General features: G+C 26.3%; 13 protein-coding genes across 15 annotated transcripts; 3 read left to right on the top strand and 10 right to left on the bottom strand.

Moving 5' to 3' along the window:
- Positions 1–371: 371 nt before the first annotated feature.
- LOC128957227 (transmembrane protease serine 9-like) lies at positions 372–4415 on the bottom strand. Its single transcript, XM_054302961.1, has 2 exons — positions 4298–4415; positions 372–4215 (listed from the first exon to the last, which is right to left on the bottom strand). The coding sequence occupies exon 2, from the start codon at positions 4091–4093 to the stop codon at positions 458–460; it is 3636 nt and encodes a 1211-aa protein (XP_054158936.1). The 5' UTR covers positions 4094–4215; positions 4298–4415; the 3' UTR covers positions 372–457.
- A 22096-nt stretch (positions 4416–26511) lies between these two features.
- Positions 26512–29312, top strand: LOC128957259 (cholinesterase 1-like; the record flags this gene model as incomplete). The annotated part of the gene is made up of 5 exons (XM_054302993.1): positions 26512–26673; positions 26754–27104; positions 27179–27581; positions 28374–28911; positions 29165–29312. Coding segments are annotated over 5 exons (1602 nt in total), but the record flags the coding sequence as incomplete, so codon positions are not given.
- Positions 29313–29902: 590 nt separating this feature from the next.
- LOC128957257 (cholinesterase 1-like) lies at positions 29903–32718 on the bottom strand (the record flags this gene model as incomplete). The annotated part of the gene is made up of 5 exons (XM_054302992.1): positions 29903–30053; positions 30541–31084; positions 31645–32047; positions 32122–32472; positions 32557–32718. Coding segments are annotated over 5 exons (1611 nt in total), but the record flags the coding sequence as incomplete, so codon positions are not given.
- Positions 32719–34025: 1307 nt separating this feature from the next.
- LOC128957256 (cholinesterase 1-like) lies at positions 34026–38998 on the bottom strand. Its single transcript, XM_054302991.1, has 5 exons — positions 38985–38998; positions 38506–38695; positions 37109–37492; positions 36633–37035; positions 34026–34564 (listed from the first exon to the last, which is right to left on the bottom strand). Exons 1-5 carry the CDS (start codon positions 38996–38998, stop codon positions 34026–34028), a joined length of 1530 nt encoding a protein of 509 aa, XP_054158966.1.
- A 1389-nt stretch (positions 38999–40387) lies between these two features.
- Positions 40388–43543, bottom strand: LOC128957255 (cholinesterase 1-like; the record flags this gene model as incomplete). Its single annotated transcript, XM_054302990.1, has 5 exons — positions 40388–40556; positions 40723–41257; positions 42169–42571; positions 42646–42996; positions 43334–43543. Coding segments are annotated over 5 exons (1650 nt in total), but the record flags the coding sequence as incomplete, so codon positions are not given.
- An 8500-nt stretch (positions 43544–52043) lies between these two features.
- Positions 52044–53707, top strand: LOC128957254 (uncharacterized UDP-glucosyltransferase YojK-like). The gene is made up of 2 exons (XM_054302989.1): positions 52044–52527; positions 52911–53707. The coding sequence occupies exons 1-2, from the start codon at positions 52044–52046 to the stop codon at positions 53705–53707; spliced, it is 1281 nt and encodes a 426-aa protein (XP_054158964.1).
- Positions 53708–67187: 13480 nt separating this feature from the next.
- LOC128957253 (zinc finger protein 271-like) lies at positions 67188–69077 on the bottom strand. The gene has a single exon (XM_054302988.1). The coding sequence runs from the start codon at positions 69075–69077 to the stop codon at positions 67206–67208; it is 1872 nt and encodes a 623-aa protein (XP_054158963.1). The 3' UTR covers positions 67188–67205.
- A 285-nt stretch (positions 69078–69362) lies between these two features.
- On the bottom strand, positions 69363–75874 carry LOC128957252 (acetylcholinesterase-like). The gene is made up of 5 exons (XM_054302987.1): positions 75834–75874; positions 74424–74607; positions 73696–74046; positions 73218–73623; positions 69363–69985 (listed from the first exon to the last, which is right to left on the bottom strand). Exons 1-5 carry the CDS (start codon positions 75872–75874, stop codon positions 69363–69365), a joined length of 1605 nt encoding a protein of 534 aa, XP_054158962.1.
- A 2885-nt stretch (positions 75875–78759) lies between these two features.
- Positions 78760–80797, bottom strand: LOC128957251 (facilitated trehalose transporter Tret1-2 homolog). The gene is made up of 6 exons (XM_054302985.1): positions 80707–80797; positions 80476–80619; positions 80293–80374; positions 80110–80180; positions 79915–79985; positions 78760–79847 (listed from the first exon to the last, which is right to left on the bottom strand). The coding sequence occupies exons 1-6, from the start codon at positions 80795–80797 to the stop codon at positions 78768–78770; spliced, it is 1539 nt and encodes a 512-aa protein (XP_054158960.1). The 3' UTR covers positions 78760–78767.
- Positions 80798–91458: 10661 nt separating this feature from the next.
- LOC128957250 (hexokinase-2-like) lies at positions 91459–94635 on the bottom strand. The gene is made up of 4 exons (XM_054302984.1): positions 94558–94635; positions 93712–94068; positions 92515–93215; positions 91459–91819 (listed from the first exon to the last, which is right to left on the bottom strand). Exons 1-4 carry the CDS (start codon positions 94633–94635, stop codon positions 91459–91461), a joined length of 1497 nt encoding a protein of 498 aa, XP_054158959.1.
- Positions 94636–108356: 13721 nt separating this feature from the next.
- On the top strand, positions 108357–108946 carry LOC128957273 (uncharacterized). The gene is made up of 2 exons (XM_054303009.1): positions 108357–108714; positions 108782–108946. The coding sequence occupies exons 1-2, from the start codon at positions 108412–108414 to the stop codon at positions 108911–108913; spliced, it is 435 nt and encodes a 144-aa protein (XP_054158984.1). The 5' UTR covers positions 108357–108411; the 3' UTR covers positions 108914–108946.
- Positions 108947–115175: 6229 nt separating this feature from the next.
- LOC128957279 (caseinolytic peptidase B protein homolog) lies at positions 115176–118858 on the bottom strand. The gene is made up of 2 exons (XM_054303014.1): positions 117091–118858; positions 115176–116087 (listed from the first exon to the last, which is right to left on the bottom strand). Exons 1-2 carry the CDS (start codon positions 118441–118443, stop codon positions 115248–115250), a joined length of 2193 nt encoding a protein of 730 aa, XP_054158989.1. The 5' UTR covers positions 118444–118858; the 3' UTR covers positions 115176–115247.
- A 3720-nt stretch (positions 118859–122578) lies between these two features.
- On the bottom strand, positions 122579–130600 carry LOC128957225 (insulin-like peptide receptor). 3 transcript variants are annotated; one of them, XM_054302957.1, is made up of 11 exons: positions 130162–130600; positions 129149–129614; positions 128812–129053; positions 126500–126636; positions 126241–126418; positions 125048–125248; positions 124756–124951; positions 124517–124652; positions 124239–124441; positions 123939–124160; positions 122579–123842 (listed from the first exon to the last, which is right to left on the bottom strand). In XM_054302957.1, the coding sequence occupies exons 1-11, from the start codon at positions 130292–130294 to the stop codon at positions 122858–122860; spliced, it is 3099 nt and encodes a 1032-aa protein (XP_054158932.1). In that variant the 5' UTR covers positions 130295–130600; the 3' UTR covers positions 122579–122857. The 3 variants fall into 3 exon arrangements, with proteins under 3 accessions (XP_054158932.1, XP_054158933.1, XP_054158934.1); XM_054302958.1 differs by having other exon boundaries at positions 125048–125245; XM_054302959.1 differs by having other exon boundaries at positions 125048–125206.
- Between the last annotated feature and the right edge of the window lie 13579 nt (positions 130601–144179).

Here is a 144179-nt window from a genome sequence, read left to right as displayed (position 1 = left end):
TATATCATAACAATAAAAAAATATTCAAAATATTAAACAAATATATAATTAATTGTTAGACTGCTATTATAAATAGTTAATATGAAATTTAAATTATAAATATATATTATTTAAAAAAATGCGAGATATTTATTAATTATTGTTTATTTTTTAAGTATAATAATAATAATAATAATATTTTCATAATATAAATTTTATTAAACATTAGTACAAACAGTACTTATTAAATAAAATTAACAAATATTAATAATTATAAAATTATAAGTCATAACCAAAAAATAATAAAATATTTAACATTTGAAAATTTTGAAAAAAAATTAGCAATTGATTACAATTTATTATTTATTTTGAATTAATTAATTAATTGTCACTCAAAAAAAAAATCATATATCACTCACTGTCTAGACATACATGTAAAACAATTTATATACTGTATTATGAAAATGATTAGACATTTTTAAAGGGTAGTCGTATTTTGATTAACTACCGGTTCCTCAATACTATGCTGCTTAATCCAGGTAACATAGTGTGTAACCCGAGTGTTAACGCCGGGACTATTTTCGCGGCCACAGCCGGCACCGAACGATACAACACCAATCAGTTCCCATTTGGTGTCCGCCGGGCGCCTGTAGACAAGCGGACCGCCAGAGTCGCCCTGACACGAGTCCTTACCGCCGGCCCGATCGCCGGCGCACAACATATTCGGTATTATATTGAACTGACTTAACGATTCATTGCATGCGGTATTGTTCCAGACCTGTACCTGGACCTCCATAAGCGTTTGGCTACCCGAGCCGCCCCATTCCTCAGCAGTACGACCCCAACCAGTTAGTACAGCATCCTTGTCATCGTAGGTATCGTTGTCACTATCCATCTGATCTAAAGCTTGAGGCAAACAAACCGGACGTATCTCTGGACTCAACCGAACCCTGTCCTTCAATTTGATTACAGCTATATCGTAGCCCTGGTTGCTGTCCGTATAGTTACCGTGCAATAGGATAGACTCGACAGCGTAACTCTTGGCCACTTCGGATTCATTCGGATTGTTCGACTCGTGTGCACCCAATCGCACCAGTAGTTTATCGGGATGTCCAGTATCACCCGATTCTAAACAATGAGCAGCCGTTACAATATAGTATCGATTGATTAGTGTACCGCCACAAAATAGTCGGCCACTTTCTTTTCGGATTATAGCGGCCATCCACGGCCACGAGTTTGGTACGGCTGGTCGACCGCCGACAATACGTGTACCGATACCGGAACCACCGCATAGCTCCTCTATGGGCTGTGTGTCCCACCATTGATCGCTCATTGATGATGATGTGCTATTAGTAGGCAATACTATCGTATCGTTTGGTATTATACTAGTAGTAGTAGTAGTAGTCGGCGACGGCGTCGGCGATACTGTCGTAACGTTAGTATTATCTGTATCTGTAGTGTTGTTGGTGGTGGTGTTATTAGTATCCATGTCCTCTATCAGTCCGTTATCACCGATCCAATCAATATAATGTGTAACCCTTGTATTAGCACCGGGACTATTTTCGCGGCCACAGCCGGCACCGAACGATACAATACCAATCAGTTCCCATTTGGTGTCCGTCGGTCGCCTATACATGAGTGGACCGCCAGAGTCGCCCTGACACGAGTCCTTACCGCCGGCCCGATCGCCGGCACACAACATACTGTCAACTATGTTAAACTGAGACAACGATTCATTACAGGCCGTATTATTCCAGACCTGAACCTCAACCTCCATAAGCACATTACTACCTGAGCTGCTGCTCTCTATCTTAAGGCCCCAACCGGCCAACATTGCCAACTTATCTTCATAGGTATTGTGTTGGCTATGGTTAAGACTGGCCGGCAAACAAATAGGCCGAACCTCTGGACTCAGTTTAACCCTATCCTTCAATTTGATTAGCGCTATATCGTAACCATTTTCAACGTCTATGTATTTTTTGTGTATAGTTATCGACTCAACCGCATAGTCTCTGGCCATGGGTTCGGTAGTGTTTTCAACATCGTGTACACCCAAACGTATCATTATATTGTCGGGTTGTTTCCGACCGAAATAACTTTTCATACAGTGAGCGGCCGTCACCACCAATTGTCGGCTGATTAGAGTTGCGCCACAAAACGGATCGTTGTCACCCTTGGAAACAATACCGGCCATCCACGGCCACGAGTTCGGTATGGCTGGTCGACCACCGACTATACGGGTGCCGATACCGGTGCCACCGCATAGCTCATCGACAGGCTGTGTGTCCCACCATTGGTCGCTCATTGATGATGATGTGCTATTAGTAGGCAATACTGTCGTATCGTTTGGTGTTATACTAGTAGTAGTAGTAGTCGGCGACGGCGTCGGCGATACTGTCGTAACGTTAGTATTATCTGTATCTATAGTGTTGTTGTTATTATTATCCATGTCCTCAACCGGCGACCAGTTATCACTAATCCAATCAATATAATGTGTAACCCTTGTGTTAGCACCGGGACTATTCTCGCGGCCACAGCCGGCACCGAACGATACAATACCAATCAGTTCCCATTTGGTGTCCGCCGGGCGCCTATACATGAGTGGACCGCCAGAATCGCCCTGACACGAGTCCTTACCGCCGGCCCGATCGCCAGCGCACACCATACTGTCAATTATATTAAACTTAGCCAACGATTCATTACAGGCCGTATTATTCCAGACCTGAACCTCAACCTCCATAAGCTCAGTACTACCCGAACCAAACTCTACTTTACGGCCCCAACCGGCCAACATTGCCAACTTATCTTCATAGGTATTGTGATCGCTATGATTAAGACTGGCCGGCAAACAAATAGGCCGAACCTCTGGACTAAGTTTAACCCTATCCTTCAACTTGATTAGCGCTATATCGTAACCATTTTCAACGTCTGTATAATTTTTGTGAACAATTATCGATTCAACCGTATAGTCTCTGGCCATGGGTTCGGTAGTGTTTTCAACATCGTGTACACCCAAACGTATCATTATATTGTCGGGCTGTTTGCTACCGTAAATACTTTTCATACAGTGAGCCGCCGTTACCACCAATTGTCGGCTGATTAGTGTACCGCCACAAAAGGGTTTGTTGGATCCCTTGGAAACAATGCCGGCCATCCACGGCCACGAGTTCGGTATGGCTGGTCGACCACCGACTATACGGGTGCCGATACCGGTTCCACCGCATAGCTCTACGACAGGCTGTGTGTCCCACCATTGGTCGCTCATTGACGAACCATTAGCAGCCGGTGTAGGAACTGTAGTATCTATAGTAGTAGTCGTAGTAATAATAGTAGATATAGTAGTAGTAGTAGTAGTAGTAGTTAGTGTGCTATTGGTATCGGTGGGAACAGTAGTTTCATTTCCTTCATTGGTATGCTTACTGATCCAATCGATATAGCGTGTAATACGTGTGTTAACACCGGGACTGTTAGCCTGGCCACAGCCGCGACCCCACGACACGACACCAATCAGTTGCCATTTGCCGTCCGATTGGCGTTTGTGCATCAGTGGACCGCCCGAGTCTCCCTGACACGTATCTTTGCCGCCATCCTTGATACCGGCGCACACCATAGTATCGGTTATGCGGCTGACATCGCCCAACGATTCATTACAGTCGGTATTATTCCAGACCCGAACATCCACTTCCAACAGTACCCGACTATCGGGTCCAGTCTCACTGGTTTTACCCCAACCGGCCAGTACAGCCGTTTCGTTGGCGTACGACACGTCACCAGTAGTGGTGGGATCGGGCAAACAAATCGGACGGACAGCCATACCGAACACTACCGGCGACTTTAGCCTCAGTATAGCTATATCGTTGACTTTGGTCGACACTGAAAACTCGTTGTGCGAAACAATAGCATCGACCTCATAGTCTCGGGCTTCGGGTTCATCATTAGTATCGTTGGCGTCCATATTGTGTGCACCCAATCTGACCACAAGTTTATCGGGTTGATGTTGGCCACCGAATAACAGGGCCATACAGTGTGCAGCCGTTACGACGTGGCGCCGGTCGATTAGGCTGGCACCGCAAAATACGTCCCGTTTCTCGGTTTTACGCGCCAGACCGGCCATCCACGGCCAGCTCTGGGGTTTGGCTTCGCGACCGCCGACAATACGTATGGCCGTACCTGTCGACCCGCATATACTGGCCACTGGTTGCTCGTCCCACCACTGTTGGTCCGGCGGTCGGTTATCTATTTATTTTTTGGGTATAAAATTATACATTTTTTTAAGCATATTAACCAGTTTGGTTAGGTTTGCTATTATATGACCTACCTGTGCCATTGATGATTACACTACTACTATTGGTGCTGGTTGAATTATTATTATCATCGTTATCATTAATATAAAAACAATTGTATAAGTTTAACAAAATTACTAATTGATAAACTAATGTAATTAAAAATTTTGTTTCTATGAATTTCATATTATTTATAGTTATTAAAAAAAAATGTTTTTTAAAAAAATAATTGTAATATATATAACAGTTTTTACTTTAATTTAATAACTATTATATATTTATTACACTACGGTATCAATCAAATAAACTTATTAATGTTATATATGTAATATAGTATATCTTAAAAATTATTTATTTCAAAAAAATTATTAATAATAAATTATTTTAAATGCAAACAAGTTATCATGCATCATCAAGGCTAAATTATTATTATTAATAATTTAAATAGTATTTATATTTAAATTATCTTATTTATTATTAATATAATTATTAAATATTAAATAATAAATATGCTAATTTGATTTTTTTTAATATAAATAATAATGTTATCATTATCATTGACTGGTAATTACTGATTATTATGTCATCTATATAAATATATATATATAAATATAGATATATTTTGTAATATTTATAAATAATTGTTTGCTAAATCAAATTCAATTATCTAATAATTTAAAAAATACGGTAATTTTTATGTCTATTTTTTAGTTAACCTTCAATTATTTTTTTTTAAATTAATTATTGTCATTATATGGCGCCTGTGTTTGATTAGGTTTCGGAGCCGTATAACAATTGCCGTAAAAACTATTGATATTAGGATATGTTAGATTATAGGACAGTGGTCATTAAAAAAAATAATTAAAGATATATACAGTCTATAATTTAAATTATATATTAAATTTACTGTATTTTAGTTATTTATTTTTTGAAAACATTTCCTAATTTGATAATTTTTTTTTTATAAATGTAAACTTATATATATATATCTATTAATTTCTAACTGATTTTTATTTATTTAAATATATAATAAAATCACAGAATTTTTTATTTAATATATACTTTTTTTCTTATTATAATTAACATAAAATTAATATACATCATATATGATTAGACTGACCACCCAATTTATTAGTAAACCTGTATAATAGTATAAAATTATTAATTTCACCTGTATTTTCCTGTATATTAAATATTATATTCCTGTATGTTAACCTGTACTTAAATAACTATATATTCGTATATATTTATAATACTATAAAATAAATTTAATTTAGATTTGAAAAGTTGAAATTATTTTATATTGAATATGAACAATTTTACAAATATTTATAAATTTTTTATATTTAAAAAAAATATTTGAAATATTTAAACTGTATATTAAAAATACAAGCAATTTTTTACTAACAAAACTTAATTCATAGTTATTTTATACTTTTATTAATCAATTAGTTTTACATATTTTAAAACTGTATATTTTATTATACAGGTTAGCCCTTTCCTGTCACCTGTATTAGACCCTTGATTCCTGTATAATACAGGCGGCACCTGTATGGGTGGTCAGTCTATATATGATATAATTGCTAATATGATATTAAATATAAACAAATTATGTATTAAAAAAAATAAAAACTTATCTATAGTTGTTGTTGATGTCTGAAAAAAATTGTAAAAAATTTAATAATAATATATTAATAATAATAAATTAAATTATCATAATTTAATATCACAATAAATAAAAATTATTAGTATTTATTGTAATAATTATCTTACATAATAAATTTTAATAATTTCAATGTTGTTTTTGTAGTTAGATATAGAAACTATAAATAAATACAATTATAAACATTTTTATCATTAATATAATAATATTGAATAAATTTATAGTATAATTAATAATATTATAAATCTATTCAATAACATTAAATTTATTTATAATATTATTAATAATATTGAATAGATTTATAATATTATTAATAATATTGAATAGATTTATAATATTATTAATAGTATTGAATAGATTTATAATATTATTAATAATATTTAATAGATTTATAAAATTATTAATATTTATAAAAAAAACATATTATTTAATTAATTTACCAAATTATATGTAAATTGATTGATGAGAAACAATTTCCAACAATAAAAACCAATCCTATGTTTAGCAAACATTTCAATTAGTTTTATTAACTATTATTAAAAATAATAGTAATTAATTAAAAAACTAATAATTAATAGTTAAAAAAAATTTTCAAAAAAAAACTTGTATCATACTTTAAATTTATTTGTAAATAATAATAATTTTCTAGATAGTCTATTATTATTATTAGGAAATTTTTTATTTATTAAAAAATTTAATAGTTTTTTCACATATAAATTGTTTAATAATTTTTCAGTTTGTTTAGCACTGGTATTGATACGACTGGCAAACAAAATGATTGTTGTAATTGTCATAAATATTATTGATAGACTTGTTAGTAAAACTATTGATATAATCAGATTGACCCGGGTAAATATTAGACAACATGTTATTGTCGATATAATTATTGTACATAGTATACAATAATAACCTAATGACCTAGACCATTTTTGATTCACTAATTCAATGTGTCTGGTTAATTTTAGTAATTTAATTGATAATTTTGTTGTTGAAAATTTATAATTATAATTATTATTATTAGTAGTAGTTTTAATTATTGTTAACAATTGTAAATTTATTTTGTGTAATTTTAATGTTTCATCCAGGCATATCAAACAAAATAATGTAACATGATAGATTAGAAATTTTATCATCCATGTATATATAAAACTAAAATATATTGAATAAATTATCAATCCGATACTAAATAAATATTTTAGATAATCAATATAAAATGACATTGATACTAATGTTGTACACTGGTATTGTATAAATAAAATTAATGATAATATGTTGAAAAATTTATTAATAAAATTATTTGAATAATAATTATAATTAGTATTATTTTTATTCCTATAAATAATTTGCTTAGTATTGAATATTTTACGACTAAATAATAGTAAATTTTTTCTATAATAATAATAATAATAATTTGCATCAAATGTTAGTAAAAATATTAGACATATGGATAATAATAGACTAATTTTCATAAATATTTTGGTTTTAGTCCATACATAAAACCAATCGCCAATCAATATAGCAATATATTTATTGTCATTGAATATAAATGATATCAATACACGTATTAATTCAATATATTTAAGTTTATTTAATATACTTGATTTGTGATCCCTGTCCTCATAAGTGGGATATGTTTTTGGTAAACCCATTTGATAGCATTTTTTTGAAAAATTATATATCAAGCTATCAATGATAACTAGTTTATTATTAATATTTTTAGACATTTTTTTTTATTATTAGAGATAGAATAACAACTATAATAAAAACTATTTTTATTTGTTGTACTTATTATTGAAATATTTTACTAAATTATATTGATATTGAAATTACATGAACTCTCATAAAATATATAAAATTATAAATAAATAAAAAATTAATTAATTTAATATTAAATATTGATTTGTTTAATATGTTATTTTAGTACAATTAATACACTATTAAATAGTACAGTATATTTAGAAACTAAATAATTTATAACATTTTGTTTCTATAAATATAACAATATTAATAAATATATATATATATATATATTATTTAATTATATAAAATAAGTTCATTAATGTTTATTTAATTTTTATTTGAATCATAATTAAAAAAATTTTATAGATAAAACTAAATGTTATTAAACTATGTAATAATTGTAATAATTTAGTATTTATTATAATATCCTAATATAACTTTTATTAAATTTAAACTTATCTTTGAATATGTAATTAATAGAAATATTTTTTTTTATAAATATTCAAATTTTTCAAATTATAAACAAGTTTCTATCGTAATGGTAATAAAACATTATTATTATTAGTAAAATATAAAAACAATTAAAGTAATTAATGTTTTTTAAAAACATAATATTAACCAGTTGAGAATGCTAGAAAGCATTTCCACACGAATTCCTTGAATTGGATTTTATTAATTTATTATTACTAATAGTAAGAATTGACAATATGAATATTAAAAATTTTTATTTTAAATTATTAATCAATAAAAATTTACAAATATAAATAATTTATTATATACTATATTTACTTAATTCAAAAAATACAACATTTAATAAAATATATATAATCAATTGGATATGTCAATGAAATCAAAATCAATATTTTGACAATTATTACAAATAAAATTTTCAGGTATTACTGAAAGAGTTATATCTAAACATTTTTGATGATACTTTTCACCGCAATTTATGCATTGAATCATATTATTATCTTCTGTTTGACCGCATTGACAATGTAATGATTTTACTACTTGTGATAATAATAGCGTTTCATTAATTATTTCTGACTTTGGCAATGATGGATTTCCTGTTTCATACCATTCACGCAATCGATTTCTTAAAGCATCACTGGAATCTAAGACATTTCGTGTACTTGGGTTAATATTAGAGCAATTATACGCCATATTTATTAATGCGTATATTCCACAATCTTTAGCATTAGGCTGTTTAGTTACTTTCCAAATGCGATAATATATAAGTGGAGTAATTTCTATTTTTCTAATAAGAGCACTCACAACGCGAATTATAAAATTATTTGTAGATTTAGAATTCAATGAATCGTAGACATTACATGTAATTATATCTGATTCATATTTCACGTGTATATATATCCAATGACCACCTGGATTAATTATGTAATGCATATTTTGTCCAGAATAGCTGAAGTAATTTCGAGGTTTAAGATAATTGTATGAAGGATGAAATAAATATGACGGCTCAAAGTTCAATGCATTAGAATTTGATAATAGAGATCTTGTTATATACATTCCATTAGTAATATGTGTATCATTTAGCCATCCATTGTCTTCTAATCCTTCAAGTATTCTCTGCTCTCTTAATTCTAAATTTTCAAATAAATGCGTGTGCGTTACTTTTGACAGCCAAATGTTTTGATTTATTAATACTTGGGATTGTGTATGCTCTTCAATTTTTGATTGAGACAACTTTTTTAAAGATACATTTGAATCTTTAATTGATAAATGAATATCAATTTGCTCTTGGCTTAGTTTAGGAATAACTAATTTAGCCTCTTTAATATTATCTAATTTTATGTATTTCAAAGTATCAGCTATTATACTTCGTTGTGATGATGAATTTAAGTCAGATTTTAGATCATTTTCTTTGTCTATGCTATTCCATGATGATAAAGTTGACAATGAATCCAAATCTGCAATACAACTATCATTTGATACGTCTATCCAAAACGGAATATGATCTGAACCGTAAAAATCATATATGTGAATATTGTCATTTTGATTTGTAGTAAAAATATAATCAATATGACTTCCGTATTTAGTGGTAGGAACATTTTTCGGTATTAATGATAGCCATTTAAATGTTTTCATAACATACTCAGTCAATCTTCTTCCATTTTCTGAATTACATTCAATGTTGAAATCTCCACAAATAATTAAATGTTCATAATCACAGGTGTTCTTTGCAATATTAACTAAAAGTTCTTTTAATGTTTTAATTGGAACATTAGATGAAATATATATTGCAACAAAAGCTATGTTGTCAATTTTCACACAAGTAATTTCATAATGCCAATTAGGATTTATATGTTTGTCAATACTTTCGTATATTATAGAAGTCTTAATATTATTTTTAACGTAAATAGCAACTCCACCTTCAGCAGTTGTAGAGTTTTCAGAATAAATATGCGACACAACTTTCAAGTCTCCAATATTTGGTAATTCTTTTCGTTTAACTCTTGTTTCAACTAGAGCTAACACATCTGATGATATTATATTTTGATCACAATGTAAATCTAACTGATTTTTTCTAAGAGATTGCACATTTAAATATGTTATTGAACAACACTTTTTTTGAAAATTAGTTTGAGGTTGAATAATTAATCCAAGTTTTGCTTCTGATTGTAATCTTTGTATTTCTTCGAAAATTTCATTATCACTAACTTTAGGTTTGAGATTTTTCAGAATATTAAAATCTCCTTCGATATATAATCCATTTATAGATGTAACACGAGAAAAAGCTGTGTAAATAAGTTCACGCGGCAATCCACGAGTTAAATTTACCAAAACTTTGTGAAATGTTGATCCTTGACTTTTATGTATTGTCATTGCTTCACAACAAACAATAGGAAATTGAGTACGAGAAACTGATATATTAAGAAAGCCACCAATTTGGAAAGTCTTTTTTACCTCATCAATAGGAGTCCATAATTTAGAAATATTTTGTTTAATAATTAATTGTTGATGTTTTCTTCTCATTTCACTGCCAGAATTTCCAGAAAATTGAATCCAAATTCTATTAATTTTTTTGGTTATTCGATCCTGTTCTATTTTCCTTAAAACACCAACTGCTCCATTAAATAAGCCATCTGTGACATCAACATTGCATGTAATCATATATTTTAAATTTAATTTAAAGTCTATTTCTTTTGGCAAACCATAAGTTTCTTGATATGTCATTGTTGATATTTTGTCTAGTATTTTCTTTTCATCGTCTTTATTTGATTTAACAATAATATCTGTGGCCATATGTTTTAGCAAATTTCCAGGTTTATCTTCTATTGCTTTTTGATTATGCGCAAATACGTCACGATTTGTGAAATACAAACAAACCGCTTCATCTTTTGTTCCATCAATTACATTAACTCGAGTTTCAAGAATGTCAAGATCACAGGTATCCAATTGTGCTTTGGCTAAACGATTTAAGCAATTAACGAATTTTAAATCATCTTTTTGACGCATAACTTGTGTTAATTCATATGCTTTAAATTTATTCCAAAGATATGGACCACATAGATAACTGTAAGCTTTGTTTTTATCGGGAATAAAAGGCCAATTACCTGCAACTGGTTTTGCTTGATGTAAATCTCCAATTAATAAGACTGAGATTCCGCCAAATGGTAAGTTATTTTGAAATATTTCTTTAAGTCGTTCATCAATCCAATTAAATATTTTACTGCTGCAAAGGCTTATTTCGTCAATAATTAATAATTTTAAATCTTTTAGTTGTACTCGCATTGTATTAGCGATATCAGCAGATAATTTGTTTAGAGAACCACCTCTTGATTGTATATGTGGAAATCCAAGTGCACCATGTAATGTGACACCGTCTACATTCCATGCCGCTTTTCCTGTGTAAGCAGTAACTAAAACTTTAATTGTTTCCTGTCTAGTTCCGGGTTGTGAATTTATTAGCCGAAGTACTGATTGATAAATGCATTTAAGGACATGACTTTTTCCAACGCCTGCAGATCCCATTAGAATATTATAAAGAGGTAGATTTAATGTTTTAAATTGATAAATTATATTCATTGTATAATTTCTCTGTTGAATATTTAACGATCTCATCATTTTACGATAATCTTCTTCTCCAATTACTTTTGGGACAGATATTCTTTCCATATATGACTTTGATTTATCCAATTTGATGTCATCATCTTCGTCAAATATGTTGTAAATTGGAGATCGCTGTGCAAGAATTTCGTGTTGACTTTCAATAGTTTCGTTCACATAATTAATTGTTTCATCTTTAAGTTCGTTCTCGTTTTCAAGTTGTGCGTCTAATAATTGATTTTCTAAAGACTGAGGATCAAATAGTTCCCTATTACTATCAATTATCTCTTTGTTTCGTTCATAGATCTTTTGACACAAATCCACTTGTATATCTTTTTCTTCATTATTCCAAGGGAAATATAGAAATATTAGCGATCGATAATAATTTTTTGGATCTGTTGTCTGGTTATATTTGATAAATCTAATTATTTTCATATTCTTTCGTTTTTTCATAAAACCCATTTTATCTTTGAGCGCAAATGTTTGTGGAAAAACATTTCTAACATCGTTAATAAGACTTTCTTCATTTTCATCTTCATCATTGTTTATATTCATTAATTGTCTATCACTTAAAGATTTGTGATATGTGTATGATGCGGCAAATTCAGCTAAACACAATTTATTCAAAGTTGGAGTATTTGGACGAGCTGAATATTGTTCTAAGATGCCTTTAAATGTTATGTCTGTTGAATCATTAGGTAAATTTTCCAAATCTTTTTTTGACTTTAACATTTGATATCTTTCATTTGGCGGTCCATTATTAATAAAAGTGCATACACGAGACATACGCGAAATAGTCATACTTAAACAATGATAAACAGCTTCTTGTGCTGAAATTTCAGTACCATTTACTAAAGTGTTTGCCAAATGTCTTACTTGTTGTTGAAGTGTTTTGTTTCCTTTTTTTGCCTCATCATTAGCTTGTTTTAATAATAAAGATATTCCTCGCATAGATTTGCTAATATATGCGCATAGGTATGTAACACAAGCGTAAGGATGTAAACAATATTGAATATCATGATTTGCACGCCATAATTTTATCCATAAACTGTTGTATGCATTTACAAAAATTGCATTTGGTTGACGTTTTAAAAAAATTTCTTCACGTTTTAAAGATGATCTCAAGGCATTGATATAATCTTTGTAAGAAATATTTAATGATTTTAAAAAATCATAAAAAGTCATGTGATTAAGTTCTTCTTTTGCAATAGGAACAGAAAGCTCTTCAATTTTTGATGAAATTAATTTGTAATTAATCTTGTGTAATGTTTTTTCAGTCAGTAATACATTATCATCTAACGGTTTTAGAATTCTTGTTTCTGGCATTGGAGGCATTGGAAAACGATAACGACAAGTATTTTTGGTTTTCATACAATTTTCCATATGTCTATGAACTTGTAATGTATTTATCAGATGTGTCGTGTCTTCATCTATAATTTGCGTCTCCTCCTCAGATTCACATTCAATATAATCAACAGTTTTAGTTGAAGATATTTCATCTATAAATTTTTCAACTTCACAAAAAAAAGTCGAATTGTTTTTTTCAAGTTTTGGCGCGTCAGATATCCATAAAAGTCCGTGAATATGAGGTGATCCTCGATGTTGAAATTCGACGCGATAATAATAGTCAGTTACACGACGTCCTTTAAATGCGACTCCAGGTAGAATAATATCTTTAAAAAACTCTCGAAATCTATTTTCAAAGTATCTACTAGTTGTTACCGGATCTCTGCGAATTAAATCTAATTTTTCATTTCTTTGTAAATCTTTTGCTTCATCATTGCTTATAATAACATTGTTTAAGACTTTGCTTAAAATAACTATTAATTCATCCCATGAAACTTCAGCAGCAGACAACGTGAAAAATAGTGTAGGTAACCCAAGTTGTCTTATCATTGCTATAGATTCGTCTCTCTTTTGTTCCCAATAAGAAGGACTCGTTCTTAATTTTACTAGACTTTTGAAAGCTTTATCTGACGCTATAGCTTGATTGAGTTTTTCGTTATCTAAAGCATCTCTTACAGTCCAATTTTTGTCTCCTACTCCTTTAACTTTTCTTTTATAAATATTAACAGCGCTGTTTGCTTCATGACATTGTTTAATTTTAAAAGTAAAAAAAAGATATGGTATGCATTCAGCACATCTTCTATCATATCTTCGTAGTTCTGATTTTGCTAAATCAGTCACACTCAGTTTCTGTTTTAATGCTTTTAGTTTACGTTCTTGACCGGCAAATAATTTTGGATATGCTAAGGCTGCTGCATTAATATCCATTAATATGTTTAAAGGTCTCTTACCTTCACCGGGAGCATATGCCACAGCTGCTTGTGGATCTTCGTAATCAAGTAGTGTATCTAAACATCCTACAATTTCTTCTTCTGGTTCTTCATTAATATTTTGAGAATTTTCATCTGCAGATTGCGTGTCGCTCATTTGAGAGAAATCGTTTGGAAATCGCTCATACCATTCATCTCGTAATTTTACTCCGGCATTTATATAAGCGTTTTGTTTAATTAAATAAGCGAGTGCTTTTCGAATAAATTCCGGTCTTACTGATTTGAAATTTCGATTTTCTTTTTTTCGTCTATCCGGATCTGTTATTCGTTTTTTTAGTTCTACACGGATTATATGAAGTTCATTTTCGAGTCGCGGAAGTAAAGGTAATGTTACATTTGGATCAACTGGAACGTTTACAACATTTCCTTTCATTTGATACTGGCCTCCTTTAGGTAATGATAATATTGTTTCAAATATTATTCTTGCAGATACCATGCGTTCTTCGAGATCGTTTAAACTTTGAAGTGATTCTGGTATTTCTGGGAAATGCAAACCATTTGAAAGAGCAAGACGTGGTGTTTTTGCATTAATTATGTCCATATGACAAGTGTTACAGAACTGATTATTATTATTATCAATATTTACTACATTTTTCACAAATATTTCATAAGCAGATTTCGATGTATTTTTAAACTTATCTTTTAGGTGTAGTTGTTCCATATTTATTCTTTTTATTTGCATTTTAAACCAAAGACATCCACAACATGAACATATTTCTGTGGGACCACACAACTTCGAAATATTAAATTTTTCTATATTTACATTTAGTAATTTTTTGTTTTTTTCTCGGATAGTAGCTTTTCTTATTTTATCAGCTTCTTTTTCACGATCACGTATTTCTTCGTTTAGTCGTTTATCTGCTTTTCGTTCTTTATCAGCTTCTCTTTCACGTTCACGTATTTCTTCGTTTAGTCGTTTATCTGCTTTTCGTTCTTTATCAGCTTCTCTTTCACGTTCACGTATTTCTTCGTTTAGTCGTTTATCTGCTTTTCGTTCTTTATCAGCTTCTCTTTCACGTTCACGTATTTCTTCGTTTAGTCGTTTATCTGCTTTTCGTTCCTTATCAGTTTCTCTTTCACGATCACGTATTTCTTCATATTGTCGTTTATCTGCTTTTCGTTTCTTATCATCTTCTCTTTCACGTTCACGTATTTCTTCATATTGTCGTTTATCTGCTTTTCGTTCCTTATCAGCTTCTCTTACACGATTACGTATTTCTTCGTTTAGTCGTTTATCTGCTTTTCGTTCCTTATCAGCTTCTCTTTCACGATCACGTATTTCTTTGTTTAGTCGTTTATCTGCTCTTCGTTCCTTATCAGTTTCTCTTTCACGATCACGTATTTCTTCGTTTAGTCGTTTATCTGTTTTTCGTTCCTTATCAGCTTTTCTTTCACGATCACGGAATTGAGAATTTTTGCGTTGATTTGCTTTTCGAATACGATTTTTTTCTCTTACACTTTCGGCATCTACATCTGATTCCATTATTTCACTTAAATTAAATTTTTATAATAAATATTAAAATAAATCACATAAATTATTAGTATATTTATTAACACAATAGCATGATGAAATTTCACATATTATTAAATATTTTGTTTACCAATTTAGAACAAAAAAACAGACTTAAAATAAAATAAAAACAAAAAAATATAACTTAATAGAAAACAAAATATATTATAGCAATTCACAATGTACTTAATATATTTTGATGTTTTCTAGTTGAAAGCAGAAAACAAACTGAAATTTTGAAGAAAATGCAAGCCCTTTTATATACAAGCTAAGACTAATATAAACCTTTTAGGTGAAGTTAAATCTTAGGAAAAGTTTATGTGTTTTGAGAAATCTGATAAAGTTTCTAAAATTTTAAACTATTATTAGACTTCAAATAATAAATTATATACAAGCTAAGACTAATATAAACCTTTTAGGTGAAGTTAAATCTTAGGAAAAGTTTATGTGTTTTGAGAAATCTGATAAAGTTTCTAAAATTTTAAACTATTATTAGACTTCAAATAATAAATAAACTTTAGCTAAGATTTAACTTAACCTATAAGTTTTATATTAGTCTTAGCTTGTATATAAAAGGGCTTGCATTTTCTTCAAAATTTCAGTTCGTTTTCTGCTTTCAACTAGAAAACATCAAAATATATTAAATACTATGTGAATTGCTATAATATATTTTGTTTTCTATTGATTTATAGTTTTTTTTGTTTTAATATAATTAAATAAAATTAGAATAAAATAAAGTTATAATAAATCGTTATTTATATTTGTTTTATTATGGCATCAACTAATATAAACTCAAGTGTTATCAATGAAGAAGAAAACTCTCAAGAAATTGACTCAAATTTAGATGAAGTTATTGAAAACGCCTTAGAAACTTCAGAATTTCAGATATTTGACGAATTGAATGCAAATATACAAGACTTGGACTTTGATATGCATGGAAATATCGCAACAGAAACCATTACTTTGGAATCGCAAAATTTGGTTAATCCAGACGTTGATGGTAATGACAACTCTCAAGAAATCGACTCAAGTTTAGATGAAGTAATTGAAAACTCCTTAGAAACTTCAGAATTTCAGATATTTGACGAGTTGAATGCAAATATACAAGACTTCGACTTTGATATGCATGGAAATATCGCAACAGAAACCATTACTTTGGAATCGCAAAATTTGGTTAATCCAGACGTTGATGGTAATGACAACTCTCAAGAAATCGACTCAAGTTTAGATGAAGTAATTGAAAACGCCTTAGAAACTTCAGAATTTCAGATATTTGACGAATTGAATGCAAATATACAAGACTTCGACTTAGATATTCATGAAAATAGCACTTTGCAAATCAATCCTAATAATTCGTTAAATATTAATCAAGAAGAAGAACAAGTGTTGGAATTAAGTATCGATGAAATGATAAATCTTATTAATGATTGAGAAAATTATACATTCTTATATCAATTAATTATAATATATTATTAAAGAAATTAAATTACTTGAATTTGACTTGAAGTAACAAAGAAGTTAACATCGATGACTCAGACAATAATTTCATATATTTAAATTAAATAACATATATTATTATTTATCTATTTGTAACAAAAATTTGAATTTAATAAATGAAAAATGAATAAAATTGAAAATTTGTAGAACAATTACTTTATTAATTTTTTTTATATAAAATTTATTAAAAACATTTACTAACAATAACAGGAATTTACAACATATTAACTCTTAGTAAATTACTGTAAGTGTCAATAAATAATTTTAATAAATTTTATATAAAGAAGATTAATAAAGTAATTGTTTTATAAATTTTCAATTTTATTCATTTTTTATTAATTAATTAAATTCAAAATTTTATTACAAATAAATTAACATAAATATATGTTATTTAATCTAAGTTAATGATTTCATAATCTGAGTCATCGATTGTTATGACTTCAATATTGTCTTCAATGGTTACCACCAGGATGTCATTAACCCATGCGAAGTCAATATCATCTTCAAATATAAATGGATTGTTTTGAAGAGGAATATTATTGACCTCGTCGATGACAATCTCTTGACCTTCGATTCTGATGTTGTCCTCATTTGGTGCAAAGAGTGGATCGTCGTCGTTTTCTGCAAACATTGGTTCTTCATGTTCGGAACCATATGTTGGTGACGGGTAGTACGGGTTGTGGTCAATTGGTGCGTAAGGATTCATCCAGTCATTCTCAACGATGTATTGCTGATGGACTGGATGTTCATCGTCCAATACCTCTTGTTGTTGTGGCTCTTCATTGTTGTTGTCAAAGATGAAGTCCAAAGTTTGCAGCTCCACCCAAAGATTTCTACAATACGGGCAGGTATAATCGAGTCCGTTTTGATGCGCCGTCCTGAGGCATTGAATAAAGCATCTGTGGCAAAGGTGATGGTCGCATGGCTGACACAGAGGCTCGAATACCACCAGCTCCGCTACGTCATAGCATACTTTGCATTCGTCAACAATTAATGCCATCTGTTGATAAATTCAAAAATTAATAAATAATTTATAAATTAGTCATAACAACTTACTCTTACTGTTGTAGATGATGCCAGACTGTTGAATGATGGTCACTGCAGAAATAGCAGTCTTTATATACTCATTTGGAAGCCTACTGAGCAGTCGCACAACACGTCAAACAAAACTACATGTAAAGTTCGACACATTATGCATCAGAGGTCAAACAAAATTACAAGTAATGTTCGAAACGTATTATTCATCAGAGGTCAAACAAAACTACAAGTAATGTTCAAAACGTATTATGCATCTGAGGTCAAACCTAACTACAAGTAAAGTTCGACACATTTTGCGTCTGAGGTCAAACAAAACTACAAGTAAAGTTCGACACTTATTTTGCATCTGAGGTCAAACAAAACTACAAGTAAAGTTCGACACATATTATGCATCAAAGTTCATGGAAAACTACAAAAAATGTATGACACTTACTGTGAATTCAGAGTTCATGGAAAAATACAAGAAAATTACGACAATTACTATGACATCAAAGTTCATGGAAAATTACTATAAACGTACTACACTTACTATTACGTCAGAGTTTATGGAAAAGTACGATCAAATTATTTTTTGTCTATAAATATATTTTTTTTTATTAATTTTTTGAAACTATTAAATATGATAAATTAAGTGAATTTAAAAGTTTAAAAAAAAAAATTTTTTTTTTATAATTGAATAAGTCGGGACTTTGCAGTTTAAAAAAAAAATGGGAGTCCCGACTTAAAAAATTTAATTAACCATTTTTGAGGTTAAGGAATCCGATAAGCATAAAATAAATTGGTTTAAACAAAAAAAGAATATCGTCAAATTTTATTTTTTTATATTTGTTATATATAAGTTAAACACAATATTTAAATGACAAAAATAAAAAAATAATTATAAATAAGTCATTTAATTTGAAGTAATGACATCATTTTCAGCGTCATCGATTGTTATGACTTCAATGTCGTCTTCAATGGTTACCATCAGGATGTCATTAACCCATGCGAAGTCAATATCGTCTTCAAATATAAATGGATTGTTTTGAAGTGAAATATTATTGATCTCGTCAGTGGCAATCTCTTGAGATTCGACTCTGATGTTATCTTCATTTGGTGCAAACAGAAGATCGTCGTCGTTTTATGCAAACATTGGTTCCTCTTATTCAGAACAATATGTATGATGCGGATAGTACATGTTGTGAACAATTGGTGCATAAAGATTATACAATCATTCTCAAAGACGTATTTTTGGTGGACTGGATGTTCGTCATCCAATATCTCTATCTGTTGTCACTCTTCATTTTAGTCAAAGATGACATCCAAAATTTCTAGTTCCACCCAAAGTTTACACAAAACAAACAAGTTTAATGAAGCCTTTATGACGCTCCATTCTTAAACATTGTACAAACTTCTCTGTCAAATGTGATGCTCACATGTTTCACACAAAAGTTCGGACATCAGCAGCTCCGCTACGCCATAGCATACTTTGCATTCGTCAACAATTAATGCCATCTGTTGATAAATTCAAAAATTAATAAATAATTTATAAATTAGTCATAACAACTTACTCTTACTGTTGTAGATGATGCCAGACTGTTGAATGATGGTCACTGCAGAAATAGCAGTCTTTATATACTAATTTGTCAGCCTACTGAGCAGTCGCACAACACGACAAACCAAACTACAAATAAAGTTCGACACTTATTATGCATCAGAGGTCAAACCAAATTACAAGTAATGTTCGAAACGTATTATACATCAGAGGTCAAACCAAACTACAAGTAATGTTCAAAACGTATTATGCATCTGAGGTCAAACCAAAATACAATTAAAGTTCGACACGTATTTTGCATCAGAGGTCAAACCAAACTACAAGTAAAGTTCGACACATATTATGCATCAGAGGTCAAACCAAACTACAAGTAAAGTTCGACACATATTATGCATCAAAGTTCATGGAAAACTACAAAAAATGTATGACACTTACTGTGAATTCAGAGTTCATGGAAAAATACAAGAAAATTACGACAATTACTATGACATCAAAGTTCATGGAAAATTACTATAAACGTACTACACTTACTATTACGTCAGAGTTTATGGAAAAGTACTAGCAAGATATTATTTTTTAATTTTTCACATAATTCTATACTAATTAATTTAATAAAATTGTTCATTTTAAACAAGTACTTTTTTAATTTATTTAACATTATTATTTAAAATAAACATTTAAAATATATTAAATTTACTTCCTTTTTTTAATTTTAATTAGTAATTTACACAAATCTAAACTTAAAAATTTTGACACAATTTTCCTTTCAGGAATTCGTGAATATATTTTTTTTAATTTGTAAACGCTATGTAATTTGTAAATGTTCCTTATGAAATATCAAAATTTCAATACTTAACCCATAGCTCATTTTTTATGATTTATCAAAAAAAAAATCAAAAAAAAAAAAAAATTAATTTTTAGACGCCATTTTCTCTATGTTCCTGATGAAATATCAAAATTTCAATACTTATCCCATAGCTCATTTTTTATGATTTATCAAAAAATAAAATCAAAAAAAAAATTTAATTTTTAGACGCCATTTTCTCTATGTTCCTGATGAAATATCAAAATTTTAATACTTAACCCATAGCTCATTTTTTATGATTTATCAAAAAATAAAATAAAAAAAAAATCAAAAAAAATTTTTGTAGCAGAGTCTGGATTCGAACCACTAACCTATGTGGGACAGACAGACAGACGGACAGACAGACAGACAGACAGACAGACTTTTAGAATGCATATACGTATTCCTTTCAGGAATTCGTGAAAAATCAGTTATGAAACTAAATTTAATAACAATAATTATAGCAATTATTTTTTTTGAAAAAGTAAATGTTTATTAAATATAATTTTTTTAATGTGATTTTAATATAAATTATTTAATATTACTAAACATTTTTACCAAATTCAATATAAATTGTATATATTATGCTATTATATATTTAAATAATTATAGATAACTATTAATGAAAAAATAATATTCAATTTAAAATATGACTATTAATTATACAGTAAAATCAAAATATATGAAATACATGTAAATTACATTAAATATAGTAATTATTATTTTTAAAAAAAATATTAGAAATATTATAATTGTTGTATTTGTCTTTCCCTGAAAAAAAATTAAAAAAGCAAATTTATATTAAAATAATTTTTAACATTTAATAAATAATTTTTTGTTTTTATTAAAATATAATTACATAATTATTTTTAGTAATTTTAAAGTTGTTTTTGTTGTAGTATAAAGAAACTATATGAAAATAATAATTTAATTAATAATTAAATATTTATTTATTTATTTTTTAATAAACTATAATATAAACTATTTATTTACAAAATTATATGTAAATTGATTTATTAGAAATAGTTTCCAACAATAGATACCAATCCTATGTTTGGCCAACATTTCAATCATTGATTGCAACTAATTATATAAAATTTATTAAAATAATTATATGAATCCAAAAAAAATTAAAACTTTTAATTTAGTTAATAAATAAAATAAACCTTTAATTTGTCTAACAGTAGTGACAATATTATTGATGATTTAGATTTTAAACCAATATTATTATTATTATTATTATTATTATTATTATAATTTACAAACAATGTATAAAATAATTTATGTGTTTGTTTAGCACTGGTATTGATACGACTGGCAAACAAAATAATTGTCGTAATTGTCCCAAACATTATCGATATACTTATAGACAATAACAATGATATAATAAAATTATTAAACCGGGTCATTATTAGACAACTAGTCATTGTGGATATGGTTATTGTTGAAAATAGCCAATAGTAAAATATTACCATGGACCATTGTCTATTAGTTACTATTATACGTTTTGAAAATTTTATCAATTTTAAATGCAATTGTTGAACATAGTTTGTTTTATTTAAATTATTATTATTTGGTGCTAATAATAATAATAATAATTGTCTAATTTGATAGTTGATCATGCTAAGTTTGTAATATCTATTCAAACAAACTAGACAAAATAATGTAACCTGATAAATTATAAACTGTACTAGCCATCTATAGGCGTAACTAAAATATATTGAATAAATTATACCCAATGTTAATAGATAATCAATTGGATAATAAAACGACATGGATACTAATGTACAAATAATATATTGTATAAATATTATATATGATAGATATTTATCAAATTTTCTAAAATATACTAGATAGTTTTCAATATGTTTATTATTATTATTATTATTAACATTATAATCATAATATTTATTAGAAATATTATTATTGTTAAAATAATGATAATTTTTATCATAATTAACAGTAAATGTTATAGTAATTAGTATAACTAATGTACTGATTAGACATAATTTAATATAAAAATTTTCGGTCCACATATAAAACCAATCGCCAATCAATATAGCAATGTATTTATTATTATTATTATTATTGAATATAAATGATATCAATACACGTATTAATTCAATATATTTAAGTTTGTTTAATATACTTGATTTGAGATCCCTGTCCCCGAAACTGGGATAGGTTTTTGGTAAACCCATTTGATAGCACTTTTCATTCAATATATAAAACATATTGTTTACTAATATTAGTTGTTTCCCATAGATAGACATTATTGTTGTTAATTGAATATATTTTCATAAATTTTTTATTTGTTAGATAAAAATTAATATATATTTTTTTTACTATTAGTACACTATTTATATAATAAAAATTATTTTATTATTATTAACTTTTGATATGAAAACAAATAAAAAAACAAAATTTGATTATTTATTATAAAATAATTATTTATTGTTTAATAACATGAATAAAATTATTTATGAATTAACTAAAATTTTTGTACTAATATATACATATATATATATATATTAATCATATAAATTATTACTATATTTTATTTGCGAAAAAAATTATTTTATTATTTTTAGTCTATTTTGTAATAATTATTTTTTTAAAAAAAGTCTAATTTATATGATTTTTGCGTTTTTGAAATACATATATAAAAAAATTATATATAAATAGTTTATTTTGTATATAATTTATTATTTATATATTTTTTTCATTAATATATTTATAGATTATTTGAAAATAAAATAAAAATAAAACATTTTATAACTATAGTACTACAGTAGTTATAATTAATTATTTATACTAAAGTTTTAGTATTTTTATATAATATAATATAAGTAAATATTTACAATATATAAATTTATTTTTTAAAAATTAAATTAATATACAGTTATATATATATATATATATATTAATTTTGAGTTTGCTGTACACTAAAAGTAATAAAAAATATTTTTATAAAAATTAATCATGTATTCAAAAATTTTTGTTAAAAAACAAGACATACATTATTAGATGTAATAATTTTAGTGTTGATTTTGTTGTCATATATAGAAACTAGAAAATATTATTTAAAAATAAAAAAAACAAAATAAAAATATTATTAGAATCATAAGTTAGATTTTTAAAAAAATATATTTATTATTAATAATAATACAAAATTTAATTACAAAATTATAGGAAAATTGATTGATTAGAAATAATTTCCAACAATATATACCAATCCTATGTTTGGCAAACATTTCAATCAGCGATGATAACTATTAATTGAATAATAATAATAATTATTATTATGAATAAAATAAAAATCAATTTAGACTTACTTTAGTACTAATTAATAAATTATCAGTAAATTTGAAATTATTATTATTAATATTAGATTTTATGTTTATATTACTATTATTATTATACAATATATATAAATGATATAATAATTTATGTGTTTGTTTAGCACTAGTATTGATACTACTGGCAAATAAAATGATTGTTGTCATTAATATAATACCAATTAAAATGCAACTAGCTGAAAATATGGTTATTATTAGATTCAAACGTGTAAATAGCATCAAGCACCATTGAACTGATATAATTATTGTACACAATAGCCAATAGTATAATACATTAATTGACCATGCACGATTTAAATTTGAAATAGTCAAATAAAATGCAATCAATTGATTATTTAACATGTTCAATTTTCTAGAATTTAAATTAATTTTTTTATTTAAATTATTATTATTATTATTATTTAACAATTGTTTATTGGATAGTTTAGAAATTTTTAAATTAATCCTGGTTAAACTAAATTTTTCACGTAAACATAGTAAACAAAACATCGAAATATGTATGATTAAAAATCTAACCATCCACATATAACATGGTGATATTAATAGACTATATATTAGGCCAATAGATAATAAATAATTTTGGGGATAATATAATGACATGGATACAAATATTGCCGAAAAATATAATATAAATAAAAATGATGAAAATATTTTATCAAAATTATTCAAATATTTAACATATCTATTAATAATAATGATAATTAATTTTTTATTAACTAGATTATTGTTATTAGTATTTAAATTGAAACATAGTTTGTAAAATTTATCATGATAATTTTTGGTTGCTGTACTATTAATAATTATCAATGTTGTACCAATTACACATACCTGGCTAATAAACATATAGGGTTTTTGTGGCCAAACATAAAACCAATTACCCGCTAGCATAGCAGCTAATCTATCGGTAGTATTGATGGCTATCAGTGCCCGTATTAGCTCCAGATATAACATTTTGTTTAATATCATTGATTTGATATCCCGGTGCCAGCAGTCGGAACCTGTTGTATGTAGTTTTGGTAAACCTATTTGATAGCATTTATTACACAAAACATACAACAATTGATCGACAATTAGTTGTTTTTGTTTTATAAACATTTTTCTAAAATAAATTAAAAATAAATATTTTTTAAAAATTTTTAAATAATTTTTTTTGCAGTAAATTTTTTTAAACTAAATATATACACTAAATAATTAATATATTTCAACAAATAATAATAATACTATACTAAATGTAATCATTAAAATTTAAGATAATTTATTAGACAAAATATTTTTTATTGTTTATTTTAATTTCATTATTACTGTACTTAAAACTAATACATTGTATTATTGGTTCATATAATACATTAATCAATACTAATAGTCATAATTATTATATTTTTTATTAAGTAAATTGTGTCTAAAAAAATTAATCATTAATTTTCTAGTACTCTATATTATAGATATTATATAAAAACGTAAATACAATTTATCATTAATACAATAATAATTTCATTAATATAATAATAGGTTCATAACTTTTATTTTTTTTATCTAATTATGTTTATAATGATATATTATTTTAATAATATAAACTAGAAAAATATTTTAACTGTAATAATTAAATTAATTAAATTCAAAAAAAATATTTAATTATTCTATTGTATTATAATATTTAATTAATTTTACTAGATAATTAATTATCATATAGCATAATAAATAACAAAATTTTTTATTTTTATTTAATAAATAGTATTTAATTTGTTAGTTTATAGTTTACTATTCAATAAATTATTAGTATTACTAATAATAAAACAATAAATAACTAATAATATTTTTAATTAATTATAAATTATAAAATACTAGTATAACAATTTTATACTATAAATTTAATAGTTATTTTTTTTTAAAAAAAATAAACTTAAAATATTTGATATATAAATATTAAACTAATTATTTAATTTACAATTTTATAAGTTTTTTTAATATATATATATATATATATATAGATATTTTACGATACAATACTACATATCATTGTATTTATCAATATAAATGAATTATATAGTAATACTAATAATTGTAAAAATTAAATATTTAATTAAAACATCCTTGTTATATATATTTTTTAAATTAAAAAAATTTGTTGTCAATTAATACATAACTACAACAATAAGATGAATAAAAATAACTAAATAAATAAAATAAATACTAGATTTTTAATTTTTTAAATTTAATAATAAGTTCTAGTAATACTAAAATTAAAAATTTATATTATTTGTTTAAAAAAACTATTAATAATTTACATTTGAAATAAATAATTATTAAACTAAAAATTCAAAAAATATATATTTTATAAACACATTTTTTGAAAAATTAATATTAACCTTGAAACTTTTAAATATAGATATTCAAGTATAGCAGTAATCATACATTTGACTATCAATTATTGATAATAATGTTTATATTTTTTTTAGTATATTATTTAAGTTAAGTGAAATTTATATATATAGCTAATTGTGTATTTATAAATTAATTTAATAAAAATAATAATAATAACAAAATTATTTTTTTAAATATAAAAAATGAAACAAAAATTTTGTAATTTATTTAAAAACTTATTCACATGTTTATTAATATTATCTATTATATTCATTGCTAATGTTATTTGTATTGATAAAAATGTAATAACTGTTAAAACATTGTCGGGAACAACAGTTAAGGGACAGACACTACATGTGCTTAATAGAGATGTCCATCAGTTTCTGAACATACCGTTTGCCGAACCACCAGTCGGTGACCTCAGGTTTGCCAAACCGGTGCCAATAAAAGAACCCAAAAAGGTATGACATATTATTTGATAAAAATATACACAATTAAACTAAATTAAGATATATTTATTTATTAACTGTTTTTCAATTAGGATGTTATCGATGGCACCAAATCGGGTAACTCTTGTATACAAAACTTGAGTCCAGAAATGAAACAATTTGTGGGAAATTTGCAACAAAGTGAAGACTGTCTGGTACTCAACGTATGGACACCGAGTCTGGAGACTACTGGCCTCAAACCGGTCATGTTTTGGATATATGGCGGCGCTTTCAGTATGGGTTCAATATTTCAATTGATGTACAACGGATCGGTGTTGGCCACCAATGATGTTGTGTTTGTTGCGGCCAACTATAGAGTGGGTGAACTGGGCTTTCTATATGGTGGCCACGAGTCGGCACCGGGAAATGCCGGTCTATACGATCAGTTATTGGCACTCAAATGGGTTGATATATTAAAATCATAAACATATATATTTCAATTATACTGATTTATCATTTGCATCAATATTTTTCTCAGATAAAAGATAATATTGAAAGTTTTGGCGGTGACCCCAATCAGGTAACTATTTTCGGTGAAAGTGCCGGCAGTTGGTCTGTATCGGCACATCTACTATCGCCACTGTCCACAGGCCTATTCAAACGGGCTATTATGCAGAGCGGGTCATTGATGTTCAATAAGGACATACCGATCTCGGATACTGTTCGAGCACTGACTAAAGCTAAACAATGGGCTCAGAAACTCGGTTGCGATCCCTATGACTACAAATGGTTAGCCTGTTTGAGATCAGTTGCCGATCCCAACCTATTTAATGAATTGCCAGCAAATGGCGGTCTATTTCAAGTAAATTTCCCGGTATTTGGTACCGAATTTTTACCCCATATTCCACAAAAAACATTCAACAAAAAACTCTACAATTATGGTAATGTAATAATTTATTTGCATATTATATTATATATAGTATATACATAATATATATATATAGTTATTCAATATTTAATAAGTTTACTATTATTATTGTTATTATCAAAAAAATAAATAAATCAAAATTTAATCATCAAGGTTATCTAAGTGTTTGTTGTAACAAAAAATATCTACTATGGTATTATTAAAGTACATTGATAAATTTTTTGTTACATTACAGTATATCATATAACAGTATCCAATATATACTTAATTTGTTTAATTAATGTCAAAAAAATAATAATTTTTTGATAATACCTAATGATAAGTGTATATATAACTGTATTATTATTAGTAGTAGTATAATTATACTAAATTATGTATTTAAAAAAAAATACAAAAAAATGTATATTAAATAATTAGTCATAAATAACTAAAATAATTTTATTTTAAAAATTAATTTTCTAAATTAAAATTATTATTAACTCAATTAACTAAGATTTAATATAATTTATATTTTTATACAAATAGATTATTATTATTATTATTATTATTTAATTAAACATTATTATTAATTATTTAATATAATATTTATTACTTAAAAAACAAAAAAAAATTGTTTAAATAGAAAATTAATAACTAAAAAAATAAAACTATTTAAATACTTTAAATATACAGTACATATACCGGTATATATATATGATATATAAATAAAATTTCAATTATTTCAATTAAAACATATTTTTGTATAACTTAAATTTACAACAATAATAATAATAATTATTATTATATTATTATTCATTCAAATTAGATGTTGAACTAATAGCCGGTTCAACCAAAGATGAAGGTCCACTGTTGGCCATAATGTTGTATCCAATACTTATGAATCCCGAGTTCAATGTGACCGGACTGACCAATTTGGTCGCCGAAATCAATGGACAAATGTTCAACAATATAGACGTCCGGAAAGTTGTAGACTATTATTTGCTGGGAGTCGACGACCGTACAGATCCAGTCCAACTGCGGCTGGCATTCAGCCAACTATACGGCGATCTATTGATTACGTGTCCGACCTATCGTTTCGCCCGAGAGTTTGCGGCCAACAGCAACCCGTCGGACAACAACACGGTTTGGTACTATCGATGGAATCATCCGATGTATACAGCAGTCAATGGCCAGGAGCTGGATATGAAAATGTTTGGTCTACCGGACGACTCGGTACTACACGGAGCCGATATGGGCTTTACATTTGGGTATCCATTAGTGGCACCGGAAAACAGGTTTACCGAAATAGACTATGACTTTGCCATCGATGTCCTGAAAATGTGGACCGATTTTGTAAAGTTTGGGTAATTATTATTATTATTATTATTAATATTTTTTTATTTTAATATATATTCATTGCAATTGAATTGTATACTCTATTATACAGTAATATCTATAAATATAATATAATATTAAATAATTGCTATTATTTATATAAGTAATTATAAATATTATTTTTTTAAAAAATTATTTAATGAATTTTATGTTTATATACTTAATTACTAATAACTTAATAACTTAAACTGTTTGTATATCTATTTAATTATTATTATATAGTAATCCACATAAAGATTGGCCTAATTTTTTGGACAAAACTACTGGTGCTATCAAAATCATAGATCTGACACCCGATGATACAACAACACGTGTTTTGGTGAACCCGTTTCAGAGTACGTGCGATGGTGTCTGGGATTACTATTTCTAGTCAATTAATTACTAACTAAACAAACATAAAAAAAATTATTTTTAATTAGTTATAAATTATAAGTTATAATATTAAACTAATAGTAATCATTAAAATTAGGTAATTATTTGTGTTTATTAATTGACTAAACAAAAAATATTAATACAATTGTATTTAAATATTAGTCAATTAATTATTTAATTAATTTTAATTAATTTAATAATTTAAATTTATTATTTACATTATTATTATTATTAAAACGCACTACAAAAAAAACTTTAATTACAAAATAAAGTCTATTTTATCGTAAAAAAGTGTCACAAAAAAATTATTATTATATACTGTATTAGTTATAATACAATCATAAACTTGTTTTTGTTTAAATTAAGACAATTGTTATTTAAAATTATTATTATAGAAAAAAAATTATAATTGTTTTGCTAATTACTGTAATTATTTATTTTTTTTTCATATGAAATGTTAGATTATACTTTATATAATACTAACAAAAATAAATTATTATATTATCAAAAATACAGTAAATAAATTATTTAGTTAGCTAATAAAATTTATTATCATTGTAGATATATATATATATATATATATATATATTAAAAATAATAATCCCAAACACTGTCGCACGTGCTCTGAAACGGGTCCACCAAAACACCACGTGTCGAGTCATCATCGGCTGTAAGATCTTTGACTTTTACGATACCATTAGATTTATCCAAAAATTTTGGCCAATCTTTATGTGGATTACTATTAAAACGAGAAAAAAACGGATACAATATATATTAAAAAATAATAAAAATAATTCATTAAATTCAATAATAATTGAATCCAAACTTGTATTACTAAATATATAGTTTCATTTATATCAATAGTAAAAAAATATATATTAAATAAAATTAAACAAAATAATCATTTTAAAAAAATCATAAATTTGTTTATAAATTAATCAAAAAAAAAAATTCAACAAAAACAACAAAAAATAAATAATTATTACTCAAAACTTTGTTTGGATTACTATTATATAAAGTAAAAATATATTCAAACAACAAAAATAAAAATAAAACAATTAAAAACAAAAATAGTAATAATAATAATAATTTACCTAAACTTAATATAAAATTAAAACAAAATAATATATATATATATATATATATATTTTTAATTTTCATAAATTTATTTATCAATTAAACCAATATTTTTTCAACAATAAAAAATAATAATAATAATAATTTACCCAAACTTTGCAAAATCGGTCCACATTTTCATGATATCGATGGCAAAGTCATAGTCTTTTTCGGTAAATAGTGTCGGTTCCAGTAATGGCTGACCAAATGTTAGTTCAATGTCAATACCGTGTACTATAGTATTGTCGGGAAAGCCGAAAATTTTCGGATCCATACGCGGATGACGGCCACCGGTTGGCGCATAATTCCAACGATAGTACCAAACATTGTTGTTGTTGTTGTTGTTGTCCGACGGGCTGTTGTTGGCCGCAAACTCGCGGGCGTATCGATAGGTCGTACACGTCATAAATAGATGGCTGTATAGTTGGCTGAATGCCAGTCGCAGTTGGACTGGATCTGTACGGTTGTCGACCGATTGTAAATAATGGTCAACTGTTTTCCGGACGTCTATATTCCGGAGAATTTGTCCACTAATTTCGGCCACCAAATCGGTAAATATCGATACATTCAATTGGGGACTCATTAGTATCGGGTAGAGTGCTATGGCTATTAGTGAACCGTCATCTTTGGTGGCACCGGCTATTAGTTCAACATCTAATTTATTTATTTTAGTTTTTTTTTAAAAATATAATCATATAATTAATTAATTATTTAATTAATAATAATAAAGTAATGTTTTGTTAGAAATAATTAATATTATAATTTAATATTTTTAATTAGAAATCTTAAATTTAAAAAAAAAAAATTTAAAAGTTTCAAATATTAGACTAATATTAGAGTATAAATACAATATATATTAAAGATATTGATTTTAGTGCATAATTAATAAATAATTAATTATATTTTTATATATATTATATTTACTGTATTAATAAACTTTTAAAAAAAAATTAATTTAACTAATAATTTGATCTAATTGCATGAAAATTTTATATATATTATATAAATTTTAGTTTAAATTCAATTTAAAGTTAATCAAAAATTATTTATAAATATATAATATACTTATACACACAAAAAATGTTTAGATAAATGATAATAATTTCTATTGATAAATGTTACAAAAAATTATATAAATTATAAATAAAATAGTATAAATATTTTATAATTTTAAAAAAACTAATAAAATGCATAAAAAAATAAATCAATTATACCATAATTGTAGAGCTTTTTGTTGAATGCTTTTTGTGGAATATGGGGTAAAAATTCGGTACCAAATACGGGAAAATTGATTTGAAAGGCACCGCCATTTGCTGGCAACTCATTAAATAGGTTGGGATCTGACACTGACCTCAAACAGTCTAACCATTCGTAGTCATAGGGATCGCAACCGAGTTTCTGAGCCCATTGTTTAGCTTTACTAAGCGCTCGGACAGTATCGGTGATCGGTATGTCCTTATTGAACATCAATGACCCGCTCTGCATAATAGCCCGTTTGAATAGGCCTTTGGACAGTGGCGATAGTAGATGTGCCGATACTGACCAACTGCCGGCACTTTCACCGAAAATAGTTACCTGATTGGGGTCACCGCCAAAACTTTCAATATTATCTTTTATCTGTAAAATATTGATAGATATTATAGTTTAGTATTATTTAGTATCTATTTCTATAATGATTTAAATATACCAACCCATTTGAGTGCCAATAACTGGTCGTATAGACCGGCATTTCCCGGTGCCGACTCGTGGCCACCATACAGAAAACCTAGTTCTCCCACCCGATAGTTGGCCGCAACAAACACAACATCATTGGTGGCCAACACCGAACCGTTGTAATCGGTTTGAAATATTGAACCCATACTGAAAGCTCCGCCATATATCCAAAACATGACCGGTTTGAGGCCAGTAGTCTCCAGACTCGGTGTCCATACGTTGAGTACCAGACAGTCTTCACTTTGTTGCAAATCTCCCACAAAATGTTTCATTTCTGGACTCAAGTTTTGTATACAAGAGTTTCCCGGTTTGGTTCCATCGATAACATACTTATTAAAAGAAAAAATATATGTATTTTTTTCTCTTAATTTATTTTAATTTTGTATATTTTTTTATTAAATAACATATTATACCTTTTTGGGCTGTTTTATTGGCACCGGTTTGGCAAACCTCAGGTCACCGACTGGTGGTTCGGCAAACGGTATGTTCAGAAACTGATGAACATCTCTATTAAGCACATGTAGTGTCTGTCCTCTAACTGTTGTTCCCGACAATGTCTTAACAGTTATAGCATTATTATTATCAATACAAATAACATTATTATTATTATTATTAACAGCAAACACTATGTATAATAAAACTAAGTTTTTAAATAAATTATTAAAATTATGTTTCATTATTATAGTTATATAAAAACCAGGTTTAAATTTATAGGTTATACTTTATTGATGTTTGAATTTTTTTTATTATTGCTAAAATATTTTAGGATAAAAATTGAACTATTTATGTACATATACTAAAAAGTATTAATTTTAAAAAAATTATTATTATTATTATAAACTTTTACATAAATTAAATTTTTATATTATCATAGTTGTGATAAATAACATTTTTTATGTGCTCAAGGACAAATAGTTTTACCTAAATATTTTATATTTATTAGTAGTAGAAAATTGAATTATTATTATTATTTTCATATATTAAATACAATTTCATTACAATTTGTGATTTTCTCAAATAAAAAATTATAAATGAATAAAAATTATATTATTAATAATATATTTAAATATATATATGTGATTTTCTAATATTTTTTAACTTTTATTTAACTTTTTAATCATTTAAATTATTTAAAATTAGCCAATAAATTAAACATTAATTTTAGTAGTGGTAACTTTTTTAAAATTTAGATTTATATAAAAACTTTATTTCTTATATATTTAATTACTTATAATAATATTTATTTTTAATATAACAGTCAATAAATTATTTAGTTATCTAATAAAATTTATTATCATTGTAGATATATATATATATATTAAAAAAAATAATCCCAAACACTGTCGCACGTGCTCTCAAACGGGTTCACCAAAACACGTGTTTTTGTTGTTGTTGTTGTATTATATGGTATCAAATCTTTGATTTTTACGATACCTGTATTTTTATCGACAAATTTAGGCCAATCTTTGCTTGGATTACTAAACAAATTTTTAAAAAAAAAATAAAAATAAAAATTAGTTAAATATATTCAAACAAAATAATTTATAATAATAAAAATAATAATTTATTAATCAAAACAAATTCAACTAAAACAACAACAACAACAACAAAATAATTTACCTAAACTTGGATTACTAAATATATAGTTTCATTTATAGCAATAAAAAAATATATTAATTAAAATTTTAAAAAATAATCATTTTAAAATAAAAATTCATAAATATGTTTATAAATTAATCCAAAAAAAAAAAATTCAACAAAAAACAAAAAATAAATAACTATTACTCAAACTTTGTTTGGATTACTATATAAAAAGTAAAAATATATTCAAACAACAAAAATAAAAAAAAACAATTAAAAATAATAATAATAATAATAATAATTACCCAAACTTTGCAAAATCGGTCCACATTTTAACGATTTCAATGGTAAAGTCATAGTCTTCAGGGGAAAACATTTTCGGCGCCACTAATGGCAAACCAAATGTAAAAACTGTGTCAATACCGTGTACTATAGTATTGTCGGGAAAGCCTAATGTTTTTAGATACATAAGCTGTGGGCCACTACCGGTTGGCGCATAATTCCATCGATAGTACCAAACATTGTTGTTGTTGTCCGCCGGGCTGTTGTTGGCCGCAAACTCGCTGGCGTATCGATAGGACGAACATGTGATCAATAGATCGCCGTATAGTTGGCTGAATGCCAGCCGCAGTTGGACTGGATCTGTACGGTTGTCGACCGATCGTAAATAATGGTCAACAGTTTTCCGGACGTCTATATTGCTGAACATTTGTCCACTAATTTCGGCGACCAAATTGGTCAGTCCGGTCACATTGAACTCGGGGCTCATGATTATCGGATACAACATTATGGCCAACATTGGACCTTCATCTTTGGTGGCACCGGCTATTAGTTCAACATCTAATTTATGGAAATTATAATATAATATATATATATATATATATATATATATATATATATAAATTAAAACTATATATATATATATATAAATTAAAACTATATATATATATATAAATTAAAACTATATATATATATATATATAAATTAAAACTATATATATATAAATTAAAACTATATATATATATATAAATTAAAACTATATATATATATAAATTAAAACTATATATATATATAAATTAAAACTATATATATATATAAATTAAAACTATATATATATATAAATTAAAACTATATATATATATATAAATTAAAACTATATATTTATATAAATTAAAACTATATATATATATATAAATTAAAACTATATATATATAAATTAAAACTATATATATATGTAGAAACATATTTCTACATAAAATTAATTATTTAAATGTTTATCAAAATTCAATATTTTTAATTTGAATTTAAAAATATATTTTGTTTATTGATATCTAATATTAATTGTTAATGATTTCCTGTAAATGATTTCATATAATATGTATTTTTAGATTAATTACATTTCTAGAAATATCTAATAGTTTTTATTAACATATATAAACTGTAACTTTAATTTAATTATTATCATTGTGTTTTCTGTAATAATGTGATCACTAGTGTATTGATTAATAATTTTTTATACTCTATTAAATAGTTGTTATAATAGTTGCTAAAAAAAGTCAAATAGTTGTTAAAATAGTTATTTAAACTGTATTAAATAGTTGTATATAGTTGCCAAAAAAGCCAAATAGTTATTGAAATAGTTATTTATTTTCTTATAAATATTTCAACTGATATATAATTCACTTGTTTTTAGCATATTTACAAAAATGATTTATATAAATAAACTAAATATTTCTATTGTTAAAAAAGTAATATGAGTTGATAACAGTTTACACATTTTATATAATTTATATAACTATTACATTTTGTTTTTACATATATTTGTGCAATATTTTACAATTTGATGCTTATATTTTTCAAAATCAATGAAATAATTATTTATAAGTTTTTATAGTTGCTAACCCAACAAATAGTTATTTATAGTTATAATAAAATTTCAAAAATAGCGTCCACTGGTCAACTTCGGTGGACATACTAAGTCCCAGTTATAAGCGTTGAACCGACAAAATAATTTTTTTAGTTGGAAATCAAGACACTAGTGATCACTTGTCCCATAGTTATTAAATAAATGTTTTTTAACTTTAAATTTTATATTAATTTTTTATCCCTTCATATATATAAATTAAAACTATATATATATATAAATTAAAACTATATATATATATATATAAATTAAAACTATTATATATATATATAAATTAAAACTATATATATATATATATAAATTAAAACTATTATATATATATATAAATTAAAACTATATATATATATATAAATTAAAACTATATATATATATAAATTAAAACTATATATATATATATAAATTAAAACTATATATATATATATAAATTAAAACTATATATATATATAAATTAAAACTATATATAAATATTAGTTAGTTGTATATAATTTTAATTTAGTTAGTTAACCATTGCTTATTGATTACTATTATAAATTATTATGTAATAATAAAAAATATATATATCAAAAAAATATCGATAAAACTTTCATTTACATTTTAAATTATGTATTTTTAAAAAATATGTAAATCAAATCATATTTTTTATTAATATATTAATTACTCTAATTATAAATATAATAGTATTTTATATTAGATATATTATATTTTTATAATTGTACGTTAATATTAATATTTTATAATATTTTTAAAATGTTATTTATAAAGTATTATTAATAATACAACAACAAAAAAATCACATATCATAGTATAAAAAATACTGTATATAAGTTTAGTGCATTTAGTTTTTTTTTTAAATAAAAACATTATAATTATCAACAAATAATAAAAAATTTTATCAAAAATTAATTCAATTAAATAGTCTTAATTATAATAATAAAGCAATAATAATAATAATAATAATAATAATAATAATAATAATAATAATACCATTATTGTAGAGTTTTTTGTTGAAAGCTATTTGTGGAATATGGGGTAAAAATTCGGTACCAAATACCGGAAAATTGATTTGAAATGCACCGCCATTTGCTGGCAACTCATTAAATAGGTTGGGATCGGCTACTGATCTCAAACAAGCCAACCATTTGTAGTCATTGGGATCGCAACCGACTTTCTGAGCCCAGTGTTTAGCTTTAGTCAGTGCACGGACAGTATCGGTGATCGGTATGTCCTTATTGAACATCAATGACCCGCTCTGCATAATAGCCCGTTTGAATAGGCCTTTGGACAGTGGAGACAATAGATGTGCCGATACAGACATACTGCCGGCGCTTTCACCGAAAATAGTTACCTGATTGGGGTCACCGCCAAAACTTTCAATATTGTCTTTTATCTGAGAAAAACAGTGATGCAAATAATTAAATCAGTATAATTGATATATATGTTTATGATTTTAATATACCAACCCATTTGAGTGCCAATAACTGGTCGTACAGACCGGCATTTCCCGGTGCCGACTCTTGACCACCATATAGAAAGCCTAGTTCTCCTAATCTATAGTTGGCCGCAACAAACACAACATCATTGGCGGCCAAAACCGATCCGTTGTATTGAATTTGAAATATTGAGCCCAAACTGAAAGCTCCGCCATATATCCAAAACATGACCGGTTTGAGGCCAGTAGTAGTAGTAGTAGTAGTAGTAGTAGTAGTGCTCGACATTACACTCGGTGTCCATACATTTAATACCAAACAGTCTTCACTTTGTTGCAAATCTTCAAATGCATGTCTAGTTTGTGGACTCATGTTTTGTATACAAGAGTTACCCGGTTTGGTGCCATCGATGACATACTAATTAAAATAAATCACTTATAAAAATGTCTTTAATTAGTTACAATACACACTGACGCACACATATACAGACACACATACACACACACACATATTCACACACATACAGACACACATATAGACACACACACACACACACATATTCACACACATATAGACACACACACACACACATATTCACACACATATAGACACACACACACACACATATTCACACACATATAGACACACACACACACACACATATTCACACACATACAGACACACATATAGACACACACACACACACACATATTCACACACATATAGACACACACACACACACATATTCACACACATATAGACACACACACACACACATATTCACACACATATAGACACACACACACACACACATATTCACACACATACAGACACACATACAGACACACATATAGACACACACACACACACACACACACACACATATTCACACACATACAGACACACATATAGACACACACACACACACACATATTCACACACATATAGACACACACACACACACATATTCACACACATATAGACACACACACACACACATATTCACACACATATAGACACACACACACACACACATATTCACACACATACAGACACACATACAGACACACATATAGACACACACACACACACACACACACACACACACACATATTCACACACATACAGACACACATATAGACACACACACACACATATTCACACATAACACATACATAATACACATATACACACACATAATTTACACACACATAATTTACACACACATAATACACACATAATACACATATACACACACACATTTAGACACACACACATATACATACATACACAGTGTGTATTACACACACATATATATATAGACACACAAAGATAGATAGATAGATAGAAAGAAAGAGAGAGAGAGAGAGAGAGAGAGAGAGAGAGAGAGAGAGAGAGAGAGAGAGAGAGAGAGAGACTGTATTTCCAACCTTTTTTGGCTCCTTTATTGGCACCGGTTTAGCAAACCTCAGGTCACCAACTGGTGGTTCGGCAAACGGTATGTTCAGAAACTGATGGATATCTCTATTAAGCACATGTAGTGTCTGTCCTCTAACTGTTGTTCCCGACAATGTTTTAACAGTTATAGCATTATTATCATCAATACAATTAACATTATTACTATTATCAGTAGTAAATACTACATATAGTTCAACTAAAATACTTAAAGTATTATATATATTCAATAAAAATTGTTGCATTATTATTATTATTATAAATAATAATACAGATTTAATATAGTTATTAATTGATTTAAATTTTATTTTTTTTGCTATTATTATTATTATTTTATAACTTATACTATTATTAAAAAAAGCATCTGTACAAATTTATACATTTTTAAAAAATACATTGTATATTATTATTATACAGTGTTAACTCTATTATTAATATATAATATAAATTATACATTTGTATAAACATTAAACATAATCGTCTAATCAATTTAGGATAAATAATATCATTATATTATTATTATTATTTTTTAATCTCAAGGATATCATTATTGATAAATATATAAATATATATTAATAATTTATATATATATATTTTATTAGATTAGTGATATAGGTTTGGATAATTAAAAAAAAAATAATAAGTAAAATAATTTCATAATATTCTAGATATTTGCTCCAAAATTTTTGTTTATATTTATTGATAATTTTATGGTTTTTTTTATTTTTGTTTGTTTATTTTATGTTTTTTAATTTATTTATATTATATATATATCTTTTTAATAATTAAAGTTTTTTGAAATTAATTTTTTGATTCTATGTTTATTTTTTTAGAAAATATATACTGTATTATGTTTACTACGATTATTTACTAAATTAAAATTTAAAAACAAAACTATGATAAAACAGTGATAATAATTTTGTAATACATTGTAAAGTATTAAATATTACGCTAAGAGAGAGAGAGAGAGAGAGAGAGAGAGAGAGAGAGAGAGAGAGAGAGAGAGAGAGAGAGAGAGTTTTATTTTTATTAAGTACTAAATAATTAAATAAAATTTTTGTAATATAAAATTATTTATTTTTTTCTGTACATTAATACAATTAAACCAAAAATTTAAATCAATATATATATATATATAACTAACCAATAAAATTATTTTTTTAAAAAAAATGATAAAAAGTAGCAGGCGCGGTTAAGCAAATTTTGGAAATTGATATTTTAATTAATATATTTTAATAAATAATATAATTTTACACATATATATTAAATTTTAGATCAATCGGGCCAATAATATTATAGTTATTAAATAAAATAAATTTTGATTATAATGGGAGGTATACAAAAAATATCAAACTTTGAACCCCCAAAAAACACCAGTCCCTGGGATCAAATGTTATGAAATTTTTTTGGTGACATTATAATTATCAATAGATGTTTTTAGGAAAGTGTGGAACTGTTCCGCAAACATAATCCATAAAAAATTTCATAACATTTGATCCCAGGGACTGGTGTTTTTTGGGGGTTCAAAGTTTGATATTTTTTGTATACCTCCCATTATAATCAAAATTTATTTTATTTAATAACTATAATATTATTGGCCCGATTGATCTAAAATTTAATATATATGTGTAAAATTATATTATTTATTAAAATATATTAATTAAAATATCAATTTCCAAAATTTGCTTAAGCTACTTTATGTTTATGTTATAACTTTATATTTTATTGATTGCTTTTTTTTGTTTATATCAATTGTTTGAAATATTTTCTATGATTTTTAAAAACAATTTTTTATTAAAAAAAATTATTAATGAATTATTAATTAGTTGCTAATAAAAAAAATATTAATTACTATATCATATAATAATATTTATTTTAATAATAATAATCCCAAACACCGTCGCACGTGCTCTCAAACGGGTTGTCCAAAACACGTGTTGTTTTTGTGTCATCGGGTGTCAGATCTTTGACTTTGATAGCACCGGTAGTTTTATCCAATAATTTAGGCCAATCTTTGCTTGGATTACTATATATATATATATATATATATATATATATATATAGTTTTATTATATTTAAAGTAAAATTAAATAAAATAATATATTTTTTAATAAATCATAAATTTGTTTATCAATTAAACAAATATTTTTTCAAAAACAAAAAAAAATAAATTAATTAATAATAATAATTACCCAAACTTTGCAAAATCGGTCCACATTTTAATGATATCAATGGTAAAGTCATAATCTTTTTCGGTAAACAGTGTCGGTTCCAGTAATGGCTGGCCAAATGTAAAACCCATATCAATACCGTGTACTATAGTATTGTCGGGAAAGCCTAACGATTTCGGATCCATAAACTGCGGGCCACCGGTTGGCGCATAATTCCATCGATAGTACCAAACATTGTTGTTGTTGTTGTCCGACGGGCTGTTGTTGGCCGCAAACAGGCGGGCGAAACGATAGGCCGGACATGTTATCAATAGATCGCCGTATAGTTGGCTGAAAGCCAGTCTCAGTTGGACTGGATCTGTACGGTCGTCGACTCCTTGTAAATAATAGTCCACTGCTTTACGGACGTCTACATTGCGGAACAATTGGTCGTTAATTTCGGCGACCAAATTGGTTAGTCCGGTAACATTGAACTCCGGGTTCATAAGTATTGGATACAACAGTATGGCTAACATTGGACCTTCATCTTTGGTGGCACCGGCTATTAGTTCAACATCTAATTTATATAGAAATTATATAATTAATAATAATAATAATAATAATAAAGTAATGTATTGTTAGAAATAATAGTTATTATTATAACTTAATATTTAATTTACAATTTGGGTTAAAATATTGAGTGCAACATTAATAACATTATTATCAATATTTATATTTATTATATATTATATATTTACTGTAATAATAAATTTACATCTATTTGGAAATTAAAAATTAATTTATTAATATAATAAATACTATACTATACTATATATATATGATGTTAGATAATTTAAATTTAATATAATTAAGTTTAAAATTTATTAAACTATATTTTTTATTTTACACTTAATATTAAATGGCTTTGTAATTATTTTATTAATAATTGCAATTATTAAATAATTAATTTGTACTAAATTATAAAAACAATTTATTAATATAAATGTATTTAACCTAGTCTATTTTGTGTTATTAATTCTATCTATTATATTATTATTTATTACAATTTTTAATTTATTATATAAAATCATTACCACATAAAAAATAAATAATTTTAGGTGCAATTTGAAACAACTATGACTTAACAGTATAATTATTATATAATTTTTTTTTGATTGATAAGTACTTTACGGACTATACCTTAATATAGAAAAAATTAAATAACTAATAATTTATAACCTTGATAGTTTAGCTAATAAAAATAATATCTTATATAATAATCAAAATATAATCGTATTTAGTTAAAACTAATTGAATTAAAATTATTTATTTTTTAAAATAAATAAACAATTTATACTATTATAGTGTAAATATTAATAGTGTAAATATAAATATAATAACTAAATATTAATATAAACTAATATTTTTATTTAAAAACTAATTCAAAATAAATTAAAATCATTATAAATACAAAAACAATTTATATACCATAATTGTAGAGTTTTTTGTTGAATGCTTTTTGTGGAATATGGGGTAAAAATTCGGTACCAAATACCGGGAAATTTACTTGAAATAGACCACCATTTTCTGGCAACTGATTAAATAGGTTGGGATCGGCTATTGATCTCAAACAGGCCAACCATTCATAGTCATAGGGATCGCATCCGAGTTTCTGAGCCCATTGTTTAGCTTTACCGAGTGCTCGGACAGTATCTGAGGCCGGTATGTCCTTATTGAACATCAATGACCCGCTTTGCATAATAGCCCGTTTGAATAGGCCTTTGGATAGTGGCGATAGTAGATGTGCCGATACAGACATACTGCCGGCGCTTTCACCGAAAATAGTTACCTGATTGGGGTCACCGCCAAAACTTTCAATATTATCTTTTATCTGAGAAAAACATCGATAAAAATTATAACTTATTATATCTCTGGACGTAATTTTTTATGATTTAGTATACCAACCCATTTGAGTGCTAATAACTGATCGTATAGACCGGCATTTCCCGGTGCCGACTCGTGAGCCCCGTATAGAAAGCCTAGTTCTCCCACTCTATAGTTGGCCGCAACAAACACAACATCATTGGTGGCCAAAACCGATCCGTTATAATCGGTTTGAAATATTGAACCCAAACTGAAAGCGCCGCCATATATCCAAAACATGACCGGTTTGAGGCCAGTAGTCTCCAGACTCGGTGTCCATACGTTGAGTACCAGACAGTCTTCACTTTGTTGCAAATCTCCTATAAATTGTTTCATTTCTGGACTCAAGTTTTGTATACAAGAGTTTCCCGGTTTGGTGCCATCGATGACATCCTAATTAAATAATAAAATTTATAAAATGTATTTTATTAGTTACAAAAACACACTGATACACACAAACTCACACACACACATATATATATACACAAATATACACACATATATACACACACAAATACACACACATATACACACATATATACACACATATATACACACATATAAACACACATATAAACACACACATATAAACACACACATACACACACACATACACACACACATACACACACACATACACACACACATACACACACACATATACACACATATACATATATATATATATATATATATATACATACATTACGAAACAAACTTAAAGTAATACCTTTGTGGGCTCTTTAATTGGCACCGGTTTGGCAAACCTGAGGTCACCAACTGGTGGTTCGGCAAACGGTATGTTCAGAAACTGATGGACATCTCTATTAAGCACATGTAGTGTCTGTCCTCTAACTGTTGTTCCCGACAATGTTTTGACAGTTACAAAATTATTATCATCAATACAACTAACACTATTAGCAATAAACACTACATATAATAATACATTTAATTTATTAAATAAATTCAAAAAATTTTGTTTTTTCATTATTATGATTAATTATAATAATAAAAAAATACGAAAATTTTAAATTAGTTAACAAAATAATATATTTTATTGTTTTAACATTTACTAATGCTAAATTGTTAATAATTTTTATTTTAAATTTAAATTTTTTTTTAACTATTTATAAATACTTTAGTTTATAAACTTATTATTAAATTTTAGTATAAAAATTTGATATAACTTGTATTATAACTACTGTATATTATTATAAATATATATTTTTAAGTGCATTTTGTGTACATATTTTTTTAAAAACTTATACCGTATATAAACATAGACTTATCTAACTGTAATTAATTTTTTGATAAAAATTATACCCAAATATTTTATTATTTGCTCAAGGATAACTTGTAAATTACTTATATATATATATATATTAGAGTAGTGATATCGGTTTGAATATTTGTTTTTTAAATTAAAAAAAAACAATAATTAATTTTATTAGATACTAATTTGAGAAATAAAATTTTCATTAATTTTTTTTTAAATTCAAAATTTTTTTATTATTATATTTATATATTTGTTTTTAGAAATTTTTTTTGAAAATAGATTTTTCAGTCTAGGTTTGGTTTTATTTTTAAATATAAAAATATTATTTTTTTTTACTAATCTATTGACTAATTTACAATCAACTATCAATTTATACTATAATAAAAAAAAACATTACAATCAATGTTGCTATGCATAGTGCAAAACATTTGTACTTAAAATAAACTTATTTTTTGACAGTTAATAATAATAATAATAATAATAATAATAATAAAGTAAGATAAAACATCAAGGAAAGTTTTATTTTATTTTTAATTAAACATTAAATAAGTGAATAAAATTTATTAGTTAAAAATTTAATACAATTAAATAATATATATATATATATATAATTTATTTATTGCTAAATAATAGTAATAATTGAAAAAAATTTGTTTTACAGTAAAATGTTTTTTAGTTAGTGTTAGTTATAAAATATAAATATTTAGCTAAATAATTGTTAACTTCAATCTATTGATCTAAAAATAAAAAAATTTAAAAACTATTGCATTTGTATTAGACTAAAGTATTAAACTAGAAAATCAATTATATATATATATAAATAATATATACAGTATAAAAATCCTTATAAATCTTTATATATATATATATATATATATATATATAAATCCTTATATTATATAAGGTTTTTATTTTATTTTTTTAGAATTATTAGACTTTTTAAAAAAAATATTTATTTATTTATTTTGAATCTAAATTTCTAAACTAAATACTAATCTAAACTAATTATATATATATATATATATCGATATAAAATATAAATTAGTCAATAGATTAGTAAAAAACATATTTTTATATTTTAAAATAAAAACCAACCCTAGACTCGTAAATCTATTTTCAAAAAAAAAACAAATTGCTAAAAACATATATAAATATAATAATCATTTTATTTTATTTTTTAAAAAAAAACAAACCAAAACTGTATGTCTGAAATTAGTTGGGAAATTAATATCAAATAATATTAAATATTGTTTTTTTTAATTAAAAACCAAATATCCAAACCGATATTTAATATATATATATATATAGATAACTAAAAAATTATTTAGCAATCAATTGTTCAATAATTTGATGAACCAGTTTATGATGGGTATGAAACAGGTAATGACCGGCGCCTGAAATTTTCACTACACGTAGCCATCGATCACCATCGGTTTGGCCATCAATTTCTAGGCCACCAATAGTAGTGTCGACATCACTATCATTGGCGACAACAATATTATCGCCAGTAGTGTCGGCGCCCAATATATCCAATAGATTGTCATAGATTTCCTGTCTGTTATACCGATCGGCTAAACCAATGACAGCCGCTGTCGGTATTTGCTTATCGCTTAACTGTTTGATTCGCTGGACAATCTGGCCATCAGTATCGGCTAARTAATAGACAGCCAACAACATAGCCAATTGGTCAATGTTGGCCAATTGGCCGCTAAGTCCAATCGTGGGTAATAATCGGCGTACAGGAGTCGGTAGWGATGCCGACCACCGCTGGCGTAACAGTCGGCGTACAAACTGTACGCGCATTAGATGGGTAACAGTGCCGGCAAACGCCGAGCCTAGCGGTGTGAATATCTTGGGTCCCGGTGTCGACAGTAGGCATACGCTATTGATTTTCAATGATTTTTGACTAATTGATGACCAGATATGCGATGCGGTGAACACTGAACCCGAATGACAGACCAGACAATCGATTTTACGGATATTCAGTTGACGAAGAAAATCGATGAGAAATTGTGATCGTTCTTCGCTTGAATGCCAGAAACTATTCAAACGATCCGTGTCTTGAAAAGTGGGAAAATTAGGTACAACTAGTCGTACAACGTTTTGTTGGTTACGACGGCCGCTGGCGTTGTCACCGACACCACCGACACCACCGACACCACCGACACCACCGACACCACCGACACCACCGACACCACCGACACCACCGACACCACCGACACCGCCGACACCGCCGACACCACCGACACCACCGATACCACCGACACAACCGACACCACCGACACCACCGACACCGCCGACACCGCCGACACCGCCGACACCACCGACACCGCCGACACCACCGACACCACCGACACCACCGACACCACCGACACCACCGACACCACCGACACCACCGACACCACCGACACCACCGACACCACCGACACCACCGACACCACCGTCACCGCTGTCGCCACCGACACAACCGACACAACCGACACCACCGTCACCGCCGTCGCCGCCGAAATGTTTGATTAAGCGGCCAAAGTCCCGATGACTGCCCGGTATTCCATGCATTGCCACAATTGTCTGGCAATTGTTTTCATCGCCCAAAGAAGGATTGGTATCGACGTAATCGACATTTACTGTATAACCCGTTTCCGGTGCCAATCGTAGGTGCCATTTGTTGTTAGCATTCTCTATATCCTTATAGTCATAATCATCGACTAATTGTCTATTGTCTTGAAATCTTTGACAGGTAGTCAACGACATACTGTATACATGTTGTTGTCGTTGTTGTTGATGGGTTGACGATAGGGATAACCATTGCGGACGACCTGTCGATACCGTACGAACTGTTGACGCACCGGCAGATAAATTCAATTTATTGACAGTAGTTATGGCCAACCATTTCCACGATTGTCTTGTTTTTGTTGATAATATTCTGTTCAAAAACATTATAATTATATATTCAAGTATTATTATTATTATTATTATTATTATTATTATTATTATTATTATTATTATTATTATTATTATTAGATATTAACTCTAAACTATAAATATATATATTTAAAATAAAGATAGATATCATTAAATAGTTTTTTTAAAATAGTTTTTGTGTGTTTTTATTTGCAAATTTAAAAAAATCAAAAATAATAAAATAACAAAAATAACAAAAATTTCTAATTGTATAAAAATAATTTTTTTTTTAAATGTCATCGAAACTATGATTATAAGGCAAATATATATATATATTGATATATATATATAAGTATAAAAATATATAAAAGTAAAATATATATATATATTAATATTAGCACCTAAACAACAAAAACAATAAAAAAAACAATAAAAATTTTATCAATTAATTTATTCAAAATAAATTTAAAAAAAGTAAAATTCAATACAGTTATAATAATAATAATAATAGTAATAATAATAATAATAATAATAATAATAATAATAATAATAATAATAATAATAATAATAATAATAATAATAATAATAATAATAAAAAGAGGAGGCACAGTGGTGTAGTGGTTAGTGTGTAGGGCTATGTAGTGTAATGGAGAGTAAGATCTATAGTTCGAGCCCCGATGTGGTAAAGCAATTTTTCTGAGAAAAAAAAATTGTTTTAACTGTGCTTCCCGTCCCTGCCCAACCAACGCTGTTTAGGACGGCCAACTTAAGTAGTATGGGGAAAGCGGGGTGCTAAGTGAGGACGAGTTTCTGCCCGACCCCGGGTATCGGTACTTCGGTATCGGTACCCACCTGGGGGTACCCGCAAGGGTGCCCCCACCCGGGGGTGCCAGTAAAAAGGTGCCCCCACCCCGAAGAGACGTCCGCAAGGATGTCTCTTCACCCTTCGAGTAGTTACTCGTCCTCACACGCAATGGCCACTTTTGTTTCAAAAAATAAAAAATCCTATTTCAACAAACACATGTTAGTGGTGAGAAATGGGTGGCAATAGACACATGTTAGTGTTGAGCTTATTCTAGGGACTGGGACCCCGTAAAAAGGCCAAAAACAAATATATATATAATTATGATTACACGTAGTCGAAGGAATAACGGGGGGTGTTCGGGAGGTACCCTCTCAAATAAATCCCGCGTTCAGCAGGTAGGCATTGACTGCAGTTCGTTAAGTATGCATCATATCCCACGCAGTGATGTGCTATGCGGGCAAAGCTGTGATGTAATGCGACCGCAGACTAGTCAACAAAATCAGACTAACCTCCAAAATGTTTCAGTTCAAGCTGGTTCTCAGCGACAACTGACCAATTTGGTTGAAAAATCGCAAAAGCGCATGAAATGGACACATGAGATGAATACCTTGATAATGCGCGAATACTACAGATCAACTCGACTCGAAACAAATATGACTGATTACAGAAACCAAATTTACTTAGCATTCAAACAGAAATATCCAGAACTAAATGTAACGGAACAAAGGATTGCAGACCAGCGGCGATTCTTAGCAAAGAATAATAAAATATCCCCAATAGAATTACAAGAAATCAAACAGCAAGTGGCACATGAACTATCATTAAATGAAACAACTGAATTAAATACCACAGTAGAAGTAGTGCCAGAAATGGAAGAGACACCTACAACAACAGATAACAGAATCAATACAAATGATGAAATAAATAGAATAACAGCAGAAAATGAACTAAAAACTTCTTTAGAACAATATAAAGACTTTGAAATAGAACTCAGACCTAAGTTACCAAAAATAAAAAGTGGCGTAAAAACAAGATCTACAATAATAACAATTAATGATATACTTAAAGATTACATCGAAGATAACATGTCGTTGAGCACAATTAATACAATAACATACTGTGCAGCAGTAGCAGTATCGAGACTCTTAGGCTACAAAATACAACACATGTCAACTACAAAACTAAATCAAGAAAATATAATACCTAAATGGCAAAAGCGAATAGAGACACGTATAGAAGGGAAAAGACAAGTAATAGGAAGAATAACGCAAGTGTTAAATGGAAACAAATCAAAAAGACTTAACCAATCATTAAAAGATATATACCGATTATTACAGACAAAACCTGGAAAACCTGAATTTGAAGCTATTATCCGGAATTACAACGACACATTAAAACAAACAGTTCAAGCACTATCACAAAGAATCAGAAGATATAAACAACAAAGCGAAAGACGAAAGCAAAATACAATGTTCTATAATAACGAAAAAATGTTCTATAGAAATCAAAACAAAATAAATTCAAGCAATATTAACCATACACCACAAATAGATGAAATAGAAAACTACTGGAAAGAAATCTGGAGCAACCCAAAGGAATATAAAGAATCTAATTGGATAAATGATATTGAAGATGAAAATAAAGAAATACCACCTATGACTTCAGTAAATATAATTAAAGATGACTTAACCGAAGCCCTCAAGAAATCCCACAATTGGAAAAGCCCAGGACAAGACAAAATACAAAACTTCTGGTACAAACACTTTACAACAGTACATCAACCAATGGCAATAGCAATGGATAAAATAATAAAAACAGGACAAACCGATGACTTCCTCACTTCCGGAATAACATATCTACTCCCAAAAACAGAAAATACATCAGATCCCAGCAAATATAGACCCATCACTTGCCTAACAACAATGTATAAAATCCTAACATCCATAATATCAACAAAAATATATAATCATTTAAGTAACAACAACATAATAGCTGAAGAACAAAAAGGCTGTATAAAACACTCAATGGGCTGTAAAGAGCAATTAACAATAGACAATATTATAACAATAAGAGCTCGTCAAAAACATAGAAATCTTGAAATGGCATACATAGACTATAAGAAAGCATTCGATTCAGTCCCACATAAATGGTTATTAAGAGTGTTAAAACTATATAAAATTGACAACACACTGATAAACACATTAGAAAATATGATGAAAAAATGGAAAACTAAATTGTGTGTCAATACTAATAATGAAACAAAAATAAGTACAGAAATCAAAATAAATAGAGGAATATTTCAAGGAGATTCACTCAGTCCTCTGTGGTTCTGCTTAGCCATAAACCCACTGTCATCACTACTTAAAAAGCTAAAAGGCGTAAATCTAAAATCAAGTGATACAAAATATAATCTAACACATCTACTATATATGGACGACTTAAAACTATACGCCGAAAAAGAATCTGATTTAAATGCAATGTTAAAAACAACAGAAACTTTCTCCAATGATATAAATATGGAATTTGGATTAGATAAATGTGCTATAATGAAACTGAAAAGAGGAGTCTATTCTGAAAGAAATCAATACGAAACTGAAAATGGATATATAAAGGCACTAGAAAATGGAGATATATATAAGTACTTAGGAATTAAGCAAATGCATAAATCTAAAATGACAGAAGTTAAAGAAGAAATAAAGAAAACATTAAACCAAAGAATAATAAAAATACTAAAATCTCAACTAAACTCAAACAACAAATTCAAAGCAATAAACACTTGGGCTATACCTGTACTGACATACTCGTTCGGAATAATAAAATGGAGTAAAACAGAACTTGAGACAATTGAAAGACATATAAGGCGACAACTTACAATGTTTGGACTACACCACCCTAGAAGTTCTGTAGCACGACTATGTGTTAGTAGAAAACATGGGGGTAGAGGGTTACTAAACATTGTAAGCCTTGAAGCCAAACAGCGAGAATTGCTGAGAAAATACCATCAACAAAAATGCAATGTCTCAGAGCTCCACAAAATAACATCAACACTCGATTACAACTACACACCTCTAAATCTCAGCAATAATGAACATCAAATAGAAATACAAAATGAAAAAGAGAGGATTAACACATGGGCCTCAAAAGAACTTCACGGAAGATACCGGGCAGAACTCAACCAAACACACGTAGACGAAGAAATGTCTACAAAATGGTTGAAGTACGCCGGTCTTCATGGAGAGACAGAGGGGTTCATGATGGCAATACAAGATCGAGTGATTCCGACACGAAACCATCAGAAATACATCCAAAAGCTAAATATACCAACAGACAAGTGCAGGATGTGTCATATGGAGTCCGAAACAATAGAACATATACTAAATGGGTGTAAAGTACTCACAAACACCGAGTACCTAAGCCGTCACAACCAAGTAGCCAAAATCATACATCAGGAATTGGCAATAAGATTCGGACTAATCAAAGAACCATTACCATACTATAGATACGAGCCACAAAGTGTAATGGAAAGCAACAGAGCCAAGCTCTACTGGGATAAAGAAATAAGAACAGATAAAACTGTGGCCCACAACCGCCCAGATATAGTACTAGTAGACAAACATCAAGATAAGGCGTACATAATAGACATAGCGGTCCCACTAACACACAAACTACAGGACACGCATAGTGAGAAACGCCGAAAATATACAGACTTGGCCTATGAGATCAATAAGATGTGGCGCATTAAGAAAGTTGAAATCATACCTATAATCCTGTCATCAATGGCCGTAATACCGAAAAATCTGGCCCTAAGTTTGGAATCACTGGAAATCAGAAAAACTAAGATCTATGAAATGCAAAAAGCAGTGATACTTCAGAGTTGTAGAACAGTAAGAAAAGTACTAGACTTGAGTTGAGTCTAACCAGTCGTGTCTCTGCCACCAAAAGTGGCCGACACAACTGTGATCACACCGGAACAACCGTGATATACAAAAATAATAATAATAATAATAATAATAATAATAATAATAATAATAATAATAATAATAATAATAATAATAATAATAATAATAATAATAATAATAATAATAATAATAATAATAATAATAATAATAATAATACAGTTATATTTTCATCATATAATGATGACTTTTAAAATATTTTTATTTTGAATAATGATTTATTACTAATGCTATCAATACTTATTTATTTAATATAACAACAATAATAATATAAATCAATCAATTTTATTAAGTAAATAAATAATATATTTTTGTAAAAAAAATCTGTAGTATATAATAGTCAACTTTGTTAATAAATTATTATTATTTTTTCCAAATTTTTTTTTTTGGTGGCAAATATTAAAAATCTTAAATTTTTATTAATTTTTTATTTTTTTTTTAAAAAACAAAATTTGTAATGTGCGAAAAATTAACAATATTATTTTTGCCAATCAATCTAATGGGCCATGTACTATCGGCCATTGGCCAGGCACAGGTATTGATGGATGCCGGACACGATTGTTGGCTGGGTGTCAGTGATCAATGGTCGGACATACTTGGCCAGTACGGTATCAAACAGTGTCCATTGTGGTCATTGCCACCCGTGCTAAATGATAGCAACCATGATAACAATTATTCAATGAAAACAATCTACCAAGATGCTATTCAAAAATTACAATTGGGTATAATTGGTAGCCAATTAAAACCGTTTGATAAGTTAGTTAATTATTTTAAAAATCTAAATAAAAAATGGCCAATTGCCGAACCTATATTGGAGGCCAATGTTGATCTAGCAATACGTTTAGTACGTCCCGATGTTATAATGTGCGACCAATTAAAGCCTATACAATCGGTAATCAGCTCAGGTATCCCGTGGGTTACGGTATGCAGTTGTAATCCATTGGTTGTCCTAAGTGACCAGGATCATCGTCTACCACCATTATGTTTAGGTTAAATTCATTTACTATTACTATTACTATTACTAATTATTATTACTAATTATTATTACTAATTATTATTACTAATTATTATTACTAATTATTATTACTAATTATTATTACTAATTATTATTACTAATTATTATTACTAATTATTATTACTAATTATTATTACTAATTATTATTACTATTACTATTACTATTACTATTACTAATTATTATTACTAATTATTATTACTAATTATTATTACTAATTATTATTACTAATTATTATTACTATTTATTATTACTAATTATTATTACTATTACTATTACTATTACTATTACTATTACTAATTATTATTACTAATTATTATTACTAATTATTATTACTAATTATTATTATAAAGGTTTGCCAATAGACGGTCAACAACAACAAGAAAAATGGTTAGAATTAAAGATAGATTTAATGAAAAAAATAACCGAAAATATAGAACCGGGCAATGAATTAGTAGAATATTCCGAATTTATTGCAAAATCAGATTATCTAACCATTTATGACTACCCACTGGAATTGGATTATCAAGATTTAAGACCATTGGCCAACAATTTCTATCGTTTCGATAATTTTATGAGAAAACAGTACATCAATAGCGAACCAGCGTTTGAATTACCCGTCCAATTGATGGACAAACCGGGAAAATTTATATACATATCTATGGGATCTATTGGCGGTATAGACATCGAGAATATGAAACGATTGATTGGTATACTAGAAAAATCCCGAAACAAATTCATTGTATCCAAAGGACTGTTAGCCGATGATTATGATTTACCAGATAATATGTGGGGTCAGCCAACCGTACCCCAGACACTAGTGCTTGGTCGGGTCGATCTGGTTATAACACATGGCGGTAACAATACSGTTACTGAATGTTTTTATTTTGGTAAACCAATGWTRGTTATGCCAATGTTTTGCGATCARTWYGATAATGCACAGCGTMTKGAKGATAAAGGTTATGGTAGACGATTGGATGCCTACCAGTGCTCGGAATCGGAATTATTGGAAACAATTGATAGTCTATTATCCGATAATAATATGATTGAAAAATTGGCAAAAATATCTGAAAGAATTCAATCGGATAATAGTTTACGAAAATTACCGAAACTTTTGGAAAATTTGGTCGAAAAAAATCGATTAAAATAATTATAATTTTATTTAAAATAGAAATTTTTGACTTAAAGTCTATCAAATAATTTCATATGATTTATAGTTTAAAAAATTGTTATATTTTAGTATTTACATTATCATTGCCAACAATTTTAATTGTTAATTTAGTAGTCATATCAGTAGAAACTAAAAAATTATTATAAATTAAATTATTATATTTAATTTTTAAAAAAAAAAACAAAATTACCAAAACTTTTTTTGATAATTTGGTCGAAAAAAATTGATTAAAATACTAATTATTTTATTTTTTTAAAAAATAGAAATTTTTGACCTAAAATAAAGTTTATCAAATAATTTCATATGATTTTCTTATAATATTTGTTTTTTTTTAAAAAGATAATTATAATTATAACAAACTATATATAGTATAAGTTTATTTCTAATATATATATATTATACAAGATTTTTGTTTTTCAATTTGTTTTTTTTAATTTTTTGTAATTATTTCAGTATTTCATATGATTTAGTAGTTTTGCAACAAAAATATTGCAGTTTTGTTGTTGTAAAATGAAAAGATAATATTATATTAATATTATAGTTATTATAAAGTTTTTTTTGTTTATTGATTTTAATATTAATAGTTTAATATATTGTACAATAACTTTGTAGTTTTGAAACAATAGTAGTATTAGTAGTAATGTTAATATAAATACAAATTAACTTTAACTTCAATTAACTACTGTTTTTTAAAACCATTTTAATACTATAATTACAATACTTATACAAATTATTGTATTATTAAACTATTAAAATCAATGATAGAGAAAAAACTTATCTATTAAACAATGTTTTATTTATTTTTTTAATTATTCAAATGTTTATTATTTTCAAATCATATAAATATTTAAAAAAAATTATTTAATCAGAAAATATTTTGTTATATTTTATTTGCAAATAAAACATACATATACTGTAATATATTGTAACGGTCTAGAGAGACGATTGAAAGAGATAGCGTACCACTACTGTGTGTAATTGGTAATTGGCTATTGAAAGAGATAGCGTACCACTACATCTGGTATAATCGGTAATTGGCTATTGAAAGAGATAGCGTACCACTACATTTGGTATAATCGGTAATTGGCTATTGAAAGAGATAGCGTACCACTACATTTGGTATAATCGGTAATTGGCTATCGAAAGGGATAGCGTACCACTACATTTGGTATAATCGGTAATTGGCTATCGAAAGGGATAGCGTACCACTACATTTGGTATAATCGGTAATTGGCTATTGAAAGAGATAGCGTACCACTACATTTGGTATAATCGGTAATTGGCTATCGAAAGGGATAGCGTACCACTACTTTGGGTATAATTGGTAATTGGCTACCGAAAGGGATAGCGTACCACTACTTTGGGTATAATTGGTAATTGGATACCGAAAGGGATAGCGTACCACTACTTTGGGATATAATCGGTAATTGGCTATCGAAAGGGATAGCGTACCACTACTTTGGGATATAATCGGTAATTGGCTATCGAAAGGGATAGCGTACCACTACTTTGGGATATAATCGGTAATTGGCTATCGAAAGGGATAGCGTACCACTACTTTGGGATATAATCGGTAATTGGCTACCGAAGTGGATAGCGTACCACTACTTCAAGGGTATTGAACTATTTCAGTTAAAATGTTAATTTAGGCTTACGGTTAAATTTGTGGTAAACGGTTAGGTGATAGTGACCGCCTCCTTGTTGTTGTTATCTCTTGAGAACAGTTCGGTAGTAGTGATCGCCTCTTTGTTGTTGTTATCTCTTGAGAACAGTTCGGTAGTAGTGATCGACTCTTGTTGTTGTTATCTCTTGAGAACAGTTCGGTAGTAGTGATCGACTCTGTTGTTGTTATCTCTTGAGAACAGTTCGGTAGTAGTGATCGACTCTCTGTTGTTGTTATCTCTTGAGAACAGTTCGGTAGTAGTGATCGACTCTCTGTTGTTGTTATCTCTTGAGAACAGTTCGGTAGTAGTGATCGACTCTCTGTTGTTGTTATCTCTTGAGAACAGTTCGGTAGTAGTGATCGACTCTTTGTTGTTGTTATCTCTTGAGAACAGTTCGGTAGTAGTGATCGACTCTCTGTTGTTGTTATCTCTTGAGAACAGTTCGGTAGTAGTGATCGACTCTCTGTTGTTGTTATCTCTTGAGAACAGTTCGGTAGTAGTGATCGACTCTCTGTTGTTGTTATCTCTTGAGAACAGTTCGGTAGTAGTGATCGACTCTCTGTTGTTGTTATCTCTTGAGAACAGTTCGGTAGTAGTGATCGACTCTCTGTTGTTGTTATCTCTTGAGAACAGTTCGGTAGTAGTGATCGACTCTTTGTTGTTGTTATCTCTTGAGAACAGTTCGGTAGTAGTGATCGACTCTCTGTTGTTGTTATCTCTTGAGAACAGTTCGGTAGTAGTGATCGACTCTCTGTTGTTGTTATCTCTTGAGAACAGTTCGGTAGTAACAATCAAATTTGTATTTAATTTTAAACTAAATTAATAATAAAAACACATTTTTTGTCTTTTAAAATTCATTTATTCTGATATAAAAACACTTTTCTGATGTTCACTCATACACTGTTAACAACCGACTCGATCGGGAACTTGTGAGTCAAACAGTTTTGTTGGACGACCAGTACGGGTGGGGTTTCATACATTCATACCATTCAAGGAATGGTATGCTGTTTGCGTAATGTTATGTCTATTGCGTGTATACTGAAGTTATTTTTGTAAAAAATAGTTTATTTCAAAATAGAAGCTATTTTTGAAACTACTTTACTGGCATCCTGACCTCGAGATCGGTCCCCGATCGATTACATAATCTTTTATTTTTATTTCTTTTGTATTTTTTTTTGGTATTTTAGAATGCTTAAAACAACACAAATTAAAACAACAATAAGATAATAATAAACATCAAATGTTTTAAATGCTACAATAATTAAAGCAGATAAATAAGTTCAAGCTATACTTAAGATAAACATTTAAAGTCGTATCGATCACTAAAAGAGTAATTGATGTGAGTCCAAATATTTTACGCGTAGAACTTCAAAAACCACCAGTGTAGAACACCTCTTCTTTACTGGTTAAACGACGTCGATACAACAGCTGGCGAAATGATGTCTTCATTTCCCACTGCCAAAGAATTAACGGACTGTGGAAGTTCGCAGACGACCACTCCTTTGTCAGGGATCTCATAAGCTTCCCCTGTATTATTATTACTATCAGTTCGCAGACTGATTTGCGAACATGAAACACCATTGGTTTCATGCGGGATATCGTTGATATTTGGGCTATTATTTTCTTCAAAATATTCTGTTTCGATAGGTTCTCTTAAATACCATGATTTAAGTTGTTCTATGGGGACTTTAGATCTTTCTCTTGGGTCTGAAAGACTTTCAATAGTATAGTTGTTTGGTGGGTCACCGTGTATTTTGACCACTTTATACGGTCCAAAATATTTTAACTGCATTTTAGTGTTGACCCCCTTTTGTCGTAAAAGTTTGTATCGTCCAACCGTGTCTCCGATAGCGAAAAATTGTGGACTTCGTTTTTGATCGTAATAGAATTTTTGTTTGTCCTGAGCTGACTTTAGAAACTCTCTAGCAACTTCTCGGGCGTCGGCTAAATAGTCGCCAGTTGTTTGTTTGGGGTGGTCAAATGGTAGACCAAAGGCAACATCTATAGGTTTACGAACATGAAAACCGTGCATTAAATAAAATGGTGATTTTCCTGTAGAAGATTGGGTGGAGGCGTTGATGGCAAACTCTATGTACGGAATGACTGATGACCAGTTATCTTGATTGCTATGACAATATAATGAGAGAGAGTTTATTATTGTCCTGTTTGTTCTCTCTACTAGTCCTTGTGTTGATGGCTTGTAAGGTGCGCATAGACTGTGTTGTGTTTGAAAGCTTAGAAATACTACTTCCATTGCTTGTGATATTAATTCCCTTGCTTGGTCAGTCAATATTCGTCTTGGACAACCAAATCTTAAACAAATTTGCTTTATAAAGAACTCAGCTATTCCTTGTGGTTGCCTATCTTTGATTTTTCCCAGAATTACAAATCGTGTAGCATAGTCGACGGCAACAATGAGATAACGATAGTCATTGCTACGGGGTAACGGTCCGACCAGATCCATGCCTATGAGGTCCATTGGGTGTTCAATAGAGATTGAATGTAGTAATCCTCTCGGATATGTTGTCTCATGTTTACGTCGTTGGCAACAATTACAGCTCCTTACGAATTTATCCACATCTTTCTTTCTTTCTGGCCAATAGAATCGACGGTAAACTTCACTCATAGTACGATCTCTTCCCATATGTCCAGATGTAAGTGATCCGTGTAAATCGGAAAGAACTAATTCTCTCAAGTGTTTCGGTAGGCAAAACAAATAAACAGGGTGTCCCTCAAAATAGAATATTCGGTAAACGCATCCATCAATGAGTACATGTCTTTTTTGTGTTTCTAATTCGTTTCTTTCCAATGATTCGATGAGAGACCGAGTCCAAGAATCTTTTAGCTGTTCTTCGCGGGTGTTTATTAATTCTTGAGCGTTAGACTCTGTTATTTGATTATTGTGTATTTTAACAGTTTTGACATTTGTTAAACTGTTTAGAGTGAATTCCCACCCAAAATACTCAAACGATTTGATATCTGAAAAATGCATCAGTTCCTCTCTTGCACGCTCCATATCGTTTAATATACATTCCTTAGACTTGCACAGTGCAATTGAAATACATTTAACTTTTGATGGCTTAATGGCTTTACTATCGATTAACTCTTGTTCTATTATCGGAAGTCTTGACATACAGTCGCTGTTCTTGTGAAGTGACCCAGTTTTATATTCTATGCGTAAGTTGGGGATTAAGTGTTGTATTTCCAAAGCGTATCTTCCGAGTCTTCCGTTAAGATTCTTCATTGTTGTGAGAAAACATAGGCTATGATGATCTACACGAACGGTAAATGGGGCGTTGTTAATGTATTGTTGTACGGCTCTGATGCCTTTTACTAGCGCTAGGGCCTCTTGATCCGTGACACAATAGTTCTGTTCTCTCGGGCTAAATTTGTAACTTCCGTATAATAATACTCTTTCAATACCGTTCTGTAATTGATGTAGAACCCATCCGGCAGAATATTTACTAGCGTCGGTGTAGAGGATTATTGGCTCATCAGGCTTATAATGACCAACAACTGGGTAGGTAGATAATTTTTCTTTTAATTTATTAAATGCAATATCACATTCATGTGTCCAATTAATTTTGATAACCTTTGCAGCGATTGTCTTTTTTAATAAATCCGTTATTGGTTTAGCTATCTTTGCGAAGTCTTTAATCAAACATCGATAATAATTACATAATCCCAGGAAGCGTCGCACGTGTTTTAGTGTCTTTGGTTCAGGCATATTTGTTATCTTCTCGACGTTAGTAGGGTTAGGGCTGATACCGTCCATGCTTACTATATATCCTAAGTACTGTAATTTCTTTGCTAAGAATTGACATTTCTTTGAATTAACTCGTAAATTTGCTTGTTTGAGGCGGTCAAAGGCAAGATCTAAGTGCTTGAGATGTTCTTCAAACGTCTTAGAGTAAACGACTATGTCGTCTAAATAGACTAGGACAAATTTGAATAAGTATCCAGCGAAAGCCTTCTGCATCATTCTTTCGAAAGTGGCCGGTGCGTTGGTCAGACCAAAACTTAAGACGTTATACTCGTAAAATCCTTCGCTGCATATGAATGCAGTTTTGTGTTTGTCCTTTTCTGCTATTTTGATTTGATGAAATCCCGAAAATAGGTCGAGACTGGAGTAATAATTACTGGAACCCAATGCATGCAACAAATCGTCTATAAGTGGCAACGGAAAGCGGTCTTTAATGGTTGCAGTGTTGAGTTCTCGGTAGTCAATGCAAAACCTCATGTCTCCATTTTTCTTGTAAGCTACTACTACAGGGGCGGCATAACAGCTTCTTGACTCGCGAATTAATCCTTCTTTTAATAGTTGTTGCACATGATTTTTGATAAATTCAGCCTTGATTGGATTTGTGTGATACGGTTTCCTATAGAAAGGTACATCTGTGGTTAATTCAATAGTATGCTCCAAAATGTCGGTCGTGCCTATGTCTTTTAAAGAGGTGACAAAGAAATGCCTTTTTGTTATTAAGAAGTCTTTCATTTGATTGAATTCATCGACGTTTGTTTTGTCTATCATGCTGTCAATGTCAACTTCCTCAGGTAAATCGATAAGATCTCTTTCTTCAACTTCATAATCTGTAGTGTCATCCATATGTATATTCATAATTTTTAACTTTGTTTTTTCTTCGGTTATTGTGAGCATCATTGAGCTAATGATGTCTTGCGTGAAGTTGTCACTAGGTTTGTAGTAAGGCGACATAGTGAGTAGCTCATTGACATCCATGGTATCAGTAGGGTCGGGTAATTTAAAAGTAATTTTTGGTGCGTCTTCTGTAAGGTTTATTATGTCTATATGTTTATTTATAAAGTCCATTCCTAACAGAATCTCTTCGTTTTGACCGAAATGTAATAACATGTCTTGATTAAATTGATAAAAATTCTTGCCTTCTTCTATTGTGAATACCAATGGACTCCAATACGAAATGATTTGTTTATGACCGGCTATCATTTCAGCTACATAGTTAATTTTTGTTTTGTGAATTTGTAATTTAGAGTTGCGTGCAGTATCTATAGGCATAAGTGATCGCTCACTGCCTGTGTCCAAAAGCGTTAGATATTTAACTGAGTTAATTGTTATATAAATTTGTAAAGTATTTGAAGGCGAACTTCGATAAATTCGATGGGGTACAACGCCTACAGATTGTACCTTCGCGACTAGTTTCCCTGTTTACTTCGTGGACATTGTGGGGATTTATGACCCACCTCTTTGCATCTGTAACATACCGGTTCCTTTTTGTCTTTTGTACAGGTATTTGACATGTGACCATATTCGTGGCAATTCCAACATTGAATATTTCCTCGAGTGTCACGCACGACGTTCGATGGTCGTACTACATCTTGTCTCTGATTGCTACCGGCTGCCTTGGGGATAGTATTCTGCAAACTTCCCCCAAAAGTTCTAGCGTTTCGCAAGTCGTTACGTAACCGTCGTAAGTCCATTCGTATTGTCTGTAATTCTTGAGAGTGGTCTATACCTATATTTGATATAGCATTGGGGCCAATAAGCTTTTCTTCTAGACATTGTCTTTCTATCGGGACTACGACTTGTATTAATTCTTCAATTGAGTTTATTTGCGTTGGTAGTTTGCTTCGGATAGGGTAAAGTAAGCCTTTTCTTATCAGTTCAATGCCAAGTTCATCTGGTATGGGATGGCTACAGTAGGATATCATGCTTTCTTTCTCCATAATGTATTTTTTTGCACTTTCATTGTTGGTTTGCTTAAAGTCAACTAACTGTTCGAAACTGCATTCGAAGTGATCTGTGTGTCTTGCGAGGAATACGGCTTTTGCTTCCGGCCAGTTATTTAAGAGATTAGATTTCTTTAGCTTTGAGTAGTAGTCATAATAGTCTGTTTTATCAAAACAATAAAACAGGTGGTTAAGGCGATCATAGTCGGTATATCCCGCGGTCGCGTTTTCATATTTTTCGATCCAACGTTTAATGTTGAAAGGATCATAGGGAGGACAATTATTTTTATTAAGACTATAAGGAGCCCGATATCTTGTTAAGTCTATGTCAGAAATTGTTGGAGCTGTTGGCAGGTCGGTCTGCTGTGGGTTGAATCCGTGTAGGTCCGTGAATTGGTTAGTGTATCTTATAGGTTTATCATTATACAGTGGCGGAGTCTGAATTTCTTTACTCGTTGATTCTCTTGTTAAATCGATAGCGTGTGGCATAGGCGCGGCGGCGGTGATAGTTGATAACTCTTCTAATATTGCGTCGGGATTAAGCATCTAGGCAAATAATTGGTTAATTAGTGAGTGTATAGACTTAGACGTGTATCGCATTAACGATACATCGTCCGCACAAAATCGTATGACAGGTTATGTCAGGTTTGACTTGATTTGTTGTAGGTAGTTGCCATGATATTCTGTGAATGGGTAACTTGACATTAAGGTTGTATTTCTTAACAATTCTCCCCAAATTATCTAACCCAACTATCATAACCAATTCGGCTAGTTCCAGGTGTTTGTTTCGTATTAGCCATTGATTGTAAAGGTTTACTACTTCAACACGACATACATCCGGTCCAAAATCAGTTTCAACTATTGAATTTTCGCTATTAAGTCCTTTCATTAGCGGGATTCTTAAATTGATTGTTTCAAAAAGCTTATATCTGAAATAATGGGCCTTATGTTCGAGACTGATAACCAATGCAAAATTGTTTGATGTACTGCGTGCCGTACACTGTCCTTCATAAGATGCTAACCGTATTGTCCTAAAGTAGGCCAGTTTTACGTATAGACCTAACATAACTATACAAGTTATTATTACGAATAGAAAGTTGATAGTGATATCAAAGCTTCCAACATATGTAGTTATACTATCGAAAGAAAGCGCATCAGTTCGACGGCTGTGGATAATTAAAACTGTTCCAGCTATGCGTCCAAACGGCCTTGTATATGTCATTATTCCAAATAACACAATCAGAGTCGCAAAAGTTTTCAAACAATCAGCAATTATGGTTATATAGGTGTAGAATGTGGTGTGTTCTTCATGTGAAACAAAGTTATCATCAATATCGATCACCATCGATTCCAGCTCTTTGGTTGATTCCATTAAATAATTTGAAATTGCAGTAAGTTTAGAATTATCAAATTCAACTTGTAGTTTGTATCTATCTGGATCAAAGATACGGAAATTTCGCTTCCTCCCTTTTATTTTCGAAAAAATATCCTGATCTGGTGTGAAAGACGCGTATTTTGCAAAGTCATCAATTGTCTCTTGATTTACTGTATTTATGGTTTCGTTGCTTTCCGAACGCATTTCCTTATCATATGGTCCTATAAGTGTTAGTTTGAGTGATGGTATAAATACTTCATTAAATGGAGGGATAGTAACGACATCGGCAAATCCGCTGTTTATTATTTCAGTGTCCAACCCGCGTTTGTTAATTAATACGTAATTGGGTATGATTTTTGAGTGCAGTATGAATTTATTGCTCGTTATGGCAATAGGTAAGTAGGTTTTTATATTTCGCTGCATGAGTTTGCATTCTTGAACAATTAATGAAGCAGACCAGTCCATCAGGGCCTGGCTGCAATCAGAGGGCATTCTAAGAGTGTGAGATTGAAAGGTGAAACAAACTTCATTAGCACCTGTAGCTTTACACGCAAAGTCAGTTTTATAAGTCTCTCTATGTAGGCGTTGATTATGTACTAGCCATAGGCTGATTGGGGTATCTATGACCACTAGATTGTTGTTGTCTTTGGTTGTATTGCCGCATATAGATTGATGGCAAGGAAATCCGGTTGAACGGAGCGATACCATATCAAATTTATTTGGCTTGATTGGCTTCCGAAGAGGTATTTGTAGGTGGACATATAAGGCATTTTCAGTCAAGTCAATTCGATAAGTTACGAGGGGCAAAACGTAATATAGGTGGTAATCCTCATAATCGATTCCAAGTTCATATGTGTATTGTATATGTTCTTTTATCCCATCAAGTATCGGTTTTAAACTTGTCCAAGGAATTAGTTGATGACTTAGAACCGATCTTCTTAGATCTGCCATTATGTTTTCAAAGTTTTGAAACATATCCATGATAAGCAATGATAGCTGTTGTAGTGCGTTTAATTTTAAAATTTTAAACATATTTGTGTGAGTGAGTAGAGCTAATAGATATTGCTGTTCATTAAGCAAATCAATCTCTCTTTCAACAAAGTCTGAGAGAGCCCTCAGTTGATTCTCCGTAGTAGTCTTCAAACTTTCTAACTTCTGATTTAGAAGTCTATTACTTTCGTCCAACACATTATTTATCCCTTTTAGTTTATCTCTCAAAATTTCGATGTTTTGCTTGTTTAGATCAAGTTGTCCTTTTAGTTTTCTAAAGTCGTTTTCTAATTCCCTGATATCAGAATCCTGATTCACATTCCACCCGGCTAAGAATGCAATTCCGGAAGCAATCGCAACCCCAGCACCCACAACCGCCATTGTTATCGGTTCGAATCGCTGCACCCTTATTAATTGTCTTTCTTTAAATTGTGTATGAGCTGACTTTAATGTCAATATTGTCGTTTCCATTATGCTTTTAACCTCATTTTCAAGTTGGTTACAACTTTCGTTTAGCTGCTTATACAGATCTTTCGAATTTTCGTCAAATATCTTTTTAGTAATGTTGTCATTAAGTAATGCAAGAAAATCTAAACAGTCAGTTGGCATAACTGTGTTAATAAGTTGAGGTCTGAAAGTCGGTAGCTCGACACGTATAAAGTGATCCCAAACTGAGTCAAAGACGTATCCGACTCCATTGCGTATAAATTGTACTCCAAATATTCCTGCTTTGGTAACATAGTCTTCACTCAGAAAGGATGGGTTATAAGTAAGTAGTTCATCCTTTGTTGTTATTATTGTCGATTCGTTATTGAATTGTTCGGGAATAAATGATTGGTTTAAGTGTTTAGTTAAGAGTTTTCGTGAGGTTTTTCTTTGCTTTATACTTTCGATAAATCTTTGTTTGTGTATCTCATCGTACACGCCTACGTTAGGGAATCGATCAAAATCGTAGGTACCAAATGGTAAATCATCCATGGTTACGAGATAATCACCGTCAGTGTATGCATATGAAAAAGTGCTTTGAAGTCTTTGTAAATTTTTGGTTTTATCAAATCTATTCGGGTCACTTTCTAATAAATATACGGCTTCGGGTTCCGGACCAAATTCGGTTTTGGAGATGGTTAGTATTGCTGCACTTTTATACAGAGTCGGGTCTGTACTTATAGTAGTACCCAATAAGTTATAAACTCGTAATTCCTTATCTGTTATTTGAGCGTCTTTGAGAAACAACATTCGCCAAGCCTTAAAATATATAATCACTTCAAGACCATCCATACATTTCTTACAGTGTGTTTTATATACGGATTCATCACAGCCCACCGGGGTGGGTGGACAACTCAATATTTCGAGATCAGCTCCAGTTATGTTTAAAAAATACGTATCGAAAGGCTCTCGTATAAAATGCCTTGTTTCGTTATAACACCACGTGTGCATAGATAGTATATGGTCTTTGTAATCTTCCGCTATCATATAACTGTCGAGGTTTAAACTCTTATCTTCTGAGCCGAAAGTTCTGCGTGACCATGATTTTGGTAGTGAGGGAGGTCCTCGTGAAACAACATTGGCGAGAGTGAAGCAGAGCAGTAAAAGTATAATCTTCGAAAACATTGACTGTAAAGTATAAAGTAGCGTAAAGTTAATCTAACAATCGGGTTCATAGTCAGGTTCAAAGTTGTCGTAAAATCTTATTAGAGGAGAGTCAGGGCATCTAATTGTAATCCCCAAAGGTTGTCTAGTCGGGTCGACCCAGTGATCACTCGGGATTAATTTATAGAGTTGGAGGGTAACGCATGCATCAGTTACAGGACTGTGAGATTTAATTGCTTTGTTGTTTTGAATGTCTGTATCCAATATGTATTTGGCTAGCCATTCCAATTTTACTGACTGAATGCCGGCGTCCATTGGTCGACGATAATAGTCTTGTATGTCCTTGTAGTTAATTTCAGATTGGTTTATTTCTAAAGCTTTAAGGTCGCTTTCATGATTGCAGGTGACTAAAATTTTGTTTTGAATTATTTTAAGGAAATTTGTTTTAGCCAGTGATCGCACCATCATCTGATCTGAATGTTCCATTAAGTCTCTGAAGTTATAACCAGTTATTGGTTTCCAACAGTTAATGCGACCTGTCGACGGGGGTGACCAGAATGAATGATATAGCAGTTTGTAGTCGGGTACGTGTGATCGTCCCTTCAAATGTTTTCTATCTTTTTTTGGCACTTCACACATTAATGCTACGCGTATTGCGATTGGTTTACCCCTTTTCGCGTTATTGGGTATAAGTTCGGCTGACTCGACATCTACGGCAACAGCAGACATGTCTGGCAACATCTTAAGTGTCTCCTCGTCTATAACTTCCGGCCTACTTATAGTATCCTCCGGTCTAATATGAGTTCGACAAACGAATATCGATTTTCTACATTCATTACAATTTGTTTTATCAGGTATACTAAAATGATTATCATATTCAATTATTATTGAGTCTAAATTGATATCATGATAATCAGCTATTCTTGATAGTTCGTGTTTATAGTATTCTAATTTTAATCGACAATCGTTATATCTTTCTATAGCTTGTATATAATAATTAGTTAGTGTAGTTAACCAATATTCAGAAAATCTGAATTGAATAGGTTTGGGAAACACAATTACAGGAAACTGAGGTTTGACGGCTACATTGAATGTTGGTTTCCCTTTCTTAACCTTTTCAACCTGTCGGTATAACTCTTTTCTGATGTAAGTAATTTTCTCTCTTTCTTTAGTGACTTCTCTTTTAATCTGACGGTAGTCGGGAAAAATCTTTTCGATCTCGCTGATAATTTGTTTTGTTTGGTTTGACATCTAATGTAAATATAAAATCAATGCGGGCTTTGATTATCAAAGTCTACATTAATTGTTGATCTATTTATTTAAACGTTATTCTAAACTAACTAGTCAAAATCTTATTCTATTTATTTGGTAGACCTTCCCACTATTGTATTAAGCTTACTGTAATGACCTCTCATATCCGAGTCCATACATCCACACAACAAAAAAAACAATTTAATTAATTTGCATAAAACATTTATTTTAACTATACTGATAAAATCATACATTAGTTAGAAAGTAATTATTTAAATAAGCAGCTTTAAAACAATTTATTATTTAACTGAGCGTTTTTTAAAACAAATAAAACATTTTGTGTTTTGTATAATTGCAGAATGATCGGTGTTAAAGGGACAAATCTGACGTAGCCGTGGTTCGAGTGAAGTCAGATTTCGAACTTGGAGTCTTTTTAAACTTCTGTACTTGTCGTAATGTTTCCATGTCTCAGGTCGTTTTTCAGGTCTTGCAAATTGATATAATTCGATGTAATGTGAACAATCTGCTATCGTTTTTAGATGTAATCTCAACTGTTCTCTTAACGTTCCTATTCTTCTGCCTTGTTCGCCATTAGTCGGGTTCGGGTTTGCAGCAATATAATTCTCGATGGCTTCTAATCTGGCTTTGACACGTCTATATAGCTTATTGTTGTTTTTTTGAATCATTCGTGATCCTCTATGTGTTGGGATAAACGGTTCGTCGGGATCGACTTGTCCTTCGTTATCGCTGTCCGAGATATCCATATTCTGGCTTTTGTTATCCGACATCTATTAGTAGGGTAGGTAAGTGGAAACAAAGAAAAGCATTAATTCATGCACAAAAACTCAATATTCAGTATTACATCTGGGTTTAATGTCGATAAGCAAGTAAAAAGGTAATTGTTTTAGTCAGTAAATGGCAACTGAATAGACGACGAATTATGAGTGTTAAAATGTTCCACCATTTTTCTAATTGATGAAAACATCATTGGACAGCCTGAGTGATCGCATTTAATGGTACACGTATTAACACTTGATAATGTCCGAACTTGGTTAACTCGAAATCTCGTGATTAGAGGTGGTGAAGGTGTCGGGACATATGGCGTCATTGACGAGTCACTTATATCATCAAGACTTATGGTGTCGGTGTCTTTGGCCAATGGGTTACATGAACTATTATGTTTTTCCCAATCGTTAAAGGAGTCAAAAGATCTTATGCAAAACACGCAGTCGAAATTATTAGTTCCGTGTTGTCGTCTTTCATGTTCGTTTAAAGAGATGATCGACTCGAATTTCGCATGACAGATAACACAAGGATATCTAGGATGGTGTCGAAGATAAACATGTATGTTCAAGTCTTCATCAGTTAAAAAGCTTTCGACGCAACCCTCTTTTTGACATTTTATTAATTGTAATTCCACCGGAGAGTAATCTGGGGATCTATGACCGTTGTTCATCGTAAGAAATAAGGTTTCACGCGATGTGTCACTATCTTCTAATGTTATTGTTTCGGGGTTTATCCGGACTGATTTACAAATTATGTTATGTGAATCTAAATCTTCCTTTGTACTGAATTTTTCATCGCAATATATGCAATCAGACAAATCCAACCCATGATGAGTTTCCTTGTGATCGCGTAAGGTTTTGGGTGATCTGAAGTCTTTGTTGCAATCACAACATCTATATGAGTTTGGAAATTTTCGAAATTTAATTTTGTGATTACGTTGGCGGTGTAGAACAAGATCTCCCTTTTCAGTGAAAAATTCGGGGCATAGGTCACATTTCCTTGCCGACTTGAGCTTTCGGTTATGCATAGCTTTCTTGTGATTGTATAAATCGTAGCCACTTGAGAACTTTCTTTCACATAATAAACAATAAAATGGTTTTGCTTGTTGTTTGGGTGTATTTTTATTTTTTGTCAAACGTTTAGTCCGTTCAACTAAAGGATCAGGTGGTAATTTGGGCCTGCCGTTGTTGAGCTGACGGATACAGTCAGCCGAGTAAGTGTCGAGATGTCTAAACGATGCGTTTTGCCAGCAAAACCTTTGCTCACATGAGCCTGTAATGCAATGATACTTAGGTTCCCTATTGTGTTTATATACCAGGTGATGATCAAGTTTTTCTTGATTTATAAAAGTTTCATCACATTTGTGACAAACACCGTGCTCAAGTTTGCCGTGTTGATTTAATTCTCTTAGATTAAGAAATAATTTGCTGCAGGTTTCGTCTTTGCACGTGAAAGAAGATTGGATTAGCTTTGGCCAATTCTTGTCGCCGCTATACTTAGTAGTCGTAAATGTTTGAAGCAAAGTGTTACCGCCAGTCGTGTTGGACTGATGACAGACAATGGGAACTTTGTTTTTATAGAAGGGACTGCTTATTCTTTTTTTGTCCGGTAATTTCATAACATTTAGCTCATCATTGCAGTGTCTACTTTCAACTTGATGATTATGCAGTTTTATGTAATCATAAAATTCTTCATTGCAGTTGTTACAGATTATTGGTGGTTCAAAACCGTGATGTATCATTTCGTCAATGAATTTGCGCGCTTGGAAAGCGCTAAAATCGTGTTTGTAGACCAAATGTTTGTAATATAAACCCGGTTCAATAAATTTCCCTCTACATCTCACGCATTCGATGGCTTCTAGACAACGTCGGTCGTTAGGTGTAAATATATAGGTTACCACGTTTGTCTTTTCTGATTTGTCACGTATTAGTTCTTCAACACTGGACAATGAATCCCTACTGTAGCTACTATCGTCATATAGGCCCGACATTGTATACTATTGAATATCAAGATTATGTTAGTTGGTGTATAGGTAAATGTTAGCAAATAAAATAATTAAAGCATAAAATATTAGGTATAACATCGGGTGACCGGCTTTGACTTCACCGAAAACACCTAAGTATACCTTAGAATTAAGCATATTACAGATACTACATATACACACACACACATACAATACCATACACAATACTACCTACAAATTGCATCTAACATTTTTAGGTTGTAACGCGGACGCCCAGCAGTGCCGTCACACGGGTCGCCTACCCACAACCTTTTAAATGTCAAGTGCTCTGACAATGGACTCGGCATAAGTAGGGGTCATTAACTCTAATTGTTTTCTTGTTGAATTATTCATAACCTTAATAACCGGTATATTCTCTGGTAGGTTTTCTAACCATTGATTATAATAGTGATTAAGCTCAAGGAGGTAAGGGACACGTATGTAACCACTTTCCTCGGCCCGCGCTCGACAATATATATTGTTTGTGAGTTTATCTATAGGGGTTTCGATATAAACTACCAGATCGTATTTCAAGGCGTCCGCATATTGAGATAACTGTTCATTAACTATAGCATCGAATACCTCACTTTCATAGTTAGTCATGAGGTGTTGATCAACAAGTGTGGGTTTGAACACGCGAATCGCGGAGAAATACGATCTCTCCATAACCTTAATGTCTGTCCCGTCACAAGGCAATGCTCTGTGATGGTCAATCATTGTAAGTGCAACATAACTTTCAAATAAAAAGGCTCTCTTATCAGGTTTCCTATAGTAGGCTTTTAATAAGTTAAGGCCGTTTAGGTCCCTCCACTTTTCTATAGGTTCATTATGTATTGAAAGTCTGTTCGCTATCTGAGATTGCTTCAAATAATGACTAAAGGTTGTCTTTCCTGACCCTATATTCCCCTCAAGTAATATAGTTTTATACATTATAGCCCAAAATCAACAACGGTATACCACTAGGCCCTAAAGATTACTAAATTAAAATAGTAAAATAATTGAAATAAACCGGTTAAATAACTTAATTGATTGATTTTAAAATTAAATCATGGAATGGTCAGTTTCGATTGAGACAATTATGCTCAAGTGTTTTTAACTTAATGTTTAACAAGTAAATCAAAAGTGAGTTACTACGGCCGTTCGTGACTCACGATTACATACACTTGTTTATAAAATTAGTAAATGAATTGATAAAAAAAAATTGAAACATAAAATAAAAGGATAGGGTTATTGTGTTGGATACACCTCGACCACCGGGATCAAGCACCCGGCCCAAGGCACAACTGCCCGGGTCAGTCAAGGGAAGCAAATAAAAAGACAAAACATAAGCAAAATACATTTAATTGAATTAAATAAATATAAATTTCAAATTAAAATTAAATTAAAACAAATAAATCAAATGTGGGGCTTTTGGGAGTTTAATATCCCACACTTCTGAAAATAGGTCTCATGTAACGGTCTAGAGAGACGATTGAAAGAGATAGCGTACCACTACTGTGTGTAATTGGTAATTGGCTATTGAAAGAGATAGCGTACCACTACATCTGGTATAATCGGTAATTGGCTATTGAAAGAGATAGCGTACCACTACATTTGGTATAATCGGTAATTGGCTATTGAAAGAGATAGCGTACCACTACATTTGGTATAATCGGTAATTGGCTATCGAAAGGGATAGCGTACCACTACATTTGGTATAATCGGTAATTGGCTATCGAAAGGGATAGCGTACCACTACATTTGGTATAATCGGTAATTGGCTATTGAAAGAGATAGCGTACCACTACATTTGTATAATCGGTAATTGGCTATCGAAAGGGATAGCGTACCACTACTTTGGGTATAATTGGTAATTGGCGGTAATTGGCTAATTGGCGAAAGGGATAGCGTACCACTACTTTGGGATATAATCGGTAATTGGCTATCGAAAGGGATAGCGTACCACTACTTTGGGATATAATCGGTAATTGGCTATCGAAAGGGATAGCGTACCACTACTTTGGGATATAATCGGTAATTGGCTACCGAAGTGGATAGCGTACCACTACTTCAACTATTTCAGTTAAAATGTTAATTTAGGCTTACGGTTAAATTTGTGGTAAACGGTTAGGTGATAGTGACCGCCTCCTTGTTGTTGTTATCTCTTGAGAACAGTTCGGTAGTAGTGATCGCCTCTTTGTTGTTGTTATCTCTTGAGAACAGTTCGGTAGTAGTGACCGACTCTCTGTTGTTGTTATCTCTTGAGAACAGTTCGGTAGTAGTGATCGACTCTGTTGTTGTTATCTCTTGAGAACAGTTCGGTAGTAGTGATCGACTCTCTGTTGTTGTTATCTCTTGAGAACAGTTCGGTAGTAGTGATCGACTCTCTGTTGTTGTTATCTCTTGAGAACAGTTCGGTAGTAGTGATCGACTCTCTGTTGTTGTTATCTCTTGAGAACAGTTCGGTAGTAGTGATCGACTCTCTGTTGTTGTTATCTCTTGAGAACAGTTCGGTAGTAGTGATCGACTCTCTGTTGTTGTTATCTCTTGAGAACAGTTCGGTAGTAGTGATCGACTCTCTGTTGTTGTTATCTCTTGAGAACAGTTCGGTAGTAGTGATCGACTCTCTGTTGTTGTTATCTCTTGAGAACAGTTCGGTAGTAGTGATCGACTCTCTGTTGTTGTTATCTCTTGAGAACAGTTCGGTAGTAGTGATCGACTCTCTGTTGTTGTTATCTCTTGAGAACAGTTCGGTAGTAGTGATCGACTCTCTGTTGTTGTTATCTCTTGAGAACAGTTCGGTAGTAGTGATCGACTCTCTGTTGTTGTTATCTCTTGAGAACAGTTCGGTAGTAGTGATCGACTCTCTGTTGTTGTTATCTCTTGAGAACAGTTCGGTAGTAGTGATCGACTCTCTGTTGTTGTTATCTCTTGAGAACAGTTCGGTAGTAACAATCAAATTTGTATTTAATTTTAAACTAAATTAATAATAAAAACACATTTTTTGTCTTTAAAATTCATTTATTCTGATATAAAAACACTTTTCTGATGTTCACTCATACACTGTTAACAACCGACTCGATCGGGAACTTGTGAGTCAAACAGTTTTGTTGGACGACCAGTACGGGTGGGGTTTCATACATTCATACCATTCAAGGAATGGTATGCTGTTTGCGTAATGTTATGTCTATTGCGTGTATACTGAAGTTATTTTTGTAAAAATAGTTTATTTCAAAATAGAAGCTATTTTTGAAACTACTTTATGACAGATAATTAAAAAAAAATTATTATAAAACAATTTTCAAAAAAAACTTGAAAAGTTTTGTTTTCTGAAATCTATACGAGCCTTTTTTGTGTGTGTGTGTGTGTGTGTGTAGCAATTTTTTTGCGAATTTTGAAATTCTGACTTCAGATTCGGTTAGAGGACTACTAATAATGTATTGAAAAGTTGCATTAAAATTTTGATATTTCTTCGGGAACATGGACAAAATGGCTGCCAAAGTAAAAAAAATTTTAAGAAATTTTTTTAAAGTATAGATTTGAATAAAGCATCAAAAACAAGCATAAGAAATATGCATTAAAATTTTGATCTCTTCGGGATCATAAAGAAAATGGCGGCCAAAGTAACAAAAATTAGGTAAAAATTTTAACGTTTAGAATTGTAAAGAGCATCAAAAAAATGATATAATATTTCAGCATATTTTTTTTAAATGGCGGCAAAAGTATAAAAAAATTTTATTTAATGTATATTTGACCAGTTTTTAAATTTTTATATATTATATAGCCGCTATAACTAATGGTTTTCAATGCTATTCAAGTTTTTTTTCTGAAAATGCTTTCTAGCATTCTTAACTGGTTTTGTAATCAATTGGTATACAAAAAATATGACTTAACAATTATAAAAAATATATTGTTTTTGTTAAAAATTAAATTAACTCATAATTTATTTATTATGACCTTGATAATATTTTTAAATATTCAATACTATTGTATTATCTAATATTGTATAAACTAACCCTAATTTAAACCCTAATATAAACTAATCTATATATACTGTATATAAAAAACTACTATTTTTATTTAAAAACTAATATAAAAAATTAAATTAAAATCATTAATCAATCAACAAAAAAAACAAACAATTTATACCATTATTGTAGAGTTTTTTGTTGAATGCTTTTTGCGGGACGTGGGGTAAAAACTCGGTACCAAATACCGGTAGATTTACGGGAACTGTGTTGACATCACTAGTTGACAACTCATAAAATATGTTGGTATCGGCAACTGATCTCAAACAGTCTAACCATTGGTAGTCATAGGGATCGCAACCGACTTTCTGAGCCCATTGTTTAGCTTTAGTCAGTGCTCGTAGAGTATGGTCTATCGGTATGTCCTTATTGAACATCAATGACCCGCTCTGCATAATAGCCCGTTTGAATAGGCCTGTGGACAGTGGCGATAGTAGATGTGCCGATACAGACATACTGCCGGCGCTTTCACCGAAAATTGTTACCTGATTGGGGTCACCGCCAAAACTTTCAATATTATCTTTTATCTAAAAAATATTGATATAAATAATAGTTTAGTTTTATTTATATCTATTTCTATAATGATTTAGTATACCAACCCATTTGAGTGCCAATAACTGGTCGTATAGACCGGCATTTCCCGGTGCCGATTCGTGGCCACCATATAGAAAGCCCAGTACACCTAACCGATAGTTAGCCGCAACCAACACAACATCATTGGTGGCCAACACCGAACCGTTGTATTGATTTTGAAATATTGAGCCCAAACTGAAAGCGCCGCCATATATCCAAAACATGACCGGTTTGAGGCCAGTAGTCTCCAGACTCGGTGTCCATACGTTGAGTACCAGACAGTCTTCACTTAGTGGCAGATCTCCTACAAAACGTTTAGCTTCTGGAGTCAGATTCTGTATACAGGAGTTCCCTGGTTTTGTGCCATCGATAACATACTAATTATATTTTAAGGATAATATATTTTAAATTCTAATATTTTTTTACAAATACATACTATCAGACATACATACACACACACACACACACACACACACACACACACACACACACACACACATACATACATACATACACTGACACACCCACACTATAACACACATACTATGACACACACACACACTATGACACACACACACACACACACATACATACACTGACACACCCACACTATAACACACATACTATGACACACACACACTATGACACACACACACACTATGACACACACACACACACTATGACACACACACACACACACACAATATATATATATATACTATACATACATTGCGAAAGAGACTTAAAGTAATACCTTTGTGGGCACTTTAATTGGCACCGGTTTGGCAAACCTGAGGTCACCAACTGGTGGTTCGGCAAACGGTATGTTCAGAAACTGATGGACATCTCTATTAAGCACATGTAGTGTCTGTCCCCTAACTGTTGTTCCCGACAATGTTTTAACAGTTACAAAATTATCATCATCACTACAAATAACACTATTAATAACAATAAACACTACATATAATACATATAAATTTTTAATTAAATTATAAAAATTTTGTTGCATAATTATTAATATTATTAAATAAAATCACCAATAGTTAGTTGTATTGATGAAAATTTTATTTAAGCTAAAATGTTTAATTAATTTTTTTATAAATTAAAAAAGTATAACTGCTATAAATACTAAATTGTTAACTCATTATTATTATTATTACAACTACTAACTATATTATTATTTTTATTATAAAACTTATACAGTATCATTTATAAATATTACATGTACAAAAAAATACACTCAAATTTACTACTATTTATATTAACATCACTGTATATTATAGTATATTAAGTATAAGTTAGTACAGTATAAGTACAAACATGTATACAAACATATATACAGTATTAGCTGATTGATAATTTAGATAAGCTATTGGGATAAATAATATCTTATTTTTTTATATTTAATATATTTATTTTTACTTAACGATATGTTAAAATTTTGAACATTAATGTACTTTATTTTATTAGAGTAGTGATTTAGGTTTGGTTATTATAATAGATAGTTAAAAAAAATGGTTAAATATTGTAATTAGAAATTAATTTTAATACATTTTTTTTGTTATAGACATACATTAAAAAAAATATTAATAAATAGTTTTTTTCTCTATTTATTAATATAATATTAATATATTTTATTACAAATTTTTATTTACTATTTTTTTAAGTCTAGGTTTGGATATTTTAAAAATAAAACACTATTTTATGTTTTATTTATTTTTTGCAATCTATTATAAATAATAAAACAGTACAATAGTTTTATTTTTTTTTAGTACATGTTTGTACTTTACATTTAATATTTTTCCTTATATTATACAATTTAATTATAATTATAAAAACTAAGATAAAAACATTAATATAAAAAAAATTATTACTGGATTAAGCATTAAATATAAATGAATGAAAGTTTTGTTTAAAAATATTTTAATTTTTATTATTATTTTTTTTTAAATAAATCAATACAACTAAACAAAATTTTTAAAAAATATATTTACAACTATTTGTTTACAATATTTTTATTTACATATAGTTTTTTATTTAATTACAATTCCTGTTTTTGTCTAAAATAATAAAAAAATTTTGATAAATAAAAAATTAATAAAAAATTAATTTACATATGATTTTCTAATAGTTTAAAATTTTTTTTTAATATTTTAGTACTTACATTATCATTGCCAACAATTTTAATGTTGATTTAGTAGTCATATAAAGAAACTATAAAAAAATTATTAATCATAAATTAAATTATTTTATTTAATTTTTTAAAAAAAAAAGCTTTAATAATATGTTTTTTTTTAGATTTAATATAATAATAATAATAATAATATTCCTAAATATATATATACCATATTATAAGTAAATTGATTGATTAGAAACAGTTTCCAACAGTAGATACCTATCCTATGTTTGGCCAACATTTCAATCATTGATTGCAACTATAAAACAATATACACATACAAACAAAAATTAATATTTTGTAATTAATTATTAAAATTAATAATTTGTAATTAATTTGTAATTTACTAATTTGTACTTAATTATTAAGTTAATAATTTTGTAATTAATTTTTAAATTAATAACTTTGTAATTAATTATTAAAATTAATAATTTTGTAATTATTTTTTAAATTATAAATTCTATAACTTTTTATAGCTTTAAAATATCACATATATATATATATATATATATATATATATATATATATTAACATACTTTATATTTATTTTTCAATAATAACAATTTAGCATTAAAATTGATATTATTAGATTTACGATTATTATTATTATTATTACACTTAACATACAAATTGTTTAATAATTTATGTGTTTGTTTAGCACTGGTATTAATACTGCTGGCAAACACTATAATAGTTGTAATTACTGTAAAAATTATTAATACACAACTAATGGTAAACATATTGATAATTATGTTTATGTGTGAAAATATTAGACAACATAAACCATTGGATATAAATATTGTCGATAGTATCCAATAGTAGAAAACTAATTTTGACCATGCACAATTTACCAGTTGAATATTATGGAAATATTTCAGAAAATTTCTATGTAATTTATTAATAATAGATTTACTATTAATTAATTTTAATCGAGCCCGGTTACTTTTTAATTTTGTCCATATCGAAATATTTGAATTAATTTTATCAAGTTGATATTTTTTCCATAGACATARTGTACAAAATAATGTAACATGATAAAACATTAGTTTAACTAGCCAAACATAGCATAGTCCATAGTAAATGACATAGATCAATCCTAATGTTAATAAATACGGTAATGGATAAAATAATGATAGGGATACAATTGTACTAGTTGAATAAAATATAAATAATAATATAGATAGATATTTATTAAATTTTTCAAATAATTTAACCAGGTGCATATTTAGATTATTATCATCATTATTATTATCATTGGAATAATTTATACAATTATTAATACTATTGATATAATTTTTGTTATAATCTAGATAATTACAATTAAATGTAATACTAGTTAGCAAGGTCAATAGACATACTAGACAAATTTTACCATACATTTGTATTGGCCACATAAAAAACCAATCGCCAAAAATAATAGCCATATTATAGCTATCGTCAACATAAATGGTTATTATAATTGTACGAATAAATTCAATATACAATAGTTTGTTTAGTAGACATTGTTTGACATCCCTGTCCTCCCCATAGCCAGTGTTAACTTTAGGTAAGCCCATTAGGTAGCACTTGTAGGCCAATATGTTAAGGATTTGTTCATATATTTGTTGGCGATTTTTTCCAGACATTATTATTAATTGTAATTTTTTTTATTGTTATCCAAACATACAGATAATTAACTAACAAACTAATTAACAAACAAATAAAAACATAATTATTATTATTATTAAGTTTACAAAAAAAATATATTTCTATTTTGTTCAATAAATATCACAATATATATATATATACTGTATATATATATATATATTTTTTTGTAATTAATACAATAAAACTTAATTAAACTGATCTATATTTAGTTGTTTATAAATTGTTTTTTTTTATTATGCAATCTGTACCTTTAAATAACTATAATATTAGCTAAAAATTTATTATTAAGTAATATATATATATATATATATATATATATTAAAAACCTAAATTAAACTAAATTAATAGCAATAGTAATAATAATAATAATAATAATATAGTAATACTTATAATATTGTTATTTATGACTTATGATATTTATTAAATGTTTTTTAAAAAATATTTATATGTTATTAAAAAGTTATTTTTTGTAGACATAAAATATTACTTAGAAATTATTAATTATTTAAAGATAATATTTATTATAATTTTAATATCATTATTATTATTATGTTTTTAAATAAATATTATGTTATTATTATAATATTTTTTTAATGACTTTATTAGTTTATATAATAATAATCATTATTATTATCCATTAGTATAATAATTAAATTAAATTTTTTGTTTTGTTTTAATAATTTTATTGTCAAACTGACAATTAGATAAATAATAAAAATATGTTTTTTTTGACATCAAAAAGTCATTAAAACATATATTTAATTAAATATATATATAATTAAATATATATATAATTTATTAAACTCTAATATTATTTAATTAAATATTATTATTATAAATTATAATTAACAAAAAAAACTTTATATAAAAAAAATTTAACTAGATTAATTAGTTATTGTCAAAACAACAATCACACACACACACACACACATATATATATATATATACATAGATACACATACACATATACATACATACACGTACATACATACACATACACACACATACACGTACATACATACACATACACACACATACACACACATACACACACATACACACACATACACGTACATACATACACATACACACACATACACGTACATACATACACATACACACACACATATATATATATATATATATATATATATATATATATATATACATAGATACAAATACAAACACACACATATATATATATATATATAGATACAAATACACACACACATACACACACACACACACACACACACACACACACACACAGTAGACTCACATATTGGACACTTCTCTAAATCTATTAATATTATCATTATTTATATCGCTATTAATTGTTGACTCATGAGCACTGGGACTACTACTACTACTACCGGTGCCATAGATTTTCGGATATAACTGTCGCTGAATATCATCGATAGATTTGCCTTTAGTTTCGGGCAGAAACCATACAAATAGTATGGATAGTAGACTACAGGCCCCGTAAAACCAATAGGCACCGTATTTGTGGATACCTTGGACCATATCCTCAAACTCTTTGGTCACAACAAAAACGCATAACCAGACAAATACGCTGCACGTAGTGGTTATGAAGCCGACAAAAGCGGTCGTACAGATTTCGGTAATGACTATCCAGATGACTGGACAGAAACCGATACTGTAGGCTACGAAAAATATGACCATACATATGATAGGCAGTACCGATGCCGATGAATCGCCACCGACTTGGTTTCGGTTGGCATAGTAGTAGTAGCCGAGTACGGCTAGACTAACCGTATGACCCAAACCGCTAAACAATAGCAACAATCGCCGACCGAATCGGTCGATGGCCAGACTGCCGATAATAGTGGCCAAAAAATTACTACAGTTTACCACTATTGTCGCGTATTCGGCTCGCAGTGTTGAACCGCTATCTTTGAATATGTCGGTCATATAAAACTGTAGGGCATTTGAACCGGAAAACTGCTGAAACAAACACAACATCAGACCGATGGCCAGCGGTTTGTAGACATCCTGACGGGACAGTTGTCTAATGGAAAACCCGGAGCTTTGTTGTTGTTGTTGGTGTTGGCCATCAGTTTTCGATGCCGACGACGATCCTGAATGTGTGCCCCTATCCTCCAGTTCATCCAGTTCCTGATCAATATCGGAACTGGGATCCCTGAGCTGGTGCATGGCTTCGACTACCCGTAAGGTACGGCCATATTTTAACATTAGCCAAGCGGGTGATTCGGGCATAAAAAACATTGTTGCCGACAGCAGTACCGACGGTACTACAGCTGCCAAACCCAACCAATTCCAGTTGACCCATAAGCCCAGTATATCCATGTAGAGTATGCCTATCACACCAAACACCTGTATATATATATTTGAGGAAACAGTTAGATATTGGATGATAACATGTTAGTATATCAGTACATACATTGAATGCCATACCCAATAGGCCACGAATGTTTGGCGTAGATATTTCGGCAATATATGTAGGAACGGTACCTTAAATATATATACAGTATGTATAGACAGAGTATATACCGGTATATATAGATATATAGTTATTAAAATATATTTAAAATTGTTAATTAAAATTTTAAAAACTAATTAATTAAAACACACTTACATAGTATAACACCAGTGCACATACCGACTATAATACGGCCTAAAATTAATAGCCATACCTGTCGGCCAAAACTGATTATATATAAAAAAAAATTATGTTAATTAAAAATAAATATATTTTCACTTAATTTTAAAAAATAAATAAATATTTATATTATTAAAATATTTAAACTTTATTTCATACCATAATAATAGATAACCGGCACTGTTAGGTATGCCCAATAAAATTAGGGTCTTTTTGCGGCCAATTAATTCCATACATAAGCCTTTTAAAAAAAAAATTTTTTTTAAATAAATACCATATTTAAAAAAATTTTTAAATAAAAATATTTCTAATTTTTAAGTTAAAAAAAAAATAAATACTGACCACCAATAATACTGCCTACCAGTGCGCCCAATGTCATACTTGAACCGATCCATGACTTTTGATTTCTATCCTCATCGCTATCGTTGGTCAAATGTGGTCGACTGTCCGGCCGGGCCATATCGGCCAGTGCTGGTCCACTCCAACCTAATTGTAATTATTTATTTTTATATATAAAAAAATTGTTTTAATTTATTAGTTAATATATAAATATAGTATATATATCATACATACCTAAAGCACATCCTAATAATAGTGAACCCATTTGGGCGGACACACAGGCAATATATAGACGTATAGATGGCTTACGGTCCGAGTGAGACATTTTTTTTTGTTAATTATATTATTATTATTAATGATTTTTTTATAAAAAAAATATAAATATTATACACAATATTTTAATATAATACAAAAAAAACTATACTTTTAAAAAATATAATAATAAATATGAGTATTAAAAATCAAATCAATTTTAAAACCAGATAATTAATTAATTAATTAATTAAAATATTAATTATATAACAATGTGCGTTGAAAACTAAAATAAAAAATATATATTAATAATTTATATTTTTAAGTCATATCAGAAATTATTAAATTTATAATAATAGGATTTCTAGGTTTTTTGTGTATAATTTATTTTTTTGTAAAATTAATACTTTAAGTAATTAATTTCATGTTTTATATATATATATATATATATATATATATATATATATATATATCAATATATATTTTACTATATGTACTGTATATTTGTATAGTAATACACATAAGTGGTTATATGTGTGTAGTAGGCATTAAATGTCAAATTGATATTAATTTTATTTTATTTTATTTTATTTTATTATATTATCTATTTTGTTTTCATTAATCTAATAATATATTTGTATTATATATTAGTAAAATACTACAGTATTTCAAAAAAAAAATGATATATTGTTAAAATATGTGATTGTTATAAAATGAGATTTTAATTTAGATAATAACACAAGTGTTAGTTTAATTATTAATATAAGTTTATATATATATATATATATCTATTTATATATATATATATTATTATTATAATACTAAATATGTTTAATGTGTTTGTATATTGTTTTTGTTGTTTTTTTTAAATATAAAAATACTAATATTTTTTTTTGTGTATATTTCAAGTTTACAATTAATTTAGTTGTTTTTTATGTTTTGTATGTATTGTAGTTATGTATTATTAAATAATTATCACTTTATTTTATATTAATATATGTATTAAAATATTATAATTGGTATACATAATAATAATAATATTATAATATAGCGCAAGTTTTAAATTTTTATTATATATTTTTTGTTAAAAATTTATAACAAACACATTATAAAAAATTAATAAATTACAATTAGTTAATTTATAAATGTTTATATTAAATTAATAATTAACATATTCAAATATAATATATAAACATAGCTTTTAATTGTATTTTTATTATTATTATTATAATTGTTGATTAGATTTAATAATAAGTTTGAATAATTTGACTGTAATTTTTGATGTAATATATAAAAACTATATATAATAAAAAAAATTATAGAAAATAATAATAATATATAATAAATATAATTTTATTTTTTATATTTATTTTATATTTTATATATTTTTAAAAATATTAATTACCAATTGATATGTAAATTGATTGATCAGAAACAGTTTGCCGCACGAAAAGCCAATATTATGTTTTGATAATTTTTCAATTAATAAAATAAACTATAAATTTAATTTGAAAAATAAAACACAATAAACAAGAAATCATATTAGTATTATAATAATATAAAACATAAATTTATAATATGTTTTTTAAAGTATTAAATTGCATACAAATATATATATATTAATATATAAAAAGTTTAATCAACAAAAAAACAAATTAGTTTTACACAACAAAAAATCATTTAAATGCATAAATAAAATATACAACAAAAACAATTATTATTAATAGAGTATTAATGCTATAATTTTTATTTATTTTTTTAAAAAAATATTTAAACTTTTTTTATTATATTAAATCTGTAAAAAAAATATTTATTTTTTTAATAAATAAATTAAACTTACTTTCAATTTATTAAGCAATTGATTATTATTATTAATATTATTATTGAAAACAATAGGTTTATGATTAGTACAATATAAGTGAACATATAGTGTTGAAAACAATTTCGATGACTGTTTCATATGGCTATTGATATTACTGGCAAACCATATGGTTGTCGATATCAATATGAATCCGTAGATAATACCGAAAATAAAACACAGTGTAATAAACTGATTATATGTATTGAATATCAACGATATTGTCAAACATGATAGCAATGTTGACCATTGAATAAAATATAATAGTAAACTAGTGGACCAAAAATAATTGAGCCAGCTAATACGATAGTTATATGTGTAGAAAAATTTCAATTTTCTAGCTATTAATCGATTTGTTAGATTTAACCTATTATTGTCAACACTAGCTATTAGTAGTAGGGTTGCCAGCTTGCGATTAATTTCCCTAATATCCAATTTAATTAGCTGGCATAGTAGACAAAAATATGATTGATGATAAACTTGGCCTGTATTATTAGTGATGATAAAAATGAGAAATTATAAAAAATAATAGATAAATTTCTAGAAAAGTTTCCAATAGAAATTTCTATCTATGGGATCACCATGGTTAATTTTGTTTTTCTCGATATATATTATCATGGAAACAATACATTGTTTTTTTATACAAGTACTAATTAATTAATATTAGTATTAATTAGTATTTTTAATTATTAATTAAAGTAACAATTTATTTATCTTACAATTCTTAAATGTATAATAAAATTATTATTAAATTTTTTTTWTTTAAAAAACTGATTATTATTAAATATAATTATAATTATTTTACATATAAGGTTACCATAGTATAAGCAATAAAGTTAAATTTCTATCAGAAATTTATTATTAGAAACTTTCTATTTGCTAATCTCTACCTGTATTCATAAATGTATATGTATACCAATAGAATATTGACCATGGTAAACCATAGATTACTAGATTTATCCAGGTAAAATATAGCATCATTGATACAAATGTCATTGTTGAACATATAGTTGATAGTGTAATAGAAAATAGTTTATCAATAATTTTAAAATATTTATTAACCTTGCTTATTATTTCAATTTGTTGTTGTTGTTTATTATTGTTTAGTTTAATTGTAAAAATTTTATTAAAATTTTTATTAGATAATTTTGATGATTGATTTAGTTTCAAATATCTAAACCATTGATCCAATTTGATTAGTATTATAGCTATACATATTGTCAGTAATGGTATCCTAAAATATAGCCTAAATGGCCAATAATAGATCCAATCACCCAGGTACCATGCTAATTGTTCATTATCTAGTATGGTTTGTATTAATAATTTACCTAGTTCAACTAGTATAAATATATTGCCCAAATATGTTATTAAATAATGATAATAATTTGTTTTATAATGAAAATTTTTATCAATAGTTTGATTTAGTAAAATAGGAAAACCATTTTTATAGCATTTATTTCCTAATAAATATAGCAATTGTTTTACTAAATGTTTGGTCATTATTGTTGATTAAATAATATTAATTATGAATAATATTAACTAATAGTAAGTTATTTGTAAGTTATAGTAAGTTAAAAAAATATTTTTTTTAAATAATTTAAACTTATATAATATATATATATATTAATCTAGTAAAAGTACAATTACAAATATTTTTGTTTAAATAATTTAAACTTATAAATATATAATAATATATTAATCTAGTAAAGGTACAAATATAATTAACTTTTTTTTATATAAATTTATTTGAAATAAATTGTTAATTTTAAAAACCAATTATTCATTTTTTTGCACTTAATTTTACTTACAGTAATGTTTAGGAAAATTTTGAAACAAAAAAAACTATTTTATTTTATTATCATTATTATTATTATTATTAAATTATAAACTAAAAAAAGTCTATTAGTATTTTTTTAATCATTAAAAATATAATTTGAATATATATATATATATAAATTATATATCAGATATAATAATAATACTAATAGTAATAATGTTAATAATAGTTAAAAAAATAATACTAGAAAAACAATATTATTGTAAAATTAAATTTTTATTTATTTATTTATTATATATATATAATAATAAAGACACAAATAAAATTAAAATTAAAAATATAATATAAATATCCAATATCTATGTATCAATATATACTGTATATAGTTTTATGTCAATATATATATTTAATATATATTAATTATATGCATACCAATAGTATTTCTAATAAATAATTTATAAATAATGAATAAATTTTATCATAAAAACATTGCCAATAGTTTTAATGTTAGTTTTGTTGTTGTATATAAAAACTGCGAAATAAATTATAAATATATATTATATATATTTAAAAATAAAATTTTAATAGTATATAATAATTTTAATATATATCATATAAATGCTATTTATATATTTAATATACCATATTATATGTAAATTGATTGATCAAAAATAGATGCCAACAATAGAAACCCAATTTACATTCACTGGACCATTGAATCAATAATTTTAACTAAAAAAATATTAGTAATATATTATATATATATTTTTAAATAAAATATTATATTTAATAACTAAAATATAAATTAATTGTTTAGCTTACCTTTATCAATACAGTAATAAACATTGGTTTAGTAATACTATTATTATTAATATTATGAATATTATAATTACAATTGACATTATTTAGACAAACATATAATTTGTGTAACAATTTATTTGATTTATTATATTCAATATATAAACTGCTGGCAAACAATATGACTGCACTGATCATTGAAAATGCTAACAATACAAATGTTATGAAAAATATTGTTAACATTGTATTTAATTTAACGAAAACTAAATGAAACAATAGTATGGATACAATTGTTATTGTTGAAAACCAATAGACAAATATAGCCATGGACCATTGTTGGTTTAGCCAGCTAATTTTGATAACTAATTTATTTATCAGTTTGCTTAATATGTTTATGTTAGCTAATAATTTTAATTGATTCAATCTACATTTTCTAATATTATTATTATCATTATAATTACAATTAATTAGCTTGATAATTTTTTTATTTACCATTGTCCGATATTCTAGTTTAACTAGTAAACATTGTACAATAAACTTAACTAGATGATAGATTAATGTATTACCAAATATAGTATATAAATAGGTAATATATATTGTCCAAAATAAACCATAGGTACAAAAATTGATCCAGCTATAATTAACAATAATACCGGACATTGTATAGCTTAAAGATAAAACTATCAAGTACCAAGTTATAAATTTTTGAAATAATCTATATTGTCTAGTTAGATTTAAATTGTATAGAAAATTTACATTGTTTATTGTATATATTTTATTATTATTATTATTTAATAATAATAAATTATTAGCAATCAATTTGTTCAATAATATCATAAATAATATAACAAGTAGGAAAATTTTGAAAAATTTTCTAACTGGCCAATAATAAGTAAAATCACCAACCAACATTGATAAATATTTATCATTAACATGATACATTAGGAAAATTCGACAAATTTCACAATATAATAATATAGTATAATAATAATTAGCTAGCTTATTATTATTATTATTATTACCATGATAATATTTAGGAAAACCATATTGATGACATGTTTCATCTAGTAGATAATGTAAATGATATAATCTAGCTAGATTATTGTTGTTTATATTGTTGTACATAGTTCAATTTTTTGAAAAGTATTATTATTATTATTATATATATATATATATATATATATTATTTGATATTTTGCTAATAATAATAATTAGTATTATTAGTATAACTATTATTATTAATAATTACTAATATTATGTATTATTATATGATATATATGTGTATTTAAACCACAAGTTTTCCGTATTAAACACTAAGAAAATTATTATTATTATTATTATTATTAGGAAAATAATAATAATATATTAAGTATTATTTTATTTATTTTTATTTTTTGATTTCATTATTATTTATCAAATAAGAATATTTTTCATAAAAAAATAAATAAATAAAATTATAATTAGTATTATTATTATTATTAATCATTTAAATCATTAATTATTTTATACTAATGAATAAAAATAAACATTATTTTTTAATGACATTGATATAAATTTTTGTGTTATTATTAAGAAAAAAATCATACAATTTCTGAGTTTATAAATTAATACAGTAATACAGTATAAACAATAATAATATTAATAATTATAAACAATAATTACTATAATTATACTATTGTTATTAATATGTTTATTATTTTAAATAAAAATAATGTGATTTATATATTTATTTTTGTTTAATTATTTGATTATATTTTTATCAAAAAAATAAATAAATGCCTAATAGTATTATTAATCATATAAATCGTTAATTATTTTATATTAATGAATAAAAATACAATTTTTAATGACATTGATATAAATTTATTGTTATTATAGAAAAAAAATTATACATTTAGTTTATATATTAATTTAATACAGTATAACAGTGATACACATTATATATTTATTTATTTATTTATTTAATATGTTAATTACATATAACCAAGTTAACATTATTATAAAAATATTGCCAATAATTTTAATGTTATTTTTGTTGTTGTATATAAAAACTGCGAAATAAATTATATATATATATATATATATTATTAATAAATAAATTGCATAATAAATCATTAGATTTTAATAGCTATTAATATATTAATAATATATAACTTATTATTATTACCATATTATATGTAAATTGATTGATCAAAAATAGATGCCAACAATAGAAACCAAATTTACCATTAGATGACCATTGAATCAATAACTTTAACTAAAATTTATTTTTATTTTTTAAAAATAATTAAATACTGAGATATAAAAAAAATTAATTAATCATTTTTAATTAGTTTAGCTTACCTTTATCATAACAGTTAAAAACATTGGTATTTTAACATTATTATTATAATTATTATAATTAAAATTATTTAGACAAACATATAATTTGTGTAATAATTTATTTGATTTTTTGTATTCAACATTCAAACTGCTGGCAAACAATATGACTGCACTGATCATTGAAAATGCTAACAATGAAAATGTTATGAAAAATATGGTTAACATTGTATTTAATTTAATGAAAACCAAATGAAACAATAGTATTGAACTGATTGTTGTTATGAAAAACCAATAGACAAATATAACCATGGACCATTGATGATTTAGTAGGGTCATTTTTACGATTAATTTATTAATTATTTTGTTTAATATGTTGATGTTTGCTAATAATTTTAACGGCAATTTATATTTACTACTATTATTATTATTACTATTATTATCATTATCAAAACAAATTAGCTTGATAATTTTTTGATTAACTATTGATTGATATTCAAGTTTAGCTAGCAAACATTGTACAATAAAATTAAGTAGATAAACTAGATTAACTAAATAATTATATTAAAATTTATTTCTATAAATATCAAATAATGCACTTATTTTTTTTATTAAAAATAAAATCTTATTACAATTATTAATTATTTTTTATATTAATACTATATGCTAAAAAAAATAATATTATTAATGACAATTAATGGCAAATAGAAATTATCTAGTAAAGTTTCTAGAAAGTTTTTCATGAATAAATTTCTATTTAAAAAAAAAATCTTATCTTTTTTTTAACTATTTTATGCTATTGTAATATCTGTACTAATTATACATAATATAATTATCTACACACTACCATATTAATTTGACACTTATTTATAAAATAAAACTTTCGAGAAATTTCTCTATTATTTTTAGAAATTTTCTTTTATTTACTGCCAACAACTCTAATAGCAATGCTATATATATATATATATTATAAGATAATATATTCCATGATATGTTTTACATTATTATATTTGAGATTAATTATCTAATTATCAGTACTATTGTACTGTAATATAAATATGATTTTTAATAATACTGTTTTCATATTAAATAAATTTTATATAATTTACATCAAATAAATAAAAAAAAATCAATTTTTAATTAAAAATCTAGATTTAATATAAAATTTATATTATATATATATATWTTAAATATTTACATTTTATCATATTAAACATATTATTATATATATATATATATAACTATAGTATTGTATTATATTGTATAAATATTTTATTATTTATATAATTTTTTTAATTCAATTAATAAACTTCAATCAATAATTTTAATTATTAATTATTATTATTATTTTAAATTGCTTTATTAATTATATTGTATATGATATCTGTATATTAATAAATTGTTATACATTTGCAATGTAAAAAAATTTAAGTTAAAAAATTATTGTATTATTATTGTTGTTGTTATAAAATATTCATTAGTTATTTAATATTAATAAATAATATATATGCAAACAATTATAGATTAATATTTTATATTATATTTATTGGATTTTATTATTATTTACTTGTTTATAATAATTACTTTTAGTAAAATAATAAATAATATTTTATTTTATTATAGAAATGTAAATTTATTTTGAAATCAATGTGTAATATATTTTTATTACACAATAGATAAAAATAAATAAAATTTCAAATCTATATAATTACTTATTTTTTAATAGTATTTATGGCAATAACTAACAATAATAATTATAATTATAAAATCATAATTATGATAATTACAATAATAACAATAATTATTTTATTAAAGTAATTATAATAATTATAATAATTATTATTATATCTTTTTTTTAAAAAATAAACAACATAATAAATAATATATATTAGAAAAGTTATTGTTTTATGAAATATAAATAAATATTATACTGTATAACACATAAAAAATAATCAAATATTAAATAAATTTTATTATTATTATAATTTAATAATAATAATGTTAAACAATTTACAATCGCTATACTATTTACACTATCTATTGGGCGAAACATGCTATCGATATGGTTATCCAAAATATTACCCAGGTTATTCATCAACTAACTACCATCATTATTATATTTATTTAGTTAATTTGTTGATCATATTTGAACTGGGTCGTGTAGTCTATATGTTCAACATAGACAATGATGACGATTATGATACAACATGGGCAATGTATCTAGGTGATTTTACATACTATTGGTCGGTTAGAAAAATGTTTAAGTTAATTATTATTATTTGTTTATTATTGGTTATTGTTGGCAAATATATTTCAAATAAAAAATTCAATAATAATACTAATAATAATACTAATGATAATAATGCTAATAATACTAATAATTATAATACTAATAATAATAAAATTATTAAAATTAATAGTAATAATAATAATAATAATACTAATGATAATAATGCTAATAATACTAATAATTATAATACTAATAATAATAAAATTATTAAAATTAATAGTAATAATAATAATAAAACAATAGAAAAATTCTATAAATTATTTAAATTATCCATGACAATTTATATAATATTTATACCATTTAGCTATTCAATGGCTACTATAGTTGGACATTATACCTGGAAACAATTTCTAATTTATGGCCTATTTTGGCATCACTATCATAATCTAGTCTATCTAATTGTTGGCAATATGATAGTCTATAATCTATTATATTTTATTCAACAGTGTCTAGTTGAAAATTTTCAATTCAAACAATTACATAGATACATTATTTTAAATACTAGTATTATTAGTATATCAAAATCATCAGGGATCATCAATCAATATAATAATAATAATAATTATAGACAAATCAACATAATTGGCAATCGTATTAATCAATTTACATTGAAAATTAGCCAGCTAAATCGACAATGGTCCATGATTATATTTGTCTATTTGTTTTCAATAACAACCATATTATCGATACTATTGTTTCATTTAGTTTTCGTTAAACTTAATCAAATATTATCAATATTTTTTACGACATTTTCATTGCTAGCATTTTCAATGCTAACTGCTGTCATATTGTTTGCTAGTAGTTTGAATATTAATTATAATAAATCAAATAAATTGTTACATAGGTTAGCAATTAGTTTTGGAAATTTAAATAAAATTAATAATAATAATAATAACACTAATAATTACAATAATAAATCACCAATWTACACTATAATGTTATTAAAGGTATAATAATTTAATATATATTTTTTCTTAAATTTTAAATTGATGATTTAACTAAACATATATAATATTAATTATTTTTTTTAAAAAACTATTTTTTTAGTTAAAATTATTGATTCAATGGTCCAGTGATTGTAAACTAGGTTTCTATTGTTGGCATTTATTTTTGATCAATCAGTTTACATATAATATGGTAATTTAAAAAAATTTTTATTAAATTAATTATTATTATTATTATTATATAAATTTTTCAATAAAAAAATATATTCTTCAAAAATCTTAAAAATACAATACATTTAACTAATATTTGTTTTTTTTATAATTTATTTTACAGTTTTTGTATACAATAACTAAAATAACATTAAAATTGTTGGCACTATTTATGTAACAACAAACTAACACAAAAATTTAAACACAAATTATAACTTTTTATATAAAAAATTGATTCATTAAATAAAATTAATTAATACAATAATTGTTATAATTATTTTGTAATTATTATTATTATTATGTTTATTAACTATATTTTATTTATTATTGTATATTATTTTGTATACTTTGAAAAATCAATTTGAATATATAAACAAAATATTGGACATAAAAAAATTTGTATTAGAAAACTATTAATATGTATATTAAAAAAAAAATTATTTAATTTAAAATCATTATTAATTAATTAAAAAATATTATTTATTAATTAATTAATTAAAAAAATAATATTAATTAATTAAAAACTATTATTAATTAATTAATTATTAAGTCTCTGTGCTATAGCAGCTACCAGTCCCGCTCCCTTACCCGATCCATCCTCGGCCAGTATCAGCTTAAATCGTTTCGGGCAGTCATCGGGCAATAGTTGGCCAATAAAATCGGTAATCAACGTATGAAACTTTGGATGATATTTATAAACTGAGCCGTCGATAGCAATGGTCACTACGGGTCGATCGTCGATACGTTGGATAAGATTGGATAGTATGGCTGCTAGCATACCGGCGCCGCGTACACTGACAATAGCGCATACATAGCGTATGATTTCGCGGTCGTCCACTGAAAGGTGGTCATAGCCAAGCAGTTTGCCGATTGACTCGTAGGTCTGGTCATCGGCACCACTGAAATGTGAGTGAGTGAGTGAGTGAGTGAGTGAAGACAGAGAAAGACAGAGAAAGACAGAGAAAGACAGAGAAAGACAGAGAAAGACAGAGAAAGACAGAGAAAGACAGAGAAAGACAGAGAAAGACAGAGAAAGACAGAGAAAGACAGAGAAAGACAGAGAAAGACAGAGAAAGACAGAGAAAGACAGAGAAAGACAGAGAAAGACAGAGAAAGACAGAGAAAGACAGAGAAAGACAGAGAAAGACAGAGAAAGACAGAGAAAGACAGAGAAAGACAGAGAAAGACAGAGAAAGACAGAGAAAGACAGAGAAAGACAGAGAAAGACAGAGAAAGACAGAGAAAGACAGAGAAAGACAGAGAAAGACAGAGAAAGACAGAGAAAGACAGAGAAAGACAGAGAAAGACAGAGAAAGACAGAGAAAGACAGAGAAAGACAGAGAAAGACAGAGAAAGACAGAGAAAGACAGAGAAAGACAGAGAAAGACAGAGAAAGACAGAGAAAGACAGAGAAAGACAGAGAAAGACAGAGAAAGACAGAGAAAGACAGAGAAAGACAGAGAAAGACAGAGAAAGACAGAGAAAGACAGAGAAAGACAGAGAAAGACAGAGAAAGACAGAGAAAGACAGAGAAAGACAGAGAGAGTGATGAATGAAAACAGTTTAGACAAACAAACAAACAAATAGGACATACCTTTCGACATCAGTTACATCGGATGACCGAAACTGTTCGGTTGTCAGCAATTCATCTGTAACTTTACCGCCGAACGCCAATCCTCTGGTGGCCAGATCGACAAGTACTCGGCGACAGATATCGCCCAGAAATTTGCCGCCAAATAGCTTCTCGAATGTATAGGAATTGGGAAACAAGGACTCCCTGTCCAAGGATAGGTCGTACGGTGTTTTAGCCCAATCGATGACACCGTTATCGCCGAAACCTCCACATTCCATATCAATGATAACCTCCCGCTGACCACTATTCAGCCACTGATCCCTGTCCTTCCAGTACTTGACGTTTTGGATTTTTTCCACATAACAAGCATTACTACCGGTACCTAAAATCAGGCCGACAGCTGCCATGGGATCCAAGTGCATACCCTGTACCAGTGTACCGGTAGCGTCGTTCAATATGGCAACCAATCGGACGTTCAAAGCACCCGACGGGTGCCGATCGATAGCCTGCTGTAGTAGTTGGGCAGCATCCTGGCCAACAGCGTCCGGGCAATCAAAATCCTTGGTCCAGGTTTCCAATAGTGCCGACCGTATAGACTGTTGGATCATCGGAAACGAAAATGTAAATCCCAACGGAATCGGTTTGGAATTGGCGATCCCCCGATTGGTGGGCAGATAAGTGGCCACAAAATCGGCAATACAGTCGGCAAAAAAGTTAAATAACTAGTTGTGAGGGTAATTAAAACAAAAGTAATCATTATTATTATTATTCAAGTATTTAGTTATATAAGATTATATATATTTTTATAATTAAATTTTTATAAGTTATTGTTAACAAAAAATTTATAGCTATATTTAAATAATCAGTTAAAAGCTTAGTTGAAATTTATCGATAATAATAATAATAATTAAATAATAAATATTTTTTTTTAAATAATAAATATTTTTTTAAATAATAAATATTTTTTTAATTAATAAATATTTTTTAATTAATAGATATTTTTTAATTAATAGATATTTTTTTTAAATAATAAATATTTTTTAAATAATAAATATTTTTAAATAATAAATATTTTGTTAAATAATAAATATTTTTTAAGTAATAAATAATTTTTAAATAATAAATATTTTTTAAACTAATTTAAAACTAACACTAACTAAAACATAGTAATTAATAATAATAATTAAAAAAAATAATTTTTAGTTTCATATAACATACATGACTAGACTGTCCCCTACGATACTCAGTAGGAACCGTATAGTGTTTAACTTTGAACTCATTTTTGTCTCCCTGTCCACCATCACCACCGTCACCATCACTACCACCGTCACCGTTACCGCCGACRCCAAACCTGGACAATACTACCCGAAAGTTTGTCGATCCCAAATCCAACGATATATAATCGCCKCGTTCGCTACCGTCGGGCCATTGGGTAACAAAAGTGTTGGCCATTATTAGACTCGATTTAATCGGCGGATCACTGGCCAGACCCGATCGGATCTCTTCGCTGAAAACTTTCGATACATTCAATAGATTTTGTTTTGTGTGCAAAAAGTTTTTCGTCAACTCTTTGATCTGTTTTTTTTAAAAAATAATTAAATTTTTTTAAAAAATACATTAATTCATAATAATATTATTATAATTATTAAATTTTAAATTAGTTTTAATAATTTGAATATTATTCATTAAATTATTATTTTATTTTTTTTGTTAATTAATTAATTAATACCTTTTTAATTTACAATTTTAGCAATTATTATATTTTAAATATATATATATATATTTATTGCTATAATAATTTTTAGTCCTTAAAATAAATAATATAATAAAAATAAATAAATAAATAATAACTAATTATTAACACACAGTTATAATTTACAATTAAAAAAAATATTATAAAATATTAAAATAATTTATTTAAAATTATAAAAATTAATTAATTTAAAATAATAATAATTAATTAATAAAACTATCTATTTTAAAGACGTTATAATTATAATTATAGTTAGTTAATTAATTTATTTATTTATTTATATATGCATAGTAAAAATTGACATAGCTAACTTTATCAGCATGGTCCTTATTGCTAATATTGAGCACTGGTGCATGGTATGGACTGTTGGCCAACAATAACTGATCCATGATGAAAATTAATTAATTGATGATGATGATTTATTTATTTATATAAAAAAAATATTTACAAAATATACGTAATAATAACACAATAAAATATTTATTAAATATTATTATTAAAAATCAAAATATAGCACACAATAAAAATAATTAAATAAATAAATAAATATATTGTTAGTTGTTTTAATAAAAAAATATTTAAAAAAAAAATTGTTTGTAATTGCATTGACTAATTCAATGTTAAATTCAATATATGATTTTTTTATCTATTAATATACATGTATACTGTACTTTACACACACACATATATATATACACTATTATTATTATTAATTAATTGATTATATTAAATATATATATAAAGTTTAAAAATTCAACAGTTATAAATTAGCTGGTATTTAACAAAATAAAATTATTATTATTATTATTATTTATTACATACTATTATTACATACAATATATATGCCCATTGAAACAATATTTTCAAGGCTATTAATTCAATAATTCAACAAAAAAACATATAATAATTTAAAACACGTTTTAATATCACATATCTAATCAACAACAACAAAAAATTTTCACATTTTTTTCATTGCTTATTATTATACAATAAATTAAATATAGTTAAAAAAAACTAAATACTTTATATAATCATAAAAAAATTATTTTAAAATTATTAATTAATACATAATTAAAATTATGATTATGATAACTATGGTTGACTATAAATTTTATGATTAATTTTTTTTTTTGATAATAATTAAAAATAATAATTAGATTTTTAGTTTATATAACACTTATAATACTGTTTGAATTATATCAACAAAAAAAATAAATGATTAGTATAATTATTATCAATCATTAATTAAACATTTTTTTGTTTAATTTAATATATAAAAAAAATATTGTTTATGTTTTGATAGCGGTATTTATTTTTAATAAAACATTTATTATCATTTAACTCAATGACTAGATATTTAATAATTTTTATTTTATTTTTTTAAAATTACAAATTTTTGCTAAAATTTATATTTAGTGATAGGATTTTTAAGTAATAATTATTATTTTAAATATTTTAAAAAAATTATTTACTGTATTATTGTTATTGTTATAATAATAACGTTTACTATATAATTGTACTAAAAAAAATCTAAATTATAATAATTAGGGTTGCCCAAATTTTTTATACATGTTAAGTTTATTTTGTCAAATTGATATATAATCATATTTTTGTGTCAAAACAAAAATTGCATAATAGATGCTTAACAACCCTAATAATAACTGTTAATTTATTATTATAAATTTATTAATTTAAATATATATATATATATTTGCTTATAATTATAATATTACGTAATATACAGTAGATGTAATTATTATTATTATATTATTATGAGTGTAAATCTATATATTATTATGTGCTAAATAATTATATATTTTTTTATAAATGTTATATTATCTGACATAAATTATAATATTGATTTTTGTTTGGTGTTGTATAATAAAATAAATATATGTATAATGTGTAGATTTTTTTAGTGACAAATTAATCAATTATTATATCTATAATATATATATATATAATATAAGATATATAAGTTACTAAAAAAATGTTTGTATTTTACAGTTTATATTAAATATAAAATTTTTTTATAATTTATATATATATAGATTATAACTACTTAAACATTAAGATAAATATAATTATTTACAAAAAATTACATTTAATAGAATTTTATAAAAATTAATTTATTTATTTATACAAATGTATATATTCTTTAAAAGTTTAAATTACAAAAAAATACTTTTTTTTTATTAAATTGTAATAATAATTTAAAAATTTAAAATAAATAACAATAATATATTAGTTATGTATATTAGTTGAAATTATTTACTAAGTATTTATAAGTATGAAATAATATATAYAATAAACAATATTACAAACAATTAAATTATTTACTACAATAATGATAATATATTATTATTATTATTATTCAATAAATATATGTTTTAGTTGTTTAATCAATTTGTTTGTATATCTATAATAAAAAAATTGTAATTTATTTTCAACATTTAACTAAAACATAAACAATTAAATTCAATTCAAATTTTTTAAATAAATAGTATATTTAATAAAAATTTCAACAAAAGTTTTATTAAATATTTTTTTTTAAAAATGTTGATTTTTAAAAATTTACACTTTTTTTTGTTTTTTGATAATTGGTTGACATTAGAAAAAAATTGTAAAAACTTAATTGTAATAAATAAAATGAAATAAATAATAATTATATCAATTAGATTAATAAATTTTTTTCATTAAAATTTTTCTCAATGACTATAAAATAAACAATTATGAAATTTTATACTAAAAATCATAATAATAATAATATCATTAAAACATTTAGTTTTTATTTGCAAAAAATAAATTGTTAACAAACAAAATATATCATTATAATAAACATTTATTTTGTTGTAAAATTGTTTTTATTTGAAAATATTATTTCAATATTATTATTATTATTAATCATTAAAGACATTAAACATATATCAAACAAACAAAAAACAATTTATAATATTAATAAACAAATATATATATATTATATGGAAATTTAAAATCATTTATTTATGCAATATTTAATTTTCAATGTCATTTTTATTGTCAAAAAAATTAATAATAATAATATATAAAAAWWTTTTTTTAAATAATATATTATTTTATTATAAAAAAATAATAATATTAATACTGTATAAAATAAAATTTATAGCGCACATGTACATAAAATTTATTGTATTTTATTTTTAATACTATATAGGTTGATATAATTGATATTTAAAATCAGGCACAGGTATTTCAATATCAACCTACTGTAGTTTGTTTTATTATTGCAAAAAGCTAACTTTCCCCATATAATATCAACCTATCATCATCACCAACAACAACAATAGTATTAATAAAAAAAGTCAAGTGCCGGCTCAGGTGGTTAGTTATTTKAGATAGCTTATTTGAGCTAACCTATTAACATCATTAACCCCATACMCCATCCATCAACCTAACCAACCAACCAAACAGTTATGGCCCAAATATGGGGCAGTTTTGTATTTGATAGTCAAAAATCCTATGATATTGAACTGAATCTACGCAATTGGGGACTGTTAGGTCATAAGGCCATCAAACGCGAGGATAGTACCCAAAGCAATSTGTTTACATCGGAAAACAGGCGTATTTTGTGGCACCGATCCAAACTGGCCATCCTATGGCTGCTGACCCTCAAKTATTCTACTGTTGTACCCTAACCAACGAATCGCCATGGGTCTACTATTTGGGCGATGCTAGCGGCTATATGGGTCAGGTACCTAAGCTGGAAATGTGTTTGATGATGGCCCTGTGGACCCTGCCCGGTCCGATAGTTATATTTGAATTTATTAAATTCAAAAATACTAAACGTATGGAATCGTGGGTCAGAATATACGATATGTTTAACAGTCGGGTCAGACAACGGGGAACGGGATGGACGGATGCCAGTGTATTCAATCATAATCGCCTACAAAAAGAGATAAGCGATCGCCAGATTAAACGCCGTTTTCGTTTACGTATCTACCAGACCAAAGCCCTGTACTGGTATTTTGTTATCGGTGCCGGTTTTATCGGTGGATCCAGTATTGTCTATATCATACTAACTGCTTGGCCCCGAAGTGGCGCCGATCCATCTATGCCTATGTATGGACATTGATATCGGTTTTCTGGATCTATTTTAATATGAAATCCATTAAGTCATGTCTGATTATATTTCATCAGATATGCTATTATATATGTTTAAGATATCGTAAGGTTAACACAAATGTCCGACATTTGTTGGATAATTGGGATCTGTATAGGACTAGTAATAAGCGGCGCCTGTATGCCCTGCTCAGGGAGCACGATGCTATCAGTGAACTGGCCTTACATTGTAATGAATTTTGGAGTCTATTTATTGTAACGAATACGGCTATTAAAACACCGCTACTATTGTTGGCCGTTCACGTAACCTTGTTTTATGAGTTGACATTTGGCGGCCGTATGGTTGCTATGTTTATGACCAGTTCCGTGTTTCTCTATACAACGGTTATCTATGTTTCGGCCGCACAGGTTGAATATTATGTATGTATAGGTTTTATATATATATATATATATTTATTTATTTATAATTATTATTATAATTTTAGTAAATTTATTATTATTATTATAATTTTAGTAAATTTATTATTATTATTATAATTTTAGTAAATTTATTATTATTATTATAATTATAGTAAATTTATTATTATTATTATTATAATTTTAGTAAAATTATTATTATTATTATAATTTTAGTAAATTTATTATTATTATTATTATAATTTTAGTATATTTATTATTATTATTATAATTTTAGTAAATTAATTATTATTATTATAATTTTAGTAAATTTATTATTATTATTATAATTTTAGTAAATTTATTATTATTATTATTATAATTTTAGTAAATTTATTATTATTATTATTATAATTTTAGTAAATTTATTATTATTATTATAATTTTAGTAAATTTATTATTTTTATTATAATTTTAGTAAATTTATTATTAAATCTAATAATAAATAGTATAATTTATTGTAAAATAATAAAATATTTTAAAACGTTTTTTAATGAATATTATAATATTAGTATTTAATAGTAAATATGCAGAATATACTTGAATTAAATTTACTAAAATAAATTAAAATTACTTTAAAAAAAACTTAAATTAATTATATAAATGTCTGTATAATATTGTTAGTATTATTTTTTAAAATAATAATATCAATATATATATATATATATATATGTATATATATATATATATATAAATATATATCTCATTTATAAATAAGTGAAAAATTTATTTAACTTTTATTATTATTATTTTATTTTTTTTGTTGATAGTCCTATTGAAATTTTATAAATGTTTTAAAATCCTATTAAATGTTTTTATTTAAAAAAAATGTAATATATTTTCTATTGTCAATTATATAAAATTTTAAATATTATTTTTATTAATTAATTAGAGTCGTCGACTAACACCAACATTGAACACTATAGCTATGAAACCGTTACCCGTTTCGCTACACTATAAACTGTTAAATACTATTCAACGGTTAAGTACCCGTACTATTGGTTTCGATATCTATGCGATTCATACGATAACTTATTTGCGATACTTTGAGGTATCAGTACTTTAATATATATWTTTTAAAATTTAATAAAAAATAAAATTTAATTAATTTCCAGTTATTTTAATTAGAATTAATAATTATTTTAGTGATAGCAGTGATAACTTAAAATAATTTTATTATATATATATATATATATTTTTTAGTAAATAATTTATTTTTAATTTCAATATATTATAGATATTTATTGGATCGTGTATCGGGTTTTTATTGGTGGTCGGTATGCGTTTTACAGCTATTATGGAATCAATGGACACTGATAATTAAAATTAAATTTTAATAAAAAAAATAATAACAATTTTTATTTTTCTCAATTATTTAATAAATTAATTTATATTTTCATGACATATATGATTGTATTAATAATAACTTAATTTTTACACTATTTATTAATAATAGTAACAATATTTAAATTTTTTTTAATTAAATAGTATTATTATTATTTAGATTAATTAATTTTATTAGTAGATTATAAATTATATGCATATTACACATAATACTAATAATAATAATATTTTAATTTTATTTTTTTACTTTTTTWAAAAAAATTGTATAATAAACACAATATTATTTATGTAAAATAATTAATTTTAAAAAATAAAATAAAATTATGTTTATTTTAGATTAGTTTATTAAATATTTATTTAATTATTTATTTATTTTTTATATTTAATGGAATATTCTATGTATTGTACAAACAATTAATATGTTTTAGTTTAAACTTTAAAAACTATTATATTATTAAAAAAATAAGATAACAATATATATAAATTGTTTTTAATAAAACAATCAATTTTAAAGGTCATAGATATATTGACTAATTATTTTTTTTAGTTTCCAACAAATAATAAAATTAATATATTTATTTAATTTACTAATATATTATATACAGTATATTATATATATATATATCTAATTAATAGATGACATTAAAATATGTAGTAATGTTTATATGATATAATTAATTAATTAATTAAAATTTAATATTAATATTAATAAAAATAATTTTTACACTAACAACAACAAAATCTATTTATAATAAACTTTATTATAAATAAAAATAAAATTAATGTTTAAAATATTTATCATTGAGTATATCATTAGAAAAAAACAAACAAACTTATCATTAAATTTTTTCGATCTATTTTTATATCAAAAAACAAATAAATTAATAGTTTTCATAAAAAACTATTAATTTATTATACAAATAAATAGTAAAATAGATATCAAATTGATATTTAAAATTAATTTTTTTTAATTGTATAGTAATAATTTTATTTTAAAAAAAATAATAATAATACACTGTATATGTGACGACATTTATTAAATATATATAAAACTTTTAATAACATAATAATAATATAATATAATTTATTTATACTTTATCTATCATAATATGATAAATATATTAATAAATTAATTTTTTTCTATTATCTTTATAATACTAAAAAATTTAATTTATTTTTGTTGGGAAAAAACGCTCAGTTAGTTATCTATATACTATAAACTCATTGATTGACTACTGAGGGAAAGGGGGGKAAGTCCACACCTAAAAAAACCATACATACAGTTCATCAATGTTAACCATTGGCCGAAAGATTAGTCTATTACCTGATAATCCATATACACAACTGTTACATTATAATCCATACCTCCAGTGGTTTCGTATGATCATACTGTCCCTATTTGCTGGCAAACTCACGGTACTGATGCTAACCGGTCGGCCATTACTCTACTATATGGACCCGACAGTCAGCCATTATACCCAGGCTGTACCAGTGGTGGTAGGTATGGTTGTATGGTCACTGTCCGGACCGTGGATTATGTATCAATTTTTGAGGACAACCAGCTGTCCGGAAAAACTACAGTTTTATTCGGTATATAACTTGTTAACCGCTATATCATGCGATGATTATGGGGACAGTTATGTCCAGTCATCAGCTATTGAAGATTCACTACTAGTTCAACGATATACCAGTCGTGTTACTGGGACAATGGACGCTAGTAGTCAACTATTCAGCGGTTTAGTATTGGCTACCGGTGCCGGAACCCTGTGGCTAGTTATGTATGGCTTACCCGATCACTATCAACATACACCCTGGCTATACATATTGCTGGCCATTGATATCGTATGGGCGCTGTTATTGGTTCATATTAAATTGTTAATGCTAGTATTATTTTATCATGTATGTTATTATCTAGAAATTAAATTAGAAAAATTTTCATTAGACCTTGATCATTGTCGACTATTAAATAGGCATGGTTGTTTTGGTATTAAAACTAGAAAATTATTAAAACTACTAAGTGATCATGATCAATTAGTAAAATTTATCAATCAATGTAATCGGTTTTGGCGCTGGCCATTAGCTAGTTTGTTTTTAATTGATCTGGCTACAATTTATCAAACAATATACTTGATGATTTATCTACCAATGCCTATGATAATGAAATTGATCTACCTAAGTTTAATAGTAATATTATTGTTATTAATTTTTATAGTAATTTTATCAGTTAATCAAGTTAGTAAATGGGTAAGTTGTTTTATTTTTTAACCATGATAATTTATTTTATTTAAAAAAATTAAAATTAATTAATATTTTTAATATTGATATAGAGAGCCAAACCATATCAAACAATGTGCACAATATGTTTGGATAAAATGCCTAAACATTTAGCATTTAAACTAATGAATTCAATGCATAATATTTTATCAATGAATAGTTTATCAATTATTAATAGTAATAGTAATAATAATAATAATAATAATATTTTTAATATTTTTAATAAAAATTTTGGAAAATTTATGTATGTATGTATAATATATATATATATACAGTATATAAATATAATTTAATAATAATATTATTATTTTTTTTTTTTGAAAATTTTAGTTTCTATTATTTACTGGAGCTTGCTACTTACAAATAATCAAACTTATCAAGCATAATAATAATAATAATTAATATTTTTTTAGTTACACACAATTTTTTATTATAATATAATAATTATTACTATTATAGTGAATCAATGTTTACCATAAAATTAACTAGTAAATTTTTTTTAATGTACATGTTAACATTAGATATAATTTTTAAAAAAAAACATTAATAATTTAAATTATTATATATTTTAGTATAGATATATAATTGTATCATGATAATTTTTTATAATAATAATAATTATTATTATATTGAATCAATGTTTACCATAAATTGTACATGTTAATATTATATATTATTATTTTTTAAAAAAAAACTTTAATAATGTAAACTAATATTTATATTTAATATCATATAGATATATCATATATAATTGTATCATGATAATTTTTTAAAAAAATAAATACAGTATAATATGTAAACATATATATTTGCAAATAACTTGATTATGAATTTAATAATTTATATTAGTATCAAATAATTATTTTTTTTTAAATACTAATACTATACTATATTAATGTCATTATTATTATTATTATTATATATAGTATAATACAGTGATTATCAAAATAATGTTTTATTATAGTTATATGACTACTGTTTTTGTTTGATACCCATTATCGTACACCTGGACGACATAGGATCGCGTCCCGATGATGATGTCGATGATTTTGTTGTTAATTTTGGTACTAATATAATTTGTCCGACAAACAGATGATTATCGGACATACGATTCAATCGTTTGATAGTTGCCGGCGTTGTCCAGAATCGGGCGGCAATTGAATTAATATTATCATCCAATTGTACCTCATATTCCTGGCTATTGTTATCAGCGGTTTGTTGTTGTTGTTGTTGGCTAGCACTGGGATTAAATAGTTTAGGTATGAGCCGTCTGGTAGGTGCTGCCGATGATGATGATGACTGGTTGGCCGCCATCACTGTGTCAAACATATTGGTATTATAGTTATGTTCGGCCAGTAGTGGGGCAGCCGTTTGGCGCCTGATGTCTGCCTCTTCGGCTCCGTTAGCCATCGAAACATAGGATGATTTTGGCCACAAATTATCAAACAAACCCATAGTTTATTTTACTTATTATTAGTATTATTATTGCACTTTTGATTTATTATTTTTTGATGTCAATTATTAAATAGTCGGTTCAATTACCAAAAAAAACTTTACAAAAAAATAAAGTTTTTGTTGTTGAGTTGTTGTCCTAATTATAGTAAAATATGTTATTTTTTAAAAAATTAGTATGTTTTATAATTAGTATAATATATATATAACAGTATGTAATTATTATACTAAAAATTATTAAATAATTGTTACTAATTTTGTTTATATTAAAAATTAATTTTTTTAATATATAATTTATATATATATTCTAATAAATAAAATTATTTAATTACTATAAATTTATTATATATAGTATTATACTATTGTAAGTATTAAATAATATTATTGTTAAAATTAAATTATATGTACTGTATATACAAAATATAAATACTATTGACTGATAATATTAAGTACATATTTTTTTCCTATTGTATATATATATTGTATTACATACTGGTATTTATTAAAAAAAATTGCATTATAATGGATGATATTATAATATTAGTAAAATATTATAATAATAATAATACTGACAATAGATACCGGTATATAGCAATATATATACAGTATTAATGATTTGCATAATATTTATTTTTGAAATAAAAAAAATTATTTGCTTGTATTCATCATTTATTTTTGGGTCATTATTTAGGTTATCTACATAAATAAGCTATTGATCTCATATATATATAATAATAATAATAATAATAATAATAAATATTATGACAATTAAAAATTATATATATATATATATATGATATTTTCAACAAAAAAAATATAATTAGTTACTAAAAGTATAACTATAATAATATACATAAATAATTAATAAACAATATCTATAATATAATAACAATATATAATTACCTTATAATAAGTAAAAATTAAATTATTATTATTCAATATAATATTACTTAACCATATAATCACACATAACTATTATATCGTATTAAACAAAAATTTTGTTTATAAATATACAAGTTTTTAATATTTATATATAAAAATATTGTATTCAATATGTTTGAAAATTAATTATTTTGTTGATATTTTTTAGTAATATTTATAAAAATATATAAAAAACACACACACAGTAAAACATATGTTATTTTAACACAAACATAATAATAATAATAATACTGCTGTTTATAAACTATATAATTAATTAGATTTATATTTTTAGTAAAAAATATAAATACTGTATACAAACATCAAATTATATATCATTTATTATAAAAAAAATTAATACATTTTTTAAAAATAAATGTCAACCTATTATATATACTGTATATAAAGTATTGTAGTTTTTTTTGTTGTTTAGTTATAATGGTATTAATTTTTGATGCCAACATATATTTTATTATAAAAATTTATTATATTTTATTAGTACAATATATACTATACATAATAATATTAACATTAAACACAAAGAAATTATTATTTATTGAAAATATATATATTTATACACAATATATACCACTATATATATATATGATTAATATATTAATTACAGACAAATATATATTTTCATAGCGTCTGTATATATATATAAATAATTATTAATACAATTGTTTGTATGTTTTTTAATACAGGTATAACAAAAAGCGATCACATTTTATGCTAAATAATGACATTTTACTGTTTTATTGTGTTTAAGCAAAACATGATTTGACACAAAATTAAATTAAATAAATTATTGATAAACAATATTATGGCTGAATTAAATACAATTATATATATATATATATTTAAAAAATTATTAATATTTAATATAGTTGAATCAACTTTTATTATTATTATTAGTTATTTTTTTTAATTTTTGTATATAAAGTTTTTTTAAAACTACAAAATATTGGGATTTAATTAGTTTACGTAAAGTTTTTAGACTATTTTTTTTGATAATAAGATTTTTTGTTTTTGTTTTGTTGATTATTATTATTAAATAATATATGAATTTATTTTATTTTTTAATTAATTAACTTTGATATGAAAATTAGATTAAAAAAAATCTCATCAAATAAACAAACAGAAAAAATATATTTAAAAAAGTTATTATGTTTTTTAAAAAAAAAAGTTTAATAACTTTTTTTTTACTACTTTTATTGTTTATAGTTTTTAACTATAACAGTATTATAGTTGAGTTGATAGGCATTGACAACATTGGGTTAGTTTAGTAATGTTTTGTCACAATTTGATGGACAGTTAGCTCTCACAGTTAGCTAACTAACTAATTAATTAATAGTTAGTTTATATTAATTAAATAAAAAAAAAATTTTTAGCAACAAAAACACTCACAGCCGTCGTTATCATTATCACAACAACAACAACATAGACAACACCGTAAACATTGACAGCACAGACACTCTAGAAACAGGCATAACATGCATAGTATGGCCAACAATACGAGCACCGATACCACAACAATAATTATGATGACTGTGCCGTCTAACATAATAATACATATATATATATATATATATATATATATATAACCTTTAAAAATAACAAAATCACGGTAACAAAAATGATATAATAATAATAATAATACAGTAAATAAAAAACTTTTTAATTACTATTTTTATGGTTTACAACAAACAAATAAACAACAAAAAATAAATGGTGTCATTGAAAATAGTAAAAATATTATTTTTTTATTATTTAATTAAATTTAATTGAAATCTAATTTATTAGATTAGCTATGGTTTACTACTACTACTACTATATATATATATATATATATATATATATATATATATATATATATATATATATATATATATATAATGAAAATAGACATTAATTTTTTTAATGTCATATATATATATATAGCATATACTGGTAATGTGTAATAAAAACGGAAATGTATTGTTTGAGTATAAAACTTATTGTTATATTTAATAGACTTAATATATTTGTTGTTTAAAAATATGATAAAATTCACGTCCCATTCCTGTTATTTATTTATATTCAGTATATATATATATATATATATATATTGATATATATACAGTATATATCTAAGGTAAATGTGATTTTTACAATAAATGCACAAACAATTTTAAACAGTTTTAAAAATATTTATAATGTTTATAAATTTAAATTATAAGATTTATAATAATTTTTTTGTCAGATATAAACTATTTTTATAATAATTATTTTTATTTTAGTTTATTAAAGTATCCTGGATCAACTACACGATAATGTTTGATATAAATCAAACAACTCTAGTTAATGTATTAATTAATTTTAGCAGTTTATTATTTTTTTATTATTATTATAAATACAGTTTATAAATATTTATTATTATTATTTTCTCAATACATATTACGGAATAATAATTTACGATTATTTTATGCTTATTTAGTATTAGACAAATAAACAAAAAAAAATGATTCAGCTATTTATAAAATATATATATATATAAATTATTTTATTTAATTTTTAAAAATATATATATTTATAAGACACACACAAAAAAATTATAATTTTTTACTAATAATTTTGTTAATAATAAAAATTGTAAAATATATGATAAAATTTAAATCATCAAGTTTATAAAGTAGAAATTATGATATTATTATTAATAATAATTTAATATCAATTGTTAATATCTAAAAAACAAAAATAATTAATTATAACAAATAAAAGTTTATATAAGGTTAAAGTAAAAAAAATATTATTTTATTTAATTGACACTAGAAAAAGCTAGCATTAGTTTTAATTACATAATAAAATAATTTTTTTAATTAAATATTTTTGGATTATTAATTTTTAGTATAATTTTTTTTATAAAAAAATAAATAAAACATAACTATCATAATCTTAATGTAAAATAATAACATCAAATCATAGAGTAGTTTATAACTATTACTTAATCTTATAAATTAAATTGTTAGATTAATAATTAGTTTTAATCACATAATTAAATAATTTAAATATTTTTGGATTATTAATTTTTAGTATAATGATTTTTTTATAATTATAATATATATATACCTATTATAATATTAATGTATAATAATAACATAAAATTATAGAGTAGTTTATAAATTTATACTTAATCTTATAAATTATTTATTAGATTAATAATTATAGTTTTAATTAATTCAATATATATATATATACATATTATAATACAAAGTCTAATAAAAAATAGTTAATAATTAATTTAACAATTTTATTATCTAATATTTTTATATATATAATAGGATCCTATTTTATTAGTTTAATAATTAATATATATAGAAATAATTTAGTACTTATTTTAGTTTAAAAAATTTTTTTTAGTTATTGTTTATCTTAGAAACTATATTATAAACATCTGTTTGTTTTTACAGTTATTATATCTAATTGAAAAAAAATTGATAATAAAATATTAAAGATATATTTTTTTATATAGATATTCAAACTATATATATATATTTATATATTATTTAACATTTTAATTGTTTTATTTAGTATTTACAGTAATTTACAATATATTTTTGTTTTATTTAACATACTATACAATGAATGTCTATTACATAATACAAGTAGTAGTAGTAGTAGTAGTGTTGGCTTTTGGTAGCCATCATCAGGTAGTCCTCAGTGAAAATGTGGCCAATTTATTGAGCACCCGATGGTATACCATCACCACTGATAGCCATAGCAATGATGACAGGGATGACCTACTAAACGATCCGTGTATCCAGAAATCAATGACCGATATATCCCTATGTATTACACCTAAAATCCAGAATCCGGACACTACTACACAGTTTATCTGTTGTTACGATTGGGTTACCTATGATTGTGTCGAACAGGTGGCACAGGTATGTATAAAATACATTGTTGTTGTTGGTCTAAAAAAAATTAGCATGCTTAATTTTGTTGATGTAGAAAAAATGTACATCCACCGAAAAATCAACTATGGATAAGTTGCTTAATAAGCTCAAGGATCAAATAGGTGGTACCGATTGTAAAGCTTATCCATATAAGCAGGGTATCGATCATTGTGAAGGTGGCAAATAAATAGCTACCTGTCCTGTCCAATAGAAATAGCACCCAGATGTTTTTTTTAGTTTTAAAAAAATTGAGATATTATTTTTTTCTTCAACAATTAATTGATTTAAAAATTAAATTTTTGATTTTATTGACTAATTTATTAATTTGAAAAAAATTATTTAAATATTTTTTTTTGTATAACATTATTATTATTAATGTTATTAATTTTATTAAAGTTAGTTTTTAAAAAAAACTATTTTAAAATATTTTTAATAAAGTTTTTCAATAAATAAATACATTTATCATAAAAAAATCATTATTTTGATTATCATTAAAATTATTTTTACTATATTATAATTTTTATTTGTGAAAAAAATACGTGATATTTCAATTAAAATTAAATGTTTTAAATTGTTTAATAAATTAAAAATTTATTATTTTTAAAGCTTTATTATAGACAATATTATAATACTACTAAAACATACTAAAATATTACTGTATTTTAAGTATAACATAAACTAATAATTAAATGTTTAATATTATAGTTTGATTTATTAGCAATTATTAATTACTATTTAAAAAATAGTAAATTATTTTATTTTTAGACAGATATGTTATTTAACAGATATTTATACAAAAATAAAATAAAATAAATATTTTTTTAAAAAAAAGTATTATATATTAAATATATATATATTTACTATATTAGCATAACTTAACTGAACTAAATTACATAAAACATAATATTAACCAATTTATTACTACTACTACTACTACTACTACCGCTTACAATATGAATACCTACCCGTCCTTAAGCTTAGTAATAATTTTAAATGCTATTATCGGCCATCAATTGGTGGCCATCAATACGCTAGATGTGGTCAGTTTGATTGACACCCGATTGATTGCCAGCGATAAGTTAGTTGATGACCTCAAAAATTACCCGTGTTTCAAAAAATCCGAGCCCGAAATCATCCATTAGATATAATCATACTATTATACAGTAATCATTTAATACATTTGTATAATACCATTATAATTAGGTTAAGGTTGCGGTCCGAACACCAGGTTAGGTAACGGAGCGAACACTAATTCAGTAGATTAGGTTATGTTAACAATTGTGTAAATAGGTTATGGTTAGTTAAATAGAAAATGATCTTATTTTTGCTTAAACTTATTTACTTTTAATTTATTAATTATAAAAATACGTGTAAATATCGCGCGAAATACAATTAAAATGATTGAAACAATAGCGCGTGTAAATAATATAAAAAACTGTGCTTACAAGATCGGCTCCATTTTTTTAATGGTAGACAAAGACACGTGAACTTCACTTTCCAGTAAACAACTACATTGGGAGTACCTATTGTTGGCGTTTCCACTACGATATGGCCCCCCTATATGATCGTTCCCTAAGTTCAGTGCTGTCACACACATTGTCGGCACGGAGCACCTTCCAGTCCAATCGATGGTTAACATTACGCATACGGCTCTGGATGTTGTCGCTCTGCCACTTGATGTCGCGGCCCGTTTCATTCAATGTCAAATTTACGGCATTTATGACATCCGGGCTGTATCTCTGTATGGATTCAGCTATCAGTGCTTCTCTTTGCTTTAATTTGTCCAATTTTCTAACCAATTTCTTTACTGCCTTCTTCTACTTCTTCGCCTCTTCAGCGTCAGAGTTCTTAGAATTAGTGCATCCCATGAGTGACAGTGAAAATAATATATATAAAAGAGAAAAATTAGACAAAAACTGACTGATATGACCGTTATCTTTGGATTATTAAATGCAATTAAATTATTTTTTTTTAATATAATTAACGGTTTAATAATTATAATTTATCTATAAGTTAATAAAAATATAAGTTATGTATGTCTATTACAAAGTGACTCACATATAGTAGATTTTTATAATTAGATCCAATTATCATCTAATGGTTAAAATAGCTGAAGATAGTCATAATTAGATCTAATTATCATCTAATGGTAAAAATAGCTGAAGATTGTGATAATTAGATCCAATTATCATCTAATGGTAAAAATAGCTGAAGATTGTGATAATTAGATCCAATTATCATATAATGGTAAAAATAGCTGAAGATTGTGATAATTAGATCCAATTATCATCTAATGGTAAAAATAGCTGAAGATTGTGATAATTAGATCCAATTATCATCTAATGGTAAAAATAGCTGAAGATTGTGATAATTAGATCCAATTATCATCTAATGGTAAAAATAGCTGAAGATTGTGATAATTAGATCCAATTATCATCTAATGGTAAAAATAGCTGAAGATTGTGATAATTAGATCCAATTATCATATAATGGTAAAAATAACAGTCATAATTACTTTTAATGTGTCGCTCGATTATTAATAATTTTAATTTATTAAATAAAAAATTAATTAATAAATAAAATTTTTATATAAATCTAGTTATATATAATAATAATAAATATTATATTAATTACTATTATTATATATAATAAAATTGGCTACAAAAAAATGATAACCAATTTTTTCAATATATTATTATTATTGTTTATAATAGCTATTAATATTAATTATAATGTCTATGAAATCAATTTGTTTGGTAGTATTACCGAAAACACTGCAAACATAGATAAGCTGAAAATCGATAGGTGTTTCCTGGAAAATAACAACCGATATACTCGGTTTGCGGTTTAGGTAAAACTCAACTGAACCTATCGAACACTAACCAACCGTACGTTTGTTGTCTGTATTGGATTATCTATGATTGTGCTAAATCTATGGGACAGGTATGTAATTTTTTTATTAGAAAATTTTAATTAATTAATTTTATTTTTTTAAATTAAGGAAATATGTACCCCAGCTGATTATTCAACAATGTTGATTGTACTTGATCAAATTAAAACTGATATACAAACTCAACAATGTCAACAATATCCGTATAAACAAGGTCAAACAAATTGCCTAGATAAATAATGATTAAATTATTATTATTATTATTAGTTATAATTAATTATTATTATTAGTTATAATTAATTATTATTATTAGTTATAATTAATTATTATTATTAGTTATAATTAATTATTATTATTAGTTATAATTAATTATTATTATTAGTTATAATTAATTATTATTATTAGTTATAATTAATTATTATTATTAATAAATATTATTATTATTAATAAATATTATTATTATTAATAAATATTATTATTATTAATAAATATTATTATTATTAATAAATATTATTATTATTAATAAATATTATTATTATTAATAAATATTATTATTATTAATAAATATTATTATTATTAATAAATATTATTATTATTAATAAATATTATTATTATTAATAAATATTATTATTATTAATAAATATTATTATTAATATATATTATTATTATTAAGTTTTATATGTGTGTGTGTGTGTGTGTGTTATAAGATAATATAAAAATAGTAATTAATTTTTTTTTATAATATATGAATTAATTACATTATTGAATTTTTAATACAATAATAAAAAAATTACAATTATTTGTGTACCAAAGTATATTAAATAAAAATTTTGTTTATAATTTTATTTAATGATTATTTTTTATTGATGTTTACTTAAAATGTTTTGTTTGTGTAAAAATTCTAAATTTTTTAACTGTAGTTAAAATATTTTTATTTTATTTTTTGAATAATTCTGATAAATTTTTTTAATATATAAATAATTATACTTTTTATTTTAAGATAGATAGCATTTTTAAATTTACTAAATATTACTAAATAAAAAATTATTATATATAAAACTTAAATTTTTATATCATATTTATAAAATTATTGTGTATAAAAATTTTGAAAATAATTTTGAAATTATAGTTTTAAATCTAAATAAAAATTAGTTTAAATAAACTAATATAAATATACGTGATATTTATTAAACTAAAAAAATTTTTTTTAATGGGATAAATAACTAAATAAATTATGAATAGTTTTTACTAAATACTAATATTTTTATATAATTTATATTTTTTTTAAATAAAAGTTTATATACAGTATATATATACATTAATAAAAATTTTTAAATATTTAGTATTCAAAAAAAAACAAAAACAAAAATTGTTATTCAAATTTAATAAATATATTATTTAAAAAAAATCCAAAAAATAGTTTTTTTTATTTAGTATATATATATAAATTAAATTTATTATTATTTTAGTTATTTAATTTTTTTTCAGCTAAAACATTAATTTTAATAGTATTTATTTTTAAATATACAGTTTTGAATTACTGAATTAAATGAATTACTATTTATCAAGCATAATAATTATTATTATTATTATAATTACCATAAATTACCATCATCAATTTGTCTACTGTGATGGTGATGAATTGGTTGATATCTTACAATCATTTCAAGATAATCATGGTTTAGCTGATCCATTGAAAACTTATCCATGTATTCAACGAGCATTTGAAAATGCAAAACCATGTATTGAAAACAAAATCGATGGCAAACCAGATAAAACTGATCAATCATTTAAATGTTGTTTATATAGGATTACTGATAAATGTTTAGATAAAGAAATAAAGGTAAAAAATAAAATGTTTTTTTTATTCATAAAAATATTTATATTATTTTTTTACAATTAGTTAATTAAATTTATAATTTATATATATATATATATAATTATATAAATCATTAAAATTAAAATTATATATTCAGATAGAATAATATAATTATATTATATTTTATGTTATTATCTATTATATTATTATTAATAATAATAATTATAATAATAATATGATTATTATCTATTATATTATTATTATTAAATCATAATAACAAATATGATTAATTTATATGTTTATTATAGATATTTTTGTATATATATATATAATAATTAAAAAAAAATAATCTAAAATAATCTAGTATAATTTAGTATTTGTTAGAGTATTTTTTAAAAAATAAAATAAAATACCCTTAAAAAAATTTTCTATTTGTATTTATCTATTTGATAATTTTTGGTTTATTTTTTCATATTATTGTATTTTCTAAATAATTGTTTTAATTAATTTAATTAATTTTAATTATAATTAAGGCTGAATGTACTGGATTGGAGGATAGACTTATAATATTACCATTGATAAAACAATTGATAGATAACATTGATAATGCCCAGTGTATTAATTATCCGAAATTAGATGATAATGAAAAATGTAAGGGTAATAAAGTCAATTAAATTCAAATGAAACTTCAGTATAGTTACACATTTTAAAAAATTAAAAAAATTACTAAACTTATAAATAAAATAAAAAAAACAATAAGAAAAAATCTTTATATATAACAATAATTAAAAATTATTTATATATTTAAATGTTTTTTTCAAAAAAAAAAAAATAGATAACATTTATAGTTATTTAATTGTATTTTTATAAAAAAAACTTAATTTTATTAGAAAACAAATTTTATATTCATTTGATGTTTAATATTTTTTTTAGCATAAACGTATTGTATTTTATTATTTTAATAATTTAATTTATTATAAAATATTATAATTTTCTACACAAAAATATTAATTATATGTTTTTATTATATCTGTTAAATAACTATTATATTATATAATATACTGTATTATTTAAATAAAATAAAAATTTTTTGATCAATGAAATTGTATATTTTTTAAAATGTGAAATAAATTTATATAAAATTATTATTAATATTATAACATTGTTATATTAAAAATAAATACTAATTATTATTAGTATATAAAAAAAATTTAATATTTTTATTTACATTAATTAGTAGTTACTTAATAATAAATTATATTATTATAAAATATTATTATTTTTTTTAATTATAATTAATAATATATTTCATATTCTGTTTTAAATTATATAAAATTAAATTATAAAAATTAAATTATTTTACTATAAAGTTAAGCAAAAAGTAAATTTTATTAACATTTTTGTAAATTATTACATATTTTTATAATAATAATAATTTTCAATGTATTTGTCTATAAAAACTGAAAAAATAGTATTTTATATTAAATTTATTTATTTATTCATTAAAAAAAATATTATATAAATATATTTACAGTATTTTACTTTAAAAAAAATATGTATAAATATTTATAATTAAAAAACAAATTAAATTAATATTAAAAACACAAAAAAACTAAATTAATTTTTAAATCAAACAAACAAAAAGTAAATAATAATTATTATATTAATTAATTAATTTTTTTAAAGTAAAATAATAATAATAGAAATGAAAACTAAATTTTCTTTTTTTCTTTTTTGAACATTTGATGAGTGAATTAACAAACAGTCACTCATCGGCCGCACACCCGACTGGCTGACTGACCGACCGGACGATTATTGCTTAGATACGTCCGACAGTTTGGACAGCCGTTCATTGATTGGCAGATCAATGTAGACATCATTTTTCGGGCTATTCTTGTCTCTCAATTGTAGCTTAATTTTGCGCTCCAATACTAGCGAAGTGGCCGGTTGTTCGGCACCAGCGCCCGGTGCTGTCGGGTCTTGTTGTTGTTGGCCAGCACCGCCATCACCGACACCACCGCCGACAGCCATATCTGGATTTGCTGGCGGCGGCGATTGGTTTAGTTGGCTGTCCAACGACTTGTCCACCCAATCCTCGTCGACACTGATATGCAGATTAACTCCCGGTTGGATCAGCTGTGACTCGTGAGCGAAAGCAATCTTATTGATGATACGTCTGTCCATTTCGTGTTTGATACTACGGGCCCCGTAATGGCAATTGTATTCGTCGGCAATCATACCGACCACACGCTTATCCCATGTGAGTTCAATTTGGTGTCGGGTCTGGGCTTTCAGAGCCCAGGCCTGCAGCTCACGAGTGACCAGTTCGGTGAGTTCCGATCGCGAAAACGACAAAAAATAGACCATTTCGTTGATTCGGCCCAAAAACTCGTCCCGTTTGAAGTGTTTCTTCAGTATCGGCCGAATGACTTGTTCTTTGAAATCTTTGGATATCTGAACGTCGTCGACATCGGTGTCGGACAAGTCGTCCAATTGGTCGCTACCTTCCCGGCGGGCTTTGGCAACGTTGTCGCCAACTTTGCGTAACTGTTGACCGTAGGCACCGATTACATCGCTGGCCAAATTGCTGGTCATTATGAAGATGGCATCTTTGCATTCGATGGTATGGCCTTTGCCGTCGGTCATACGGCCCTTAGATAAACAAATACAAATGTTAGGGAAGGGACAGGTAGCTTACAGTACGGTAGGGATAGAGTTAGTGAGTAAAAGAAAGAGAGAGACAGAGAGACAGAGAGACAGAGAGACAGAGAGACAGAGAGACAGAGAGACAGAGAGACAGAGAGACAGAGAGACAGAGAGACAGAGAGACAGAGAGACAGAGAGACAGAGAGACAGAGAGACAGAGAGACAGAGAGACAGAGAGACAGAGAGACAGAGAGACAGAGAGACAGAGAGACAGAGAGAGACAGAGAGAGAGAGAGAGAGAGAGAGAGAGAGAGAGAGAGAGAGAGAGAGAGAGACAGAGAGAGAGAGACAGAGAGAGAGAGAGAGACAGAGAGAGAGAGAGAGAGAGAGACTGAGAGAGAGACAGAGAGAGAGACAGAGAGAGAGACAGAGAGAGAGACAGAGAGAGAGACAGAGAGAGAGAGACAGAGAGAGAGACAGAGAGAGAGAGACAGAGAGAGAGACAGAGAGAGAGACAGAGAGAGAGACAGAGAGAGAGAGAGACAGAGACAGAGAGAGACAGAGAGACAGAGAGACAGAGAGACAGAGACAGAGAGAGAGAGACAGAGAGAGAGAGAGAGAGAGACAGAGAGAGAGAGAGAGAGAGAGAGAGAGAGAGACAGAGAGAGAGAGAGAGAGAGAGAGAGAGAGAGAGAGAGAGAGAGAGACAGAGAGAGACAGAGAGAGAGACAGAGAGAGAGACAGAGAGAGAGAGACAGAGAGAGAGAGAGAGAGAGAGACAGAGAGAGAGAGACAGAGAGAGAGACAGAGAGAGAGACAGAGAGAGAGACAGAGAGAGAGACAGAGAGTGAGACAGAGAGAGAGAGACAGAGAGACAGAGACAGAGAGAGACAGAGAGAGACAGAGAGAAACAGAGAGAAACAGAGAGATAAACAGAGAGATAGACAGAGAGATAGACAGAGAGATAGACAGAGAGATGGACAGAGAGATAGACAGAGAGATGGTATACCTCATCGAACAGTTGCAATAGTATGGTTAGGACATCGTTGTGGGCCTTCTCTACCTCATCGAACAGTACGACAGCATTGGGACACTCTTTCAGGGCTTTGGTCAACTGTCCGCCGTCGTCGTGACCGATATAGCCGGGCGGTGCACCGATAAATTTGGCCACTTCGTGCTTCTCCTGATATTCGGTCATATCTAGTCGTATGAAACCTTTTTTCTCCGATTTTCCCGAATGCAAATAGCGGGCCACTTGTTTGGCCAGTTCGGTTTTGCCGATACCCGACGAACCGAGAAACAGGAATACGAGCGGATGTTCGTCATCGTACCAGCCGTTCTCTTTGCGTCGTATGGCCGCCGCTACCGTAGTAATGGCCGACTGTTGGCCAACAATAACCTCTTTGATACGATCTTCGAGCGGAAATTTCAATCGTTCCTCGAGTTGTCGCTGTTTCTGGACGTCCGTAAAGTTGGTCTCGTAATCGGCTAACAGCCGACGCATACGTTGATTGTCTTGTTTACAGTAGTCGATAGGTTTGTGTCCGATTTCGTTGTCCATCAGCGGATTGGCCGAGCGTTTGATCAACAGCTGGACGGTCGGCATCGAGTTGGCCAATACGGCATAGTGTAGGGCAGTTGTACCGCGAAACGACACCCGTGTGGACAAAAAATCCGAAAATTCCGATTCGCGTGACATCGCTATACGCATAAAGTCGAGTCCGTACTGATAGGTTAGCTTCTGGCCGCCACTGGCCGGTGAGTAGTCGTCGGTGTCGTCGATATCGGCTCCGGCGTCCAGTAGTGCTTCGCATATGTCTGTCCAGCCGTTAATAGCGGCCAATTGTAATGGTGTCCAACCTAACTGATGGCGACAGTTGTTGATATCGGCAATGGATTTGTCGGCAATCATTTGTCTGACCAATTCGTAGTCACCGCGTTTGACTGCGTCCAACAGTTTCTGCTCTTTTGGTGTGTTCGGGCGTCGGCCACCGCCAACACCACCACCGCCGCCGCCGCGGCCACCAATACTACCGTTCCAGTCATCGATAAGTAAACAATGAACCGGACGTATAGATGATAACCATCGACGGGAGTAATGATAGCCACCTAAAGCACAGCTAACACATGCGGCCAACGATATGGCTGTCCAGGCGTTGGTCGCCGACGACGATGATATCGGTGGTCGCCGGTAACGACCAATAAAAGCGGTTCGCGATGACGACGACGACCAGTGTCTACGATGTCCAGTGGCGGCGATCAGCAGCAGTTGCCGTAGTCTACTTCGGGCGGTCAGCGCTACTGCCGCTGACGATGACGACGACGGCGACGACAGATGTCTTAAACGGCTAACGATTATCATTCGTATAGCACTTGTATTAGTCACACGGCTTGGGATCAGTTCACTGGTGACACAGACAACAGACAGACAAAACACAGTTAAGATATGTGTTGTGTTGTGAGGGAAACAACTGACTGACAGACAGACAGATAGATAGACTGACTGACAGACGGAATACGGAAGAAGTGGTAGTCTTTTCAGACAACAGAAGAATTTCGAGAATTCGAAAACAGAATTCAAACGACAGACAGAATGACGGACTGAATGACTGTTCGATTCTCGAAATATCGAAATCGAATTTTACGTAAAGAATATTCGGGAAAAAAAATTCGCGATTTTTTTTTTAATTATTAGTCAATTGTAGTGCACGCGTGCAGTCAGTTAGTCAGCGCGCGCGCGACAACACATACTGTATAGTGTATTATAAGCTGTACACTAAAACTATTACAAGTCATACTTCATAAACATAGGCCACTAATAATAATTATTTTTTTATTTTTAATATTCTGTAATGTTTTACGTAAACTGTAAACTATAGTAAAGTTAGGTAGAGTATTGTATTGTATTGTATTGTATGTGTGTGTGTGTGTGTGTGTGTGTGTGTGTGTGTGTGTGTGTGTGTGTGTGTGTGTGTGAATGTACAGTATGTATGTATATATGTATGTATTTACAGTATGTATGAATATATACAGTATGTGTATGTGTGAATGTTTGTATGTATGTATGAATGTACAGTATGTATATATACAGTATGTGTGTATGTATATGTATGTGTATGTGTATGTGTATGTGTATGTGTATGTGTATGTGTATGTGTATGTGTATGTGTATGTGTATGTGTATGTGTATGTGTATGTGTATGTGTATGTGTATGTGTATGTGTATGTGTATGTGTATGTGTATGTGTATGTGTGTGTGTATGTGTATGTGTATGTGTATGTGTATGTGTATGTGTATGTGTATGTGTATGTGTATGTGTATGTGTATGTGTATGTGTATGTGTATGTGTATGTGTATGTGTATGTGTATGTGTATGTGTATGTGTATGTGTATGTGTATGTGTATGTGTATGTGTATGTGTATGTGTATGTGAATGTATGTACAGTATGTATGTATGTACATTATGTGTGTATGTATGTATGTACAGTATTTGTGTATGTATGTATGTACAGTATGTGTGTATGTATGTATGTACAGTATGTGTGTATGTATGTATGTACAGTATGTGTGTGTATATGTATGTATGTATGTGTGTGTGTTTTTATGTGTAAAACCCTTAATAAACACTTACCTGTATAGCAATAGCTAGCTTTCGCTATAGACTTTTAGACACTAACGACTTATATACAGTACTTTACAGTAAGTATTACTGTATTATTATTATTACTATTAATATACAGTATATATACTATTAATAAAACTAAAAGTTTTAAAAACAATAAATATTTTTTTTTGTATCAGATTTCAGTTCAAATTTTTTCACCAATTGGTGTCCAATTAGTTAATTAATTATTTTTTTTTATTTAATTTTCATAAATGTTTTGTATTGTAAAATATGTGTCGTTATTGTTGTTGAATATAATTACCGGTAGTTGTACTTAAACTTTAAAATAATAATTAAATCAAAAAAAAAATTTATAATTTAAGAGTAAATCATATTTAAAAAATAAATTTTGATGTTTAATATGTAAATGAAAAATTTTGATTCAATAAGTTATATATAAAACAGAAATTTTTATTAATATATTAATTGTTATATCAATTAATATATATAAAAATTAATAAACAGATTAAATGCTATAACTATATGAATAATAATAATTATTATTATAAATTAATACATTAAAAATTTAAAACACTAAAATAACTAACAAATAAAAACTAAAAAAAATAATAATATAAAACTTTTCTATAGCTATAAATAAAAAAAAAATAAATTATAATACAAATTATAAATTACATAACTATCCAAAAAATATATATATATATACTGTATATATATAAATAATAAAAATGCAAATTACAGTAATTAATAATTTATGAACAATATATTTATTTTAAGCAAAATCATAATTACACAATTAGATACAATTAAATATATATTATATATATAAATATTAAATATATATAAATTGTATTTATATAATAATATAATAAAATAAACACATTTTTTGAGCAAATATAGGCTTGGATTGTATGATAAATTATAATTATTATTATTAGTAAATTATATTCAATATTGTTTCAACAATTAGATATTTATATTAATATATATATATATATATAAATGACAAATTTATTGGTAATTTAATGTTAAATAATTTTATAATATTTATGAAAACAACAATAATCATAAATAAATATATATATATATATTTATAATAAAATAAATATAAAAGTTTTCTAACAATTTATAGTTATTTTATATTTAAAATATTATATTTATATTGTATTTAAAAAAAACAATATTCATGTATTCATGTTTTATTTTATTGTAAATTTTTTTTTCATATTAAATAACATTTATGAAAACTAATTTATAATTAGATATATAATATTTGATTGACTATTGATATATAAATGATAATAAATATATTGTATGTGTAAATATATAGTACAGTAGATATTAAATACAAAATATATAAATTTAAAAAAAAAACAAATATAATTTTATATTTGATTAAAATTTCAAATCAAACAATTTAAATACTTATGTATGAAATTTTTTTTTTGAATAATAATAATTATTATTATTATTGTTAGAAATTTACTTATTTAAATAATTTTTAAAATACTGTAATTTTAGTACAAAAAATATTTTTTAGATAAAATATTTTTCGTTATAATTTCAAATTTCAATTATTATTATTATTATATTTATGATTTTATAATTTATACATACATTTACACACACACACACACACACACACACACACACACACACACACACTAACATACATACAAATAAAATAAACAATTTGTGACCAAATTAGTTTAGACTAGTTTTTTAATAATAATAATAATAATAATAATAGGTTTACTAAAAATAGTAATAATAATAATTAAAAAATATTATTTAACAAACAAAAATTGAAAATTTCATAAACTTAATTTCAATATTTTCATTTTTAAAAAAAAACTATATACTATATATATAATATTATTGTAATTTATGATAATTATATATATTGTTATGTTATGGCTATTGTTTTTTTTGTAAAATAATATTTTAATTGACACAAAAAAAAATATATAAAACATATTTTTTCTTCAAATAAATTTTTATAAATATTTATTAAATGATAATCATTTTGTTGATATATTTAGTTTCAATTTTTTAAATATATTTATTATAGTGTTTTGTTGTAAAATGATTTTTTTAATTGATATCTTTATATTTATAGTGTATATCTGTATAAACTTTTTTCAAATATATATATTTCATTATAAATCAATTGTATTTTATGTAAGTTTTATGACTGAAAAAATTAATAATAATAATAATAAGTATATCAATAACACGTATAATATGTATAACACGTTTACAAAAAAAAAATATTTAATATATATAAATATATACAATAATTGAACACAAAAATAAATTGATAAATGTTAGCAAACATGTTAAACAAAACAAACAAACAAAAAAATATAATTATATAAAATGTTTTTTCGTTTGTTTTGAAACAATTAAAAAATTTAAATAGTAATTATACAAAAAAAAAATAATAATAATTAAATATTAAGTTAGATATTATTTACTAGTGATTAACACACACACACATAGAAATTAAATACATAAATATATATATTTAAAAAATGATTTGAAATAAAATTAAATAATATTTTTTTGGGAGATCTAAACCAATTTATGGTTTATATATCAATATATATATTGTTTATTATTATTATTATTTTCGATATAAGAATATTCTTCAATATCCACAAAAAAAATATCAATCAATTATATACTACTAGTATTTTGAATATATATTTATATATAAATATATATAAATTATTGATTAGTTAGTGACCAACAAAATGACCGGGATATGTATGTGTATTATACTGTAGTATTATAACATCAAATAATAAACTTCAATACAAATAACAAGTTTTTAGTAATAATAATAATAATAATAATAATAATATAGTATATGTATATACAGTGAACAAAAATTATTTAAATTTTTTTTTGACACAATTTATTTAATTTATTTATTATTTTATTAAAAAAAAAGTTTGAGTTTCAAGTTTGACTAATCAATTATCCGATGTGTATGTGTGTATGTATGTGTCACACACCTACTGTTCCCTTAATTGATGGACAGTAGTGTGTGTGTGTGTGTGTGTAATGTTATGTTTAACGATGTGTGTGTGGGTGGGTGTGTTTAAGCTCTTTTGTTGATCAAGTTTTATGGGTGTCTATTGGTGTTTAGTTGACATACGATATGAGTCGTCGATTACGATCAGATGATGGATGTTGTGGTGGTGGCGGTGCTGGTGGTGATGATGGCTGACAGCTGTCTTCAACGATCATTGCCTGTAAATTGCTATCACTATCATCACTATCATCGTCATCCTCCTCCTCCTCCTCCTCTTCATCCTCATCATCATCGGTGGTATCATTGTTGTCATCGGTGGTGGTAATGGATGTTTGAGTGTTTAAAGTAGTAGTGGTAGTAGTATTGGTTGTGTCGACTCCCGACTCTTTATACTGTTGATGAAACCGATTGGTAATAATATTTTTGCACCGTTCGGTCAACTGGTCGCTCATCGATATAATCGATGCCGACTTAACGTCCAGTTGTCTGTCATCAGCGTCATTATCGTCGATAATACCGATGTTGTCGACGACTACGACGGCGGCAACATTTTTGGCATTTCTGATGGCCACCACTTTCGCCGACTGGTCACCTATAGTGCGACCGTTACTGTTGTTGTTGACCACCACTGACTGTGGAGCCGTCGGTGCAGTAGCCGCTGTGTTGTGCTCATAGCAATCGCAGTTCGGCTCATGTATTGACGGATCATTATCGCTAAACATTGGACTCATCGGACAGTATTGGGTACCACCACCTATAGGATTGTATTGTTGTTGTTGTTGATTGTTGTCATCAGATGACCAATCGTTATGTTGTTGTTGCTGGTGGTGGTGGTGGTGGCGGTGTTGGTGTTGTTTAGGATTCAGATCGTTCAGCATTAGCCGATTGGCCGGAATCAGCGAATAGAGAAACCGTTTGAACGGTTCGTGCGATTTGTTAGACGCCGTGGCCGCCGCAGCCGCTGCCGCACGGGTCAAAAAATAGCAAACTTCGCGAAACGATTGGTTGGCGTTCGGCAACAGATATTCGGTAATCTCCGAAAACGATGGCCTGGCTTTCGGATGTTTTTTAAAACAAAACTGCATTATTCGCCAACTAGTTTACCGACGGGACGGACGGACAGATAGATAGATAGAGAGGAAAGGTATCATTAGTTTTCATTTTTGGATCCAATCAACAAAAAAAACTTACAGCTTTTTCGGACACTTTTCCGGCTCCGGTAGCCGAAAACCTTTGATGACTGCATGCAATACATTATCGTTGGTCAGTCCCTGGTAGGGCTGAGCGCCCAGAGTTACAATTTCGTACAGTACAACACCGTAGGCCCAGATATCCGAATAAGTGGTAAATACGCCGTCTTTGAGGGCTTCGGGTGACATCCAACGGACCGGTTGTAGACAACAGTCACGTTTTCTTTACAAAAAAAAAATCGGTAATTATTAATACCTGAGCTAATAATAGACCATCAATTAGTATAGTACACCCCCTAACCTATAGTAGTCGTTATCGTAGATATCGCGAGTCATACCGAAATCGCCAATTTTAACCGTCAAATCTTCGGCAACCATACAGTTTCGTGCGGCCAAATCACGATGGACAAACTTATGGGCGGCCAGATAGGACATACCGTCGGCAATTTCGACGGCCATCTGAAATATCCTGGCAAATGTCGGCACTCGTGGATTAGGGTTTTCCTAACCAAAAAAAAAAAATAAATATATGATATACTAAACAATCCAAAAAAATAATGACAACAACTGATCCCATACGTCACTATCGGGTCGATTGCGGCGCAGATATGTCTTGAGATCGCCGTTAGGCATATATTCCATGAGTACGAGCACCGGGTTTTCAACTGATACAACACCAATCAGTTTGACAATATGGTGACAGTCGACAAAAGATCTTCAAAAAAAAACAAACAAAACAAACCATTAGTCCAATCGGTAAATCACTTATCAGGGGGGGGGGTGACTACCGGTTCCCGGTTAAAGGTCAGTTGTCTTACTTCATAATGTTGGCCTCTTTGAGAAAGTTGTCTCTTTGTTGGACACTCTTGTTCTGTGTGTTCAATGTCTTCACAGCACAGGGAATCAGTTTACTATTACGGCGAAGTTCGCCATAATAGACACGACCGAAGGCGCCGTCGCCTAATATGTCGAAAGTTTTCAGATCCTTGGAGCTGACCTCCCAGTCCGGATCAACTAACAAGCACAGAGAAATGGTATGTTATATTTATTTTTAGGCCGGGAACAGTTGGATCTTAACAGGTCAAGCAAATTAAGATACTAAGTACTAACCGATAAACTTTTCGTATTCAGGATTTACGGAAATTATGTCCAATTGGGAGTTGGATTTTTTCGGCGCCTTCAGATAGCATAGGGCGGCCATCAGTACGAACAGTATGAGCAGTATTGTTAGGCCGACAGTTATATAGACGACTGGTCCGGGATCTGTGTCTTTAGTAATAAATGTTGGATCAGTGGTAACACTGAAGTCTACTGTTTTTTTGTTGTGATATATAATATCAGATTTTTTTTTGATTTTATTCATCACAGATTTCACCCGGGTTTATTTTTTATTTATTTTTTATGGTTAATCATTATTATTAATTGCATTATTATTATTATTATTATCATATATGGCACGTGCAGGAGGACAACATGGGTTTTACAAAAAAATACATAAAACACGCGTTAATAATAACCGGTAAGCATAGAGACATATAGATAGATAGGAGTCAAGCATATTGATAGATACAGGGATAGGGATAGAGATAGGGATAGAGATAGGGATAGAGATAGGGATAGAGATAGGGATAGAGATAGGGATAGGGATAGAGATAGGGATAGGGATAGAGATAGGGATAGGGATAGGGATAGGGATAGGGATAGGGATAGAGATAGGGATAGAGATAGAGATAGGGATAGAGATAGAGATAGAGATAGGGATAGAGATAGAGATAGGGATAGGGATAGGGATAGAGATAGAGATAGGGATAGAGATAGGGATAGAGATAGGGATAGAGATAGGGATAGGGATAGGGATAGGGATAGGGATAGGGATAGGGATAGGGATAGAGATAGGGATAGGGATAGAGATAGGGATAGGGATAGAGATAGAGATAGGGATAGAGAGAGTGAGAGAGAGTGATAGAGAGTGAGAGAGAGTGAGAGAGAGTGAGAGAGAGTGAGAGAGAGAGAGAGAGAGAGAGAGAGAGAGAGASAGTGAGAGAGAGACAGWGAGAGAGAGACAGTGAGAGAGAGAGAGAGAGAGAGAGAGACAGTGAGACAGTGAGACAGAGAGACAGTGAGAGAGAGAGAGAGACAGTGAGAGAGAGAGAGAGACAGAGAGACAGTGAGAGAGAGACAGAGAGAGAGACAGAGAAAGAGAGACATTGAGAGAGAGAAAGAGTGAGAGTGAGAGCGGGTGAGAGATAGGAATGTTTAGTAGTAGTAGTAGTAGTAGTAGTAGTAGTCATAGTAGGACTTACCGCCGGACACATTGAAATAGTGATCATTACTCCATTTGGACCAACCGTTCAATGAATTGGTACGCAAACGAAATGAATATTCTTCGCCATAGATTAGATTAGTTATGGTAAACGATCGGCCATTTCTAAGGTATTGCCAATAATCCAGACAAAAGGTACCGTTTTCTACGTTTGTCCCCTAAATACAGTATTTGTATAACAGTTAGCTATATATATACTGTATATAACAATAGCAACAAAATACAGGTGCAAAACATACATTGTTAAACTCCAGGTACTGTATCTGATAGGATCTGATGGCAACATTTGGTTTAACCGGTTCATCCCATTTGATGGTAACGGTATTGCCGTTAACCCGATGCTCGACAGTGTTGTCAATTATGTTGTCAGCCGATGCTATTCAATTGCATAAAACAAATTAGTAATTAAAATTAATTATATTATCAACAACAACAACAAAAATTAACATATTTATCATTATTATAAAAATAATTATTATTATTATTGTCTAATAAAATACTATAATTATTGTATAATCTATAGTTAAAAATAACAATTAAATAACTTATATTACCAACAAAAAATTATTTATATATTATTTTGATAATTAATAGTAATTTTATTATTATTAATCTCTGTATAAGTAATTTACTTAAATAAATATAATTATGCAAATAAAATATTATTAAATAATTTTTAATAATAAACAATTATGTGATATTTGATTTTTTTTAACTAATTATTAAATTAGGTAATAATCAGATAATTAAATACAGTATATATAAACTAAACAAGGTTTGATATTTTTATTGATTCAAAATTTTTTTTTTATATCTATTAATATTAAATTACTTTTATAATTATAAATTTGCATTATTCTCATTTTTATATGATAAATAATATATGATATAAAATTTATATCCATAATAGAGGAAATTTGTAATTTAAGTAATCGGATAATTTTGAAATATATATACAGGAAATACTGTATATTTGAAATATATATATACTGTGTATCTATAAATTTATAGACAAAAACAAAACAAAAAATATTTTTGTTTAATAAATAAATATATAAATTTATATATAGTATTTATAGATGATATGGATTTTAATTAATGATTTATATATATATATAATTTTTTGAAAATTAATTATTTTTAAAACTTTTAAAACAGATATTTGAATGAAATTAAAAATTTGTTTAATACAGACTATATATCAGATATATATATTAATTTTAATTATGTATTATATGTAAGAAATTTAATTATTAAAATTTACTAATTATTTTATTTTGCAATAAAATTATTTTTATAAATTTAATTTTTAAAAAAAATCTGAAAAGTATAATAAATTTGTAGACACTTTTTGACGTCAATGTATTTATTAAATACAAAAATTAAATTAGAAAATAAATAAATTTTTTTAATTAATTAAACTAATATTTTTAATAGTAATTTTTTAAACTAAAATTATTATTATTATTATTATATTGATACTAAAATTAACTATACCATTGAATTATTAAATCAAAGTAATTAAATGTTTATATATATATAAAGTATTTTAATTATAAATAAATAATTAATTAAATAGCATTATCATAATATTTTATGCAACGGTATAGCATATATTGATATTATTATTATTATATAAAATAATATCAGAAATATTAATTTTATTTATATTAATTAATATAATGATTCAGTAAAATATATATATATATAATATCTATAGATATGAAATTAATATGAAAACTAAAAGTTTTCTCACATTAATTATAATAATAATATGTTATTATTTTTCATATTATTTTACTTATTAGTATCAAATAATAAGTTATAAATAAATATATATATATATATATACTGTATATATAGTCTATAATAAGCAACAATACTCTTACAAGTAATACAATTATTTTTGTAATAATAATAATATTGTTTAGTATAATTTTTTTTTTGTTACTTAATTAATTAAATTACAAACTATTTTTTAAAAATAAAATAATTTATCTAATGTACAGCAGAAAAAATATAAAATAATGAAAATCTAAACTATATCATTATAAAAATAATTAAATTAATTATAGTTTAAAAAACAAAAATTTAAAAGTATGTTTTATAAAAAAAAATTAAAGCAACATTACTGTTGACTACAACAATATAATTTGAATAAAACTCATTTAAATAATTCATCCAGTTAATGTTTTTTTTGTGCAAATAAATCATTATAAATTTTAATTATTTAATAATAATAATAATTTTGATATAATTTAATATGTTTTATGTTTATTGTAAATTATATTAAAATTATTATTATTATTAAAATAATAAAATAGGTAATCTATTAATTAAAAAAAAAAATTAAAACATATTCATAATTCAATAAAAACTAACTAAATATTATTATTTTAAAAAAAAACTTAATAAATAAAAAATTTAAAAATTAATTTAAATAAATAAATAATGTAAAAATTATTTTAAATTAATAAATAATGTAAAAATTAATTAAAATTAAAAATAAATGTTTAAATCTAAATTCAATTGGCACCCCCCTCCCACTAACCTTTAGGTTTGGACGAAATTTTTTGATGGGCCACATCCTCACAGTGGTTAGGCTGCCGATGATGATGATGATGATTATAGCAGGCCTTAACCACCACATAATAGGTTGTCATATGTCGGACGTCCATATCGTAGCCGCCGGCCAAGTGTTTGTAGCCAACCGTTTTGACGCCAACGTCCCGATAGTTTTGGCCACGAATCCGATAGATGGGCGGGTCATAGGTCGGGTAATTGGTGTTTTCGCTAGTAGTTTATCATCAATAATAATAATAATAATAATAATAATAAAATTTCGGGAAATATACTAATCGGAAAACAATTAAAAAAAAGGTATTTACGTATTGACATCATAGGTAACGCCACCCTTGCGATAGACATGCGATTGGATGCGACCTAAAAACTGGTCCATACTTTCAACTTTGTGTCCAACAAAATAGTAGATAACCTGTTGGACAGCTCGCTGGTCGTCCGACTGTAGCTGACAGATGATAGTCTCGTTCGGTGGCAATACAAGTGCCGACGCCGATCCCGACACTGATGCCGATCCATTGCAAACGGTTGTATGCATCTGTAGGTCGGTGCTATAGTCGACAATTTCGTTGACACTGATGATATAGTTGTCCACTTGTTGTTTGGTGGTGGCGGTTAGGTTGTTATCATCATCGGCGGCGGCGGCGGCGGCGGCGTCCCATCGGATATGCAATACTTGATTTTTGTTGTCGTCATCGTTGTGCTGATTGATACTGACATTAAAGTCCGGTAATTGTGACCAACTGTTGTTGTGTCGACCAGTATCCGAGTGCTCTAYATATGTGTGTGTGTGTGTGTGATTAAAATGGACAGTTAGGTTAGTGGTAAGTTTTTATGGGTATAATTTTCATTACAGAGAGAGAGAGAGAGAGAGAGAGAGAGAGAGAGAGAGAGAGAGAGAGAGAGAGAGAGAGASAGAGAGAGAGAGAGAGAGAGAGAGAGAGAGAGAGAGAGAGAGAGAGAGAGAGAGAGAGAGAGASAGAGAGAGACAGAGAGAGACAGAGAGAGACAGAGAGAGAGASAGAGAGACAGAGAGAGACAGAGAGAGAGAGAGAGAGAACCGGTAGCTTAAGTTATATCAGTATATCTAATAAAGTTAAGTGTTTTTTCATCACTTATTATAATTTAAATAGTTTTAACTCCTTGTTTTCTGAACCTATATCTCCGGTACTCTATATATATATATATATACATATATGCAAACTATTAATCTACATGTGCTCTCTCTCTCTCTCTCTCTCTCTCTCTCTCTCTCTCTCTCTGTCTCTATCTATCCTAACCCCACCCCCCCCCCCAAAAAAAACGGTAACTCTATACTCACTGGGAACAGCCTTTCCTAAGGTCCAGAAATCTTGTGTATTATAGATACATAGTTTGGGTACGGATTCAATACGTACGCCGCCTTTAATATGAACCAATTGTTGACTGAAACCCAGTCGTCTCAGTTGTTTCATATCGAAAACTACCAGTGCATAACCATAAAATGATACCCGTCCGCGGATATACTGTAAATTGGGAAACCATGTGGCTAGTGTGGTAACAGCCGGTACACGAAATATAAACAAATAGTCCCGGATTTCGGTCAACAACGGCAGGGATAGGTTGTCCAGTACGGCCCGGGTGTCCCATTCGAGTAGATATATGCGTACCCAGCCGTCCACTTGACGACATCGGCTAAGTTCACGAAACTCGGGACTGTCGACTGTATTATGTATTGTAAAGTTTTTCGTACAGTTGACCACCACTTGATTATTATTATTATGTTTTTGATTATTATTATTATTATTATTATTGTTAATAATCTTATTATTATTATTATTATCATTATTATTATTATTACTTATATGATTATCTATATATTTATAATGAAAATAAATAAATCAAACAAAATTAATAAATCAAAAAAATTTATTTTATGATTAGTTAAAATATAGTGTAAATAATTTTTATTATTTTATTTTTTTTGTTGGTTACTATAAATTATATTAATTTTTTTTTGACTTTTATATCTATATTTTTTTTGTCTAAAATATTTTTTATGCACTAATTTTAAGCAATAAATATTTTTATTTAGTATTTTTCAATTTTTTTTATTAATTATTTATGTAAATGTTTACATCAAATGTCAAATAACATTCATTAAACTCTCTCTCTSTCTSTCTCTCTCTCTCTCTCTCTCTCTCTCTCTCTCTCTCTCTCTCTCTCTCTCTCTCCCTCTCTCTCTCTCTACACACTATATACTGTAAAAAAATATATTTATGATTTACATTAGATGAATAAGTGGAAACATTTTAAATGTACAAAAAACTAAATAAATAGCAATATATATATAAACGTGTGTTTGTATTAGGCTATTATTATTATCTAATTTAGTGTATATATATATATATATAATAGGTATTAAAAGTTTACTAAATAGCTTTAATATACAGTAAAAACAACTACAACTATATTATAGTGTCCACACAATTAACTAACTAAATAAATAAATAAATTTTTAAGACAATTGTATGATACGGTATCCCTTAATTGAGTATCAATTATCAAATCATAAATATATATCAATATATATATATATTGTATATTATTGTTATCGCAATCTTGGTATTTCAATCAATCAATATATATATATATATTTACTGTATTTATTAATATATATATAATAGATATAAAGTGTAAATATAAATATAAGTTTTTTTCAGCTGAAAAATAAGTTATATATAAATAAAAGTTTCTAATATAACAATAATAACTAAATAATACATAACAACAACAAAATCAGACAAACAAACTGAGATTTTTATTACCAATTCCTGGAAATACTAGACATTTTGATTAGTTGCTACCGGTTTTTATGATTATGATTATTATTATTATTATTTTGAATTGCAATTACACAATATGGCAGTGAATAGTAATTGATATTTTATATATATCAAATATACCCCGGTGTATATATATGATATACTGTATATACCATATAATATATATATATATATAATCTAATATATAATAGATACCATAGATATAATTTACTACATAGTATATAGTATACACATACACACATACACACATACACACATACACACATACACACATACACACATACACACATACACACACATACACACACATACACACACATACACACACATACACACATACACACATACAAACATACACACATACAAACATACACACATACATACACATACACACACATACACATACATACACACATACATACATACACATACATACATACATACACATACATACACATACATACACACACATACACACACATACACACACATACACATACACACACATACACACACACATATACACACACATACACACACACATACATACATACATACAATTTGCTTAGACGGCAAACCCTTTATTATTATTTTTTCTACTCAATGGGCGGAATTGGGGGATAAATGTATGTTTGAAATTAGGGACAGACCATACAATCAAACATTCAGACAGTCAATAAAAAATAAATAAATTATTTCATGAGTAGACAAGTTGTCTATAATAGTCAAATTCAAACCGGATCCTAAAGGAAACAGTTATTAGTATTATTATTATTATTATTACAATTATTACTTTATACACTGTAGATGCTGTAGAGGCTAACATCACCACACATTTTTTAGTGTGTAATAAAACACATATGACTTTCAAGTCAATGAAACAATAAAAAAAAGTTTTAAAAACTTTTTTTTACTGTACAAAAAAACAACTGTTAGCTAATGTGCCGACAAAAAAACATTTTGGGATATACAGTACATTACGTATACTATGCGTGTGTGTGTGTGTGTGTGTRTGTATGTATAGTATGTGTGTGTATATGTATGTATGTATGAGTGTATGTGTATGTTTGTATGTGTATGTTTGTATGTGTATGTGTATGTTTGTATGTGTATGTGTATGTGTATGTGTATGTGTATGTGTATGTGTATGTGTATGTGTGTATGTGTATGTGTATGTGTGTGTGTGTGTGTGTGCTTATGTAACAAATGTAAAGTATGAGTAAGTACTGTATGAGTAAGTATGTGTAAGTGTATGTGTATACAGTATATGTGTGTATATATTATATGTATGTATGTATGTATGTGTGTGTGTGTGTGTAATAAAAAAATATATGTGAATGCTTTCAACGGAAAAAAATTTGCATGAATTTCCCGCAAAATAAAACTACTTTTTTCAAAGAAAAATCCTAAAAAATAGTATATATTATATAATATATAATAAATAACTTTTTTTTAAAAAAGAGGTTTACCCTCCTATACCTACAAACATAGTTTTTTAATGGGTTCTCATTATTATTATTATTGTCTATCCATTTTAAATAAGTTAGTAGGGTTTATATGGTGTAGACTAGAAAACTATATATATATATATATATATACCGTAGAGATACACCCATTCCTCCTAACCATCCATTCCCTAAATACCATTCCCAACAACCGTGACTTTACATTAATTAATATTATGTATAACAATATGTAGAGTATATTACTGTATATATCATATAATATATACAATAAATATATATAAACTAATTTAAACAAAGAATTTACATGAATATTATTATATATATTTTTTTAATTGCTATTATGATTATAAATATTTATATATATACAGACAAACATTAAATATCTATTATAATTATTATTATTACTATATATATATATACAAATAAACATTATAGAGATATTAAATGTTATTTTTAATGTCAATTTGCTATATATAAATATATATATATATATATATATAGTGTATTTCATATATTGTATAATAAACAGTGTATATGTTATATCTCGTGATTTTTTAAATGAGTTATTCAACCAAACAGTGTGTGTGTGTGTGTGTGTGTGTGTGTGTGTGTGTGTGGAGAGAGAGAGAGAGAGAGAGAGAGAGAGAGAGAGAGAGAGAGAGAGAGAGAAATATTTTTTTTTGTTTCACATTTTCATTGCCAGATGTCCAGCAAAACAACCAACAAAAAAAACTCATAAAAAATTGTAATTTATATACAAATTTACAAAATGTATTTAATTTATGTTTTCAGACCAACATTTGCTGCAATAATTTAATAGTAATAGTTTTTTTTCAAAAAAAAACAAAATTAAAAAATAAAATAAACTAAAATTGAAATCAGCAATTTGTATTATAATAAAAGTGAGGTAATAATAATAATATAGCTATATTACCCCACATATTGCTAACGTGTRTGTRTGTATGTGTGTGTCTGTGTGTGTGTGTGTGTGTGTGTGTGTGTGTGTGTGTGTATGTGTGTGTATGTGTGTGTATGTGTGTGTATGTGTGTGTGTCTATGTGTGTGTGTGTGTGTGTGTATGTGTGTGTGTATGTGTGTGTATGTGTGTATCTATGTGTGTGTGTGTGTGTATGTATGTGTGTGTGTATGTGTGTCTGTGTGTGTGTGTATGTGTGTGTGTGTGTGTGTGTATGTGTGTGTGTGTGTGTGTGTGTGTATGTGTGTGTAATTGTGTGTGTGGGGCCCCCACTTTCACACACACAMAMACACACACACATATAATGTATATACAGTAACAAACAACAAAAAAATCATTAGCAGTTAGCATTTTTTTTTATTAAGGACGGTTAGGTACTGTAGTAGTAGTAGTAGAGTACAGTATAATAACCCTTTTCCTATATACCTAATAGTATAATATTAGGCAACTATAATATAGCAAACAAAACAATATTATATATATATATATATATAGTTTCTGAATGGAAATTAGTAATTAAAAAACATATATATATATATAAAATTTGTGAAATAATTATTTTAATTTTTGTTGCTTTTTTTATTCAGTACACACACACACACACACATGTGGTAAAAATGTATAAAACAAAAAACATTTATTTTATTTTTAAAAAAAAAACTATCGATACATAGTATATACACACATAGGATACATGTATTTATTTTTTTATTTTTAAAAAAAATAAATGTATGTTTGATGGGTTACACAGTTGTTATATATATATATATATATTAAGTTTAACATACATGTAATCATTGGTAACTATATTATTATTATTATTTTTGGGTGAATAATCATCAACTGGTTTACTGAACCATAATATCTCATTGTTTTTTGAAAGAGTGAGAGAAAGAGAGAGAGAGAGAGACGTTAAGTTTTAATAGCTACCCGTCCCCTACATATAYASTATAGTATAGTATAGTATATACTGTATCTTATATAATACAGTAATACACAATCGGCTTATAGTTAGTAATGAAAATATAATTATAGTTGTAATATATTGAATATATATATATATATATATATATATATATATATATATATATTATATATATATATATATACAGTATATATAGTATATAATACATAACAACAAAAATAATGATGATATTCATATACAATGATAATACATGATTACTATACTATTATTTTCTAATAAGATATATGTGTCAAAAAAACTACATGTGCTTATAATATCAGTTAAAAATTCAATATTTTTATAAATTTTTATTTTTATTTTCATCTTATGTTAACTTAATTTTGCATTTTAAGTTAAAGTAAAAGTTAAAAATTAAAATTATTATTATTATTCATACATTTTAAAACAAATTTATTCACTTAACATTTTAATTTAAAATATATTCAATATATATATGATAATAAAACTATACATAAAATAACATAAAATACTAATTATGTTAAAATTGTAAATATATCAAAACATAAATAAATTGTTATTTATTTTAATAAAAATTATTATTATTATTATATTTTTCAAATAACATATAACATATGTTTCCAAAAAATATATATAATAATGTGTTTTATTTTTGTGGTGCAAAAGTGCAAAATTTTTTTTAGTTTAAATAAAATAAATATTAGTAATAATAATAATAATATTTATAGCAATTTTTATTATATCACTATATAATAAATTACAAACAAACTTCACTTTTTTAATAATAAAAATAAATTAACAAAATAAACAATTTTTTTGTTTTTGTTTTGTTTTGCTTTTTATATTTGTTATAAGCAAATAAAATTGTAAAAACTTTAAAAAAATAAAATTTAACTCAATTTGAACTGGTAGACTTATTTTTAACAAAAACAAAATTGTTTACTAACACAATATCAACAACAAAAAAATAATTAAATAATTATTTGCATTAATGTTTTTAATTTTTTTTTTTGGTGACAGATCATCACAAATTTTTTTATATAATTGCATATAATTATAGCAATTAAATACTATATATATATATATATATATATATATATTCAAAAAAATAAAATTATCATATTTTTTTGAAACGCTAATTATTATTATTTTATATTTTTTTTAACCATACACATATGGTTTAATATATATTTAATATATATATATATTATACATATTATACATATAAATAGTATATAATGTTAAATTTTGTTTTTTGTTTGGTTAATTATAGTAAATTTTCTAAACATATTTATGTAATTTATTTTACAGTATATATATATGTACTTAAATACAATTATATGTGATTTTTTACTCTCTCTCTCTCTCTCTCTCTCTCTCTCTCTCTCTCTCTCTCTCTCTCTCTCTCTCTCTCTCTCTCTCTCTCTCTCTCTCTCTCTCTCTCTCTCTCTCTCTCTCTCTCTCTCTCTCTCTCTCTCTCTCTCTCTCTCTATAAATCTGTGTATGATTTCAATAWWTATATATATATATATATACTGAAAATATGATTTAACTATTTAGTACTATTGAATCATCATCATCATCATCATCAATGGGTTAATAAACTATATAAAAAAATTATTATTATTATTATTACTTTTACCAGTACTTCAAATAAAAATTTTGTTAAAAAAAATTAAAAAAATACTAAATTAAATGATTTTATCAACAAAAAAAAACAATATATATATATTTTTCATACTTTATCAATAAATTCAATCAAAAAATAAATAAATAATGTATTTTATATGTAGGTAGATATCATATAAATAATACAATAGTTAATATATGTAGGTATATATATATATAGTTGTTATTTTAGTTTGAAAAAAAACATTTATTGCTAAAAAAATATTTATTTTTATTTTTTGGATAATAGTTTTATTATTAATATAAATGTTTTTAAAACAAATCAATTATGATTGTCAATAATAATAATAATAATAATAATAATAATAATAATAATAATATACAATATAGAGGTACTGTTTATATACAATGTGTATAATAATATTATAGTACATTAGTACAATAACCTAGGTATATATTATTCAACTATACTAGTGTGAAATAACTACTACTACTATATAAACAAAACATATATACAGTATATGTGTCAGTCAATCAAATATATATATATATATATATATAGCTAGACATCCCAATCAACTAACCACCCACTCATACATATATACAGGTTATAACAACGTGTGAAGGTTAACAATAATATACAGTATATATATATATATATATATATGATTATTGTAAAAATAAAAATTAACAAAAAAAATAATTCACGTGATTAACATAATTATAATAAATTTTTTGTATTTTTTTATTTATTTTTCTTAAATTTATTTACCCCACTGTGTATGTAAACTATATATGTATGTGTGTGTATGTTTGTATGTGTGTATATGTGTATGTGTGTATATGTATGTGTGTGTATATGTGTAGTATGTGTGTGTGTGTGTGTGTGTGTGTGTGTGTGTGTGTGTGTGTGTGTGTGTGTGTGTGTGTGTGTGTGTGTGTGTATGTGTGTGTATGTATGTATGTGTGTGTGTGTATGTGTGTTTGTAGTATAAGTTTAGATTATAATTTATAGTCTAAGYAAAAAAAAATAATTAGATTGGTTAAGATTTTTTGTTTAAAWAATATTAATATATGGTTAATATAAAAACAAATATAATTAATTTWTTTTTTKAATATTAAATAATAAAACATAAAAAATTATATGTTTATAACACACATCATATAATATAAATATCAATAGTGAGTGAGTGAGTGAGTGAGAGAGAGAGAGAGAGAGAGAGAGAGAGAGAGAGAGACTCATATGAAAACTAATATTAAATTTTATTTATAAACTTTAGTTTTTTTTAGACACACATACAGACAACTATATGGCCTTTTATTTTATTTTTTTTGCTGTAAAATCACATAAAACCAAAAATTTTCAAGTATTCAAGTGTACTAATAATAATAATAATAATAATAATAATAATAATAATAATAATAAACTAAATAATCATAAAAATCTCAGTATATATATAAAAAACATCTCAATAAGTATGTGATTTATCACAATATCTACCCAATACTACATACAGTATATACTGTACAGTAGTATCTAATAAATTATATTTTATTAATAAATTATTTTTATTATTATAAAAGATATTTTTTTTTTGTAAATATAAAGGTCGAGACACACAGTTGAGAGACACCCAACCGATCAATACCAATGTCATCAGTCGGTTGTTAGTAATAATAGTAGTAATAATACTGTATTATTAAGGCTTTAGACATCAGTTGTATAATATTATACATACCGTTCCGCAACACACATACAGTACATACATACTGTACATACAGATAGAGTAAAGTGTTTGGTGTCGTCGTCGTCGTCTGGATGCTGGTTGTAGTGGTGGTGATGATGGTGTTGTCTGGTTATTATTATTATTATTATTAATGGGGACATCCATACAACTAGTAGTCTACTATTACTACTACCCAACAACACCATCCGCACCACTACCAGTCTAGACCTTAATACTACTCACTTAAAGATATATTGTTTTAGTACTGTATATACTGTATACACCGGTATATTGAATATAATATTTAATATATATATAAAGTAATTGAGAAAATCCAAAAATTTTTGATATATATGTATATATATATATAATATGGTTAACATTTTATCACACACATACACACACACATACACATACATTCACAAATAACACAAATACACATACATATACACACATACAATACAATAATTGTAATTATAAATATATAAGTTTATATATATATAATACTATAGTATCTTAACTATAATATGAAACATCAAATAAATAATAAAATTAAGTGTTATATTTCAATAGACTATAACAAACAGTACACAGTATTTAATGTTAAATTGAAATAATAGATTCACAACAATATAAATAAGTGGAATAATAATAATAATGCTATTAATATATCCAAAAAATATATTACATTATATTAATAGCATTATAAATATAATTAATATATAATTATGCTATATATTCAATATAATAAATTAATTTTTTTTTTGAAAAATATTAATAATATTGATAAAAATATAGTATAATATAATACCAGACACATAATAATCATAATAATATATATATATAACTTCCCAATTAATTTTTTTTTGTTGATCCCAAACATTATACACTTGACCTCAATTTATTTATTTATTTTTGTTTAGTTGATTTATTATTATTAAATATATTTTTTGTCATTTATTTTTGTGATATACTAACTATATATATATATATATCTATATATACTGTATATATATGTGTGTATATATATGTGTTTAAATCACATATAATCATATGATAACACTTTTCTTTTAGTTATATTGTATTATTTATTGCAATTAATTAATGTCTAAATTATATATATATAAGTTTACCAGAAATATAATAGTTTCGATGCCATTAGTTAGTCTTAACTTTTAATATATCATATGATTCATATATATATACATATATTGTAAATATAATAATAAAAATATATTTATGTGTATTTATGTATGTATGTGTGTGTATATATATGTGTGTATGTTTGTATGTGTATGTATGTATTTGTGAGTGAGGGAGTGTGTGTGTGTATGTCTGTGTGTGTGTGTGTGTGTGTGTGTGTGTGTGTGTGTGTAGTGTGTATGTATGTGTGTGTGTGTATGTGTGTGTATGTAGTGTGTGTATGTATGTGTGTATGTATGTCTATGTATGTTTGTGTGTGTGTATGTATGTATGTGTGAGTGAGGGAGTGTGTGTATGTATGTATATATGTGTGTGTGTGTGTATACATTTGATTGGTGTGTAGAAAGTAATCTGGACTTTCATCCCATAAAAACTCGATACACATATATATAAAAATAAATATAGTTTTTATTATTTTTACTATTTTTTTCTATTTGAGTTTGTTTTTGTAATTTTTTCTTGTTTTCAAAAAAAAAAATAAAAAATATATATTCAAATCATAAAAAATATCATCAAAAGTAGTAGTAGTAGTATTAGTAGTATTATATACAATATATTTGTGCACAATATATAATGTAATGAGAGATGCTTTTTACAAATATATATATATATTTAAATATTATTATTATTATTATTATTATTATTAATCTAATACAACACACACACACACAGTTACTTTAATTTCACTGATATTTTTAAATTTTTGGTTTGTTTTTCATTTAGTGTCCAAAGTTTATTAAAAAAAAAAAAAAAAAAAAAAATAGTTTTCAATGTTTTATTTTTGTTGTTTAGTTTCTCATTTAACGGCCAATAATTTTTTAAATGCAATATAAGCACAAAATTATATATATATATATTTTGCTGTCATAAACATATATTAGACTATTAGTAGATAGATATATATATATTTTTTTATTTAATATTCAATGTGTATGTAAAAACAGATACATTTATATATATATATATATATATATATAAATATATATATATATATATTTGTATTTTAGTTTTTTTTATTTAAGTAAATAGTGTGAGAAAAGTTTCATTTAATTCATGGCCAATAAATTTATTGATAAACACATACACATAAATAAATATAATAATAATAATTATTATTATTATTATATACTGTATTATTTATGATTAAATAGATAACAAAAAAAACATATACAGTATATATATATGTATATATATATAATATTTATTCAATACATAAACATATAATTACTAATTATGATAAGCAAGTTATAACTGTTATTATATCATTTTTTAAAAATTGTTGCCAATATTTATAGTATATTATATATWGTATATATATACTAAACAAACAAACAAATACATAAACATTATAATAATAATAATTAAAAAACATGTTAAATCAATGAAAATAAAACAAATGTGTTTTTACACATAACTTTATTATCATTAATTATAATAATAATAATAATAAATATTTATATCATGTATAGTATATATAATATACAGTACTATATAATACAAATATAATTAATCGTATAATCATTATTGAAATTTTTTAAAGATTAACTAAAAATATAATTATATATATATATATWTATWTWTATATATATATATATATACTGTATATACAGTACATTACTTCCTCAATATTTTCAAACAAAATATTTAAAATTATCAAATATTTCCCAAATGTATAGAAAAAATATGTGCAATATATATATATTTACAACAAATTTTATGATTTGTTTATAAATTTTTGACAAAAAATATTTGAATAATTTTTGAAAATAAATTTATAAAATTCTGTATCATTTTTAAAATATAAATATAGTATATATATATAAACATAAAAATATTATTATTATATTTTATCAAATAGTTTTTAATTCATTGTTACATTTTTAAAATTTTTGTTCAAATTAAATAATTTGCGCTAAAATATATGTATAAAATATTTTTCAGTTATATTTTTATATAAAAATTTTATATAGTATTTCAGTAACATTTATAAATATATAAAAATATTATTATTATTATTATATTATAGAATAATTTATTAAATATATAAAAAATAAAAAAAATATTATGTTTTTCAAAAATCATGAAAAATATATTTGATATATTAATATAAAAATATTTTTTATGAATAAATTGTATTAATAATATTTTTTTATATATTAAAAAAATACATATTTAAAGTCTAAAATAACAATTATTGCTAAATAAGTTTAATTAATATCAGTAGCAAAAAAATATGTGATAAATATTTTCATTCATTATATCAAAATTAAAAATTTCATACATTAATAATAAATATATAAATTTTTATTATAATATTTATTTTTAAAAAAATAAAATATTTCAAATCACTCTCGTGTTTAATATTTGTTTAAAACATACAAAAAATAATACATTTAAAAATAATAATAATAATTGTTTAAGTTATATATGTTATAGCAATTAAAAACTGTTGTTATTGTAAATATTACAACTAATAATAATATATTACAAATTTTTACACACAAAAAATTGTATGAAAAATATTTTTTGTATGTAAAACAAATAATAAACATTTTTTTGTTGTTAATATTTGTTAATTATATCAGTTTTTTTAAAATAGAAATTTAGCCAAAAAATTATTTATTTATTTTCTTTCATTCAAAAGTATTATTATTATTATTATTAGATATATTTATTAAAAATAATATTTACAAATAAAATATTTTGTTGAATAAATAAAATTAAATAAAATTGGGTTAAACTAATTGAAACAAACAAAAAACAAAATTATATTAATATATATTTGAATAATTAAAAGACTAATTTCATTAATAAATTCATCAATAATAATATGTTGACAAAAATTTCATATATTTTTAGATTTCTATGCAAAATAAATCATAACTAATTATTTAATTTATTTAGTTTATTATTATTATTATTATTATTACTAAATCTATTTACTAATGTAAATGTTTAATCTTAAGTAATTAAAAAATAAAATATTTTTAAAAATTTTATAATATAATACTAATAGTAATATTAATATATAATTTATTATACTATTAAAATAATCTAAATAAAGTAAAAAATATTTTTATTTATTATTTTTATTATATAATACTAGTAAGGCATCAAATCTAATGATAGATATGATAAGTTAAAACACAATAATAATAATATTTTTTATATCATTAATAATAATAATTATTTATAAATTTAATCGACATTATAGTACAATAATAATAATATTATTATTGATAATAGTATTAACTATAGTATTAGTAAAATAACAATTTTTTAAAATATATATTTATATATAAATTTATATTTATCGACATAAAATAAATGTATTATGAAATTAGCAAATATAAAACCTAATAATATAGTTAGCATATAGCAAACAAATAAATAAATGATTTTTTAAATTTTTTGACGAGAAAAAAAAACTAAAAAAAGTAAAATAAAATTTAATAATTTATTTTGAGTGTTTGAAAAATACATTTTTTTTAAATATAAAAATATATAATTAAATTTCAAGTAGAAAAATTCAATTTAATCTAATTTTTTTATATATAGTATACACTTTATATAAATTTAAAAAAAACAAAAAAAACATAAATTATTAAATCTATTTAGTATATTAATATTGTTAAATTATTAATATGAAAATTTATATATATATATATATATATATAAATAGTTTTTTAATATATATCAAAAAAATATATTTAATAAATAATAAAACTATATAGATTACAGTATTATAATATTTTAAATGGAAAAAAGTAAAATTAAAAGTACAGTAAAAACTATTACAGATAAATAACAGCAACAATAAACCCATAGAAAAACAATTATAAATAGATATAAAAACCAATTGAAATCATTGCTTTAAATTGAAATAAAATAATTTTAACACAAAAAAACAAAAACAAAATTTTAAAAAATAAATAAATAAAAACAACAACAAGTGATGCTTAAAATGAAAATTAAATTTCATATGATTTATCATATATATATACAGTACATATATATTATTGATTTGTACAGTACTTAACAATTTTTGTAAATAATAAATATTATAATTTAGAAAAAACTTTTAATTAACTAATATTTATTAATCTTTTTAATAACTTTTACAAAATATTTATATAATAGTGAATATATATATATATTAAATACTTGAAATAATTAAATAAAATTGTGTATATAATACAATTAATAAAAGTAAAATACAATAGTTTATTTTTAAGCTAGATAATTGTTTTTTTGTTTTATTATCTAGATAATATAATAAAATTATATTTTTAATATTTAAAAACACACTTATATATATATATATATATATATATATATATATATGTTAGCAAAAAACAACTTATATCGATTAATTTATGTTAAAAATAATACAATCCATTATAAAACACATTAGTATTTTTATTTTAGTTATTATTATTATTATTATAACACTATTAAGTAAATGAAAATAAATATGAATATATAATAATAATAATAGCAAAAATAAAAATATATATCATTAAATTCAACTAAATTAATTTAAAACTTTATTATTTAAWATATATATATA

Source organism: Oppia nitens, unplaced genomic scaffold (genome assembly GCF_028296485.1).
Source record: "Oppia nitens isolate AA-2021 unplaced genomic scaffold, nextdenovo-longstitch-racon4-pilon3 scaffold39_pilon_pilon_pilon, whole genome shotgun sequence".
Taxonomy (NCBI): domain Eukaryota; kingdom Metazoa; phylum Arthropoda; class Arachnida; order Sarcoptiformes; family Oppiidae; genus Oppia; species Oppia nitens.
Note: the sequence above shows the minus strand (reverse complement) of the source record. Positions and strands in the feature narration are given on the sequence as shown.

Coding starts and splice junctions, on each gene's coding strand:
- LOC128957252 (XM_054302987.1), bottom strand. CDS start 75,874: ATGACTACTAAATCAACATTAAAATTGTTGGCAATGATAAT. Junction 74,047..74,423: donor CAATTAAAGTGCCCACAAAG/GTATTACTTTAA, acceptor AAATATAATTAG/TATGTTATCGATGGCACAAA. Junction 73,624..73,695: donor AGTTATTGGCACTCAAATGG/GTTGGTATACTA, acceptor AATATTTTTTAG/ATAAAAGATAATATTGAAAG.
- LOC128957253 (XM_054302988.1), bottom strand. CDS start 69,077: ATGTCGGGCCTATATGACGATAGTAGCTACAGTAGGGATTCATTGTCC.
- LOC128957227 (XM_054302961.1), bottom strand. CDS start 4,093: ATGGCCGGTCTGGCGCGTAAAACCGAGAAACGGGACGTATTTTGCGGT.
- LOC128957279 (XM_054303014.1), bottom strand. CDS start 118,443: ATGATAATCGTTAGCCGTTTAAGACATCTGTCGTCGCCGTCGTCGTCA. Junction 116,088..117,090: donor TATTGCAACTGTTCGATGAG/GTATACCATCTC, acceptor TGTTTATCTAAG/GGCCGTATGACCGACGGCAA.
- LOC128957251 (XM_054302985.1), bottom strand. CDS start 80,797: ATGTCTCACTCGGACCGTAAGCCATCTATACGTCTATATATTGCCTGT. Junction 80,375..80,475: donor GGTAGGCAGTATTATTGGTG/GTCAGTATTTAT, acceptor TTTTTTTAAAAG/GCTTATGTATGGAATTAATT. Junction 79,986..80,109: donor GTGCACTGGTGTTATACTAT/GTAAGTGTGTTT, acceptor TATATATTTAAG/GTACCGTTCCTACATATATT.
- LOC128957256 (XM_054302991.1), bottom strand. Junction 37,493..38,505: donor CAATAAAGGAGCCAAAAAAG/GTTGGAAATACA, acceptor TATTTTAATTAG/TATGTCATCGATGGCACCAA. Junction 34,565..36,632: donor CAAAAAACTCTACAATAATG/GTATTATTATTA, acceptor TCCATAAATTAG/ATGTTGAACTAATAGCCGGT.
- LOC128957273 (XM_054303009.1), top strand. CDS start 108,412: ATGAATGTCTATTACATAATACAAGTAGTAGTAGTAGTAGTAGTGTTG. Junction 108,715..108,781: donor GTGTCGAACAGGTGGCACAG/GTATGTATAAAA, acceptor TTGTTGATGTAG/AAAAAATGTACATCCACCGA.
- LOC128957225 (XM_054302957.1), bottom strand. CDS start 130,294: ATGAAACAACTGAGACGACTGGGTTTCAGTCAACAATTGGTTCATATT. Junction 129,054..129,148: donor GTTACCTATGATGTCAATAC/GTAAATACCTTT, acceptor ATAAACTACTAG/CGAAAACACCAATTACCCGA. Junction 124,161..124,238: donor TACGATAACGACTACTATAG/GTTAGGGGGTGT, acceptor TTTTTTGTAAAG/AAAACGTGACTGTTGTCTAC.